Source organism: Podarcis muralis, chromosome 4 (assembly GCF_964188315.1).
Source record: "Podarcis muralis chromosome 4, rPodMur119.hap1.1, whole genome shotgun sequence".
Lineage (NCBI taxonomy): Eukaryota > Metazoa > Chordata > Lepidosauria > Squamata > Lacertidae > Podarcis > Podarcis muralis.
This window is the reverse complement of record NC_135658.1, coordinates 67,156,243-67,300,421: the sequence shown is the minus strand read 5'-3', so window position 1 is coordinate 67,300,421 and position 144,179 is coordinate 67,156,243. Positions and strand designations below refer to the sequence as shown.

Genomic DNA, 144,179 nt, shown 5'->3' with positions numbered 1-144,179 from the left:
CAGAAAAAGCTCTCTGCTGGGTCACCAGTCCCTGCACTCCTTTTTCTTTCTTTCTTTTTTTTAACAATTCTGTGCTCATTGCTAGCTCCAGGTCATCATGAAGCACTTAAAAAGCAGTGGCCCTATTAATAATCCTTGGGGAAGACCTAGTTTTCTCTTGCCTATTTGCCCATGAAATCTCAGTTTACACCGAAGCCTTAGTGAGGGAAAGCCCAGTCTACAGTGTTTACTGGATTACCCTCGTCCACATACTTGTCGGCACACTTAAAGAAATATAAAAGCTTAATGTGGTAGGACTTGCTTTTGTAGAACCCATGTTGATTCTTCTTGTTGAACAAGAATTGTCCTTCTCTGTGCTTGATAACTATCTTGAATAATGTTTTCCACTGGTTTACCCACAATAGAGAGTTAAGCTAACTGGCCAGTCATTTCCCCATCACTCCAGTTTAAAGCTATTTCTGAAAATGCTACCTGTTTCTCATGGGCAGCCGGCATACTGAATTTGGATTAGAGTAGCATGAGGCTAATATATAAGGAGAAGAACAGTGCAGCAATGGAAAACGTTCTGGAGGGATGTATTTGAAGTTGTATCATGGAGATATGGCAGGTAGGGCCATGGCTGCAGAAAAATGAACACCCACACATCAGCTGATGCACAAGGAGTTCTGCTCTGGCTCTATCACCCACCCGCACCCTGGAGGGCCAGTTTTGACACAAAGGTGGGGCAACACAGTTATCCATCACCTATGTCAACATGATGTCAGATAATTGACAGGTGGGTGGTCCTGCCCATTTGTCAAAGTTGGTCTGCTGGAATGGGGAAGATAAACACCTGACCCATCTGGCCAAAAGCGTCCCCTACCCCTCATCTATATGTTGCAGCAAATCCTGGTCTCAATTTCAGTATAACCTACCAGGGCGGAAAAGATCACACAGCATATTAGCACTCTTCAGGTCCAAATTCAGCGGTTGTCCTGAGGGGATGCTGATAAACAGTCAGTAGGACTTAATGAGAAACGTATATATAACTCTATTTTAAAAATACTATGTTTCTCATTGTGCCAGTCTCCTGCAAGACCATTTACCATGGTTTTTTTTTTTTTTTTATTGACAAAATTAATAAAACCATTCAGCTTAGTGGAAACATTTTGAAATGTAATTAGTATTCCATAATAGTGAGCATAAAAGCTGTCTAAACAGTATAAAAGCTGCCAGAATTTTAAAGACTAATTTTGATTGCCTCCTCATTGATTAATTCGCAGGCGCATAACCAAGCATTCATATCCCCGGCAGAGTCAGTGATAAATAAACATGAGCCAGGAACCTGTGAGGAATATTTATTGACCTCACTGCACAGAATGCATTTTGAATTGTCAGGAGGGCAACACAGCAGCCCAGGAAGAATTGGACCTTGGTAAAATTGATATTTTGTGTTATCTGAAAAACATTATGTGAAATAGATGCTGTGTGGCCTTCTGATGCAATCAACAGCTTCCTTGTTATGGAGCAGTAACTGACTTTAATGAAACTATGCAAGAGTAAGCCTGCAACCGTAAACTTAATTTTTTTCTTAACCTGCTACTAAACTCCTTGGGTAGACATATATAGCATTGCATTGTAAATGGATATGAAAGGCTGCCATGATCGGTTGCCTTTCATAAACATGCTTGCTTCACCAGCTTTATGCCCCACTTGCAGGCACCTAAAGGATATCTGGTTGCCTGCCTCTGGAAATAATGGCAGAAGTGTGGATTTCAACTCAACAGGGAAGAATAATCTTCACGAGAGAGGTGCATCATCACAGCTCACTCAAAATCTGTAGCTACACCGAGTAGGGTAGCAGCCTCTAGGGGTTCACTGCCATGAGATTGGAAAGAAGAACATGAGATTTTTGAACCATGCCAGGGGGCAGGAAGGGGGGAAACCATGTCCCTGTTCACCTTTCTGATGAAGTTTAACCTTGTTGCAACTGTCCAGGAAAGGGATCCTGGGATTGTGGTGGATAGCTCAGTGGAAATGCAAACACAGCATGTGACAGACATGGAATAGATGGATCCCATGTTAAGAAATTTAAAGTCATGAGTGGTTGAAAAAGAACCAAACCACCTAACATCTTCACCAAAGCAAGGACTTTAATGCTGAAAAAACTGTGCCTCGTGCTAGGTTTGGTTTGTGGGGAAGAACATGCAGATTATTGAACGCCATTGGCAAGTTGTGGCTTGAGAGTGTATCTCCTGAAGTGTGCATTGAGTGTTGTGGAAGGGGAAAGGGCATTCAGTGAACTGTCCCTTATAAAGAAGAATCATGTCTGGTCAACCATGAGTGAAGAGCGGTTGAACAGTTTAGTGCTGTCACCCATTGAACATGAACTTGCTCAAGGTATTGATTTCTCAGAGGTCATCAGAGACTTGGTGAATGGAAAAAAATCAAGAGGATGGCACTGAAAAACATGTCCAAGTAATTTATTCATTATATGATGCTGTTTGATCTACCGCTGTCACTTGGATATTGTTCTTTTCAAAAAGACATGGATATTGTTGAATACTGTTCTTATTCATAAAGAACTTAGACTGCTTATTTCCCTGTTTGAAAAGTTTTTTTTAGCTGCTCCTATCTTTTAATGTTTAAATATTATAAAATAATTATCTTATAGTTATGTGATTATGACTTTTGAACTATTTATAATGGTTGTAGAATGCCCTGTGAGGGCTGAAACTCCGAAAGGCAGGTTAAATATCTGTTAAATACATTTGAAATCAAGACTGTGGATTCAAAGTAACTGTCCATATTGGTAGTATATGAACATGAACACCAGGTCTTGCCAAGTGATTGACAAGCAGTTGGATGGAATAGGAGACCCAATCCACATACAGTGTGCAAGATCCGGGAAATTCGGTTGTCACTTGTGCTGTGGGCCATGGGATAGCCATCTCTGGTGTAGAGAAAGTGGACAGAGAGAAGCTTCATTGCCTCTTTAATAGCACAAGTGTTCATCCAATTAAACTAAATAGTGGGAGATCCAGGGAAAGCAAAAACACGTACTTCATAACACAGTGTATATGGAATATTCTACCACAAGATGTTGTCATGAGTGACCACCAACATAGAGGGCTTTAAAAATGTGGATTTGACAAAATTCATGCAGGGTGAGGATATCAGTGGCTCCAAGTCATGATGGATACATTTTAGGATCGGCGTTACCATGCCTCCAAATACTGGGGGCGGGGGGGGGGGGAGTGCAGTGGGAGAAGGCTAGTGCCTTCACATCCTGCATGTGGACTCCTCATAAGCATCCATAGTTGTAGAAAGCAGGAATCTGGACCAGATGGGCCTTTGATCTGATCTAGAAGGGTCTTCTTATGTCCTTATGGCATTAGATGAATAGAAGCTTCTAGAGGTGTATACAGTATCAGTCTTCAATATATATCCAGGACTGGTATCTTTTCATTAGGTACATCATGCTCCCAAGTCTGCTGAACAGTGTTGTGAATTGTGCTGCCAAGCAGAGAATCAAAATGTTGCTTACATATGGCACATTAACATTTGTATGAGCCTACTTCTACTCTTGCATCCTATTATAGCGGCTGTAGCAATCTGTCATCTATAAGGAGTTTCAAAGCTTGTTGAGGAACTCATAAATAAGCTACAACAGTCTTCTATTGTGCTGGGGCATTCTGAAACTTCCTTACACAGTGTAATAGCCCTTGAGAACTAATGTTGGAGAAGACCCCCATGGATGACCCTATCATTTTCGTGATCTGGACAAGACAAGATGTCCAAGCTAAAAAAGGGCAGTGTCTTGCTTTTTTATTACAGAAAGAAGCTCCAAATTTCCAGGAGCTAAGACGAAACTGAAGTACATTTAGAGTCCTGAAATGCTTCTTACAATTGCATACCGAAAATAACCTGTTGTTTACAGTTACCACTTTGAGTCACGATCATTATACCGTAGTTTGAGTGTACCAATGCAGTTTGACAAAAGTTTGAATCTCAAGGGGATAGATATGCATATCCAGAAAAAGTTTCCAACTCAGTTCCATGAGTCAAGAGGCCTTTGATAGTTTCATCCCAGGAGGAATCTTGCTCAAGATGCTTCAGAGAAATTAGAATAAAATAAAGTGGATGAGTCATAACCACAGTTATTAGGAGCTGGCTGCATAAACCCTCCAAAATGGAATCTGCGGCTCAGAATTAAACCTTGAGAGACTTGGGCTTGTGTGACTTGTTGAGCACAGACTGTCAGATTCTCCACATAGACCAAGAGGGTTCACATGTGGGTTACCTCTGAGCAGTGGGGTCCATTACCCAGACTCAGATGAAATGTGTGAATCCCATTATTTAGGCAAACTCTCTGGAGCCTTGTTTGAAATTGGTTCAAGGAAAACAATGCAATTTAGCAAATCTGCAACCCACTGTCTTGCTTAGCAAAGAATCCCCTTGTAGCGGACATCTCTACATTTTCTGTCTTTGAGCGGACTATGGCAGAGGTAGGCAATGTGATGGCCTCCAGATGTTGTGGACTTCAGCTCCCATGAGCCCCTATCAGCATGGACAGCAGTGGCAGGTGAAGTGTACTGAAGTCCAGGAACACCTGGAGGGCACTACATTGCTTACACCTGGTCTATGCCTACACTCTGTAAATGACAGATAGTATAACCCACCGGGAGCTTCTTCACAATTCCCATTGAAATGAATGGGGATATTAATATATTAATAAAAGAGCACTTCTTGTTTTTGAAAGAGGCGCTTCTCAATAGGGTTAATGTTTGCCTGTTTTATGTTTCAGTGTGAAAGTAGTTCTCTGGGGGGAGCTGAGATATATCCAGGCAAACCCCCTAGTACTGAGAATACTCAGCTTTCATTGAACCAGTTTAATGCTGGTACTGTTTTACTGATCTGCTACTGCTTAGCAATCTTACCTTATGTTTATGGGTTCTTCTTCCTGGGAGAAGAACGAGTGCTCTCATTCAATAGCAGATCTGAACGTAAATAGAACAGTGTCACAAACACACAAACATGCGATGAGGTCCTTGAGAGCAAATGGACCAGTCTCCAGGAATTACTGTCCTCATTCTCAATGGACACTTGCTTTTGCCTGCTTTCATCGCAAATCTAAAACAAAGTCACCGAAAGGGGTCAGGGTTTTTTGACGCTGCTGAAAGTGTTCACCAAAAGTGCTGCATTTACCAATATTGAATAAAGTCTAGAGTGAGATAATTAGCCAAGTCATCTTTCTGTCTCACAAGACAATGGAACAGTTACCAAAAACGAGTTTCAGGAGCGCATCTCAGTTTGATGGCCTTGTCGAAGGGGGGAAATTAAAAAGAAAAGAAAAGGGAAATCAATTGCACCCATAACATAAACCAATATGGCTGGATTTTACAAGCTTTTAATTGACTGTAACTAATTGGTCCCTCCACAGGGTAGAATTACTTAATTTGCAAGAGACAGTAAAACACTTTGGTATGATAATACTTCTATGGCTGTTTGCATAGACTGTTTCGATTCACTGCTGCTTTCTGCTTCGAGCAATCATTTTTAACAGACCTGCAGAGGGCCAGGGGGTTGGGAAGAAACCACTCATTGTATCATTGCAGGAAATAAAATGTAAAAACTCCCAGCTATTATAAACTTAGAAAATATTAGTACTGTTATTTTGAAAACTTAACAAGACTGCTTTTCAGGAGAATGGCCACATGCATACTGTTTCATCAGTGATGTCTCTTTGCACAGGCTAATCATAGTGCCAGAGTCCATCATGCTAATTTGATCTGTTTTGGTGTCTTACAACATATCCATAGTACATTAATTATGAACAAGAATTCATTTGGATAGATTAGCATGAACATCATTCCATGGGATAAAAAGATGAAGTAGTATGGTGGGTGAGCAAGAAATACGAGAGGAAGAAACTCTGAGAGTTAATACATTAAGAATAAACTCAGGATTTTGGAGGTGCATTTAATAATCAGACATGGCAGTTAAAATAAGGGGAAATAAGAAATCCGCATAGTGCATTCATTTTCTGCCCCCCCCCCCCAAGCTATGATACCTTTAAAAGACTGCAAGCTATGCAAGAACCACAGGACACAGGTTGGGACAAGCAAGTCCTGCAGCAAAATATTGCAGCAGGGAGTGCTCCTGTTCAATGTCTCAGCCAATCAGTGATGCTTTCTTCCAGGATCCTCAACTCCATCCCTTGCCCTCCTCTTATTGGTCAGTTAGCATTCCATGGTCACTGAGCATGCCATGTCCTCACAGGGTTCACTTCCTTAGAGTCCTTTTAATAAGATTTTGTTTGAACTTTTGCCAGCCTTGGAGTTCCCTGGAGCCAGTTTATACCTTCCTTTTGTATTGAGGGGAAAAATTAAGAAATGAACCTTGTGTTATATAAGAATATGATTGAGGCTGCTAGTCACAAGCACTGTACTCAAGAGGGAACTGTTCCTTTCAGAGTAACCTGATGCTTCAAGAACAGAAGATACTGAAGACTATATTTTTTAAAAACTTCAGAAATTATTTAAGTAAGCCTACCCAGACATATAATGTTGATTTTAATATGCAATTTTATTTTATTATGATATATATACATTTTTAGGTCAATTTGTTTGTAACATGTGATTTTATTGGTATTTTAAAATGGATTTTTATATTGTTTTTTGCAAACCACTCAGAGGTTTTGAGGACTGAGTGGGATATAAATGAGGTTAAATGACAATAAAATAAAAGTATCACACACCCAACAAAGGTATATGTAAAAGACAAAACAACCCTTTCTCCATTTTTGCTTTGGTAATCTTTTAAAAAAGAAGGAGACTATATAGCAGCAGCTGCCAACCTTTTTGGGCCAGTGGGCAGATTTGGATTTTTGAGAAGGTGACAAGGGTGCCAGTCACAAAATGGACACCAGGAGGGAATGGCATAACACAAAATGGCTGCTGTTGGGGGTTTGGCATAATGGTTGCTACTTTTAAAAGACCAGAAAGGAAGATGCAAAATGATGTGGGCATGTCCTCACCCCATCAGGCACCAGCACACTTGCTCACAGATGGATGCTCTTTGAGTCCTCTGTTCAGAAGTAAACAAATGGAAAGGTAGTCATTCAGTCCTGACACCCCATGTAATGTTTTAGGGGTGATTTTCAATGTAGGAGAGGCAGATGTGGAATTTTTTTTTGAGAAGCCATTTACTGAAACGTTTCTGATTTGGGGTACCATAGGAGGTAATGGTGGACACACTTGGTACCTATGGATACCCCTGTGATCTAGGAATCCCAAATTCACCCAATAATGGACTCCGAGGCCATTTTCTTAGCCTTCAGTCTAAACTCATTGCACCCAGTATTCCAGCAAAGAAATGAACGGGGTATGAACCTTGCTTGACATTTTGTGTCTAAAGAAGAATTAGCCTAAATTATTTTAAAGGCTAAACCAGGTCAATGACTGAGCACAGAATTTTTTTTAATTATTATTATTATTATTTATTATTATTATTATGAGATGTATTTAATAGATTTCACTCCAGGACCAGATTTTGCTAATAACACTGTAGCAGAAAAGCTGGATTCAGTGATTTTTTTCCCATCAAAGTTTTACAAGCCAAGCAGTTCCCATTTGAATTAAAAGTCTGCAAGAATAGGTGGCGATTGAAGGGATAATGCCCCCCTCCCATTAGACCGTAGGTAAAACAGATGGTGATGTACCAATTTATGAGGATTATAAAGCAGCAGCTAATCCTTTCTTAGGCAGTGGATCAATACCCTCCCCCTTCATGAAGTGACATTTTGGGGGGTTTTGTTGTGTTGTTTTTGCAGTATTATCAAGGGGAGAGAGCTTACCAAGTTCGCTGTGAAATGGGTTTACCAGCAGGTGGCGCTTATACAGCAAATATGTCTTGCAGCTGAATTACTGTATACCCTTTTCAAAGGGGTTATTGGCTCACTCACCTAGTTGCCCTGTGGCTTGGCCAATGCAGAGTATCTCTTTCAGTGGATTACAAAGCAGTGGAGCGAGGATTATGGCAGAGTGTTATCTGCATGACAGGCCAGTTAGTGGATAAATGGGAAATTCTTGAAAACGGCCCAAACTAAACCAAAAGCCATTATCTGAAATGGGAAAAAGGATGGGAAATATTTATTTTGCCCTCCCTGCAAAAATGTAACATATCCAACCCAAAGGTGCATGAAAAGGATGCAAGGCAAAGAAGAAATTATAAAATCTGCAAATCACTCAGAAGCACAGGTATTAAGGTGGATTTTCCTACAGAGCCAACCTTTGTTCCTTATATAGGCATTGTCATAGGGCAAAAGAAGTAAAATGCTAGATGGGGAAAAAACATTTGAAGTTCATACCAGCCTTTCACAGTAGAGCACAAGAGTCAATTGTTAGTAAAACCTATGATTTTGAGGTGGTTGTTTTCTTTCTTCCTAGGAAGGCCAAAACAAATTTGATGAGATTAAGCCGTGGTGAGAATAATTGCTTTCTGAGCTTAAACACAAATCCATAGTTCAGATCTTATTAGGCTACAGCAAAATATGATTTCTCTAAACCTGAGATTCATATCCTGCCCAATCCTCAAGAGGTCTGCATGGGCAACAGCCTTTTTTAAAAAGAGAGCTTTAAAAGATCAATAAATTGAATAGGTATAAATATGAATATATTGTGGCATGCCACCCCAATCTCTGAGCGGTGTGAGAATCCAGGGGTTCACAGCACCTACTCAGGGTTCGGCTCCTTTGGAATGAGGTACAATGAGGACTGTGGAGTCTTTATGATATATGGTTTATTTACAGATATATGCCACCTATGATGGAGGGGTTCACACCATCAACACCCCCAAAGGATCTTGCTTTGCCCATAGCCGCATCATTGGATTCAAGCAGAAATCAAGCCTCTCCTTTTATCTCTCTGGCTTCTACCTGCTTCTAGCTTTTAGCCCACACACCTCAGCTCTCCACTCTCACTTTTGTCCTTCTAACTACCAGCCAATTGAGGGTCCCACTCAGTTGACCTCTGGTGCTGAGCCACTTCCTTTGTTCTCTTAAGGACCCCTTACATAGGCTATCACCTCCCTAGAAATTTAGCCTGGCTTATATTCTAACACTTGCTGGATCTAGGGGTTAGAAGGGTCTCGGCATACAGCCTATTTCCCCCTTCCAAAACACACACACACACACACACACACACACACACACACACACAAACACACTCTTCAAATAACAGTCTTGCACATCTAATGATTTTGTACAGATAAAAATGTTTGATAGCTCAGTCGGTTAGAGCATGGTGATGATGATGCCAAGGTTGCTGGTTCGATCCCTGTAAAGGATAGCTGAATATTACTGCATTGTGGGGTGTGGGTGTGTGGACTAGATGGTCCTCAGGTTCCCTCCCAACTCTATGATTCTGTGACATCTCTGTAAGAGGAATGGAGCTCTGGATTTGGGAGAAACAGTGGCAGGAAGTTATAGTGCACAAAATCTATTGAAGTGAATAGGTATTGAAATATATTTGGAGTCCTGTAGTGATTTCATGCTCTTTATTGCAGCTTGTAAAACAGTGATTGAATTGCCCCCAAACCTCAGGCTTTTATATACATTATTTACACAATGAGTCCCGTCTGATTGGCTGATACTGCTTCCCTCCTGGAGCCTGATTGGTCTTTTCCTGCAGGCCAATCAGTTGTTGCATTCTAGGATCCTACTTGCCTATTGTTCTAGGATCCAAGGTTAGTACATAACAGGTATTATGTAAGAGCTCTTGCACAACTGTCATTTATTCATATAAGAGTTGCAAGGAAGAACTCCCCAAAGAATTGTCCTCTTGTCGTTTCCATGTGCTGCTCTGGTTCTCCAGAAGCGGCTTAGTCATGCTGGCCACATGACCCGGAAGCTGTACGCTGGCTCCCTTGGCCAATAAAGAGAGATGAGCGCCACAACCCCAGAGTCAGTCACAACTGGACCTAGTGGTCAGAGGTCCCTTTACCTTTACCTAGGGAGGGCGACTACCCAGTTATCTTGGTTAAATCCAGCTCACAGTGGTCTTAGCAACAATGATGAGATATTGGCGAGGAAGTAGGGTAGGATGTAGGGCCCCATGTTATCAAGGCTTTACAGGTTGAAAGCAACACACTGAATTACACATCAAAGGACAGGGTTTTCCATTGAACTACCAGGCTACTAAGTGGCTAAGATTGGGCCGGAGGGACGGGGGAGACCCACTTACTTCTGGCTGTAAACTGAGGCCTATGGAATGGCTGGCTTGGCTAGTGCTTGCACTATGACATTCTGCCTGTGCAAGTGTTGTTGGTGAGCCATGTGTGCCTACTGCATTTGCTTGAAGAGTGTGGGAAGCTCTGTAATGATTTGCACAATTGCATAGACAATATTTAACTTTCCAAGGGTGGAAGAATTGGATGGGCCGTTTTAATATTATATGTGTGTAATCTGCCATCCAGTCCCATGTATCAAGCCAAAGGTTTCCTGGAATGTGCACCATGCAGTAGGATGCTTTCAGGCCTCAGTGCACTCATACTCCCAAGACTACAAAGGAGACCTTGACACAGGCAGGCAATCCCTTATTGGAATGCTTTGCACGTGTTGTGCAGCATGCAGGTGTTATAGGAAAGGGTGGTGTCATGCAATAGTTTTACTCTCACAGTGGATTGGTTGGTTCCTTCTCCGCTTGACTAGCCTATGGTACATAATGCTGTGATTGATGTGTGATGGTGGAGTTGTCATGGACACTATTGCATTGTCTATCAGTGTTGACACAGTTGTTTAAAGCAGTATCATTTTCCCATCAACCAACAGCTCCTGCCGGGAGCGCATAGGATCATGATTGCCTATTTCATTATCAGGCCAATATTCTGTCTGCATTAGCAGCTGCTGGTATAGCACGGTCATTGGATGCTTTCAAGGTGCTCTGAGTCCAGGTGGTCTAAGAAGCAGCTGTTTATATGAAGAAGAAGAAAGGAACACTGAATTAGGGTTCCTTCACAGTCCATCAGCTTTTTCATTTCAGCTGCAGACGACATGTGGTTTGCAATTCATTCCCCCTCCTTACCAGGTCAGCTTGCGGATTAGGTACTTTTAAGGACTTCCAGAAGAACCCTAAGGGAATGCCCTTGCTAAATTCATTCAGCCCAGGATTTTTTGTTTTTTCCCCTTTTCCTTTTTGGACAGTGTGCAATTTGTAGAAAGATTATTTTTAGCCCACCTTCAGTTTTGGAGTATCAGCAAGGAATGTGTGATGTTCAACCAACCACAAGGTGTTTATGTGCTTTTAGAGATTGCTGTTAAACATAGCAGAGGATTGCCCTTCGAATAATTCATCAGCCAATGATAGTTCCTTCCAAAGGTTTAAAGGTTGCTGCTTGTTATTTTGGGGAGTGATGCTATTTTCCCCTGTGGAGCTTCGACTAATTTATTACTCAGTCAAGATACTTAAAAAACAACAACACAACACACCAGTCAATTTATTTTACAGAGAATGCCAGCAAATAGTAAATTAACACCTTTAATAATCTTAGTTGATTCTCCCTCTCTCATTTTTCTATAGACACTATGAATAAGTGCGTCTGCAAATAAGTATTATTCAGCTCTCAGCCTCAGTTACCCGTTCTGATAATTGACTAAAATGTGGACGCAGATTAAGTATGTCTTGTTCATAAGCAATTTTAATTTTTTGCTTTCCCCATCCCCAGGAGCTTTTATTTCATTATTGATCTAACATTTTGAAAAATGAATTAGCAGCATGGCTTTTCGTAATGAAATATTTTTTTAAAAACCACTATGAAATAATTCATACAAAATAAACTCTAAATAGCAACTCTATGAAGCACCATCCAAGTAAATAGAAACACTGGTTAATTACCCCTCCCCCCCCCACATTTCAAGCAGGAAAATATGACACACACCCCATCCCACTGACCCCATTGCTTGCCAGCTTGACCTCTGGCCTCTGCCTCCTCCTCCTCCAGGGGCTTAGTCTCTGCCATTTCAGGAGATGCTGCTCCAGCTGGTGTGACCTGGCAGAAGGCTGCACCAGCCCACCAGCATGTCCTAAGGAAAGCTGCAGCCTCCGCCACATCCTCCTCCACTGGTGCCCCAGACATACTTCTGGAAGCCAGCTTCCAGAAGTTCTGCAATGGAAGAAGGAAGAAAAGTGGCAGGGTCAATTCCCCCCCCCCATTTTTTTGCTCCCGCTCTCTGGTGTGAGCCAACTGACTCACACTAGAGAGGGAACAAAAAGCCACCCGTCTTTTGGTCCCACACTCTGCAGTAGCCAGAGCACAGGAGCCAAAATGAGACATCCCAGATTGGGATCAGAAGCCAGGGCAGCTTCTGTCAATCGGTTATGTCCCGCTTAAAATGAGACTCTTGGAGGGCATGTGGTTACTGTGCCTTGCTGGTAGACGCATACTAGGACCATGCACCGGATCTGGCTAAATCCCAGATCCTGAACTGGATCAGGATGATGTGGTCAGATCAGGTTGAGGCCGTTCCAGATTGTCCTGGATCAGACTTGAGCCACCTGGAGTAATCTGGGGGTTGTCAAAAGCAGTAGCCTGCCCACAAGGACAGACCAAAAAAAAAAAAAAAGAGGAAAAAAGAACAGGAATGCCTCCTTCTACCCATCCTGACTGCCTGACTGTTCAAGCCCTTCCATCAGTCAATTCAGGGTTCAGATCTGAAATGGGTTAGCCCTAGGGTTGGACTGAGCCATTCTGAAGCGCTTTGCCAGGCCCAAAATTGGATTGACATGCTCATGCACAAGCCCTAATATAGATGCAAAACCCATTAATATCTCCGACTATACAGTTCTCTCTGCTCACCCTCTCTCACTTGCTGCATCTCTTGTGAAACAGGTCAAGCAGTGACAGGAGGAAGAATGCCCATTGCACAGCTAGGCAGTTTAGGGGGGCATGGCAGGTCTGCCCCCCCCCGATTGTGATTTAAAGGCAATACCTGAAAAATCTGTGGAGAACAGTGTTCAATTTTACTATTATTAGTTTACTATTTTAATTATTTACCTACTTATGTGTGGCACTCCTTGCCTTGATGACGCTCTATCTGCAGCACCAATCACAAGAAGCTCCACCCTTTCCCCGCCACACCTTTCACTGGCTCTTCTCTACAGCCTCCTTGAAGTGAACTGGAAGCGACAGCAAGGAGGAGGAGGTCAGGGGGCTCTGTGGGGGTTGCTAGTGCCCCCCCTACAGAGGAAGGGGCCTTTGTGGGTGCCTGACAATACCAGCTCTTGATCCAGGCCCTAGTTACATACATATCTGCTTTGATTGCCTTGTAAACCAGGGTGACATTAATTGCTACAGAATTAGACTTGGATACTTTCCAAGAGACAAAGGTGGCCAAATAAGCGAGGGAGGAGGGAGGACCAGGGCACACAACCAATTAGACCTGATTGGCTCTGTAGGCTTGAGAGCAATGAATAATGTATATCCTCATTGCTGCATATGTGTCCATCCTCATGAAATATGTGAACTTGTCTAACTGCAAAAACAAATGAGACTTAAACGTAGAGCAATAACTTGCAGCCTTGTAGGGTTTTGGGTGTGTGTGTGTGACTAATTGATGCAAATACGGATCGTTTGGTAATTTGTTATCTGGAAGAACAGCAGGCTGTACAATAAGCATATTATAGTACCCAATGCAAATGATTCACAGGAACAAGGGGTTCACATTCAGTTCTAGCGCGCCTGAACCCTGCCTGCAAAATACTGACACTCTGGATGGTGCTTTTGGACTTGCAAATCCACCAACTGTTTCTGGCAATGTCAATAGGCAAAATAGTGGAAGCATTTAAATAAAGCAATACCCTGGAAGAGCCTCTCTTTCAAAATCAGGATGGCTATTTAATCAACATAGGTGTGCTTTCACTTGGCAGTAAAGGCTGGCTACTCTGAGCATCAAAGCCTGCATTCCTGGCCCCCTTCCACTACCATTTCATAGCTGATCAGTGTGATGTTTCAAACCTCTTTATTCCTCTATTGATAGCAGAGATCAGATCCCTGCCATGACATCTTGTCTGTGTGTTTTGCTTTGGTAATCAGCTGCCCCCTGCAGGAGCTGCAAAGCCACATTATAATTCTGGGAAATCAGAGGATGCTTGCGACAGGTACTTTTCTTTTGAAGGCAGCCCCAAAGGATGAAACATGGATTTTGAGGTTAAACTTTAAGGAGATTTGTTGCTTTACTGCTGGGCTGTATATGTGGCAGGTGTATAACACCCCTTGCTGTATGTTTCGTATATCAGCTGGTGGTGTATTGTTGATCAGTTAGGGCAGTGTTTGAGCCACTGTACTGCGTGAAAGGATAAAAGCGTAATACTTCTCTTGATGATGAAAAAGCATAGCATTTATCTAGTACTTTAGAAAATTCAAAACATACAACATTGTAGAAATCCTTATCATTAGATGCACCATGGGGGGAGGGACTTGTGGCTCTCCATATGCTGTTGAACTACAATTCCCATCATCCCCAGCCAGAATGGTTAGTAGTTGGAGTCCAACTTGAGGGCTATAGGTTCCCCATCCCTGCTATCCCTTATAGTCAGAATTATGATAACACATTGCATTTGGGGGTTGAGGTGAGGAGAAAGTGCTTATTCAAAGCCACCTAACAAACTCACAGCAGAGATGACTTTTGAGTCAGTGATATCTTTGTTAACAAATCAGTCTCTTAGCAGCAACACTGGGTGTAGGGACTGGAATACATTTTAGTGGCCCACTTGACACACATATGAACCTAAAGCTCCAATCCTAACCCCACTTACCTAGGAGCAAGATCCACTGGATTCTATAGGACTTACTTCTGTTCTGAGTAGACATGGTTACAATTGCAGTGTAAGTCACACTGTGTGTGGAACATGACCTGTTACCCTAGATGTTGTAGTAACATATTCCAACCAGATAATATAATTCTTGCTGGAGATGTGCTAGAAACATAGCAGTCTTGCTTATATGATCACAGATTAGTTTATTATCATATTTAGATACGGAAGCAATCTCCCAACCTCCTATCAGATTGGTGGGTGTCCAAGAGCAAGGTGGGTTGTGTTGATCCCCATATCCTGTAGCAGACCTGTGTGAATTATAACTCACCAAGCACATCCCACCAGCTATGTGTGGCAAATTGATCACTAGGGTCTGGGTTAATTGGACCAGATCACTTTGACACTGTTTCCACCTCTATAGTTTTGTGGCTCTGTGGTTCTATGCAATGAATGAGAACCATCTGGATCAAAGCAATCACTGGAAATGAAATCAAGAACTGTGACAGAGTTTTCCTGGAGACGCATTCTGGAATCCAATATTCACTTGGTAAATTATCTTAATAGCCTGATAACAAAAGACCTCTTTGTTAGCTGCATAATCAGTCCTACTTTAGACAGCTCTTTTGTGCAGCTCCTTTCTGCTCTGATTTCCTGTCATTTGCCCCTTCTGATCTTGCATTAGGAATATTAAAACAGAGGGCTTGCTTGCCTATCAGAATTCCAATTTTGTTCCCACGTTGCACACTTTCTGTGAAGACGCCTCTCCTTGCTTAGGGCCCATGCTAATAAATAAGAGAAACAAGGTTGAATGAGAATATGCATGTTTAGAATAAGGTTGCCTAGAGTGGGATCTATGAATAAAACAAGCAAAGGTAATGACTCACATTGCGCCATTGTGTTTTGAAGTAATGGCTTCAGCTAATATGCAGTTAGGTAAAGCCCCAATAAAACTGCTCTCATCTAAAACAGTGCTAGATTCAGGTTGGGGACAGCGGCTGTATGTGCTCAGTACCCATGCAGAAGATGGAGTGTGTCCTTCACATTCATGTCCCTCACAGGCCTTTCACCAAATGATGGTGGACAAGGTGTGTAGTTCCTCTTTTCCTCTCTCTCCTTTCCACTGACCCTCCCTTGCTTACCTGGCATCCCACACAGTGGCGGTGGCAGCTCATGCTCATCATCACTTGCTCACTTCCATCACTTACAGAGAACATGGGAGTCAGAGGACGGAGCAGCACAAGGCACTGGTGCCACCTGATAGCTTACCCTCTGCCCATGGTAAAGGAGTTGTGTTGGAGAGTGTGTGATAGCTGCTTCCCATGCTCCTCTTCCTTGTTGCCACTTGCTCCCTCACGTGCCTTCTGCTGTGGTGAGGGACAATGTGAGTGATTAACACCCAACGCCTCTCAAATGTGGTTCTCCAGCTGTTGTTCTTGTGCTACAACTCCCATCATTCTTAGCTAGCAAGCCCAATGGCCAGGGATGATGGGAGTTGTAGTCCAACAAGAGCTTGAGTTTAAGAAACACTGGATTAAGCAAATGGTGGTGAGGAAGAGCAGGGGGGTCAGTCAGATGTTGCTGGAAGGACACGAGATAGATAGCGGTGTGGAAGAGTAGAAGCATCAGTTTTCTCTGCCACCCACGTCCCCTGGGTCCAAACCCCACCATGGAATGACATCAACTCCACCTCCTCACCTATGTAACAGCCTCGGTTATACACATATGAGGGAGCAGGCATTTCTGAAAACAGAAGGAGCCAGCAGTAGAAGCTACAGCCAAGGGAAGCAAGTGGGGGGCTGTCAGATTACTTCTGCATACAGCAGTGACAGGTGAGGCTATTGTCAGGGCATACGTTGAAGCTTTTCTCTCTCTTTTTGGTGGGCCTTTACCTCCTTTGGTAGTCTGGTTGTGGTTGGCAGTGGACCTCCTGCCACAATGTGCATATGTGGCATATGTCCAAGAATGCCAACTGCTGGTGAAGGCCTACCAGGACTCGGTAGGGCGGCACCTTTCTTCATCTCTCAGCTTTGATCTACAACTACAAATAACATTTAGGGAGTAGGCACATACAGCTTTATATTTGACACTGTAGGGATGTGATGGTGGGGGGGAGGTCAGCTCATGCGTTCTCAGCCTGCTAAAGAAAGGCTTGGGGAGTAATAGTCAGGCCATGTCCCCTAGGGGCAAAAATAACTACCAGCCTGATGAAAATGAAGGAAATAAAGTGGAGGTTCCTCCTGGAGGTTCCTCAGTGTCAACTGAGGAGGGAGCGGCAGAACAAATAGATGAGAAAGAAGAATACCCAGCAAACAGCTCAGATACTAGAACAACTGTGGTTGGTTTCAAAATTCAGCGATGATTATGGAGAGAGAAGGGGCCTGGCTCGTATGCTCTGGCGCCAAGAAATCTCCTCAGCATCCTACCTGGATTTTGTGTTGATGGCAGCTGGATTTGGCTTCAAACTGCAAGCCCTGGATGATGATGATTACTTTAAAAATGGAAATGTTTGGTTTCATTAGGCATCAGTGATTGAAATGATTAGCCGTTGCCTTACCCTGAAAGATAACCTGAGATTTATTATTCCTGGATGTGACTTTAATGCCTTTGCAAATTGAACTGTAGTTAATACCCTTGCCGTGTTTTTTTGTTTTTTTTTTTCATTTCTAAAAGCTGGGTGGGTGAATTGATATTAATTTTAGATTCTTTTGCTCAATTACACTTTTTATCATACAGTTCAAGAAGCAGGCAAGATTCATTTTTAAAAAAATAAAATCTCTGGCTCACCGCAGCAACACATTTCATTACCTTCAGTTCCACTACGCTTTTAGCTATATTTACTCTTGCCTCTTTGTGTAAATGGAATTCTTTTATTTCTTTCAAATATCTGGGCACTATGACTGGTGCTCCTATTACTTGGAGCTGCTATTACTTCCAGGTAAATATGAATAAGGTTGTGGTGTAAACAGAAGAACATCAGCACTGCACTCTTTGACAAAAGTGCTCTAACTGATTTGCTTTTTCGGATGAAGATGCCTTTGTTTATTATGTCTTCTCAGTGAAAACATAGGATCCTTGTAAGGCAGGAGTGGGGGATCTTTTTCAGCCTGAGGGCTAAATTCCCTTTTGGGCAACCTTCCAAGGGCCGTATGCCACTGGTGGGGAGGGGGGGACAGAGGCAAAAGTGGGTGGGACAATGAGTTCAAATTTTACCTTTGTATGGTAGGCAGGAACAAGCCAGCAGTAAATCACAGTGAGCAAGTAGATTTAACTCTTTATTAGCAAAACCAGGAACTGGTGTCAGGCCTAATGAGCAGAGCAACTCATCTCTGGCCCTCATTAAGCAGTTGCTAAGCCTCTTCTGCTTCTGACATCTCTTCCTCCCAGTCTTCTCCCTCTGACCACGCATTGTTGTCCCATCACCACCCACCAATCCCACCACCAGAAGCTCTGAGCCTTCTTCCCTTAGGGATTCCCCAGCTGGTTCCTCCCACCATCCCTCTATATCAAACCAGTCCATGACAGCTAGGTTCTGTACAGAATTCTCCATACAGGCAAGCAAGAAGCATTGTCAGAATTCAATAACATATTCCAGCCAAGCAAACAAAGCTGGAATTTGAGGTGAGGCCTGGGGAGAATACCAAGGACTTGAGGTTCCTTATCCCTGTTGAACGGGATAATGCAATGTATAAGCTCACAGATGTCAGGGGAGACAGTTTTAATTAAGAATGCTAAGAGAAGTAATGCATATTGCCCCAATCCAGCAAGTGTGATCTACACACAGAAGCAGGCTTCTACAAGCATAACTCATGAAATGTACATCTGGAAGCACACTATAATCTGCATAGTGATGCTTATTGGAACACCACTGAATAAGCTGGAACCATCTTTTTTAATGCATCTAGAGACATGACTTGATATGCATAACTATTAACCTGCAGCTGGAGACTGGATTGGGAAACTGCCACCCTCTGAGATGTTGTTGAACTACAACTTCCATCATTCCTGATAAGGGTGGCAGGAGTTACAGTTCAGCAGCTTCTGGAAGGTCACTAGTTCCCCATCACCTAGATTTTCATTTGAGTTTTTCAGGGTGTTTTCCCCCCAGAAATAGTTTGACAAATTCTTTTGCATCTGACACCATACAGGGGACAGTGTAAAGGGAGAAGAGCATCTGGATTCTTTTTAATTTACTCCATTCCATCTCAGGTAAGCTGGGAGCAGAAGGAACTATTGCCTCCACTACTTTTATTTTTCTTGCCAAAGCAGAGATGTCTCAGACCATGTTGAAAGTGACCAGGTCTCTTACAGCTTTACAAAAGAGGATTAAGCTCTGAGCCTAAGTGCAGATTCTGAAGACTTTCCCTATTCATGAAGCCAGTCTCTCTCAGTGAGGGTGCTTACAGCTGGCACAGAATGGAGGCCATTCACAAAACTGAGATAGGAATGGTGTTGTCAGCCCATATTGCTAATGTCAATTATATCTGTTGCATTTCTCTGCCTGCCTGCAATTTGTGGGAAATAATGATGGTGGATGATATAAGCATATTAGGTGGATGATATAAGCAGTAAATCAGGTCACCAAATCACGTGGCAAATGGTTACAAAGTTTCACCTGGTGCAAAAACCACACAACCAGAAATTATTCCCAGGCTGAAAGTGCAAGTACTACTCTCCAGGTACAGTGGTCAAACACAAACAGATCCTTAAAGACTCTGGGCCAATCATCTTCTCTTTCCCACACCCATGACATGGTTGAGTACATCAGCTTCACCTCGGCAACAGGGAGACCATTCACAAAAGCATTTTGTGACTAGGATTGCATTCAAAGGAACACATTTTCAAATGGAAACACTGGAAGGGTGATGGTAAGAATGGACAGGAGCAGTAGAGAGCAGGTCTGAGCTACAAAAATTCCAAGAACAGTATAGGTCAGTTTTGATATTGGGTTGAGGGGTCTAGCCTGGGGGCCAGGCATGTATCCTATCAGTTCAGTTGATCTGGCAGAGATCTGTTGCATATCAGTGTTGAAGGCTAACTGCAGGACTGAGCTGCTAGAAAGGATAAATATTATAAAGGTCAGTGTATGTCTTGCTCTGCAGCAAAATGAGGCTCATAATGGATGCTTTAGCAACAATCAGAGACCGAGCCCTATATAATAGCAACTGTTGCCCACACTGGAAGGTCTTTCTTCAGCTAAAAGAGCCCGGTCCACTCCAGAAGTCTCCTACTGCAACAGAGTGCAGGAGCCTCCAGTCTCACAGGAACTTTATGGACAGATTCAGATACTTGGTTCCCTTAGAAGAAGCCAGAGCTAAGACTCCAACTAATGCAATAAGGCTTCCCCCTTCTCCTCCCCTATGCACTGCCCATGCCTTCCTGGAGGGCCAGGAGGAGGGGAGATAATTTTTATTGGGCAAGTAGAAATGCTCTGGAGTGCTAAGTTGAATTTCACCCTCAGTAATGTTGTTCTCTGATTCAGAGAATTAATTCATTAATTCGTCAGACACAGCTTGGGCAGAAGATTATAGATTCAACACAGGTGCTTTATCCTTCCACATGTGATGAGTTTTAATTGAAATAACAGGTGAATAAATTAAAAGGGGAATCTAAATTGAATTGACTGCAATATCACATGACACCTGGGGTCCAACTTCAAATTGCTTTACATATTATGGTGTGCTTAATGAAGAGGGGATGTTGCCATTGTGATAGGAAAGAACTGGGCTCTCTAATCTGGGGCCAGCCAGAAGCCAACTTAACTTTAATGGAAATGAGAGCTTCCTCTGGGCAGCTTCAAACTGGAACACCATGTAATGATTTTCTAATGGGAAACATGTAAAGTGTCCATATCAGATTAACGGAAGGAAAAAGCTAGCTCAGAGAGACTTCCGGAGGCGGCGCGAAACAGCAATGGCGGTCCTCTTCAGTTGCTGAAGAGGGGCTCCGCGGAAAAGGGTCGTGCGCTGCGGCACAGCGACGACCCAGCAAGAAAAACCACGGGTAGAGTGAGCCCGTGGCCGTGGGATTCGGCGGGTACCAAGAGCGACCCCAGAAACGAAGAAGGGACCCCGTAAGGGGCTCCGGAACGTGGAGGGGGTAGCGGTGCTGTGAATCCATCGCTCTTTCCGCGGAAGTGAAGCCGCGCGGCTGCTGCTGATGAGCGCTGACCTTTCTTCTAAGATCAATCGGCTTGAGACTACATACTCGTGAGTAAGAAACTTGAGACTCTATTTGAACAGCAATTTTCTGCAATTTGGCTGAAAACGGGAGACGCTAAAAAGGAAGTCAGTCTTCCGTCCCTGTTTAAAGTACTGAGCAAAGCCCCTTTAAAGTTGAAGCGCTGAAAGGAGTTCAAAAGAAGTTAGAATTTACCCTGCAAATTCGGACTGGATTGATTAAAAGTCAAGGAAAAGTTAGAACTGTGTTATAAGTGGACAGAGACTGTGTTATTCCCCTTCATTTGTTGTGGATTACAAAGTTGCGAGACCCAGCTCTCGAGCTGCCTGGATACAAAGTAGCATCAGATTGCGGTGACTGTATATAGAGATACAAACTTTCATTGGGCTACTCTGCAAGTTATAAAAAAGGAACTGTTGCACATATTCCGACAAAGAACTTATACTCTCTGCAGTTTAAAGTGAACTCAGAGGGTCCCCCCCTTTATTTTGGATTTTATTTTATTTGGGAACTTTTTGGTGGAAAATTCCATCTTTCCTTAACTTTTGGGGAGCTCCCCCTGCTGGATTGTGGAAATATTAGTCTCTGAGAACTGCTGGTTGTTTTGGAACTTTTATGCTTGGATGTTTACTTTCCTTTTGGATTGCTTTTCCCATGGGATTTACAATTTGACCTTGAAGCCTTGACAGCTGTGGAATGAGTGGTGCAGCAAAAACAAGGGCTGGCAAGAAAGCAAAACAGACTGAACTATTGCAATCAACTTTGCCTGTGCAAGCACGTAGATCATCTGTCCCAATTGTGACAGGTCTGCAGGAAGAACAATCTAAACAGCCAGTTCTGGAGGATATGGCTGCAGGAGGGCTTGACCCTGTCTCTAAAGAAATACTGGAGCAACTGGCTGCATTAAATAAGAAGGCCGACGATCAAGCGGTTAAATTTGATCAAGTGACAGCTACAATTAATAAATTGACAGACCAAGTTGCCCAAAACACACAGGCAATAGGAAATATTGAAAAAACTGCGACAGAAAATCGAAGACTAGTCGAGGAAGTGAATACAAAAGCAAACCAAAATAAAAAAAGGATAGAGGAATTAAGAGGGGAAGTAAGACCACTGAGTAGACAGATTACTGAACAACAGGCCTATCTGTCTATGGCAGAATTGAAAAATCGGGAGAGCAATCTTAGGATTAGAAATATCCCAGAACAAGAAAAGGAAGATTTGGCTGGTTTTTTGACAGCAGAAATATCCAAATTCTGGGGTCTGGCAGAAGAGAAGGACTTCAAAATTGTCACCGCCTTTAGATTGGGAAGTGTGGCCAGGAAGGACAAACCAAGAGATTGCTTGATCATTTTGAGATACAAGCAAGAAAAAGATAATATACTCGGCCTACACTTTAAAAATCCATTGGTGGTACAGGGAAAGATAGCAGAAATCTTCAGAGACATACCAAAACAGCTGTTGGATTTAAGAACTACATACAAAGATCTAGCAAGACTACTGAGAAACAACTCAATCCGTTACAGGTGGGAATTCCCGCAAGGACTATCTTTCAACTTGAAAGGGAAGAAGGTCAGAATCAGAACAGCAGAGGAGCAAGATAAGTTTCTAAGTGACTACGGGGAGGACCTTCGAAAAGGAACAGCAGGTGCCTGGGCACACCCCACGCCCGACGTAAAAGACCCACCTCCAGACATAGACGACAAGGGAGACAAACCCATTGGCTGACAAACTGATCCAGGATGTCTCTGCAGCTTTTCAGTTGGAACATTCATGGTGCAAATTCCCCTGAAAAAAGGAAAAGGATCTTCCACATATTGAAGAAGGAACAATTAGACGTTATATGCCTACAGGAAACCCATGTAACTAGGCTCCATAGAAGAGTACTAATTAACAAGAGACTAGGCCAAGAATTTATTTCATCAGACAAAGTAAAGAAAAGAGGAGTAGTGATATATGCAAAGGAGAGCCTAGCACCAAAATTTGTTTTTAAAGATGAACAAGGAAGAATTTTGGCGATTGAAATACAAGCACAAGGAGAAAAATTCCTGATAGTAGGAATCTATGCACCAAATGATGGGAAATCAGAATTCTACAAGAAGCTGCATGAGATAATGCTGGATTATATTGATTATAACAACATCATTTTGATGGGAGATATGAATGGAGTTGTCTCCACACATATGGATAAGTCACAAAACCAAAACTTGACTAAAGATGGCAGACTACCAAAGACTTTTTTCGAACTTACAGACAATATGGATTTGATTGACATCTGGAGAGTAAAGAACCCTCTAGGTAAAGAGGGAACATTCTTTTCTGAGGCCCACCTATCTTGGTCACGAATCGACCAAATCTGGGTATCTAGAGGACTGGCACCTAAGACTAAAAAAATAGAGATTTGTCCCAAAACTTGTTCCGACCACAACGCTTTGAAAATGGACTTGAGACTCACACCAACTGGATCCTTCAGATGGAGAATGAATGACTCTTTGTTTAGAGATCAGGAGATTGTGAAGAAGGCCCAAAAAATGATGAAGGATTATTTTGAAATTAATTTGAACACTTCGGTGGAGAAAAAAACAATCTGGGACGCAAGTAAAGCCGTTATGAGAGGGTTTCTGATACAACAGAATACCATTAGGAAAAAACTCTGGAATGGTAAAAAGGACAAGATCTTGGAGAAGATAAAAGATGGAGAGAAAAGGCTGAGATTGAACCCAAAATCAAAAGAAATCTTAAGAGAAATAAAATTTCACCAAGCACAATATGCGAAATTGATAAATCAAGAAGTAGAATGGAAGATTAAACAGATGAAACAAAGATCATTCGAATCGGCAAACAAATGTGGAAAGCTACTGTCATGGCAGCTGAAAAAGAGACAGAAATTGAACTTTGTTACCAACCTAGAGGTTGAAGGTGAATGTATTCAGAAACCGGAGGAAATTAGAAAGTGCTTCCAGAGATATTTCAAAAAACTGTATACACAAGGTCATCAAGAAGAGAATGAGATAAATAAATTCTTAAAAAGCTATGGCCTGCAAAAATTGACTCATGATAAACAAACAACCCTGAATTACAAAATAACAGAACAAGAAATTGAAAGTGCCATTCAGAATATGCAATTAGGCAAATCTCCGGGCCCAGACGGACTTACCTCCAAATACTACAAGACATTGAAGGAATACCTGATCCATCCATTGTTGGAGGTATGCAACCAAATTATGGAAGGGAAGGGAGCACCAGAATCGTGGAAAGAGGCATTCATCACGTTGATACCAAAATTAGAATCTGAAAAGACTCAGCTTAAGAACTATCGCCCTATCTCTCTCCTAAATGTGGATTATAAAATTTTCGCTGACATATTGGCAAATAGACTGAAAAAAGTTTTAAACGATGTAATTCATAAGGATCAAGCAGGCTTTCTCCCTGGCAGGCATTTGTCAGATAACACTAGAAACATTGTGGATGTTTTGGAACTATTACAGACAAATCTAAATACAAAAGCAGCATTAATATTCATTGACGCGGAGAAGGCCTTTGACAACATATCTTGGAAATTTATGAAGAAGAATTTAGAAGGGATGGGAGTGGGAAGGGCGTTTCAAAATGGTATTGAAGCAATCTATTCAGAACAAAAAGCTAAATTGATAGTAAACAATGTGGTGACAGAAGAGTTCAAAATTGAAAAAGGAACACGACAGGGGTGCCCCCTATCACCCTTGCTATTTATTTCGGTCCTGGAGGTCTTGCTGAACTTGATCAGAAAGGACCAGCAGGTAGAAGGAATACAGGTCGGAGGAAAACAATATAAATTGAAGGCCTTTGCGGACGATTTGGTATTGACATTACAGGAGCCAGTGCCTAGTACAAAAAGAGTCTTGGAATTAATTTCTGAGTTTGGTCGGGTGGCGGGATTCAAGTTAAACAAACAAAAAACCAAGGTTTTGGTAAAAAATTTGACACCTTTAGAAATAGATGGGTTTCAGAAGGAAACTGAATTAAATGTGGCAAAAAAAGTGAGATACCTGGGGGTTAATCTGACTGGGAGAAATCTGAATTTGTTCAAAGATAATTATGAAAAATGTTGGTCTGAAATCAAAAAGGATCTAGATATTTGGTCAAGATTGAAACTTTCCTTGTTGGGAAGAATTGCAGCAGTTAAGATGAATGTATTGCCAAGAATGCTGTTTCTGTTTCAGGCCCTCCAGATCGTGGACAGAGTGGAGTGTTTTGGAAAGTGGCAGAGGGACATTATGAAGTTTGTCTGGCAGGGCAAAAAGCCCCGAATAAAACTCAAAATACTAACAGATGCAAAGGAAAGAGGGGGATTTGCCCTGCCGGACCTAAGGTTGTATTATGAAGCTGCATCCTTCTGCTGGATGAAAGATTGGTTTCTGTTAGAAAACACTGATGTCCTAGATCTGGAAGGGTTTAACAATGCTTTCGGGTGGCATGCATATTTGTGGTACGACAAGGGAAAGGTTCATAAGTTATTTAAAAACCATATTGTAAGGAAATCTTTGTTTAATGTCTGGACTAAATACAAGGACTTACTCGAAAGCAAGACTCCGAGGTGGTTATCACCGGTGGAGGCTAAGGCCATAAAAATACTCAATATGGGGGGTGGCTGGGCAAAATACTGTGAAATAATAGAAAGAGTGGGTGACACTTGGAGGTTGCAGAGTTTTGAAAAATTGAAAGAAAAGGTGCGAGACTGGTTTTATTATGCCCAAATTTTAGAGATCTTCAAAAAAGATAAAAAAATTGGTTTCCAGGTGGAAAAATCAAAATTAGAGTCAGAACTACTTGAACCTAAGACGAAAGTGCTTTCAAGAATGTATAACTTGTTGCTTAAATGGAATACCCAAGATGAGATAGTTAAATCAGCCATGATAAAATGGGCACAAGATATTGGACACAACATTATGTTTGAAGACTGGGAAAGGTTATGGACCACCGGTATGAAATTTACGGCATGCAGTGCCTTAAAAGAAAACATTATGAAAATGATGTACAGGTGGTACATGACCCCAGTCAAACTTGCAAAGATATACCATTTGTCTGACAACAAATGTTGGAAATGCAAGGAGGCTGAAGGAACGTTCTTTCACCTCTGGTGGACATGCCCGAGGGTGAAGGCCTTTTGGGAAATGATTTATAATGAGTTGAAAAAGGTATTTAGGTATACCTTTCAGAAGAAACCAGAGGCCTTCCTCCTGGGCATTGTAGGCCAGAGAGTGCCAAAGAAAGATAGAACTTTCTTTTTATACGCAACTACAGCAGCAAGAATCCTTTTAGCCAAATACTGGAAGGCACAGGAGCTACCCACGCTGGAAGAATGGCATACGCAACTGATGGACTATATGGAACTAGCTGAGATGACCGGCAGAATTCGAGACCTGGGAGAGGACGCAGTGGAGGAGGATTGGAGAAAATTTAAGGACTATTTACAAAAACACTATAAGATATTTGAATGTTGAGAATTTGCTAAGTTTTGAGAAAAACATGCCTCAATATTGAAATTTGGATATCATTGTGACTGATTTATGACTGAGAAAAGTTTAATTTTTTGAAGTGAATAATTAGATGAAAATATAAAAATATACGAAACAAGGTAATAATTTGCTATTTAACTTTTATTGTAAAAAATACAGGGACGGAGGAGTTGGGGAAGTCCTGAGGATAATGAAAAAAGATTTGGAAAAATGAGCTTTTTTTTTTTTCTGTTTCTGTCTGTCTTTTTCTTTTATTTTTCTGTAAAAAACAGCTTTTGTTGGGTTATTGATGATGTAACTTGACTTTGGAAAACAAAGCAATAAAAAATATTTATAAAAAAAATAAAAAAAAAAAGAAAAAGCTAGCTCAGAAGTAATAGGGAGTTTCAGGGTTGGGATTGGGGACTGAATCTAATATTCCTCTTGACCCAAACAGGGCATTACAAATTTTAAATACTGATCTTCATGTATACAGTTTCTTGATGAGCATTTTATTTGGAGGGAAAGATGTAAAGTTGTGTTTTGTTTTGTTTTTTGAATTTAAAAAGAGCCATAGAAAATGTCCCCTTTCACTCTGGCATGTCTTTCTTGAATCCTCATGTGTAAAAAGTGGCAATAAAATTGGAGTACCTCCTTTGCTTGTGGAATGTCATGCTCAGTATGTAACGAGACATTTAAAAATCTGGCTGACATCTTCATCAGCCGTAGGAGGGGCTGGTTTGCTTGACATTACATTCCAATTTTCTACAGCAGAGCCAGAACGAGAGAGAGACACCACATCTTATTGAGTTACAAATACACAGGCACTCTGTCCACTTTACCTCTTAATTAAATGTACTCTGGAAACAAAGTTCTGTTGTAGAAGATTCAAATAAAGAGGCTCTTCAGTGAGCAGACTTTCTGGTGAGAGTTAAAATCACAGCCAGCTGAATGATGTCAAGGATCCTGTATATTTCCAGGAGACAATGCAAAAGGTGGCCTCTTCCATCATGCAAAAATAAGAGGCTATTCCTTCCCCAAGGTTGCTTTTTCTCTTGCAAATAGGGTCCATTTCCAACTCTTGAGGTTAAAAAGATATGATTTCACTCTGTCATCCCACCGGCTCCACGCCCCTCCATTCTTACCTGTCCCTCCTTCTCAAGCAAGCAAGGTGCAAAGATATGCCTTGTTTCCACAGAAGACGAGGCGAGAGTGGGTGGCTTCCATAATCGAAGCCCCTCTGGGAGGTTATGCTGTCCTCTGAGGCGCTTGTGGGGTTTCTTCATTGAGGTCCTGGGGGTCTTTGGCGTCTTCCCCCCACCTCACCACTTCTTCCCATTTCACTCAGGAGCTGCCGTGCTGAGAAAGGCAGGCAAACCGAGTTCCCACAGCGCTCTCGCCACCCCTGGGAAGCCGGGGCTCTCCTTCTATGCTACCCTACATACAGTCTGGCAGCAGTAACTCTCATGAAGTGGCAGGAGTGTAAATAATGGATATTTCTGAGGCACCATGGCGGGTTTCTGACTTCTCCCCACCCAAAGTGCCTCTTCTGTCTCTCCCCCTCCCCTTCCTGCGCCTTCCTTGTTCTCCCCCCTTGGTATCCCTCCCGCCCCACGGAGCTGTATAACAGCAGATTTGGCCACGTCTTTCCTCAGATTTCTTCTCTCTCTCCCCTGCGTTTATGGGAGGAAGCTGGGACCCAAAACAGGCGATGGGACGGGAGAGTTAAGCGCCTGTTCCTGGAGGAAGAAACGTCTCTGAACTCCAGTCACGTTTGATGGAGCCAGAAGCATGCGCACAAGCTGAGCGTGGAGCTGTCCAAGTGCTGAAATTTATAGTCCGTGTGTAAGATCAGGGCTCCTTCCCTCATTCCGGCACAGGAGGGAGCGTAGCATTTTCCCTCCAGCTCCACACCAATCACCCCCTCTCGATATTTACAACTTGCCGATAAGGAAGAGGGAGGGAAGGAGAGAGGCAAACAGCTTCTTCCCCCATTTTTAACGACGATTCAGACAAATGCCGATGTGCAAGCCCAAGGGAAATAAGAGCAGATCTGGAAGACAGACCAGCGTGGCAGCAGCGCTATTCCCCTTGGCATGGTGCTAAGGTAGAGAAGGATTTGATTTTTCTGAGCGGGGTTCAGGATTTGGGTGAAAGCATCCTAGAGAACTGCCCGTTCAGATGCTTCGTATCTTTTGTGCTGGCTGTTTCGGATGTGCCTGGGCTTAACCTAACCATGATTCCGAGGACTGGTACTTTTGATTTTTTGCCGTCTCCAATGTATAGAAACGCAGGTCTTCTCTTTCTGATTTTAAAGAAATTTAAATTATTGTTGGATTTGGGGATTTAGAGAAGACCTAGTACTTTCTGAGAGCCTCCCTCCCCTTTGATTGACTCTGGAACCGTTTCTGGGATATTTTTCCACACTCAACGCAGAAAACAGGAGGAATGAACCGACAGCTAGTGAACATTTTGACAGCCTTGTTTGCCTTTTTCTTAGAAACACACCACTTCAGGTAGGTGAAATCAGTTCCGAAAGCCTCTATTAAACCTGTAGGAATTTAAGACAACACAGGAGGAGTACTCCATAAACTTGACATATTTTAGCTGTGTTGATAAATATTTCATTTTAAATTTATGCAGACTACAGACAGGTTTCCATTTGAAAATAGCTGTTGCTTGGCAACATACTTTTAAAAAATCCAAACAAGTTTGGCCAAGTGAAGTTATATAGATACCCTTTCTGTTAGAGAAAAAAAATGTTTTATGGGCAATGAAACTGGAAACATTTCCCCATGTAATTGAAATCTACCTTCTTCAATATTATTGGAATCTCTCAGCTAGTCCCTTTTCTTCCTGTATAGGATAGTAAAATATGTTTTTTTGGGCATGGGCTTATTTTTGTCTGAGGAAATATACTCAAGTGTATTTAGTTAACCTCTAATGCACTTTAATCTCCCTGTTGTGCTAATCATAAAGGGTGGCAAAGGAGAGTTTCCACATCCTTGAGATGCATGCTTACCTGCAAAGTAGCAGTGCTGTTCTGTATTAGTGACTGTGAGTAAAAACTGGAACACTGGAGCTATTCTGGATTAATTAACATGGGGTAAAAAAAATGATATGAATTCATGTGTGTGATGCTAAAGAGACAGACAATTGCTTGTGGAAGAAACCTCAGAAAGAAGTCATTATCCCAGCAGATTTTGATGACTTCAAGAAACATCTGTTTAACATTCAACATGCCTAGATCATATTGTTTCAACTAAACACCCTGTATGTTCAGCAGAAGGAAAAGGTGGATAGTTAAATGGACAAATCAGGTTTTTAGATGAGTTTCATTATGTTTTTATTTCCAAAGGGATAATGTATTTGTCAATGTAACTGACAGCTGATGCACTTCTGTTGCAAACTGTTGGTGCTAATGAAAGGCTATTCCAAATAGCAATGGTGTAATTGATCATTATCCACTTTTTCAATTACATATTTTGTCTACTTATCAGCCTATCACAATTTCTCTACATACCAATTTAAAAAAGGGTTGTCATGTCCTGCTTAGCAATGCTATTTGTTTATTTATTAAATTTACATTCCGCCCTTCCTTCCAAAGGAAACCAGGTATGTGATGTTACAAGAGTTGATGAGGTAACATGTTACTGCTTCATATTGTAGGGATCAGGAATACTTATTGACTTCAGTGTCCAATAACCCGGAATGCATATTTGTGTGGTCACTATATAAATAAAGGGTGATATCCAAAATTAGTCGTACTCAGAGTAAACCCACTGAAATCAATGGACTTAAGTTTATTGATTTCAGTGCATCCACCCTGAGTGTGACTAATGTTGGATACCACCCATTGTATTTCTTTTTCATTTCTCTGCTCTCTCTTCACATTTAATCAATTTTTAGCACTTACTTTAAGATAACACTAGAACACAGCCTATTGTAAAAGTCCCTTTGAGAGGATTACTTCTGATCCCTATTAGATGGTTTATTCAAACATACATCAATTAAAGTACACATTTTAGACACAAAGGAATATATTAAAATGTGTGGGAGAGTTATTATGATGGAATTCATTTCCTTGTGGATCAAATTTGTTCATTTCAAGTAATTCTTGTTCTTTATCTTAAGGGGGAATGCTTAGCATGTTACATGAAGAAAGCTATGAAGGCATGAGAGCACAATTAACACCAAATAGGATATAAATTGATATGAATGCTGCAGGAAGGGGCCATTCTCCTTGCTTGATGTGGGCTGATTGAAAATTAAAAACCTCACATCTCAACATTTCCCGGAGGAAATAAATAGAATTGGTGAAGAACCAAGTCATTTAATTAATGCCTATTAAGATTGTAGAGTGTCTGTGCTTGTGTAATGTTCTGTAGACTAACACAGCCAAGGTTTCTAACTTCTCTGTGATAAGTTTTGCCAGTTTTTCTAAACTACTATGAACCCAAAATAAGGCAGCTGCGTATTTATGATTGTTGTTTTTTAGTTGTTCAGTCATGTCCGACTCTTCGTGACCCCATGGACCAGAGCACACCAGGCACTCCTGTCTTCCACTGCCTCCCGCAGTTTGGTCAATAGCCATATGCCATCAGTGATACTTATAAAATTCTTCAATGATGTCTAAGTAAAAGCCAATATTGAACAAAAAAATCTCAGTCTTCGACATTTTTTGCCTGATTCTTGAAGAGTTGTGACGCTGTTGGCTCTTCCATATTTGAGAATGATATGTAATACTTTATTAATATCATCAACATATTGTTGCTTTCTTTTCAAATTGGCAATAGATTTCTCTCATGTAATTATGTGAATTCAATCAAAGAATAATGGCTAATGGTAGTTAACTATTTGTTTAGGACAACTTTCTGTAAAGAACATGATTCCAGATCTGGGAAAACCCCTTCACAGGCACTGTCTCCTTCGGATTTCTTGGACAAACTGATGGGGCGGACATCAGGTTATGATGCACGAATAAGGCCAAATTTCAAAGGTAAGTTCTTTCTAAGTCCATTAAAAATTAATTGGGAGTCTGTAAAATACCAATTGTGATATTTACATGTGCACTAGTTTAGGCCTTTATGAAGCTCTGTTCTCACAAGCATATTAATCACCCAGTAATTAAAATGTGCTTTGCGTATATGAGTGATCCATCACAGATCCAACACCATAAACAGAACTTAATATTTTGGAAACACAAATGCTTTTTAGTAGAGTGTATTCACTTGTAGTTATCAAGGCCTAGTTCACACACATACACTTGACTTCATCCAGCTGATCATTGTACACTAAATGACTGGGGTGTGAACTTGAGTGAAGACAATTTATTCACGGTGATGTTGCACAAAATGAAAGCCCCAACTGTGGTGTTAGATCTGTTATGTCCCATTCATTGCTAGACATTGCACTTCTCAAGTGATGAACATGCATGTCTGAATCAGCTGGAAGCGTTGAGGAACCACGTAATGCATATGCATGTGTAAAGTGGCCCAAGTAATTACTCTGATTTTAGGAATGTGGTTCTTTACTGGTTTCAACACAATTCTAAAAGTGGAGTTGAATTACCTCCATATGGAAACAGGGTAGAGAATTAGTTTTTTTTATTATATTCAACTTATGTTCAACAGGCGTACTCATTTTATACATAAACAGGATATTATGTTGAACATAAGTTGAATATAATAAAAAAAAACCTATCCCATTGATTTATAAACAAACACAGCAATCTGTATATACATGTCCATGGTATTAGGCGCATGCCATTTAACTTCCTTATTTCAGGTTGATCTGCTGAAGTCTATTTGGACTGTCAAATCCCCTCTGAAATAAGTGAGCTGGTGATTAAAGAAACAGAAGGTTTAGTTATTAGCAAGTAAGACAGTGCACATGAAATACTTGGAGAGAGGGTACCCTCACCTTGGTGCACAGAAATGTTATCTTGTCCAATTATAATTTAGATCTGAGCCATTGTAGACATGATGTGTTTAAAATAAATCTGTTTCAGCCTCTGCTGTTCAGTGGACAATACAAAGGATGAGATTTCCAGAGTGGTATATAGACATAATAATCGGGTTGTGTGGAGAAAACAGGTGTTTCTGCTACTTTTGTCATTTGCCTTCCAGATGTTATTGGACTATTGCTCCCATCAGCCTCAGCCAACATGGCCAGTGGTTGGGGATGATGGGAACTGAAGTCCAGCAACAGCTGGAGGGCATCACATTTTCTGCTACATAGTAGTCAAGAGGTGGCACATTTGAGCACATAACCTATAGAAGACTGCATTTGCAAATATATCAGACTGCCACATTATACAAGAATCTGTGAGCTGAAGGTGTTGCTATCATTTGAAAAGAGGTCACAAAATGCACTTCTTTGCTTCTCACTTCTACTCCCTCCTACAGCACCCTGAATCCATTTTTTTCTGGAATCTTTAGTGTCTTCTGCTTCCTTTGCTTTCTAGCTGTTAAACCTTTGCAGGAATATATTGAAACAGTGAAGTAAAAATTGCAGAAGATGGGTATAAGCACGTGTGTCTGTGGTAGGACTGCCATATTTCAAAAAGTAAAATTCCTGACACTCGCAAAGTTGTGATTTTAAGCTGCTTTTTCCATCGTGTTGCCATACATCTGGGTGGTTTTCCCTGACATTTTGCCAATTTGGCAAAATTCCTCCCTGACACTGTTTTTACACCCGGAAACCAGGACATGTCAGGAACTTTCCTGATTTATGGCAAGCCTAGTCTGTGGAAGATGCAATAATGCTAAAGGAAGGGCCACATTCTTCACACTACACGATGGGAATAGGGCCAAAGGTGGATGCAGAGAAGACTCTTCCTGTTGCTTATAACACAGGATCCCTCTTGGCTTATAAGATCCAGGCTTAGGAAGCTGGCAGTAAACGATTTGTTAATTAATGAAACTTATGAACTGCTTGGTTGTAAAACAAGACAAAAACCCACACCACAAAGTGGTTTACAGCAATATAAAATAATGCACAAAGTGTTGTTGATAAAAAACAGTTAAAAGCAGGTATTCAAATATTCAAAGTGTAATTAAAAAAAATCAGTAGCGAATAAAATAAAGCACATATAACACCTACATGTCTAGGTAGGCTTGCCTCAACAAAAAATGTTTTAAGCTAGCACCAAATAAAGTGCAGCAAAAATGCTTATCTGATATCTATTGGCAGGGAGTTCCAAAGTATAGGTGCTGCCACACTGAAAGGTTGATTTCTTACAAGTGCAAAGCAAGTATCTTGTGGCACCTGTAACAGTGCCAGATACACAGATTGAAATGGTTGTGCAGGCATATATTAGGTAAGGCAATCTGGCAAATAAACTGGCCCCAAGCTGTTAAGGGCTTTGTATACTAATAGCCTGGTACTTGGCCTTGGCATTCTCCACTAATTACTTACAGCTTCCAGGTCAAGCACAAGGGAAGCCCCTAATTATTGTCTTGCAGTAATCCAACTTGCACACTTGCTCTTGAGAATTTCCCAAATCCTTATTAGAAGAATTTCACAAATAGTATGCAAGCTTTTGAGTTCTCCAGATTCTGTCTTTAGGCAAGATGGTAAGCAGGGCAGAGGGCAGATTTAAAAAAAAACCTCCCAAAAAACCTTTTCCTGATGTTGAAGCAATGGCAGCTGCATCTGGTCTTCAGATGGAATAGGGGAGGAGATAGCAAACATTCAGATGAAGGTGCAGATTTCAGGATGCACTGAGGTCCTGCAGGGATCAAGAAGCATAACAACTGCTGAACTGCTGAACAACTGCTTCCCATCCCTGAAACCCCAAAAAGGAAAGAAGGAAAGGCTGTTACTTCCATCGTTAGGCAAAGCACCCAGGCTCCTTGATGGGTGGAAAAACAGAACCAAGAGACACTAGACAATCTTTATGTTACTAAAGGTAGATGCCAGTTTTAGCCCATGTACCAGTTGATGTGCTAGGCACACTGTGCTGTGATATGTAGATTGGCCTAGTGAAGGTTCCTAATATGGCTACCTTCTGTATTACTTTTTTGTATGACTTGTTTGTGAGAACATTCAAGCAAAGGCCTGAATTTATATACCCTCCTTCAAAACTTTCCATAGTTACACCCCATTGATGCAATGAATATTTATTAAGTATTAATGAAGATGAAGCCATTTAGAACTCATGGTAAAAAGTAGGGTTTTGGACATGTTTTCATTCTTAACAGAATTAACATTTTTTGTTAATTGTATGCAGATAAATTTTGCTCTAGAGCAGGGGTTGTCCACCTGGTCCCTTCCGCCTACTAGTGGACGTTTCAGGATTCTAGATGGGTGGTAGGGGGTTCTACGGCACAAGCTAAATCCTCCTTCCATCGAGCACTGGTGGGCGGTAAGGAAAATTTACCATCAAGAAAGATGCATTAGTGGGTGGTAGGTATAAAAGGTTGACTACCCCTGCTCTAGACAATTGCACTTTCATAGTATGAAAATGAGGGAAGGATTCTTTGCTTCATGAAATACAGCCCTTATTTGGAATATAAAATAGATGTCAAGTGGGCTTGATTCAATGAACCCAGTGAGTTAGCAAAAGCTAGCAAAAGGATTCCTGCACATGCAACAGGACTCCCCCCTCCTTCTCCTGCTGTGCACCTCTATGCTTCCCTCAAATCTACTCTGGAGGGTTGGGAGAACCCTCCCAATAGTCTGTGGGGAGAAGAGATTGTTCTGTCTGCCACATGCTTGCACTGATGAAACAATCATATTAGCGTGATGTTGCTTGCCACCCAGTATCTTATAACGAGATGCAGCACACATGCACCATTTGAATGACAATGCCCATTAACTTCTGGCGGGGGTGGCCCCCTTAAATATTTTAGGGGGGGCTGAAGGGACCTCAACCTCATATGTATGAGGTGCATTCATATAACACTTCACAGATCACGTCCAAAACTTGCGTGCTCCTCCATGCTCTTAACTGGATAAGATAAATATATTTTTTCTTTCTGTTTTCATTCCCTGACACCAGTATGGCAAAGAGCTGCCCATGCTTGGAAGGCAAGTGATTGTAAAAGTGTCACTGAGAACAGCCTCACCCAGTTTATAAGTTTCTGACCACAACTTCAAGACATCTAGAGGGCACCAAGCTGGTTTTGGAAGACATTGGGTTGGGTTGATTTAAAGAGTCTGGTATTATGGCGACACTGCAGAGCACATCTGAGCCTTTTACACTGTGGAGCGTTTTTGAGCTTTCCTGTGCCAGTAACTTCCAATGCGATCTGCACAGTCTAACAGGTGTACATTAGCATTTAAAACGTTTAATTACTGGCTAATGAGGGAATGCTACAGTACAATAAAATGGCATATTTGAATCAGAAATATTCTCGAGCATTTTAAGCACGAGAAACAAGCTTTCAAAAAGAAGAAAATAATTCAGATACGATTAATATGTGCCAGCAGGTAGAATAATTATACGAAAAAAGGAAACTCACCTTTCAACACTCTCCTTGTATCTGATTCATACTACCAACCATTTAGTAATGCTACTTTCTATGCCAAATCTAACATGGTCTTGTAAGTGGCTTGGAGACCTTTTCCTTGTGTAACAAGCAAATAATAAGTTCAAGTCGTCATCTTCGGTGGCAGTGGGAAGCTGTTTTAAACAGCCCTTTAAAATATAACCACCCACACCCCTCAGATATGTTATGTATAAATGATCCTATGGGAAACTTTTGGTCCAGATGTTGCTGAACTGCAATTCTCATGGCCAATGGCCAGGGGTGACAGGAGTTGTAGTTCAGCAATATCTGAAGGGCCAAACTTCCCTTCACCCCTACTATAAACAAAGGATTCTCAGAACCCACACCACTTTAGGAGCCTCACAAACATCTGTTGAATCTTGCCCCTTTAACATGTGACTCACATAGCTGGGGTTCCAACTGATTTTATCTGGTGATTGCTCCCATCATATCTCACTTCTGCTTGACATACTATTATCTCATTTAGCAGTTTTTAGTAACTTCTATCCAAACTGCAGCCTGGACAATAAAGCCAATCTCTCATACTTCTCTTTTAGAGTATGGCTGCATGCAGTTATTCCCCCCCCCCCCTACTTTATTTGGGAAACTTTGCATATGGGTAAAAGAGTGATGTATTTTGAAGGATTATATCCACAGCCTTAAGGGCCACAAGCTCCTCATTTATAAAATGAAAGAGGAAATCTTTCTTCAACATTTCTAAGAAATTCATTGATCACCTACTCAGCTCCATTCCCTTTGGTGACCATGTAAGATGTTTGCATGTCTTTTCTCTCTGTCCTCAACAAAGAAGCACCTGCCCACATTTTTTGGCACATGATGCTTCTTCCCAGTGCTCCACACTATATATATGTTGGCATGTCATTTTGCCACGAATACGGCTGTCTTATTGTGATTACAATTTTTACACACTATTCAGTTTATTTCAGCTAGTAATACAACACTTAAGTTTCCAAGCTGTGTACAATAGGATTACAAAAAGCATATGGTAGGTACAATTAATTCAAATTAATAATAATACTGTAATAAAAAAAAAAGCTACTGGCAAACCAACCTGTGTTCCAAAAATGGTAGAAGGACATGATAAAAAAATATGAAGTACATAAATGCCATAACACAGATGGACTAGGCACCATACAAAACACATTTGTTCTTTTCTAGGATGGCTTAAAACATCCAGATGTGCTTGAGGTCTCTTTTTCAATTGGGAATGATTTCTCAGCTTCAGTTACCCAGGGGTAAAAACAGCAAACTCCTTTGGGACTTCCATAATGAGGCATCAGAAAAGACTCTTTTTACTGCTCATTTTTTAAAAACATCTAATGAGGGGCCTCCGCTCTGCAATTGCTCTGGGGTGAATCTCAGGTTTGTACTTTGCATACTTCACTAGGACTGTATAATAAATAAAGATGCATAAAGTCAATCATGTTGTTCAAATCATAAACATGACAAATCCTGAGCAGACACTGTCACATTTACCTTAATTTGCATCATTCCACGCCCCCAGCAGAAACATTGTTAATAGTGCTCCTATTCTGCAAAGCTGGATTCATAGAGATGAGTTTCTAGTAAGACTGAGAGATAAAGTGGGAACGGCAACAAAATGTTGCAGTGTTTTTCCATCTCCTTTGTAGGAGTGTTTCTGTCCATTGTTTTGAGCTTCCTTTGCCCGCCTTACAACAAGTAAAGAGCTCAGGCAGGGCATTTTGCCACCACCTTCATACTCACCACACCTTCACACTGCACAACACCTTAGTGTCTAGATTATGGAAAGGAATGGTCTCATTCTGCTTTTAGACAGAACTCACTCTGAGCATGGTGTCTAGTACTGGGCACCATAGTTAAAGATGAATATGGACAAACTGGATCATGGTCTGCAGAAGAGTGAGAAAGATTGTGAGAGGCCTGGAGGCCAAGTCCTAGGAGGAATGGTTGAAGAAGCTGGGCATGGAGTTAGCCTGGAGAAGAGATTATTAAGTGATGATATGATATCCTCCTCCAAATATTTGAAAGGTTGTCACATAGATGGTTGGAGCAAATCTAGTTTCTGTTGCCCCAGAGGGGAGGATCCAAACCAATGGGTTCATATTATCAAGGGGGGAAACTTAAAGAAAAGAGGAATAATTTTGTGAGCTGTTCAACAGTGGAAGAAGGTAGATTCTTTTTCACTAGAGATGTTTTATGAGAGCTGGCCACATATCTGGGATATTGGCCCAGATCTGGGATGCTGGATTTTCTAGGAGAGGCTAGACTCAATGATACTGGAGATCCCCTCTATCTCTGTGCTTCTATGGGTACTGAAATGAATTACAGTGGCACAATTACTGGGAGAGGCAGCCTTTATGACAGTTGTGTGCCCTTACATCAGTAACTAGATTGACCAGTGAGCAGAAAACAGAGGCAATGGACCATTATCTTATCCTATTCATAGCCTAGTGAGGCCAAACCTGCTTCCCTGATAAACATATGGCCAGGCAGCCTGTGTCAGGGCTTATGGTACATTATGTGTGTTTCCAGAGCTCTCCCCTTCTTACTGAAGCTACCTGTGCAGAGGTTAGACAGGGGTTAAATCACTTCTATCTCATTGAATAAGCATACTGGCCACTTTTAGTCCATGTTGCCTGCCACTGTTTTATACGTGAATCTGCCATGTCTAGGGAAAAGTATATAGGTGAATGGAAGAATGTTTTCCTTGCAGAGGGTCCCAGGTTTAGTCTCTCAAATCTCCCATTTGAAAGAAACTGTTAGCAGGTTTCTTTTGGATAGCCACTGCTTGTCAAAGTAAACAATACTGAATGGGATGGCCACTGTATGCTTTTTGGGATGGCCACCCCTGAAATGCTGTCTTCCTCTCAACCAGCACATCTTGACTGAGTTGTCTGTATAGTGGTTAAGGTGTGCCTTAGCTACTTGATGTCATGGGCATTGACTTCACGCCCACCGACAACCCTGAGACTTTGCCATGTTAGTATTTGGCTCAGATCTTGTGGTTTCGTAGTAGTATATTATCAGCTATAGCAAGGGACAATAGAACTTGCAAAAACCCTCCTGATAGTAACATAGGGAAATGCTTTCTACCAAGTCATACGATTGGCCCTTCTAGCTCAGGGGTTGCCAGTGTGGTGCCTTCCAAATGTTGTTGGTCTCCAACTCCCATCATTCCTACTGGCCATGCTACCTAGGACTTATGGGAGTTGCAGACCTAGAACTTCCAAGGACACCACGCTGTCTATTTTGACAAGAACCAGCTCTTCAGCTCTTCTTTCTCAGCTCTGTCTGAAGATGCTGGGAATTGACGCTGGCACCTTCTGTGTACAAAGCCGATGATCTGCCCTTCCCCCTCTCCTCCTTGCTTTGTCTCTCTGCTGAGAAAGCTGAGTTGCTGGAGGCACCAGAGAGCATATTTGACACCTCACCCACCCATCGCAGTCTCTCTTACCCTTGGTGTCAGAATCATGTAACCCTATTGCATATCACTCATGGCCCTCATAGCAGAATTAGGAGACTCTGCCTAATTCTGCCTTCCTTTGGAAAAAGCCTTTTCTTTCTCTTATCCATTCCATTGTACAGAGTGAAATACTGCATTTTGAGCTCTGTTATGAATGCCTTGAGTGCAGCCTCAGTTTTACTTGGCAGATTAAACAATGCTGGTGAGAGTGACGGAAAACACTACATTATTTGCATGAAACATTTTTTATCTCTCCAAAAACCGATGGTTGCAAATCCATTGTAGTAGCTAATGCCCATCTGGAAACTGGTAAGCAGCCATTATTAAACCATTTCACAAGGCAGAGGTGGGATTAAGGCAGCACGCACAGTTCCCCTGCACTGGGCGCCGAGTGGAGGTGGTGCCTTCTCGAAGCCTGGTCAGCGCTTGCCCCAAGTTCTGGAAGGAGGCATGAGGGCTGTGACAGGGTCCTAAAGTCCTCTTTTCTCACTGCCAGAGCCCTAGAGCTTCCTTCCCAAAGCCTAAAGGTAAAGGCAAAGGGACCCCTGACCATTAGGTCCAATCGTGGCCGATTCTGGGGCTGCGGCGTTCATCTTGCTTTATTGGCCGAGGGAGCTGGTGTACAGCTTCCGGCTCATGTGGCCAGCATGACTAAGCTGCTTCTAGCAAACCAGAGCAGCGCACAGAAACACCGTTTACCTTCCCGCTGGAGCAGTACCTATTTATCTACTTGCACTATGACGTGCTTTCGAACTCCTAGGTTGGCAGGAGCAGGGACCGAGCAACGGGAGCTCACCCCGTCACGGGGATTCGAACCGCTGACCTTCTGATCGGCAAGCCCTAGGCTCTGTGGTTTAACCCACAGTGCCACCCGCGTCCCTTCCCAAAGCCTAGTGCCTCCCTTACACTGCTTTCGGAAGGCATTACAAGGGCTGGGTGGGGGCCATCAAATTTTGGCCTCACACAGGGTGCCAAATTACCAAGGTCCACCCCTGCACAAGGGACCAGGATTATGCAATGTTCAGGCGCACACTTTAAAGCTCAGTGTCCAAGCACTCTTTCATCGCCCCAGAGCTTTCCCTGCAAGAACCCGCTTTCTGAGGCACAACAAACATCTAATTGGGTTTTCTTCAGATTGCTCTTTGCTCCAGTTCAACTTTAAAAAAAAGCAGGTTTTGTGGGGAAAGCTGCAGGGCACAAAAGGAGAGAGAGAGATCTTGGCACTATGCTTGGAAAGTGTGGAGGAAAGATAAATGTGGATAAGCCCCTGTTACATCAAGAGGAAGACCAGGCTTTCCTCTGGCTTTCCATGGGTGGGAGAGTTTGGATGTGGATTCAAACAGGCAACCTTCTTCCTGCAACCTAAAGTGGCTCCATCCCAGGAGAATTCCACCACAGGCTTGTTCTGAATGTATACATCAGCCCACATGTGCATTTAAACATTTCTATGTAAGCAGAACTATTCTCTTTCCTCTGTTTAGCCACTGTCACCCACCCCACCCCTGAGGACTTCTGGACAAATGAGGCCGTACTATATATAGTGCCTTCAGTGCTGTGACAGGGCTATTATTTCATGTTCTAGAGTGACAATGTGCCCCAAGTCACTCCTTCTGATGCAAAAGGACGTGTGAAACTTACTGCTGTCTCAGTCTTTGTGAGCTGCAGTTTTGGCAGGGGTTGCGGGGGGTGTATCTGATTACAATTCATCTCTTGGCGTCATGTTATTTTCATGCTGAGTCAATGGGTTTAAAGCTGGATAATAAACACACTGGACTAGGTCATTTATTTATAATTTACCCTGGCAACAGTTACAGATAATGGCTTTTGTACTTTATCTTTCTGGCACTGGGAATCGGTTTTCCGTGGATTCCACCCCCACCCCCCGTTCAAACCCATTGCATGGCAATTTGCCAATACCATGGGGAGAAAAATTAATTACCGAAAATACTCAGTTAGAGAAAGGAAACATTCAACAGCAAGTAAACAACAGAATGAAGGGTGGGGGGAACAGTTGTTGCATGGAAACAGCTTCTTAATGTGTGAAGAGGGGTGGTATGTAAAGTGCTTAGTAGAAACCCAAGAGATATCCATTTCATTTGTTGTCTAAAAATGCCAATGTTTGTATTGAAAATGGAACACTGAGCGCATATAATGGAGATCCGGAGAGATGGAGGTCTGATGAGACACAGTAGAGGAGCACCTTGTTTCTCACTCTTCCCCATGTACAAGTAAGCAATGGGTTGATCAGAGCAGTGCTTCACCCATCCACACCTTTGGAGAGGGATCACATTCACACCAGTCCATCACACATACAGGCCTATTAGTGTAATATTACAGACCCTTCAAGACCCTTTTCCAGAGACGCCCCTGATTTAAAGAAGCCACCCCGGTTTCTGATTTGATCCCAGAATGTCCTACTTTTCCTTACTTGTCTCTATTTTCATTGGATAAATGTTGGAGGGTATAGAGTTATCCAGCCCCCAAGCTGTCTGAAGGCAATCCTTTATAGGGAAGTTTTTTAAATGCTTAATGTTTTTATTATGTATTTATATATGTTGGAAGCTGCATGGCTAGGGCAACCCATTAAGATGTGTGGGATATAAACAGTATGGGTGGTGACTTGTTTCTGAAGACTTGGTCATGTGAGGGTCTGTGTGTCCCTCAATTCATGTTCTTCATTGCATACCATCAATGCAAGCCTTAATCTGTCCATTAATGCTAGATAGGGAACAATCACCTGGCAACCAGCTGCTGCCTTTGCATTTTGTCTGCAAAGTCCCTTTTGTGAAAGCTCCTCCTCTACCTGCCTCTGATCTGATGTATCTGTAGGGCAGGTGGGTGTGGCTTGGCCAAAAGAAGCCAAATGGGAAAGTCTGGCAGACCTATGGACTGGAGGCTCCCCACTCCTCCACTTGTTGGTGGGTGGTATTGTTTTTGGCTACATAAGGACTGACTGTCAGAGAACAGCCCACGTTGGACAAAAAGACTCCTTCCTGCATTGCAGGGGGTTGGATTAGATGGCCCTCGTGGTGTCTTCCAATTCTATGATTCTATCAACTGATATTGCTATTAGTATGCACAATGATTGCTCAGGAGATAAAACCCAGATTTTGTTGGCCTCTGGAAAAGCCCTGGCTTCCCCCCTGAAAATATTCTATTCCATTCCATTTGTTTTTACTTTCTACAAATGCAGAAAGCTGCCCAGTGATCAGGTTGTGTATATTATCTTTTCAGCTCTTGAAACTAGGATTCAGATTTTGCTTGTCACTGAAGAGATGGCAGGAGGTCTCTCAATGCCGATAGATTTCACATAGATACAGTACATCCCAGTGTCATGCGGGGATGTTTGTTAGTCTGAAAAGAATGCCATGCTGGCACAGTAGAAGGAGACTGTCTGTAAAGAAGCATGAGGAATGGTAAGCCAGCTCAAGACAAAGAGGAGGGAAAGTGATCTGTCTTATTTGAGCATGTCAAGAAACTACTGAGTGCCATAAATCTTACACACACTTGAGAACAAATTTTGATCCAATAATCTGTACAACCATATCCATTTTGTCTCTTTTGTTCTCTGGAGACAACCAAGTAATACAACACAAATAAATAAAAGAAGTATGGGAATTTGAACAGTGCTCAACATGGACATTGCCTCCCTCCTTTGTGTATCACACAACTGTAATTTAAAATTGTATATAGATTTGGGACGGCATTCAACCAAAGTTAGAGGAGATTATACCTGCCCCATCAGCCCCACATAGAACACATTCTATTTATCAGGTCTTGAGGTTACCAGCGCATGATTCACCACAGCAGAGCTATCCCATCCAATAATAGCTGTAATGGGCACACCAGCTATAACTGGTAAAAGGCACTGCTAGCCACTGAGGCTGCTTGAATCCCAGATAACAGAGATTGAGCAATAATACATAATTAAATCTATTTTAAAAACAAAAAGACAAGCAACGTAACTGATAATTGAAATATCAGAATAGACTTAAAATACCAAGCCCACCTAATAAAAAGATTGGCTATTACAAGCAAATATTTTGCTTGAATGGTTTCCATTGTGTCAAGTCTTTGGGAGGAATTCAGCGTGGCGCTAAGGAGATTGCTCTGTCAATGTAAGCATTCCTGCTTGCCTGATGGAACTATCTCCCCTCTCCTCTTCCCATGTGCAGTTCTGGAGGTTCTTCTGACTCCTACCCAGAGTCAACTGGGGGGGGCGGGGGGGGAGGAAGGCCTGTTTCACTAGCAGAGGTTTTTGCCTGAGCTTCAGCTAGTGGGACCCATTACAGTGTTACCTCGGGTTACAGACGCTTCAGGTTACAGACTCCGCTAACCCAGAAATAGTACCTCAGGTTAAGAACTTTGCTTCAGGATGAGAACAGAAATCGTGCTCCGGCGGCGCGGCAGCAGCAGCAGGAGGCCCCATTAGCTAAAGTGTTGCTTCAGGCTAAGAACAGTTTCAGGTTAAGAACAGACCTCCAGAACGAATTAAGTACTTAACCCGAGGTTCCGCTGTAGTTGAATCCGGCCCTGTGATTTTGTGCAGAAAACACCAAGATATTAAATTCCAACACATATCATAGAATCATAGAATTGTAAGGTTGGAAAGGGACCCCAACTTTTTTCCATTTGAAGAGCTCTGGACCCAGAGACACTTGAGTCAAAAAAAACTGCCCCCTACTCAAAGTCCTGCTGTGAAAGGGCTTGCCTTCAACTGACCAAAATCACTTAATGACATGATATCTAGCCTTGAGAATTGTGGTGAGTAATAGAAATAATTAAAATAAAACCAATTCTGATTTTCCATGTTTCAAGCTGGGCATGTTACATTTCAAGCCCAGTTCGATTTTCTTCCATGCCCTTCCTTTCCAATCCATCTCCATTGTTATCATTGCCCAGGCATTTCAGCAGCACAACTCTGTCTTCATTATGCCATTGTGGCACAGCAATTGGAAGCACTCAGTCCTTCCATTTGAGAGTTTGAATTAACTGGCATGTGTGAAAGCGCAAAGTGCGCTTCTTTTCTCTCTCCTGTCACATTAGTTGGAATGGGAAGCCATTAACTGGTGGACTCTGAGAACTGACGGCAAAAGCACAACGGGTGGGAGCAGTTTGCAGAGACAATGGCTGCGTGCTCTTTTATGAACCCATCCACTTGTTCTGTATTAATGTGGAAAGTTTTATTTGCAGCCCATCGAGTGTGTAATCCATGTTAAGACACCAGAGGTTCCTTCATACATCTAAGTAAAATTAAGGATTAGTCAGGAAGTCTCCATTACCAAGTATGACAAATGAAAAAAGAGTTTGCTGCCCTATGTCTCCATCAGCTGCCCTTCCCAGTGCCCAATCCCAGCACAGCTCCTCGTCCACATATGACTCCACTGCTTCTTGTAACCCCTCCGTCATGCTTTGGGCGTTATATTTTCGCCATTGCTTTTGCTGCCTTCTTAAGGCTGCCATGTTACACCCATACATTGCATGTGAAGGAAGTTGGGAGTATCTTGGGGAATATGGTGCTGGATGGGACAAAGGATCAGATTTTGTAGTGATTATGGTGGGGTGGAGTGGGGGGATGTGACTATATATGCCTTTTGATTAGAAGACTCAGAACCAAACCCCCCAACTGGTCCATGGTATCTATTATGAGGAATCACTGGCAGTTGGATCCAACTAAAAGAGGATGGAACTATAGCTCAGTTGGTTAGAGCATGGTGCTGTTAATGCCAAGGTTGCAGGTTTGATCCCCCTATGGGACAACTGTGTCTTCCTGCACTGCAGTGGGTTGGACAAGATGATCCTCAGGGTCCCTTCCAACTCTACAGTTCTATGATTCTATTGTTTCCTGTGATGTACATGGTCATCATTTTTCCCCAGGCTATAGAGTCTATCTGAGTTTTTGAAGAAATTTTTTTAACCCTCTGCAAAACTCGTAAAGCAGGGACAATAGTGGTTGAGTGTACACACCACAATATCTTTATCATGCCACCTTCAATGGAAAAAAAAGTCATCAGACTTACCAGCATCAAAGAAATCCTGTATTCATCCTGCATAAGAATGATTAAGGCTGCATAAGAATGATTAAGTCTTGTAAATGAAGATTTTCCATAATGCCGAAAAGCACTTTCCCTTTTTGTGATTTGGGAATCACAATAAAAGGGGACAAAGCTGTTCTCAAATGCAGTGTGAGGGTGATCATTGATCCAACACAGTCAGGTCATGTTCAAGGCAATATTACACTAACTGTCAGAGTCTTCGTCTCACTTTCATTCTCATCATCACCATCTGTTTACTTGTATGCCGCTTTCCTGTGCCCGAAGTGGCCAACATCAAGCAATCAACAATAAATATAACAATTCCAAAAACAATTTAAAATAACCATAGTGTCAATAATTGGAGGGAAATGCAGCATTATTTAAAGCAGTACAAATAAGCTAACCTAATTTAATTTAACAGCTAATAATAATAATAATAAATATTTATACCCCACCCAGCTTAAAATGAAACAGTTGCATTCGGTCAACATGTGATAAGGAAGCGAGATTTCCCCAGGTTCCATGTTTCAGTGGGGCTTGCTCTTGACTTTCATATGTTCTGTGGAAGATGAAATTGGGGCAATATTTGCATACAGTTATAGCTGAGTTTCTTCCAATTGATCAGGAACCCTGGGAATTCAGGGAGCAGTTTCTACCAAATGTGTAGAGATCTGATCATGGGGCAGCAGATGCAAAAGCTTAGGACAAGGTCAGAGGGGCATGCTTAGCTTCCCCATCATTTATAGAAGGGTGTGGAAACGAAGGTGAGAACAGGGCTAAACCAAACACCTTTCACAATGCTGAGCTGCTTTTCCTGTGCTAGTAGTGAATCTATGCATAAACTAATCAGGTGTTCAGTCAGAGCCTTATTTTCTTAATGACTTCCGGCCCTACAGAGTGAAGGGGAAACTAGATGTAGGTCTATAGCTATTGTTGGGTGAGTGGCTTTAAACCATATGTTTTGGGGTCACCTGGGTGTGAGGAATTAGTATTTGTAATGCCTAATTTTAAATAAGGCACCATGGAAGGAAAATGGGTCATCTCTGGCCTTGGTGTGGATGCTGTATGTGGTCGGGGAATCCACAATGTTGCGACACAAAGACTTGTGAGTACTTCTTCTCAGCAGACCTGGCTAGGATTGCACTGTAAGCCACTGTGCTCTCTAAGGCTTCAATCCCCAGACCTCGTTATTCACATACCATTCTTAGGAGGCTTTTGTTTTTGCCTTGAGCAGACGTTTCCTTCCATTAGAAGTTCTGTCCTATTCTCACGCCACCTTTCTAACCCTTATTAAATTCAACAAAGAGCCGTGCCACTAAAGCAGCACTCAACACTTCTCCTGAGCCTGAACTGCTGAAATTTGCAGTCTGTTTTGACCTCATTGTAGGTCAACCTCAAGGTGGCTTTGATAGCAGCTATTTGAGGTGAAACAGCTCTGTTTGTCCTTCATGTTATGATACTTTTTGATCTAATTGGGAGGTTGTACTGAGAAGTTATGAGTGTTTTTTTCCTGAACAGGAGGGAAGGCATTAAAGTAAGCTACCTAGTACTGAGATTACTCCAATGATATTCAGAAATTGTTCCTTTAATTAGAAAGTACCGGTACCTTACATTATTATTATTGTTTTGCATCCTATTGACAATAGTTCAAAGCAGGTTAAAATAAACCAGCATCACATTTTATCATCCCAAAAATGTATTTTATGCTGAGAGGCTGCTCCATAAATTAACAAGGATTTGAACCTGTTTTGTTCACATCCCATCCCATCTCATTTTCATTTTATATTTTATTTCATACCTGATATTTATACCACCTTTTAGGGTACAGTTGCCCCTTCAAGGGGATGTACAAAATTACAGGAAGATATAGCCTCATTCTCCATGAATTGGTTTGAAGTCATCCATGACCATGCACTATGTTAAGAGGTACTTCCTTCTATCAGTCCCTAGTTGTAGTATTATGAGAGAGGGAGAAAAAATTCTCTACACCATACATCTACTCCCTTATCATGTTCTCCTTCTCATCGTTTTTCCTTCATAAGTAAACAGCTGCAAACATTGTTTTAACATGAGAAATGCATTTTCTTAGTGGAAGTTGCTTACAAAATTGTATATATTAGCCAAAACTGCATACAAAAATGTGCGTGTTGGGAGAAATTCACACTGAATTGCTGACAAAGCTTCATAGATATTTATTTTTTACAGGAAATTTCAAGTTGCTGTCGAAATGTGGGGAACTGAATTTTAGATTCAATTTTAGAACCAAAACTTTCTTCTATCCCTGTGCATACACATGGTCATTGAACATGTACAACTTCTCTTTATGGACCATTTAAGAGTGATGCATTACTACATAATATATATTCAGAGCACTCATTAAGTACATGTTTATGCCTGAATAAGATTCCTGGAGCCGGTTTATGTCTTCCTGTGTCATACAGAGGAATCTGGAAACAGCCTCTGTGCAATTGTTTTTCAATGCCATCACAGAGCCATGTAGCACCGCTCATAACATAAACCTTCAGCCTGATTGGAGAGCACCAGCTGCTGTAAGAATCCCCTTATATTATATGTTACTGCAAGTGGCATGGAAAATTCATAGCATGGATGCGGTTTCCAACTTTCTCTGTGTGATGGAGCTAGCACCGAGCTCCGCATTAGTGATATGCATTAGCAATTTGGCCATGCAGCAGGGTGAAGCAACTTGCTTCAGGCAAGATGGGAGAGATGAAGGCAGGAATTGATGTCTCAGTGATGGGAGTGAGACTTTGAAAATTATTGTCCCTGGTGGGGGAAAAGGGGTGTCATTTGGGTTCCACTTCAAACAGCAAAATTCTGGCACGGATTCTAAGTAGGACACGAGGAGATAGTAGCTCTTCTGTGTTGCTTAATCGGCAATAATCAGGTATGATCTGATTTTCTGCTTTGTATATCAGCCTTCCAAAAACTCTTAGCAGCTACAATAGCAGCTGTAACATGCTATAAGGTATCCAGTTTGGGTAGCTTTAAAAGGTGTTATACACACATTCCGGCAGGAAATTCATTCAGGGCTATGAATGGATATTGCCTCCAATATCAGAGGCAGGATACATCTGAACACCAGTTGCTGGGGATTGTGATCAGAACTTCCCATAGGCATCTGGATGACCACTATAAGAACAGAATACTGGACTAGATAGGCCTTTAGTCTAACCAAGCTGGGCTTTTATGTTCATATGTCATTGGCCTCCATAAACGCTTCATTCTTCAAGGCAGTGACCACCAACTTTGTTAGGTTTGCAGGCTCATTTGGAATGTGGAGCAAGTAAAGTGGGCACCACCCACTCTGGTGACTTCTCTCCTCCCCTCTCCCAGATCACCCATCTCCCCAAGACACAGAAAGAGAATATGTTCTCTCCCTCTCTCTCTCTCTCTCCCCCCCCCCACACTTTAATTAGAAATCCAGGTAAAAGACAGAGTTACTAGAATTAAAAGGCACCTTCACAGACCATAGAGCTGAAAGAGGAAGCGAGAAAGAGTGGCACTCTTTCAACTTCCTTCTTCAACTCTACATTCTTCTCAGTGGATGAAAACAGAACCATTCTCACCACCTCATGACCAAAAGAGCAGTGAGGGAGGGATAGCTCAGAGGGTTCATGAACACCAGGGAGAAGACCTCAATGGTGCCATGTTGGTGATCCCCACACAAGGTACAGTTCACTGGAAGTATCCCAACATACATGACATTGCGTCATGCTTTGGTGGGTGGTGCTGTGGTGTAAATCACTGAGCCTCTTGAGCTTGCCGATCAGAAGGTCGGTGGTTCGAATCCCCACAACAGGGTAAGCTCCTGTTGCTCTGTCCCAGCTCCTGCCAACCTAGCAGTTCAAAAGCACACCAGTGCTAGTAGATAAATAGATACCGCTGTGGCGGGAAGGTAAATGGCATTTCTGTGTGCCCTGGTTTCTGTCACGGTGTTCCATTGTGCCAGAAGCAGTTTGGTTATGCTGGCCACATGACCCGGAAAGCTGTCTGTGGACAAACGCCCGCTCCCTTGTCCTGAAAGCAAGATGCACGCCGCAACCCCATAGTCACCTTTGACTGAACTTAAATGTCCAGGGGTCCTTTACCTTACCTTAATGGGCAAGGGCAGCTTTTGGAGGATGTGTCCACAGTGAGAACCAAAATCAACATTTCCCCCCACAATCATGTCCCACTGGGTATATATGCTATGCTATTTATACCCTAGATAAAGAATTTAAGAAGATAAGAGTTTGTGCTTGATAAAGCAGAATAATAATTTTAGACCTTATTTGATTTTTCCAAGAAACTGCATAATCATAAAATAATACCATACAATTACTACATTTTAGGTCCTAGAGGGTTTGTTTTTTAACTAGTTCTCTTTTTAATGGTTGCTCAAAATTGCTGTCAATGAATAGTAATATTGACTAAAAGGAATTTATGTCAAAGCCCAGCTTTTAAGTCTTTTTAAGTTCCATTTATTTCAAAATACTGCAAGATGATTAAGGTTTCTCAACAGATATCTTACATAGGGCCCTTTATATTTTTGACACACAGCATCTAAGAAGCAGAATAATGTCCCAAAACTTCCACACAGAATGACAGCATAAAAGGAAGGAAAAAAAACTAACTTCAATGGGAAGGTTACCTTTGATTTGTACTTGTAGCAGTTTGGAGGCTTTGTCATATGCACGATTCCTTTTTTTTGGATTCTTGTGATCATCTCATTCTGTCTTTCACATTCTGAGTTTCTTTATCATTTAGTTGGGATACTGGCTGGTTGTATCAAAGTTCCTAAAATGCCATTTTAATTAGTGCCATAAGGCCAATAAGGAGGCATTGGTTTCCTCTGAAGGCTATAAAAATACAGAACAATAATATTTTGCTGTATGATTTCATTCTTGGTGCTTTCACCAAGTAGAGGAATAGTAGAGGAAAGGGGTGTATCTGCATTCTCTATATTTTACAGGTTAATGTTTAGTAGGCTTATTCTGGTGGCTGGACTTAGATATTTAAAAGTGTCACAGGTGCCAGCATAGAAAATGGATGCCACAAGCAACAAGAATAAAAATATATATGTGATTCTACTTCTTACTGCTGAGTACCATTACATATAAAAAAGCACTGGGAGACCCCTCCCCCCCCCCAAAAAAAAACCCTTGTATTTCACACAAGAACCCACAACAAAGTATGGCAGCCACTGAAGGCATGAGAACTTCCCAGTGAATTGTGAATCAAATTACCAAAGCAAGTTAGAGCCTGAAGTCAATAGGGATAGGGCTTCAACGCACGCAGTAGGTTGACATCAGCAAAATGTGGGTAACTGGACACTAAATGCTTTCAATTTATAAAGCACCGCAGAGCTTCTAGAAGAATAGATTAGTAAGCAAGTCTCCGGAGAAGGCAGATGCAAGGAAAGGCTAATCCTAGCTACAGGATCTTTAGCAAGGTTTTGCTGATTCAGAACTCAACTATGAGAAGGTATTTTGTTTTGGTTTGGAAGAAATGAGGACGCTTTGGTGTTTTTATATCCACTGTAAGCCACCCAGAGTAGCTGGGGAAACCCAGCCAGATGGGTAGGGAATAAATAATAAAATCATGATTATGGAAAACTAAATCCAGGGCAGGGCTACACTCAAAATGGATTTTTCTGTCATGGGGCTGCTCCCATGATGAATCTGGGGAATTATAATTCTGTGAAGACAGTAGGTGCCGCAGTGCATATCCACACAGTATGGGCTGGATTCAGCAACATGTTTGTGCTAGTTGGGGGCAGCGTAAAAGGTTCCACGTGCACAATGGGCCTTTCATCCTTCTCCTCTCCCCACTTGCCCCTCCAAAAAGTTGACTTGCAGGGGGTTAGAAGAAGAGAAGAGGGCAAATTCTTCCATCAGGCAGGCAGAAATGTTTATGTGGATCAGGCATACCCCTTAGTGCTCCTTTTAATTCCACCCTATATATTTAAAACCAGGGATCCATGAACCAACTCATTATTTCCTTATGTGCCATTAAAGCTATGTTCTTCTATTAGGCCACTTTTTAAACGAAGTTATACAGTATATTTCTTCCTGAAGGCTTCTGCCAGCTTAAAAATGTTTCATTGACATTATTACTGAGGTGTAAAAGTTAAAAATTTGCAGCTGCAATAATACCTCCAGCACAAATTGGCATAGCTCCACCGGATAGAGATAATTGCTTAGCCTTGTTGGGAACTCACAGGTCACCTGACCTGTAAAATAAGATCTGCTTCAACAGAACCCATTCATTGCTATTAAAATGTAGTTTGAAGTTACACCTGGCTGCTGACAAGCCTACTGCTTTCCCAGAATGCCACAGTGCTGAGAATGTGGCCGCCAACTTATTCAGTTGAGGCACTCTCTAAACCAGATCTGCGCCAGGCCTGGAATAAAGAGCTCAGCTCCGTTTGCTAGTGGCTTTCTTCCTGTAAATCTACACCTGTGGTGCTTTGTGAACACAGTCCACTGGGCAGCTGCATTTACATTTACAAATACTGTGAAATATTCAGTACTTTAACAATGTGAATGACAAAATGGTAACGCTGGGACAGTATGCATTATTCAGTCACATGACGATTGATTGATTGATTGATTGATAGGAGATTTTTGCTCTAGAAAGCATGATATGTAAATGTTGACCCTGAGATATATTTCATAAATCTGAAAGCATTTATTAGCTAGTACATAAAATCACCTTGGCTAACAATGTATAATTTTATGAGGAAAGGCCACAGTGGTTTCACACCTTAGTGTCGAGTTGCCCTATTGCACTCACTGTGTCAGCTTATGAATGAAAGTTTCCATGACTGCTCCCAGGATGAGCACTGATGAGGCTGTCATGCAATCTGCATCATGCCTTGCTGTCTAGTAAAAATCAATCTTGCATTAGTGGAGACTGTAGACAGAACTATTTTGTGCAGTGTGTTGCTATAATCTTTTGTCTCAAACTTTAATGTTTAAATGAAATGGATCTGAGGCAAACAAGCGACCAATGACAAGTGATGGACAGATCGTGTTTGTTTGTTTCTTTCTTTCTTTCAACCATGTTAAACAAACATTTTAACAATTATTTGCACATATGAACATCTGTGTACTGCCATTCCTTCAATATCCCAAGAGATTTTGCAACACATAAATACCAGTACAATAAAATAGTCCATTACAATCCAATAAAAATCCAACCATCACCACAGTAGCCAGGGAATTCTCTGTGGCTAAATTACAAGTAATAAATTCTTCAATTTATTATTTCTAGACCATCCATTATCCATGCAGTAAGGCATGAATAACATTAAACGCAGCACCAAAAATGATACGATAGAATACATAAGGCAAACAATTATTATAAAAAGAAAACAATAACCAGAGCAGACTAAAATACCAACTGTAAAAAGTGCCTGGGGGCAAGTAGATAAGTGTTGACCTGGTGCTGAAACAATCATAAAATTGGTGTCGGTTGAGCTCCTATGGAGGGCATTTGAGGAAACAGGGTGCCACTACAGTAAAGGCTCTGGAGTTGTGCTGTATTTTTGTACTTTTGTCTTTCCAGGCTGTGGTGCTTTATGGCTTACATTTTTTATTTGTTATTTTCTTTATTTCTGTTACATTTGCACTTTTAAAACAAAACAATAAAATAATATATATATGAATGCAAAGGCCCTGCCCCTTGTAGATGTCCAAATTTTTAGTAGAAGAGTCAGCAGTCAGTTTAGCCCCCTCACTCCATCGTGTTTTCTCTTTAAATAAATCATCTATCAAAGAATCCAAACATTACAATATTTCAGTTGATTTTTTTTTGCTGAGGAGTGAAAAGCAACTGAAGAATCTTTTCCACAGGTCTTTTCTATGCCGTATACCAGATAATGTAAGAGTTCCTTTGGGAATTTAGGACTGCATGCAGATTTCATAGTTTTCTAAGCCTTTTTCAGTAAGAAAAGCAAATAGTTTTATGGCGCCTTGTGTGGACTACGGTCCATTTCAACAGATGCATGAAGGTGTAGTCCTAAATTGGCAGGCATCAGTACCCATCATATGCAGGAGTAAGACAGAGAGACGCAAGGGCAGAGGGAAATGAAATATCTAAAAATCAGACAGTGACCATGACATGAAAGCATTATAATTACAGTGGCATTCAACAAAACATTTAACACAGGCATTTTGGCAGCAGTGTGCTAATTAACACACTTGTTAGAGAGTAACTACTATTTGTCTTCCAGGAGCTCAGCTGATAAACACATTTCAAAATCAAAGAAACTGTCATGGGTACCACAAAAAAATACATTTCACAGGGGAAAAAACTGGTGATCCTCAAAATACTTTGAGGATCAAAATACCTAGATTAAACACTTACACCCCTGAAAAACCCGAAGAAAACAAAGACAAAAAATCAAGCAACCTCCTCAAACAACCTGCAAAAACCCACCGTGTGACAAATTGGGAGGGGTCCTTGGTAGGCGTGAAGGATAGTGCCTTATAGCACCATACAGTGGCATAGCGTGGGTTGTCAGCACCCGGGGCAAGGCAAGTAATTTGCACTCCCTAACCCGTGGATTTGCGCCCCCTAACCCGTGGATTTGCGCCCCCTAACCCTAACTCCCAGATGTTGCGCCCGGTGCGGCCGGCCCCCCCCCTGCACCCCCCACGCTACGCCACTGGCACCATAACACCCATGTCGGGGACTCCATAGATCACCTAGATCTGGAAAATGAATCTGTGAATGTTATTTAATCGATATAAATATTGTTCATTGCTGAGTCTCACCTTTTGCTTAGTTTCAGCAGTCACTGTTCCAGATTTTGTTTTATTATTTTATTTTGTTTTTTTAAAAAAAAATAGATTCTGGTGGAGCAGAACTTTGCTATGATATATATTGCAACATTTTTATTGCATTCCACAGGTCCTCCAGTAAACGTTACTTGCAATATTTTTATCAACAGTTTTGGATCTGTCACAGAAACCACCATGGTAAGTGTGGCAATGCCACTGGCAAAGAAACAACACTCCTTAATCTATGTCATAAACACAACCTGTCAATTTTTTTTCTTCTATTTATTGTTCAACTTGCAGGTCCTCCTGTAAATGTTACCTGCAACATATTTATCAACAGCTTTGGTTCAATAGCAGAAACTACAATGGTGAGTGGGAAAAACCATTGAAGCCATCTTGTGAAGGGGGGTGATGTGCTCTGGATCTGGGGAATTCTAGATGTAGGGGCTGCACGTTTAAGGGAAAGTCAACATGTACACTGTCAGCCTTAGGACAATTATAGAGTCTAATTCTTAGGAATAATTTATATAGCAATATAGGATTTTATTTTTAAAATTATTTTTATTTATTGAATTTATACACGGCCCTACACCCAGAGGTCTCGTGGTGTAAACTCTAAACATGAGAAGCAGCAGAAATAATGGTTATTACTTAGATCAGTGATGGCCACATTTGAGGGCAGATGTTCCACAAGTCAAGCCCATCTCATACACACACACACACACACACACACACACACACAGAGTGGTACCTCCGTTTTCAAACATCTCGGAAGTCAAGCATTTCAGTTTTTGAACGCCGAAAACCCGGAAGTAACAGCTTCAGTTTTCAAATGCTTTTCAGAAGTCAAACATGCCAGTGAATTCGAATGGTCTTCTGGAACAGATTATGTTCAAAAAACCAAGGTACCACTGTATATGTATTTCCCATCAAATGAGGCAGAAAATAAGTTGCAGCACAACATTGACTCTTTGCTAGTCTTTGCTGTTCTTCTAATGTTGAGCTCCTCCTCCCATCAGCCCCAAGTAGTATGGCCAATTGTCGGGGGGATGGGAATTGTTTGGGAGTCCAAAAACTCCCACAAAGTTAGGGCAGACTGCTCTGTTCTACACCCATCCAGGCACAAGCATCTTCCTGGCACTGCCCAGATGTGCACAGACTCCCATTGCTGATGCCAGTGGTGGAACACACACTCCTTATTCAGGTTAGCCATCAAGGACTTGAGTGTAGATTGTATGGAAATCAACTTTATTTCTCTGAGGAGTAAATGGCAAGGCACCATCACAGAATCTAGAACCCAAAGCCAAATTTAGCTTATATTGAGCCCAATATTCAATAGGACCATTAGAGTTATATTCAAGCCAGACTGATGAAGAATGCAGAAGAATCACCACCCAACTTGCAGGGTTCCCTCCCTTCCCCTCCCTCTCTCTATGATGTTTAAGTCCTCTTGTTGGCAGCCACCATCACACACCCACCCCACACCACCTGATGGCTGTGGAAGTCAGAAGTTTTCTGGAGGCCAAATGACAGCTTAATTCAGCTGGCACAGAAAGGAGCTCCTTCTCACTGAGCTGTTTCCAGTGTTACTCATACTCAGAGTAGACCAGATGAAATTAATGGACATGACTAAATTTCATTGGATTGACTCTGAGTAAAATGGAATTGAATACAGTTCAGTCTTTGCTCCCCCCCCCCCCATTTCTTAAAAAAAAAGCCAGTTCAAATATGGCTGCCCCAGCACCACACTGAAGCCCACTTTCGTTAACACCCCCCCCCCTCATCACTCGCAGTTTCAAAGGGCCATTTTCACATTTCCCTGCCCAAATGAACTGAAAGTTACTTGCTGAAATATCAAAGTGTATAAAATATATTTTAAAAAGCATAAAAACGAAAAATAGGGAAATGACTAAACAGCTTGGCTGAATTTAACGTAATTTTAAATTATGCCTGTTTATAATCTTCTTTTTTGTAAAATTGTTAACAGGGCAAGTTATTTTCTTACATAAGTATTAAAACACAAAGGTCCCAGATGTAAAAAGATAAAGCAGTGTCAAGTAAGCATAGATCAAAGGTGCCTTTGTAATTTTGCAGCTTCTGCAGTCTGAAAAAAAGCAGATTTGGCATCTGATTGCCTGCATGCTCCCCTGTGGCCACCTGGATGCATTTGAAAGCCTACAACCAGTTGGTGGTCAATGCGGCAGGGAGAAGAAATGTGGCGGTTCACAAGGAGAACCACTGGTCGCCATGAGATGGTGGTAGAGAGGTGCAGGCCTATCTGGTGCTGAGAGACAAGGAGTCGCCGCAGCCAACGCTGTGGAAGTGTTGCTGAGTGGATAGTCACAAGGAGCACAGTAGACACTTCCTTTCCTTTGGGCATGTGCTGAAGTTGTTTTTCACCTGTCCAGAATAATTGTGGCCTTCTGACCTGGCATGGTTGCAGGGCTGGACAACAGTGGCCTCTTGTTCAAGACCTGTCCTGTGCTGGCTAGGATGCTTTGAGGCCTTGAAGTGGAAACACTTAAGAGCATGTGTAACAGAGTTCCAGAAGGTAGTCTCCAAGTACAGGTTCCTGGGAACTGCATGGGACACAGGTGGCACTGTGGTCTAAACCACTGAGCCTCTTGGGCTTGCCAATCAGAAGGTCAACAGTTCGAATCTGTGGTGAGCTCCTGTTGCTCTGTCCCAGGAGTTCAAAAGCACACCAATGCCAAGTAGATGAATAGGTACTGTTGCGGCGGGAAGGTAAACAGCGTTTCTGGTTTTCTTCATGGTGTTCCATTGTGCCAGAAGCGGTTTAGTTGTGCTGGCCACATGACCCGGAAAGCTGTTTGTGGACAAATGCCAGCTTCCTCGGCCTGAAACGAGATGAGCACTGCAACCCCATAGTTGCCTTTGACTGGACTTAACCATCCAGGGGTCCTTTACCTTACTTTACCTTCTTGCCTTTACCTGGGAACTCAGATTCTGCACTGCATTGAGAATTCCCAATGGGAAGTCTAATATTGTAGTAGTAGTAGTAGTAGTAGTAGTAGTAGTAGTGGTAATTTTATTAATTATTGAATTTGTATACCATCCTTTATCCAAATATCACAGGGACATTCACAGCACAAAAATACAATATGAGTACACAAAATACGTAATACACACAAATACAAATCCATGAATCCCTCTGCCACAAACATATTGAAAAGTCCATAGAGAAACATTTTTGCCTGGTGCCTAAAGATATGCAACAAAGGTGCCATGTGAGCCTCTCTGAGGAGGGCATCCCACAAATGGGGAGACACTGCAGAAATGGCCCTCTCTCGTGCTGCCACCCTCCAGACCTCTCATGGAGGAGACACACAAAGAAGGCCCCCGATAATAATTGCAGGGTCCAGATTGGTACATATGGGGAGAGGCATGCCTTGAGCTATTGCAGTCCTGAGCCATTTAATGCATTCCTATGTCTTAGGAAAAACAGGCACTGACCTGAAAACGTTCAGCATTTAAGGAAGGCCACTCTCCCCTCTAAGCAATGCCACAGCAATCCTCCCAACTCAAGCAGAATTTCAGGGAATTAAATTTCACCTAAGACTTCACACTGGTGCTGTTGAAGGGCCTTGAAAGGTGTTTCTGCCCTCTCCATTTAGGACTCGGACAACTGTAGTGCTGAGGTGGTAGGCTCAATTCAGGTCACATTTAAAGACAAATCTACCTCATCCACACATTCCAAAGCAATACACAAATCTCAGCACAGCCATCCTTCAAAAGCTGCCCTTCTCCAAATTCTGTAGTGCAGTTCTCCAGGAAATTAAGGGGTACAAAAATACAGACACTAGGGTAAAGTGTGCATAAAAATGCATATATTAAACATATGTTTAAAAGCATATTAATGTACAGAAATACACTGTATCTGGGAAAATATAAATATTATGAGAAAACAGGCTTTGCAAAAAAAAGTCTGTGATAGGTGAAAAGTGCATGCAAAAGTATGTACTTTAGGAGATAGTTGGGGAAAAATACTGATGAATTTTCAAGAAGATTTGCAAACTCATTTGGATATGCGGAGTAGTTAATTTACAATTATAAAAATGAGAAATGGACAGAAGCCAAACTTGACAGATTCACTCATCCCTTGTATGGCATATCCTCCTTGCTTTTCTAGCATATCCTCCTTGCTTTTCATAAGTTAGGCTATTAATGGGGGGCTATAAATGTTTTAAAAAGAGAGGTCATGGAGGTGTTCAACAGGTCCAGTAGTTTTGGGGATTGTGGGATGCGTAGGACAGACAGCCTTTGCTTAGGGTCAAAATCTGAAGAGCATCTAGCCTGGTGGGTCTGGGTCACAACAAGACCTAAGATACCTGACAGTCACTTACATACACTTTAACATAAGGTTCTATAGCCATAGCAGGTTTTGCTGCAACACATTAAAGCAAACATGAAACAAAACTCATCTATAACTTACATTCTTTTGTCTCTCCCACTAGAAAAATAAGATGAAGTTCAGATCAGAACTATACATAATAGTTCCAATTAGGTCTAGTGCTCCTTAAAAATCTTGTCCCATGCCCTTCTGAAAGTGGTAAGTCTGCGAAAAAGGCTCTGTCAGCATAGCCGCAGGGGCTTTCTAGCTTTATCCTAAAACCTTCTGCTGACCTTAATGCAGGCAGGGAACAACAGCAATGTTAAGCAGACAAAATCCTGCATGTCACTGACTTTACAAGATGGCATTCAATGACAATATTTGCACGACCTAATGCTGATGGCATTAATCAGACTCCTCCATTGCTTTGATTAAATCCCCTCATTGCATTTTTCTGTCTATAAGGTATGTTAATGTGTGTCTTTTCAGTGTTCATTATCGCATTTCTGCTAACAGCAGCAACAACAAAAGGCTTGAATAGTGAAGTAGATTCAAACAAAGATGTTTGGCTGCCATGTTTGCTTTAATCATAATACCTGCAGACAGCATCGAAGGAGTTCTGCTCGATTCAGTGCTGTTCCGATGTCTGACATTGACTTTCTTAAAGCTGCCATATCTTCAATGAGTAGCTTTGAAACGTGTTTATAAAATGGTCCCAAAGGCAAACATCAACTACTGCTCATCTGCTTTGCTTTATAAACTTGATGATGTGCTGAACAGTATTTCATTCTTGTGGTAATATAAAATCATGAATTTCATGAGGCTTCAAGAAGTTATTGTGTCCTCACAAAACACTGTTGACAGGTTGGACATAAAATGGGAAAATTTGGTTTCTCAACAGTCTAGGAAGGCACACAATGGACTGCAGGTTACCGTAATAATAATATTTTTAGAAAGCAAAAACCTTCCATGGCCCAGAAAACCAAAATGGCCAATTTGAAGTAAACGGAATACAGAGGCAAGAAGAGGTATCTGCAAATATCTGATAACAAACTCAATGATTATTTAATATGCTTCAAGTCCAGCCAAAGGGGAATTTTGTGTTTTCTGTAACTTGGGCAAATAGACAAAGAAAACTCTCATTCACTGGAAGAGTACTGTAAATCTAAATATCATTGGTCTTCTGAGGAGTAAATGGTACTTCAGTTGCCTTACTTACACTGGTTGGCTGCAAAAGGCTGAGACTCTTAGACTGAAGTCTCAGGTAAGATTTTGTTAATCCTGGTTCTGAGTTTTATAGAAATAAACTAAGACATCTCAGGTCAACATTTTGCAATAGTTTTAGTATGACTGTGATAGTTTGTGATAACTGTACTGATAATGGAAAATGTGTGCAAAACTGTTCATTGTGTGCAGATTATATTTTGGGTTTGTTATTTTTTAAGATGTTTCATTTCCACCCCCCTCCTAAATATGATTCCTGGCAAGACAAAAGTTCTTTCCAGAATCTCCCTTTTCTGTCCTGCAGCATAACTTGAGAAACTTACAGCACATCAAACACCCACAATTTTAAAAACAAAAAAAACCAAATTCTTCCTAGCGTGACAGTGACTGCAATAACGTTTCATAAATTTGGGCTTGATAATGTGCTACCGCATTTTGAATTGGTGTAATTTTATTAAAAAACATTTGTTTACTTGTTTGTTACGTTTTCATCCTTGCTTTGCTTCCTGCCTATGACAGCAAGGCAAGAAGCCAAAGTGTGCTCAACGTTTTATGTGACTTTTTAAATGTTATTTTTTTAAAAAAAAAGCGAGGCAAGAAGCCAAAAAAAATTAAACTGACAAGTATTAAGATGAAATGGTGCTGCACAGTGTCAAGAGAAAGCATTTCCTGAAATACCAAAATGATGAATATACATTTTATACTTATTGAAAAAGGTTGTGTCTACATGAAGCTTGAATATAATACATTGATGTTTTCCCATTGCTGAGGAGTTGCTCTTATCCCCTTTAAATTAGCTGGTGTCATAATTTGTCTGGTGTGTTGATTAGACATTAATTCAACAGAAGAATTAAACAATTCTGCTGCTTGACTTTTGTGACAATAACCTGTGAAATGCCCTTGTGGCTTGGGGTTTTCTTCAACACAAGACTTTCTTTTTCCTCAGCTCTTACTGCCCCCATTAGGGCCTCCCAACATTTCAGAACTGATTTTGGGGAGTGCATTAGGGGCTGGAGGAGGCAGCAGAAAGAAAAGTAGCTCCGTTGCATAAATTGAAGTCCATTGCACTAGCAGAGCTACAGTGCTGGTTACAGCCCTTTGCTAATGCTGCCACATAGAAATAGATATAGCTAAATTTAGTGGGTTTTATACCAAACAATATATTAGCATCATTTTTAATTGCTCTTAATCTTCAAGATTATGAACTCAGATTTAACATTGCAGCTGAAAGCTATCCCATCAAATATATTTAGGCCATCATCCTCAAACCATTTTTTGTGGACAGTCCTTTTGATTTTAGGGGGATTCTTCTAAAATAGAAGAATTTTTGAACAATAGGCTAACCAGGTGCCCGTGAAGTTCAGGGCTCCTGAATTCTTAATAGCTGCATGAAATGGGGAATTTTGGCTGGTGTAGACTCTCTTTCCACTTGCAGAACTATGATAGTGGCAAAATCGCATACCCTTTTCTATTTTGTTATGCCAGGTTGCATCTATTCCACTTTCAGAATTCCCGAATCTCTTTTTAGGAAAGGAGGAAAGAGCTTCTATGATTGGGTGCAATTTAACCCCTAGATTCCCCACTGCACTGTTTTGTTTTTTTTAATGCTTGTGATTTGCTGCTTTAAGTGAAATTTTAGTTTTCAGGCTACTGCTTTTTTCTGTTGCTGGTTTAAATGGTTTGTTTGTTTTTAATTGCAGGCTTGAGGTTTTGTAGATTTGTTTGTTTCTTTACATCATTATTAGGATTGTTAGTATTATTATTTGTATTGTAATTAGAGACTCCTGGGCCACGTGGTAGTTGGGAGAGCAGAATAGAAATAAATAATGAAAAGATCAATATTGCATCTGATCAAGATGTTCGGAAGCCTTTGCCAGGTCAATTGTGTGGCCATACAGTCCTAGTCTTGCTTCTACCTTGTGCTGTCCTAGCCAGATAAGAGGTGGTGATGCCATTGTTGGCAAGCAGGCAGGCTGGCTGGCCAAACAGCACCGCTCTGCCCCTCGGGCTGCTCCTATTAACTGCCAGGGATTTTAAATCCTTGTTTACCTCAGTGCTTATAGCATAATAGTTGTATCTGTGCAGTTTCATAAATGAAAAAGCATATTCTGAGTTGGATTGCAACTGTTTGCCCTCTCTCCAACAGTTAGGGAGTGATCTTAGTTAGAATTCCACAGAAGTGCAGCAACAGTCAGATTTATGTTATCACATTTGTGAAAAGTGCTGCATTGGTGGCAGTTAATTAAAAAGGAAATCCTGGGGCTATTGATTTTAATACAGTGAATGTTAAAGTTGCCTTTTTTCCCCCTGCAAAGAAGGAACCTCGCAACCACCACAAAATGAACCTTAATGGTGTTCATATTTTATACTGTATTCCTCATTGCTATTAAAATTAATAGAAATGTTTCCAGAGATTTCAATGCCTAATGTTAGGCTAGGAGGAAGGGAAGGGAAGGAGAAAGCAAGGCAGAGCCAATACCATGTAATGATAATGAGAGGGTACTTTCAATTCATCTCTAGGCAAACAACCCAATGAATCCACAGATGAGCTGGAGCCCGAGTCTACCCCTTTTTCCTCAGTACTGTCTAAAAATGCCTTTCATCTTAAAAGAAGAGGAGCAGAGTGCTCTCCAGATATTCTTGGACTACAACTCCCATCATCTCCAACCAGCATGGCCAGTGGTCAGAGATGATGGGTGTTGTAGTTGAGCAACATCTGGTATGTCCTTATCTAGTCAGAATTTTGTAATTCTAACAATGCATTCTTATGAAAGCTTATACAGGCTACAGTCCTAACCTCACTTAACTGTGAGTTGATTCAGAGGGACTTAATTCTGAGTTGACACTGTGAGCCCCACTTTCTCCAGAGGAGCTTATTTCCTATTAAGGTTGCTTAGGATTGCCACCTGAAATCTTGTTTATGTGAAGAGCAGTTTTCTGCCAGTTTCAAATGCAGCATTACAATTTGCACGGGATTTGATTTGAGGTGAAAGTTGCCATCTTGTAGGTGGGAGATTGGAAGGGTTCGTGAAAATGAACCTACTTTCTTTCCATGTTTCTGTGCATTTTTCATGACTTTTCATATCCATTGCTTAACTGGTCTGCTGCTGACTCAGTGCCGTCTCTTACTACGAAAACCACTTTGAGAACTTCTCGTTGAAAAGCGTTGTATACATTCAGTATTCTAAGGCCCCATCTGCACTTAAAGCAGTATCATACCGCTTTAACAGTCAAGGCTTCCCCCAAAGAATCATGGGAGCTATGGTTTGTTAAGGGTGACTAAGAGCTGTTAGGAGACCCCTCAAAGCGCCACAATGCTCAATGCTAGTTGTCCCTCAACAACAACTTGAGAATACTGGTCAATGAAAAGGTTTCTAAATGTCCATGTGTACAGTGATAGATACAAAGTCACTAATTTGGGTTAGGGAATGACATCATTTTCAGGAGTGTTCAAAGACTCCTGGTTCAAAGGTTCAAAGGAGCATTCTATTGGCTTTCACTTTGGTGAGAAAGTTCCAATGACAAATGAACACAGAACATAGGAAGTTGCCTTTTACTGAGTCAGGCTATTGATCTGTCTAGTTCAGTATTGTCTACAGTGATTGGCAGAAACTCCCCAAAACTTTTTTCCTACTCAACCTAGCAATGCCAGGAGTTGAGTCTGGGAGATTCTGCATGCCAAGCAGTTGCTCTGCCACTGAGCTCATATGTGTAGTTTTATCTAAAAAGTCATTTGTCACCTACATTCATGAAGGCAAGCCAATAAACAAGGGCACTTAGTCAAGCTGAAGTTTGAAAATATTAGTGGCCCTATTATAGCAGCAGCATATGTAAACTGCCATCAAGAAGGAACTTCTTTCTTGACACGTAGAACACATTAGTCCATGTAATTAGCTGGACTGAACTACTTGATGAAAATCTAAAACTCTTAGCCATGCAGCTTTAGGTAAATAAAAGCTACATGAGAGATTATAGCCCCAAATGGTAACATTCGGGCCAAAGCCTTGATCAAAGTAGCCCTTGCATATATTTTTCAGATTCCAACCCTTAGGAGCCCCAGCCAGCTTGGCCAGTATGATGGGAGTTGTAGTCTATAACATCTGGAAAGCACCACATTGGCTATTCCAGACCTAAATCCTCACAATGGTTAATGTCGTAGCTGGAGTTGTTATAAAATGAGCCTATCATTTTGGTTTGGAAAATGTCACTCTTGATGCTGTGTTGTTTCAAAATAAAGAATCTATTCTGGTGATTATTTCATGGACTGTACTATCTCAGTTTCATCAGAGAAGCCTTTGGGGTGAAATCGAACCAATGCAGAAAACATCACCTCCATTACAGCTTTGAATCTAAAGACCTGTGAAACCAGTTTCATTTCCTCGAAGACAGTTTGGACTTCTTTCTTGAAAAGCAGTCCCTCATGCCATATCACAAATCTCTTTTATAAGCCGCTTGCCATATGGCAGGTGTGTGTGTCTTTCTTGTTTAAAGGAGGGGAGCTAAAAATTACTCTGGGCATGTTCAAGTTTTGGGGATGCCAAAAGTAGCTATTTGGATTCTCTGTCCATGTAGCTGGGAGCCAAAGAAGCTGCTGTCATAGGTCCCACCCTGACATGACTCCCACTCAGGTTGACTACAGCTGCTTGAAAGCTCCTGAAGGCATGGCTGTAGGGCAGTTCACCAACCGCCTTGGCAAGGGAGGTGGGAGACCAAGAAAAAATTGATTCCCTCCTATGTGGAATGTGAAAGGAAAGCCGCCATTTTGTGCTGGTTTTCCCTACCCTTCCACCCCTCTTCTTCACTCACTTCCTGTTGCAGGCACAGCTAATCCTCTTCCTGAAATTTATTTATTTATCTAAGTTATATATCAGTTGCGTGTCAAGACCCTGAGGCCACCCCTTCATTGAGAAATGAGACACAAGGACACGGATGTTAGGTTAATGGTTATTGGGCAAATTTAGGCCACAACTTTATTGGTTACAGAATGTGAGCAGTATTGGCTTAGGCATTAGAATTGACTCGACTATATCTGACTCCTGCCCGTCACGCAGGGAGTCCTGTAAGGGTTAACCACCAATAGGGGGAGCCCCATTGGCGCAAAACAACTCGAGCTCCCCCTGAGTTCCCAACGGGGTCATGGCATGGCCCTAGCCCCACCCCAGTCTTCAAACAAGATCCACACCCCCGGATTACTTTCACGGAATTCCCTTTAGCTTGGAGGGGCAGGTTATGGCCACACCTCCCCTTCCCCATCATAAGATCAACCAATGTCTAACTGCCAAATCTTACAAAGTTGTGACAGTTGCTACGAGGTAGGCAAAAACCAAATGGCCCAAGCCAATTTGCCAAGTGGAAAAATTCCTACCAGGCCCCTCAACTGCAACCAACTGAGGTCCATAGCAAGGCCAATGTCGAGAACCTGAAAATAGGGAGGGCAGGCAAGAGATCGAGGAAGTGTACCAAAAAGAAGTTCTCTGACTCACACCTTGGTCTAAGTGGGTCCCAGCCATGGCCCCTGCAGCCAGCAGATTGGCTGGCTGGATCTATGACACGGCCGGGACCTCCAGGTGACGAGGGGAGTGGGTGGCCACATGGTCCACCGCAAGTCCTCCCTACTAGGAAGTGGAGCGGATTTACTTTTCACTCAGAAAGTCACATACAGAGAGAAATCAAACCATAGAACCCCAGGCAGCGTATATGAAGCTTTGAGTGGATACAGATGAAAATATTGTACAGTCAGTCAGTTATTACATTTTCAGTCTTCACCCCAACCCATGACTGATATTTCATCACAAGTGGCTTCCCAGAGGAAACTGAGGTAAAATCGCCATGCCAGCATTTTATTACCTGAAGAAAATAATAATAAAAATAATAATGATGTCTGAATCAACCCTATGGTGTCTGTGGTCAAAGGAAAACATAATGCCCTCTCAGCTAATTATATAATTGCTATTAGTCTCGGAGTCTAATAAAGCCGAATTACATCTAATCCAGGCAAGAGATTTAATAACTGGTGTGCCTGACATTTCTGCAGGACTACAGAGTGAACATTTTTTTGAGGCAGCAGTGGAACGACTCCCGTCTTGCTTACAGTGAATACCCTGATGACTCTTTGGATTTGGATCCATCTATGCTAGACTCCATTTGGAAGCCGGATTTGTTCTTCGCCAATGAGAAGGGTGCAAACTTCCATGACGTTACCACAGACAACAAGCTTCTGAGGATATCAAAAAATGGAAAGGTGTTATATAGTATCAGGTAAACCTGTGTGTGTGTGTGTCTTGGGCAGGGGTTTGAACTTCCACCTTCTATTTTTGTGATTCCTCTTTTATATGGTAATGAGGCTTAAACGCAGAAGGGTGGTGGTGGTGGGGAAATCTCTCTGCTTCATTTTGCCATGCTTGTTCTCTTCTCAAATGAGGAAATCAAGTAGGACAACAGAACAAGCTAGTCTTGGTGAGAATATAAAAGGGCCCAGGACCCCTTGCCTCCATCTGCAGCAGTGATTCCCACCAGCATCAAATGGAGCCACCCTTTTAAAAACAAAAACTGTAAAGGAGGACTTCTCGTTTTTGTGCCTGAGATTCATTAAAATGCAGAAAGAAAGCCTGATTTTTAAAATGTCAAAAGAAGCATTTTTTAAAAAGGCATCTTTAGACCTTGAAGTATATTAAAGTAATAACTCAGATGTGCCTAGATATTTATGTAGCCTGTCCTTGGTTGCTCAGCCTAGTTATTTAGGCATTTTAAAATGCAAAGCACAGTGACATGCGTTACACTGGGATGGCTCTGGTTAAAGTTGGTACATGCTCTCACAAGCACCCTTTGATGAGATGTGATTAAGCAGGATGCGCGCAGAGAATCGGAATGATAAAGAACCTCAAAAATAGCAAGGCTGAGGCATACATTGTATAAATGATTGTTGCAGCATAATCTTCATATGCTACTTAGCATGCTTCATTGGCTAATTAATAGCTTAATATTTGCAATGAGGCTTGAAGATGGAAAGTCCACTTACTGTTAACAAGGCAAATTAATCATGGTTTTGAAAGTCCTCTTTTTCTTGCCACAGTTGGTTCTAAATCACCACCAGTGCCAATGTCTGCTTAATTGTTTAGTGAAATATTTGCAACTCTTGAGTTGTATTCAATGGAGTTTACTCAGAGTAGACCAATTGAAATCTAGGTTAGAAATGCCCATTCATTGAGTTGAACTAACACTGGATACAACCCATGATCTTGTGGTCATATGGAATTTGTCTTAAATGCAATGGTTTTAGGGCTTTCATCCATATAGAAGGAAGAGCAGACTTTCATTGTCTTTCCATAGGCATCCATGAATTCACCCTTCCCTGCCCCAGAATTAATTCTGCAATAGTTTCTGACCTGACCACCTTCAATCTTCTTCATCCCCTAAACCTCATGTAGACATTACTCTGAAAATTCAGAGGCTATTATAGCAGGATATAATTAGGACCGTGTACAGACTCATATAAACAAAAGTCCACTTGTGTTAGTATTTCAAGTTGTGCCATAGGCACACTGATCTTATTCAGACACTTACTTGAGAATGGTCCATCTTTCCTCTGTCTGCTGTACCCTGCTCTACATGCATTGCACCATCTTTCTTCCAATTATTCTTGCTATAGTCTTTAGAGTGGTCATAATGACATAGGCAGATTAAAATGGCAGCTGTGTACCATTGGAAGTAGATTCCATTGGGAGTAGATTCCATTTGGTTCCAATGAACGTCCTCATCATTCTGACCAGTCCTCAAATTATGCAGCAAAAGTTAAGGGAGGTTTTAATGAAACCGAAAGCTTTATCCCTTCACTTCCCCAATTTTAGGCAAATTATGGGCCACCTGTACCCTACAACCAGTAGCTAAAATGAGGGAATTGAGCCTCTATAGCCCTCCCTTAGTAAATTGAGGACTGCTTCTGACAGAGGTATGGCTTTGCTAGCGTATTAAGGCTGTGGTTGTATACTGACTTATAACGTAGCAAAAACCATCGAATTCAATGGGACTGAAATCCTGTAACTACTTTCCAGTCTGTAAGCCCCACAAAAAGCAATGTGACTTCTAAGCAAGGTGTACAAGTGCTGTGTGAGTCATTTGTAACAATTGTTCATGTGTCTGAATTTTTAAAAACATAGGTTGCCTTCAGTTTGATGCTTAATGCACAAATACCATTTTTATCATTGGACCTTATTTCTGTCTGTTTAGGATTTGAAATCATGACATTTTATTAAATTATTAGCTGTTTTACTTAATGGGCAGTAATAATGAATATAAACATAGCACTAACTAGCTTACTTTTGGGATAGGAAAAGTAACAAGCCACATACATATTTATTTATTTATTTAGCATTACATCTATATTTCCCCCCTTTTCCCAGGTTGGCATACACAGTTCACCCCCTTCCCATTTTATCCTTACAACAACCCTGTGAAGTCAGTTAGGCTGACAGACAGTGGCTGGCCCAATGTCACCCAGTGAGCTTCATGGCTGAGTGGGGATTTGAACCCGGATCTTCCAGATCCTAGTCCAGTGCTCTAACCAGTGCGCCACATTGGTGGTATTATTTCATTGGCCAACCTCCACAGCACAGAAGAAATGAGACTAGAGAAAGAGGAAGCCTGAATGATAAGAGCACCACACAGCAAACATGTGGTTACTTACCAAGTGCTGTTCTCACGTTTAATCCCCAGAAAAATAAGATGTTTCTCTTTGCTTGAGTGACATCAGATGTATCTTACTGGAGGCAACAATGCAGCTGAGTGCTGCTATTTGCAGCACAGATGGATAATTTTCCTGACAATTTTTCATGCTGCAAAAGTAATATTTCAGGCTGTCATATCAGATTTGTAAAATTCAGGAGCTTGAATGAAAGTTTATCTGAAGCAGAGTAAGCATATTTTTGTGTTGAATCGAAAGCATGTCATCTCCCAGTTGTGCTTTATGGTGCATAAATGTATCTTTCATGGGTAATCAGCATGAAGAATCAGCATTGCACCTATGGCCATCAATTTTTATTTTACCTTGGGGTGTATTCAGACCAATCTAGCTGTTGATGCGGGATAGAATGCCATCTCAGCAATTTTCAGGTGGACCTAAAACCACCCCATTGTGTTTCAATGACTATGAAGCCATCCCAGGATGCTACACAGAGCAAGGTTACACTAGCTTGCCCCATCCCCATCCCCAGCACCATCATCCTCTTCTTTCTCTCTTTGGGTGGCTCCAGATTCTCTGTATTTTGCAGGAAGGATTCAAATGCAAACTGGGACTTTAGGTTTGCACAATTAAAGTGAATGAAAGTGGTCTGTTGCCCAAACCCATTTCTTTTTAAACACAGGCTGCATTCATTTAATGCACATGATCTTCCTCAAAGAACCAAGGGACTGTAGTTTGTTAAGTGAACTGGAAAATGTAGCTGGGGGGGCACTAAACTACAGCTCCCAGGGTTCTTTGGGGGCAACATTGTGCTTTAAATGTATGGCATGTTTGCAGCCACAGTTTGGAAAGCGATGGGGGAAAGCATGAAAAGTGTGGAATGAATGAATAATTAACAGGTAGATGTAAAAGTGCCTTGCAAACAAATCATGATGAATGCATTGTGCTTGTTGCCTGTAAACTTATCAGAACATAAGGTTTGTGCAAGCCAATAAAGATGGATGCTGAGTAAACAGGTCAGTTGGACCTGTTTTTCTCTGTCTGTTCCAGCCTTACCTTTTCTTGGCACATGCAACTCAGGAGAGCATAATTAACACGAGGTAGTTTGGCAGCAGCTTCAAGACAGGCAAAAGAAAGTGCCTCTTCACACAATTGGTCATTAACATGGCTTTGTTGAAGGGCCATGTTGGCTGGAACAGGACAGACTGCATAGACTAGTTACAAATGTTTCCTAAATTTATTACAAACTTTGGGACAGAAGCTTTTTACAGCATCTCTCTTGCCCTGAAGAAGGAGAGAAATTTTGAAATGTGCACCTGATTTGCCAGAAAACAATTGGCAGTATTCTCTTCTTTATTGGAAAGGGGATTAGACAAATGGATAGAGAATAGATCTCTTGATGCCTTGCCATGACATCTAAAGAATGAATTTGTACCTAGTTGGTGTTTTTCCCAAAAACATCTGCCTGGTCATGATTGGAACAGTGGAATTGAACTTGATGGACCTTAGGTCTGATCCTACAAGGACAAATGTTATGGGCCAAATATCATAAAATCAAATTCCACAGAGAACATTACAACATTCTGTATTGAAACAAACAAATCAAACACACAGAAGAAGATGGGGAACATGCGGCTTGGCAGTAGTACATATAAAAGGGATCTTGGGATTGTAGTTGATCACAAGGTCATAGGTCAGCCGTGTGATACAGCTGCACAAAGGGCTAATATTAGTAAGAATCCTAGTTTCCAAGCCATGAAAAGCAATTGTCCTGTTAGTTCGACTGGTGTTAAATAAGTCAGACCTCACATGAAGTAAAGCATCCAGTTCTGAGCCCCATGCTTTAGGAAGGATTTTGACAATTTGGAATGGGCTCAGAGAAGGGCTATATTGGTCTGAGGCATGAAAAGCAAGTCTTGTGATTAAAGGATTTAAGGAACTAAGGATGCATAGCCTGGAGAAGAGAATACTGAGGGGTGGCATGACTGCCTTCTTCAAATACCTGAAGGGCTGTCATTTGGAAGGGCAAAAAAAAAAAAAAAAGCTATCTGCCACAGCTGCCACAAAGGCCAAAAACAGATCTAAGGACCTTATATTGTAGGAGGGCAGATTTTGGTTGAACATTAGGAATAACTTACTGATGGAAAGAGCAGTTTGAAAATGGAACCAGTTTCCTAGAAGGATGGCCTGCTTTCCCTTGCTGGAGACCTCCAGGCAGAGACTTCTGGCCAGCCATGTGCTGAGGAATGATCCAGTTTTGGATTTCCTGTGTTGAATGAGATGGCTGACAAGCCCCCTTCCAACTCTGTGATTCTGTGTTCTTGTTCAAATACATGGTTGGAAGAAACGGTAAAGAACCAAAGGGTTTTATGAACAAAGTCTAGGATCCCTTCACACTCTTCTACTTTGCAAGAAACCAAACGCTTAAAGGTCTCATATGAAGTTAGCATCAGTATGTTTTCTAGAAAGTTAGGTGCTAAATCTTTAGTTGGTGCAAACTGGGATGATGACAGTGGGCACAATTCAGCAGAACATTCCTGTTTGTTTGCCTCTTCGAAACGATTGCTCCTGCACAGTGCTTCCTCATCCCAGGGAATGTCTTTGTCATGTGTAACACACAATGTTCAGAACTCCAGAGAATATCTCAGATCTGCAATGTATATGGGTCTGTTAATCTGTGCGTGTGTGTGTGTGTGTGTGTGTGTAACAAAGAGAGCGAGAGCAAGAGCTTCAGCTTGATGACTTTAATGTTGTTCTATAATCTAATGTTAGAATTTAAGAGGATTTTAACTTCCCTAGTAACACTGCTTTATCATGGAAGAGATTAGCAAAGTAAGAGGGCAGAGGTCATTATCATGACTAAAAGTCATTCTTTACTCTGCAAACAGCTAAGTATTTTGTGTATATTCCTCTCTCCTGTTGTACAGTGATATTGGCTGTGCCCTGATGACATTGACAGGTTGCCTTTTTTTCTTTTTTAGAAGGCAACACAGATCTTGCCTTCTCAGGGGAACGTTCCTTTCTCGATTTCATTTTTCTAAGCCCAGCACAAGAAAAATGATTCAATTATCCTCAGGCAAAATTGTATGAAATTCCTTGTTCTTTGGAATGACTTTTTAAAAATGTAAAGCATTCCACTGAGGCTTGAAATAGCCTCCCGGAATAATGAAAGTGGGCTTGAAGAATAAGAAAATACAGAAAATGCTAATTGATGGAGCCTGCCTCAACAGAGTTAAAGCGCTTTTGCTAGATGTCACAGGAATGGTTCACACATACATCACATCCTTTTTGTACACTTGATTACTGAGTACTTGGGGCCAATTCACACATGCAAGTTCGTCACTTGATGACTGTAACATCAAGTGATGACTTGCATGTGCAAATGCGTCAAACACCTTAGCTAGAACTTACACTCTTCACACAAGTCATTGGGGGTGGAGCATGTATGTATAAAAGCCAGCACCAACCCTTGCCATCGTATCTTTTTATCACCACAGCGCTCTCTCACTTGAGGTGACAGGACAGGTGCCACAGGGTGATAGCCAAGTCCCTGCCTATGACAGGGGCTAGTCAGCCTAGTGCTTGATTTGGCTCCCCCAACTCCCAACCAAAAGCTCATAGAGCTCTTATTGCAGAGCCCTCTGGTGACAAGTATAGCCCTTTAATAATAATAATAATAATAATAATAATAATAATAATAATAATAATAATAATAAAATTTATTTATATCCCGCCCTCCTCAGCCGAAGCCGGGCTCAGGGCGGCTAACAACAATAAAACAGTACAAAAGTACAGCATAAACAACATTCTAAAATCATTCATTATAAAATTAATTAATTCAAGCCACTGGCAACCATTGGGCCAGAGCTCCAAGAGGCCAAGAGTCCAAAAAGGAGCTGCAGGGCATGGCAACATTGCGGGGACAATCTCTCCCCCCCCCCCCCCCCCCGGCCTATAGGCCTATACAATGGCAGAAATAGTGCCTTAGGCCAGAATGTGGAATATAAGTCCTGCCCACAACCAGAGGTCAGTTCCGCTCCATCTGTTGAGCACTGACCCTCCTGCTGGCCCTGTTGTTGTGAAGAGTACCATGCCAAACTCAGCACTGGAGCATTGCAGGACATTTATCTGACTAACCTTTTGGCTCCAATTGCTACTTTAAACAGTAATCAATAGGAAAAGACAAGAAGCACATGAGAGCAGGGATAACTACTTTTGATAACTGACTCACATATGGATCCTGCAACATTGCTAGGTTTATATGCAGAGATCCCAGAAAACTGACTGTGCATTACAGAACTGAAGCTATCAGGCATACCATCAAAGAACCGGAATTTTGCCCGCAACATTTTGAAGTCACACTTCATATTGCAAAGCAGCAGAAAATGATTTAAATATCCTGAAAGTAACAGCTTTTCTTTTGAAACTCAAAATGCCTTTGCTTTAAATCCTTCCTCACTCGGTGGCTTCGTTTCTATCAAAAAATGAGCATGCTATATTTAATTAAAAATTGGAGATATGTTGGCAGAGCCCATATATAATTTTGTATGTAGAGAGCACTATTCTTGGCTGGAAAGATTTTTTTAAAAAATTGGCAGACAGTTTCTTATGGAAATCAGTATTAATAGGCTTTTTGGAGAATGCTTACTGGATACAGGCCAAAGTACACATCTGTGTACATAAAAGTCTAACCGACAATGGTTTGCATCTGGCATGAACTGGTAGTAACTTCTGGTGATCCGTGTCCTATGCAAAATATTCCTTTTGGCAGCATAGCCAATGGTAGATTTAAAATGCAACAACAAATGTTCCCATTAGTCTGATTTGTAAATAAGTGCCATGAGACTTAAACAAACCGAAGCAAATTATTTCCGTTTTGGGGAGCAGTAATAGCATAGCTCTGCTCCATACATAGGATATTTCCTTTTTAATGATATTGTGTGGTACCAGACTTCCATGAAGATAATGACAAACTGAAAATATTTTAGAGAGCTACAGAGAGATGCTAATGGTAGATTCTTATGAGGACTGGCAGAAGAGTCATTTATTTAACCAACAAAGTGTAGAGAAGGAGAGGCAAGAAGAGTGTTGAACTATTTTAAAGTATGTGAGATAAAAGTTGGCTAGAGCTAGCGCTGCAAGCTTGTTTGCTGTCTCAAGTGCAGTGGGAGACGCTGTCCCATAGCAAGTGCTTAAGTCAGATTCAAGGGCCAGTTCTATTGCCATCAGTATGTGTGTGCATGTGCGTTTTGTCCTTTGCCTCAGGCAGCAGAATCTCTTGAGCGGCTCTTGAAGAAGGGCTAAGGCAAAACATGTGAATTAACTTGTTCTCGGGCTGCAAAGTAGCATCAGTGCTTAAAGGTAAAAGTAAAGGTACCCCTGACTGTAAGGTCCAGTCATGACCGACTCTGGGGTTGCTCGCTCATCTTGCTCTATAAGCTGAGGGAGCCGGCATTTGTCTGCAGACAGCTTCTGGGTCATGCGGCCAGCATGACTAAGCCACTTCTGGCAAACCAGAGCAGCGCACGGAAACGCCGTTTACCTTCCTGCCAGAGCAGTAGCCATTTATCTACTTGCACTTTGATGTGCTTTTGAACTGCTAGGTTGGCAGGAGCTGGGACCGAGCAACGAGAGCTCACCCCATCACAGGGATTTGAACCACCGACCTTCCGATTGGCAAGCCATAGGCTTAGTGGTTTAGACCACAGTGCCACCCACGTCCCTCTTGCATCAGTGCTTAGGGCACCATAAAAGGAAAGCATCCTTCCTAATCCCCACATTAGGTGAGATAACTGAAGGCTGTTCCCTTATTCTCCAGTTATTTACAGGACCTTGGTGTTCCACTGATGTGTAAATAAGATTCATTGTCAAACCAGCTTGAAGGGTGCTGCTATGGCTTTCATTTTTATAGAAGGTTGCCTGTCATTGCTTTTGTATCATAACATATTTTTATATATAAATAAAACTCCTACTCATTTTATGTGTAGGTTAACCCCACACGCCAACAGTAAGCGGTTTGTTGCTGGAATAATGTCAGACAGAAACTGAAAGGAAGTGACAAAAGAGTTTGAAGGTGCAACTATGTTCCAACTGATAATATAAGAGGTTCTGAATTTAATTCCATAATGGCCCATTAATACAGATAATGTAGACCTGCGGCACCCTTGAGGCTTCTTTGTTCTCTACCACCCTTCCCTCTACTCGCAGACATAGTCTTCCCATCATCAGCACTGGCTCTACTATTAGACGGAGTGAGAGAGTAAATTTTGGTGGGAAATGGTGGCAGCCCCCAAGCTGCTTTCCTCTGTTAGATGGCAGAGTTTTGCATGCAAATGACCTGTCCTGGACTCCTTAAACTAGCCTGCTGCCTAGGGTGCAGTGGAGGATGATATCCTATCACTGGCCTCTTGTACATGGAAGGTGAAGGCAGCTGCCTTTGCCTCAGGCAGCATAATGTATCGAACTGGTTCCACCTATCAGAGTGACAGACACCATCCTACATATTACAAGTCTGTAAGTTTTGTATGGGGAAAGCAGGAACTGGCATGGCAGCAATGGTCTTTGTTGAAAGGAAACATGTGGCTGAGCTTAGAGGTCGTGGCCACTGGGTCCAATTCACAAATTGACCTTCTGAATAGGCAGGAGATTCCCTGCCATTTTGGTGCTGGAAAAGGTTGCATACAGGTAGCATAAAACTCAGAAGTGTGATCCACATTTCATTGAACATAGATATATTGTTTGCACTTTCAGTTTTGAAATTGCTGGCTATTGTAAAGAGAAGGCAAATGTCCAGTGTTTATCCTGAGATGCACTAAGGCAATAAAACAAAATCAAAATGTAAAACCTTAAAGCAGAAACAGCTTATATTAGTTTTAACTACTAACCACAACCATATTTGAATTTAATTTCATGGATTTTCTGAAGGGATAATGGAAGATAGATAGATAGATGATATAGATATAGATAGATATAGATATAGATGATATAGATAGATAGATGCTACATTCCTTTGACATACCACATGCAGTGACTCATTACAGCATATTTTATTACACTTTTAAAAAGAAAAGAGCCCTGCTTTCTGTTTTCGCCACCGCTCCATTATGTGCTATGCAAAGTGAAGTGAAGCTGTATGAACATTGCTGTGTGTTTGAGGGAACATTCTCAGAAACATCAATATTTATGAGGCATCAAGTGCAATCTCGTTCAAATGAGCCTCTGTGTAATAGTAGGGTGACTGTTGAATTTGTTTCTAAGTTTATAAAGCACTCCGTTGCACTGGGGAGAAGGCATTCCTGCATTAATTAAATAAAAGCGAACTTTATTTTCTATATGTTAGGAATAAAGTGTATAAACCAGTAAATGATAAAGGAGCTTTTCATAACAGCTCCATAATCACACTCCCAAGGAGTGCCCATGGGAGGCAGCTGTGCTGATACATGTATATCTCCCCAAAGAGAAGCAGTAAATACTGTAGCATAATACTCAATTTATCAGGATCCGATGACAAGTCATAGCGTAAATGTGCTCTGATGGTGGGCATGTTGGAATTTGGAAACATTTTTTTCCCCCTGAAAGAAAACTCCATTGAACTCAGCACTGTTTCAATGTCTCTTGCCACCTTGAAGTCCCTGTCAGGATAAAGAGCGGGGTATAAATAAATATATAGTTATGATGATGATGTGTAAAATATATTGAACTTTAAACAAAAGAACTTCTGCCTGTTGCCCCAGACAGCATGGCCAATAGTCAGAGCTGATGAGAGCTGCAAATCTAGGTGATACCAGGTTGATGAAGGCTGCTCTAGGAGAATAGGAATGACTCAAACTCAGCCCATCAAGCTCAGGGCTGTCTACACTCGCTGGCATTGAGCTTTTCTGGGATTTCAGGCAGGGAGTCTCTCCCAGGTCAACCGCTAGCTAGAGATCAAACCTGGGACCCTCTGCATACAAAGTAAGGGGTTTACCACTGAGCTACATCTCTTCCCCATGGGCTGCAACAGCAAGAAAAAGAGGCAGCCGTCATCTAATGGCAGGTCTCACCTACCTGCAGTATAGTTGCCTACAGGAGACACAAATCTGAACACTGTTCCAAGCAGATGGGAAGAAAACGTGTTGAGGCAAGTGAAGAGGGAGAGTTGTGGTTGCTATCCAAACAGCCGGCTGTCTTGGCTGCTGAACATGTTATCTTGCAAAGAAAAATACATTCATTCTAAAGGTGTTACCATTTCTCTTTTAATAGCCAGTGGGATGTTTGGTGCTTGACAACGTGCTAGTTCTCTCTGTGTTGCATTTTAGTCCGTTAAATGGTTTAATTTTATTTAGACATTACTATTTTTCACTTATTTTTTGTAAACTAAAGGGCTCTGTGCTACCTCCTTTCTGGCTAGGCTTTAAAGTGCTTCTCAGCCTGGTTTTTCTGTTTTCCACACAGAATAACCTTTACTTGTTTGTCCCCATGTGCTACAGTTCCTTAGTACTGTGGTACCTCGGGTTAAGAACTTAATTCGTTCTGGAGGTCCGTTCTTAACCTGAAACTGTTCTTAACCTGAAGCACCACTTTAGCTAATGGAGCCTCCTGCTGCCGCTGCACCGCCGTTGCACGATTTCTGTTCTCATCCTGAAGCAAAGTTCTTAACCTGAGGTAATATTTCTGGGTTAGCGGAGTCTGTAACCTGAAGCATATGTAACCCGAGGTACCACTGTACTAAGCTTCTCATTTCTGAAGTTCTTATTCAATCTCACAGCTAGAAAATCACCCACAATACATCAAACTGAACCCAAAGGGGTTCTTCCGTAAGACCTGTTTATTGAGGATTCATTCTGATTTGTTTGCACCAAGCTCAGATTACATTGTGTCGAAGCCAGAATTATCCCACACTTTCCAGTGTGTTTCCCTATGACTTTCTTTATTGCCAAATAAAGAAACTAGGTTTTAGGGAACCAGGTTTGTTGCACAAGACCTTCCAATTCAACTATAATTGTGCAACCTGAATTTGTCCATATGTGATTGCATTCTACCCAGATATAGAGACAGTCTGCAAGTGCCCATAGATTCACTTGCACTTTCTTTTTCTCTGTTCTTTTTAGCTTACCCTAGCTGCGGCACCATTTGTTTGGAGGGCAATTATTACTTTCATTGAAATATGCAGCATCTGGAAGGATCGTCTTTTAGCAGAGCAAGCTTTTTATGTTAGGAAGTCAGATGTTATGGAATAAGCTGCAATAAGGAGGAAAATCCACAGATAAGTGGATTTGCAAATGATCCTGAATATTATTGCTCATCCAACATTGTTAATGCTGGGAGACCTTCATTATAAATGTGTGGATGTTTTGTCAAGCACTGAATTGGGCTGAGTGGATTTATGTTTCAGACAAGCGCTCATTCCTTAGAGATTGCTGAACTTTCTCCCATGTGTTCCACTGAGAAGGGATAGCCTAGCAAAGGGCTTTCCCCATGAGGAGAGCTGTCTCTCATCTGTTGAATAAATATCTGCCTAAGGAAAGATATCCATCTCACAGTGGAATATCCCTGTTTTTTTAGTTCAGTTTGTCAATGCAAACCTGTCTAAAGGATATTTTGCTTTTGACCTATGCTGCAAAACCATGAGAAAAACTAAGTCGAGATCTCTTCCAGGTTAGGTGGCAATTACTCATAAAGCATGTCAGAAAAATTCTTTTTTACCTTCAACAATATTTTATTTTGGGCCTTCTCGGTAGTGGCACCCACCCTGTGGAACGCCTTCCCACTAGATGTCAAAGAGATAAACAACTACCTGAAATTTAGAAAACATCAGAAGGCAGCCATGTTCAGGGAAGTTTTTAATGTGTGACATTTTGCTGTATTTTTAATCTTTGTTGGAAGCAGCCCAGAGTGGCTGGGGAAACCCAGCCAGATGGGCGGAGTACAAATTATTATTATTATTATTATTATTATTATTATTATTATTATTATACAATCTCCCTCACAAATAAACATATGTAACACAAATGGGACATCGATTACATGCAATAGAAATGTCTGACAGGTAAAAAAGGTCACTGTATATTCCACACTAATTCTTAATATTAAAAAATAGCTAGCCTTTGCCATGATGAGCTCATCTGCTGTTCCATAGATAAACTGAATTCTAAGACATGCAGACAGAGGAACATGGTATGTAGTTTTCCCCATCATTTAAGTGAATTATTATTTCTGTACAATAATCTGTAAACTCCCCTGCCCCCAAGCATTTGGTTTGTGTAAATTTTCAATTATTTTACTGGATGTGCAGTGTAATCCTCTGCATGTTTACTCAGAAGTAAATCCCACTGCGTATAGTGGGGCATAGCCTCAAGTAAGTATGCATAAGTTTGCCAACTTGCCTGAGTAAGCCCTACTAAACATTGTGGGACTCACTTCCAAATAGCTGTTCTGAGACAGGCACTGACCTCAGGCACGGCATGACCTACTGCAAGGCCAGGATCCGAATGAATGTAGGGCAGGGCTCGGATGTTGCTTCATACTGAGCATCAGACTAGCAGCCTATTTTCTTCTTGTTGTTGTTGTTTAGTCGTTTAGTCGTGTCCGGCTCTTCATGACCCCATGGACCAGAGCACGCCAGGCACTCCTGTCTTCCACAGCCTCCCGCAGTTTGGTCAAACTCATGCTGGTAGCTTCCAGAACACTGTCCAACCATCTCATCCTCTGTCGTCCCCTTCTTGTGCCCTCCATCTTTCCCAACATCAGGGTCTTTTCCAGGGAGTCTTCTCTTCTCATGAGGTGGCCAAAGTATTGGAGCCTCAGCTTCAGGATCTGTCCTTCCAGTGAGCAGCCTATCTAGCAGCAGCATATGCATCCCTGCTGATCACCCCGCCCTCACTAGAGGGTGCCTTTCAGTTAAAGGGCCCTAACACGCCATCACTTTCCTACTGCAACAGAGCACAGAAGACTTGTGATGGGGTCCTCTGAGTCTGAAAAGAGCAACACCGCATCCGTAGGCTGGGGCACAGGCAACCCAATGGCTCATTGGGTTGATGTACTTCTAGGGTTTCCCCCTTCTGTTTCAATGCCCTTGTCCTCCTCACTGAAGACCAGGAATCCAACTCTAGGGACATTACAGTAACCAAGCTTGATCCCCATTAATCCTCATTAATAAGACATTCCTGGAAGGCTTTGACTTTCTGATCACTGAAGTGTAACACTACATTTGTTTTTTCTAGTGATTTGTTAATCTGAACAGTTTGAAAGTCCTTGTCCTGGTATAACAAAGAATAATAATAAAAAAGGTGCAGCCCAGGTTTGGACTCAAATTTAAATTTGATTTCACTACTGCCCATCCACTCAGTGTGATACTAACAATTCTGTTTGTAATAGCGTGCCTCTTTCTTGATCAACTCTTAATAGCGGTTTCTTGACTGTAATGTGCACATGTTTTTAAAAGAGGTCAAGAAAATGCGAATGGCATTCGTAGGATTGGTTTCCATCTAAATCCGCTCTAGCATGCAATTTGCAAGGAGAGGCGTATAGTTAATTTGCAACAGAAAAAAAAGATTTTTAATTCAGTTTGCCACTTCGTTTAAAATATATATGAGGGTACATTGGAAGCAGACAACTATTTTTTGGAGTTCAAAGGGACTTGTCTGTGAAAGAGCAGCTCTTAAGATAAGCAACATCTGGCATACTGACCTCGTTTCGCCATCAGAACTAATAGACGGATACAGGCTTTGATCTTTTTCATTTAACAATGGCTCATTTAAAAGAATCCCATTTTTGTTTATAATTCCATGCTTACTAAACGTAATTAAATCTCTTTTGCACTCCTTTAGGCTAACATTAACCTTATCGTGTCCCATGGACCTGAAGAACTTTCCAATGGATGTACAAACATGTACGATGCAGCTAGAGAGCTGTAAGTAATCAGATGCCGTGTGTGTGTGTGTGTGTGTGTGTGTGTGTGTGTCCATGTATGATTGCACTGCTTGAAATGTCAGCATTTAATGTCACTTTTATGCTGCTACAACCTCATGTTCTCTTACACTATGCTGCTGGCGCGCCTTTTCTGCTGACACAGAACTCTGCAATAACTGCTGCTGCTTCCATCTAACCAGGTTTAAATTGCCCCTCTCACATTTTAATGATGCTTGTTAGATAGCCTAAGCACTAAGGGTATTTTCAGACCACAGAGCCCAATGCGCTAGCTCCTTACCTTGGGAGGTTTTCCCTCCCCCTCTCCCCAAATGGTGAGTGTTCCAAACTCTGCTGAGCCATTTGTCCTCACCTCTAGACACATTTGTTTGCTCTCTGTCCACATAGGTGCCTTTTCAGGGTGCAGTTATTTCCCGGTGTCAGTGCACATGCTATGCATACGCAAGGTCAACTTTGTTTGGGTGCCAAAGACATTTTGCTTTCTGAAGCAAAGGACAAGATGGAACACAAGATGGAACACAGAAGCCGACTGTCATGGACTGGCTGGATTAGAGGAGTGGTGGGAGACACCAGGAACCCCCAAGGGAAGAAGGGGATGAGTGGTGGGATGACAACAAGTGGTCAGAGGGAGAAGAGGGAACAGACTGGGTGGAGGAGGTATCAGCAGCTGAAGAGGTAACAGGGCTTAGTGAGCAGGAAGAGACTATGGCAGAGAGCAGTCCAGAATGAGCAGCAGAAACAGAGGCTGGAGAGGAGGGGATGAGTGAAGCATTGGATGTGAGGGAGATCTGGCTGTGACATTTTTCACCCCCTTGATCGCTAGGGTTGTTTCAGTTGATCTGGCTGGCTAGGCGGGTATCTCCTCCTTCCCTCCCTACTCCATATGTGTCCCTCCCAAAACTGCATGCTCAGTGGAAGACGGTGGCCATCCCAGACTCCCCCCCCCCCCACCATTCGCTGGGCTCTACATTTATTTATTTATTTATTTATTTACTTACTTATTTACTTATTTTTCCTTCCACTGGTGCAAAGCTGCCATTGTGTAAATAAATTACTCATAAGTTGTGGCCCCTCTGTATATATATTTCTGGAGATATATAAGTTGTGGCCCCTCTGTATATATATTCCTGGAGAAGAGTGACTAGTGGGGTGCCACAGGGTTCTGTCTTGGGCCCAGTCTTATTCAACATCTTTATCAACGACTTGGATGATGGACTCAAGGGCATCCTGATCAAAGTTGCAGATGACACCAAACTGGGAGGGGTGGCTAACACCCCAGAGGACAGGATCACACTTCAAAATGACCTTGACAGATTAGAGAACTGGGCCAAAACAAACAAGATGAACTTTAACAGGGAGAAATGTAAAGTATTACACTTGGGCAAAAAAAATGAGAGGCACAAATACAAGATGGGGGACACTTGGCTTGAGAGCAGTACATGTGAAAAGGATCTAGGAGTCTTGGTTGACCACAAACTTGACATGAGCCAACAGTGTGATGCGGCAGCTAAAAAAGCCAATGCAATTCTGGGCTGCATCAATAGGAGTATAGCATCTAGATCAAGGGAAGTAATAGTGCCACTGTATTCTGCTCTGGTCAGACCTCACCTGGAGTACTGTGTCCAGTTCTGGGCACCACAGTTCAAGAAGGACACTGACAAACTGGAACGTGTCCAGAGGAGGGCAACCAAAATGGTCAAAGGCCTGGAAACGATGCCTTATGAGGAACGGCTAAGGGAGCTGGGCATGTTTAGCCTGGAGAAGAGGAGGTTAAGGGGTGATATGATAGCCATGTTCAAATATATAAAAGGATGTCACATAGAGGAGGGAGAAAGGTTGTTTTCTGCTGCTCCAGAGAAGCGGACACGGAGCAATGGATCCAAACTACAAGAAAGAAGATTCCACCGAAACATTAGGAAGAACTTCCTGACAGTAAGAGCTGTTCGACAGTGGAATTTGCTGCCAAGGAGTGTGGTGGAGTCTCCGTCTTTGGAGGTCTTTAAGCAGAGGCTTGACAACCATATGTCAGGAGTGCTCTGATGGTGTTTCCTGCTTTGCAGGGGGTTGGACTCGATGGCCCTTGTGGTCTCTTCTAACTCCATGATTCTATGATTCTATTATTCTATTTTGGAAAGCTGTTTGTTCGCTGTGCACTTGGACACCTCTTAAAATATTGTAACCAAATTTTGCATGGTGGTTCCTGAGATCAAGGGGCAGGATTTTGTCTATATTTGGATACAATTGGATTCCATTTGGAATCAATATGGTAGACTAACCTTTCAAAACATCATTGATTTTAACCACTACACTGATTTTTTGGTTTCTTAGAATTATAGAGCAACACAAGGTACAAGGCTGCTAGAATGATAGATTCCCTCAAACATGGTCTTATAGATATCTTTGTGTGTTTCCCTTATTTATCCTGCAGGTGTACAGTCATTGTTATCATGTCACTTTGTGAGAAAGGTAGTGATTATAGTGCTGTTTAAGAGTTAATTTAGTGTATCTGCCATTGATGTTTTCCCACTGAAAACCAAGAGCGCTTTTACTGCCATAATTTGTCTCTCTTGCCTTTAGACTGTGCTACTCCGATATTATCTAATCAAAGATAATTTGTTTATTTTAGTTGGCTACACTATGAATGACCTGATATTTGAGTGGATGAGTGATGGTCCAGTGCAGGTAGCAGAAGGCTTAACTCTGCCACAGTTTATTTTGAAAGAAGAAAAAGAACTTGGCTATTGCACAAAACATTACAATACTGGTGAGCATTTGCTTACTCTTTTAACTTCTGCAGATGAAACGAAATGGGGTGAGAGGGGTAAAATATAAGCTGGGTGTGGAAGGGCGAGAAATGCATTTTATACAGCCTTCCCCAAGTTGGTGTCCCCCAGGTTTTGGACTATGACTCCCATCAGCCCCAGCCAGCATGGCCAATGGCCAGAGACAATTGCCAGATGGCCAGAGACAATGGCCAGCATGGCCAATGGCCAGAGACCATTAGAGTTGTAGTCCAAGACATCTGAAGAACATACGAGGATCTTCTTCCAACAATAGATGTATGCATTTCTCTATGAAATAGTTCTTTACTATTTCATTATGTGAACTACATTGCACCCCAAAGGGTCAGAAAACAAAGAGGTTGTTTTTAAATTTGAACCAGGAAATACATTTTAAGGGGAAATGCCACTCAATTGCAATGCCTGGAAAGTTCGTTTTAATTAATCCCATCCAAATAGGAGCTTGTTCCTCTTATATAAAATGAACTAGCTCAGTTCAAGTTCATCCCTGACAACATTATCAGCATTCAGACTGTTTGCAAGCTGTTGTGCTCAAAAGTAAATAAGAGGCAGCACACAAGTATTATAAATTGCCTGACAGACAGAATGTCAACAGGTGGAGGCTTTCACCAAAATTTCCATACTCAAAAAAAGTTTACTCTGTTTAATTTGTGCCAGTCACACGGCACAAGCCATCGTGTGCTTTTTTCCTGTACTTCTACTGAAAGCTGTTCCTGTTGGAAGAAAACAAATCTCTTCAGTTGAGAAGATAATTGAATTACCTCACATTCCTTCCTTCTGATTGTTTTACCACAGTGATTAAGTGACGAAGCACCATTAGCTACAGCAGTGCCTCCGTATCTGCCTAATAAGCCTTAGAAAGATGCCGTCACATTTTGCTTTCTAAGTTTCATTATAAATGTTCAGTTCACATATCTCTTTTTTAAAATAAAAAATAAAAAGCTAAGAAGCCAGGTCTCCTGCTGGGGTTGGGATAGGGAACAGATAAAGAAGAAGAACTAGAACTCATTCAAAGTTCTACTCTAAAATTAATTTTTAATTCAGTTTTTGTACACCCTGCAGTTGGGGAAACTACTTTCAGGTGTAGTTCATAAATTTTTGGACTAGTTTGGTGAACTAGTTCACTCCAAGCATTGCTGAATTTGGAATGCAGCCAAGTATTATGTTCCAAGTCGGGTTACTAATTACAAGCATTGGTGACTTCGATAGTTTCCATTGTCAAAGATATAATCCACTGTCCAGTTTTTTAATGGAGCTTGTTTATTCGACACAGCAACTCCCATTGCTGAAAACATCAGGCCAAATGCCCCAATTCAAGTATTTCATATCTGATTGTTCAGGAATAAAAAATTGTTTGCCATTTGAAAGCATGAATAAAACTACAAAAGACCTCATTATACATTAATAAAACTATATATAGACTATCCAGCAAAAACAATGTGTATCCCCACCCCCCATGGAAAAAATGTGTTACAGTAAATTGCGTCAAGTGATATAAAATGTCAAGTGAGTACCTTGAGGTCCGCTCCACCAACATAGGATGCCAGCCACAAGAATTTGTGCAGGATTTTGAAGTCCTTGGTGAAGGAAGGAAGGAAGGAATAATATCAGACATTTCAAAACTCCCTGTGCCTAAGGCAGTTAATTTATGCTCATAATAAAAGAAGATTAAAATGTACAAAAATGATTTATAAAAGCAATTTCATGTTCTAGGAAAATTTACATGCATTGAAGTAAAGTTTCATTTGGAGCGTCAGATGGGATATTATTTAATCCAGATGTACATTCCTAGCCTGCTGATCGTCATTTTGTCCTGGGTTTCTTTTTGGATCAACATGGATGCTGCTCCAGCCAGAGTTGCCTTGGGCATCACTACAGTCCTGACAATGACCACTCAGAGTTCAGGCTCCAGAGCTTCTCTTCCAAAAGTAAGAATTCTCCGCTTAACCCATTCGCTAATGGAAAGCAGTGAATGCTATCTTCGCTATCATCTTTGGTGTCGTGCTCCTTAATTTTTCTCACGCCTTTTAATTGCCAGATGGCCTATTTCTCCATATGCTCTGCCCTGGTGAGATCTTTGAATTTGGTCCGTTTTACTCTGAGAGTCTGTGTGTGCAAGAGGTGAGAGTTAAAATATATAATGCTACGTATGGAAGGAGCAGGATAAGGTCATGATTCCTCTTGGGAGGCCATATGCTGGGGTTAACAGGAACGCTGGTCCAACACGAGGAGACAGAATCATTGGGATTGCATGGGCAGATTTGGGCCAATGAAAGTGTTCGATGGTTGCACCCACACAATGCAAAAGTGAGTTCTCTGATTGCGTTCTTGTCCTCTGTTTACTAATTTATATCTCCTGAAACCTTCCTTACAACTCTACGTATATTGGGCTGATTATGCTTTTTAAAATGTTTCCATTGGATTCTGAAGCATGTTTAAATGGAAGGAAACATGACTGATATGAATGTGACTTATGCTGTTACGAACACGTTTAGGATCATGGTGCGCTTATATTTAGGAAAACCTCCTCCTTTGAGTAAAGGGAGTTTTGTTGCTGCTCCCTTGTCCTTCCAGCTACAAAAACAAACATGAACTGGGTTTTCCATCAATTGAACATGCAGAGCCCATGAACAAGCAGCTTATATGTATGCAGGCTCTGTTCACACCTTCAGCTGAGCATGACGGGGTTGCTACTTCCCACATAAAAGCAGTTGAATGATTCCACACAGCTTGGTCATCTTTCAAGGCCATGATCTGCAATGACTCACATTTAATTATATTTGAAGATGGTGTAGTCTGTTGAAATGGGATATTTTGCTGAAACTTGGAAAATTGCACAGATTTTGTTGATGTTGCTCTTCTGGTGGTAAAAATGAAACACCACTGAAAAATCTGGTGATTCATCACTGTTGGCTCAACTGAGTGGCTTGCTTTGCAGAAGACGTGGTTTTACATGCAGATTGTAAGGAATGAAATGTTCCATGGCAAATACTTCTATATTTTCTTCACAAATGTATGTGACATTTTATATCTGGAAAACAATTTAGAAAACATGAAACTGCTTTATTCCTGGTGAGACTATTGGTTGTTCTAGCCTTGTATTTTTCAGTCAGCCTGGCAATAGCTTCCAAGCAACAATTTCCCCAATCCTTTTAGGCGGAGAGACTATTTAAAACTGGAGACCCTTTTAAGTGAACAGGGAACCTCCTGCATGTGCTCTGACATTCAGCTATGACCCCTCCTCAATTTAGATGAGTGTTGGCAGATAGCTAATTTTACCCTTCATCTTAATGTGGCTCTTTTAGTTCAGCCAAGGTTTAATTGGCATTTTCCTTTGGTTTAATGTTCAGCATTCTTTGCTTACAATTCCCCATGGCTCTGGCCTTACTACCAGGCAGAGTCCCCATCTACACTATACCAGTTTAAACAGCTATGGTGTCCCCCAAAGAATACTGGGAACTGCCATTTGTTAAGGGTGCTGAGTATTGTTTGTTACATTTCCCAGGGAAATGTATGGAGCAGATAGGACCAGAATTAGGCAGCCTACAGAAATGACTGGGGTGTGGTGCTGCAGCTCCTAAGTATTCACTCCTAAGCTGGCCTCTTGTCTCCAGATGGAAGACACTGTCAAATCACCAGTGTTGAACTTAGAGTCTCCTGGCAGTCCAGTTGGATTCTATATGTTGAATGAGAGGGTGCCATGTTGTTCTTTGCCGCGGGCAGAAAAGTGTCTTGGCCTGGCTTTATGATGGATTGCTTGTAGATGCCTTCTGGTGAGTAAAGGAATATTATGTTAAAGGTGTGATAGCTGGATGCAATTAAAGAAGGGCCTACAAGGAGGAAGAAGGTAAGTGTTTAAATATAGGATTGGTTCTGATTTGATGCTTGATTTAACACATAAATGTTTCCCAGAGTCAATGCCGCCGTACTCGGGTTAGGCCCCATTGAATTCAACAGCAGCCCCACTTTGTGTAGCAAGGGATTGGACACAATGGTGTATTGAGGCTGGACCTCAAACCAGATAGCGGACCTTCTTTACTGATTATATGATGGATTTAATAGACCTACAACTAGACGCTATGACTTGCTTTACTTAATATGATTGCTAGCGGAATTACCTTTGACTGACAGCAGTGTGGAAAGTTTGAAGGCACTGTTTTGAGACATTTTCCTGTTATATGAGCTACTGAAGACAAATAAATACGGTAATTCTAGGAAAAAAGAAGAATGATTTTTAAAAGAATAGTTTGTAACGGTGGAGGGGACATTCTAATTACATGAAAAGGATTATCGAAACCTCTAAATCTGGACTTGTTGAGTTGAAGAACATTAAACCGTATCTTTGGGGGCCTGCCATGATTATTTATTTCACAGCTACTGCTCTTCTTCATGTCAGATTCCCTGATGCTAATGCTGTTCTGTTCTGAAGACATCGAGATTGCTTCTCTCAAGATGGATTGCTGTATGCAGTCAAACATGGCTCTCTATAATAAGCTTCCAAAACATTTTACCTACACCTTTAGTTACCTTAGATGTGCAATTCTGTAACTGAGTTGGGCAACCAAACTACAACCAGTTTGCAAATGTTCACAGATAGTCAATGTCCGTTTCTTAGTAGAAACATAGGAGGTCAGCTCATTGGTCCATCTAGCTCTGCACAGTCCACTCTCCCTGGCAGCTGCTCTCCAGGATTTACACTCCCAGTCCTACTTGGAGAATGTTGCAGATAACCCGGGATCTGATGCAAGCAAAGCTACAGCCCTTCTATTATTTTGTATTAAAGTTTTGTTTTTACTGTGCTAAGTTTAATACAACAAGGATTGTACAGGTTTAATACAACTAGCATTGGCTTCAGTGGGAGAAGAATAAATTCCTCCTGTCCCAGCCAGGGCTTAGAAAGTAGTGGGTCATCTACCATTCCCACACCCCGCTTAAGATTGCTTTGTTAGTTTGTAACCTTAAAGATCTTACATAATATACAAAGATTTTGAGATTTTTAGATCTATATGTTTCCATCTATATAATTAAACACGAGATGCCAAGGCTTTGTGTCTGGTTTCCATGGAAATGCACCGACAGCAACAGGTGTGTTGCATAATTATAGGCATTGGTTTTTAGCCTGAGAAAACACTAATCCACAAAATATACTCTATAGCATCTTTCTGTGCATCTTCAACTCATTGGGGAGAGTGTTGAAACATCCAATATTGGGACTTCTTGAAAAAGCCCCAAAGAATTTGTTGTAAAGCCGGATGTTTAAAAGCAACAATAGAATTAGTATCTCAAAAAATGGTAGTGCAAACTCCTTTTCCCATTCATGCATGAATACTACTGTGGTTGGTTTGCTTTTTGCTGGGCCTGAAACAGGCTTTACCTCTCAGTGGCCTAGTTTGCATGCGATGATGAATGGCACAGTGAATGATTTACCAGGAACACACAGAAACTGCCCACTAATATGTGAGATGAACAAACCTCAATTCCTGGCTTATCATAACCAGAGACCATAGTTTATACAAATCATAGTCAGTAAGCCAAGAACAAGCCTTAGCTATATTGAGATAACATCCAACCAGGTATTGTGGTTTGTTTCTGCCACGCATAGTAAAGAGGGAGCAAAGTGGATGAGACTGGCACATTCATGGAAATCCATTCACTATGGTTTGCCGTGGTGTGTAAACCTCACTCCAAGCAAATCAGAACAAATGCTCAGTAAAGATCAGGAATCATCTAACCTTTGTGTAAGCTTTGTGCAAGCAAATTAGGGTGAATGCCCAATTTTTAAAAAAAAAAATGGTCTGGAGGTGCCCTGAATCACTTCCAAGCTCTTGACAGATTGTCCCTTATGACTGCTGGGCAGGGATCAAGGAGAATTTTGGTGCAGTTCACATTTAAAGGCGAGTCTACCAGATTTGCACTTTCGGAAACAATACAAAATTTCAAAATTTGCATTGCCCTGAATTTTGCAATGCACCTCTCCAACCAAGTGATGTGTACAACAATTCATATGCTAGGGCAAAGTGCTAAAAAATATGAATACATTAGTGGAAATAACATGCAGAAATGTGTTGTGTTAGGGAGAAATGCTTTGCAAAAATTGTATAGAAGAAATATATATATATATATATATATATATATATATATATATATATATACACACACACACACACACACACACACACACACACATATACATATTTGTGGAAATGTTGATGAATTTTCATGAGGACAAAAAAAAAATCATGAACAGATGTGGCATTGTGGAAGGTGGACTTCAGACTGGAAAAGAGAGAAACTGAAATGGATTTTATCAGGCTGCCCTGTCCTGGGCTGGGCTGGGCTGAACAAAACACAAGTTTTCCTCTTGCTGATTCCCTCATCCCTGATTTTGGTTCATTTTTGTAATTTTTGTAATTCAACGAGTGGAACACTTTGAGGTTATATTGAAACATACATGGGAATGATGCATATTTGGGGATTGTCACCACTTTTGTTCCTTTGTTGGGTGGTTGCTTAAGCAGTTATTTGAATAATGATCCAAATATATACCAAGGGATGAACAACCCCTCAGTGGGAACCTATTTTTAAGGCACAATGTGACACAAGTAACATGGAACTCTCCCCCCAACCTGCCCACCCAGTTGTCCTTATTCCACGTCATAAAGGCTTTTTAAGGCTCTAGAAAGACTATTTGGATTTCACAAAAGATCAGCAATTGCACTGTTATAAATACCTATACATTTTTCAATCTTGTGTTTGAAAGTCTGGATTCTATGGTGTAATTGCATTCGCTTGCTGGGACTGGCTACTGTGAGCAGACTGCCAGTGACTGTACACATTCATGAAGCTTTGATGTTTAGGTCATTCTTTAGCACTCCTATTGTGTCCTCTTTGATTATGGTTCCCTTTTCTCCATATGTATCATTTTGATAACTGGAACCATTTAGGCCTGCTTAAACATAACGATGCTTTTGTTCACTTTGAGGAGTAGGCACCTGAACAGGGCAGGTTTTGGTATCTATTCAGTACGCAGTACAAAGCAAACACTTGCTCTACTTGTGATTTACAAACTGTTCTTTGCCAACCATTGTTACCTGAAGTGTCAGCATTTATTTTGGATTAAGGAGCTTTTGAATAAGACAATGGTTTCCATGCAGACTGTAGCAGCAGTGTGCCAAAATAAAAAGAGGTTTGCATTCTGCACAACACAACATACAGAAATAGCTCAATTGCATTACGTACACACACGAAAAAGTATTGTGCTAGAGTCTGAATAAACCCTTTTGTAGACTTGCTCAAAATCTTTGTTCCTTTGTTTCAAAAATAAAAAGCTAGTGGCTATCGTCTTATGTGTTCACTACATCTCTATCAACCAATTTAGCATTCACCCATCATAACTGTTTTGTTGTTGTTGTTGTTGTTCCAACTCCCTGCTTTCTTAGTCATGTCAGCTGGTAACCTAGGAAGATTTTCACCAAGACTGAAGCCCAAGTACAGGAATGCACCTTCAGCAGAGGTCTGTTCCACTAATTACTTGTACGATCTTGTCAGATGAATTATGAATTACGGTCAATTTACTGTGCTTAGATTTAGTTGTCATCCAAACGGAGCTCTGACTGAAGGCAAGGTACGCTCTGTCTAAAAGCTCTGTCTATTTTAGAGTTCTTTGAGAGCTTCACTAAGCATGAAGATAGGGGTGACCCAGAAGACACTGTATACTTGAGCTTTCAAATACGCTCCTGATGAAGCTTAGCAGTCAGCAGATAGACCTGCTTTTGGATCAGTTACTGGTTAAAGAATGCAAAACAGAGAAAGTAGGAGTGAATGAATGGTTCTCACAAGTGAGAGATCTACGAGCTTGGGGTCCCCAAGGATCTGGATTGGGTCAAGTGCTTTTTAACTTGGTCCAGAGCAGGGATGGGAACTTGTGGCCCTCTAGCTCTCACCAGCCACAACCACCATGGCCAATGGTCAGAATGGGGGAATGGGCATTGAAATGACATATGCAATCAAGGGTGACGTGATGCACTTTGAAGCAGGAAGCCCTGACCTCACATGCACACTGATGGGGTCTGAACGGACAGTGGTATACCAAGAAAGAGATCTTGGGGTTGTTTTGGAGAGGTCAATGAAAATGTCAGTTCATTGTGTGGCAGTTGCAGGGGGTCAGGAAAGTGAACTGTATGCTAGAGACCAATAGGAAAGTAGTTGAAAATAAAACAGCCAATGATGATGAATATAGTGGGGACCGAGAAGCTTTTTCAGTCAATCCTAGCCCTTTTGCATCTGGCCACAGCCCAATTTCTTTGATGCCTTGAATAAGCCTGTAGAAGCCTGGCGCCCTGAATAAGCCTGTAGAATCTAAAAACATCTCCTAACAATAGCTTCCTATCTGGTTCCTATTTTGGTTCAAGCAACTGTATGCCCTGTTGTGTACATATATTTTGTAGGATAGTTAAGTATGGAAACAAGAAATATTGTCTTTTGCTTATTTCTGGAGCTCTGAAATAGCGCTCCTGAAATCTGCTGGTTTCCATTTTATATCATAGACTTGCTTTCCCTTTCCTCCTATCTAGCGAGAGACAAGAGCAATATATTACTGTTGTGTTGATAGTGGTAGCCTATTTATCATGACTTTGGTGGCATATCTTTGGGGGAAAAGATATTCATGTTTCTCTAGGATGACTGGGGCAAAGACAGATGCTTTATAATTTTAGCAAGGCCGCAAAAAACTCTCTGTGTGAAAAGCCTTCCTGAGCAGTACCTGCAGTGGAGCAAATTGGTTAATGTAAAATTCCCCAAACATGGCTCTAAGAGTTGATTAGCTTCACAGTTTCCATACATTAATGAGGCTTCCGTAAAAGCTGTTCACAGTTTAGACGATTTGCTCTGAGCACTTTTCTCATTTAAAGGCATGGAGTGGGTGTAATGAACTATATAGCAGGTTCATTTGGTCAGCCTCGTTCAATATTTGGATTATTAGATAGCCATCTTACAAATATGCTTGCGTCTCAATTAAAAAATGACAGCTGTACCTGTCAAATATATGTGGATGTAAACTGAACCAGGTCATTGAGAGGGGGGTATAGCTCTTGAATGCTTTGCCTCTAGAAGGTCTCAGGTTCAATCACTAGCATCTCAAGTTTTAAATAAGTATCTGAGGCAGAGGGTTGGCCAGGTCGGGAACTGTCTGAGGGGCTTGGTGTAGGAAATTGCAGTCAAACCTAACTATGTGTAAGTGCTAGTTAGTGCATGAAGGGGTTAAGACAAGCAAGGTCTATTCCTAGACTCAGCTAGGTCACCCATTACCTCCATGAGGGAGGAGGTGAAGCTTCTTCTCTTCCTTTACTCACTGTTTCCCATCATGTAACTGACCAGGACAGACATGTCTGAACTTACTCCAAGTTCATGTTTAAAACTATTAGTGCTTTCCCCCCTAGAGAATTAGGTGCCGGTATTCACCATGAGGAACAGGTGGCGCTGTGGGTTAAACCACAGAGCCTAGGACTTGCCGATCAGAAGGTTGGCGGTTCGAATTCCAGCGACAGGGTGAGCTCCCGTTGCTCGGTCCCTGCTCCTGCCAAGCTAGCAGTTTGAAAGCACACAAAAAAGTGCAAGTAGATAAATAGGTACCGCTCCAGCGGGAAGGTAAACGGTGTTTCCGTGCGCTGCTCTGGTTCGCCAGAAGTGGCTTAGTCATGCTGGCCACATGACCTGGAAGCTGTACGCTGGCTTCCTCGGCCAATAAAGCGAGATGAGCGTTGCAACCCCAGAGTCGGCCACAACTAGACCTAATGGTCAGGGGTCCCTTTACCTTTACCTTTTACTCACCATGAAGTTGTTACAGTAAGTGCCACACTATTTAACAATGAAAAAGTGCTGGTACTGCATACCCTTGAGTACCCCCTTAAAAAAAAACACACTGCAAACTATATAGTGTACTTTGCATCCAAGAGTAATCTACCTGTGTTCTCCTTGCTGCTGCATGGAACAAGGCATGATTCAGACCTTTGGATTTAGTAAGTAAAGCTTTTTAAATTTATTTAAGAGTTTGTGGGATATGCAAAAGATATTCCACACTGTAAGGTAAAGGTAAAGGTACCCCTGCCCATACGGGCCAGTCTTGACAGACTCTAGGGTTGTGCGCTCATCTCACTCTATAGGCTGGGAGCCAGCGCTGTCCACAGATACTTCCGGGTCACGTGGCCAGCGTGACAAACTGCATCTGGCGAGCCAGCGCAGCACACGGAACGCCGTTTACCTTCCTGCTGGTAAGCGGTCCCTATTTATCTACTTGCACCCGAGGGTGCTTTCGAACTGCTAGGTTGGCAGGCGCTGGGACCAAACGATGGGAGCGCACCCCGCCGTGGGGATTCGAACCGCCAACCATGTGATCGGCAAGTCCTAGGCGCTGAGGTTTTACCCACAGCGCCACCCGCATCCCTATTCCACACTGTACTACTGCTTAAATCTGAGAGTGTTTTTAACTCTGCTGGGGGCTTTCTCCTGCTGGAGAATATGAAAAGCCCTGCATTTTGAATCTAGGTGCCCAGTCAATTCTTTTGTTAATTACCTACACATGGGTCTGATCTATATCCCTCCACACTCAGAAGGATATTTTTTTGGTAGGGAGATGTTCTTTAAATGTGCTTTCAATGTATGGTGTATATACACCCCCAATTTCTAAGTCTCCAACCCCTGCAGACAGGTCTAAGGTTGCCAACTTTTTTGTTATAAAAAGGCAGCTTTGTTCCTGTGCCTCTAACAGTAACCTGACATGCAGGCATTTAGCTGAATGAAACTTTCCCAGGAATTTAACACCATTGTAGGAAATGCTTGTGTTGCTAAATTTCCAGGAGCTTTAGAAGAAAAATAACTGAGACCTTCAGACACTTATACAAATGATGTTTACACATTAGAACAAAACAAACTCAGATTATTCCTTTGCTAAGAAGAAGAAGACGATGCAACATGCAAATGGAATTCTAAGTTTAAACATGTGCAAGAAAATAGAGCATTGGCACTTTTTTCCCCACACAAGAAAAGGAATCACAGCAAAGGGGTGGGGGAATCACACTGAGGCATGGATGACAGAAGGATATGTAATGAGCCATTAAATTATAATAATTAAAATCAATTATCTCGCCAGCTAAATACAGTCATATTTATTGTTGTGTGTACTTTCTCGTACAGTGGGGGGAAAACAAAAACAAAAAAAATAAGGATACGCTTGCAGTTTTTTCAGGAGACGGGAACTTACAACTGAGGCAGGCGAGAGTTCCTCACATTTGTGTTGCTTTTCTTCTTCATCCTGCAGTACTTTCTCGTACAGTGGGGGGAAAACAAAAACAAAAAAAATAAAGGATACGCTTGCAGTTTTTTCAGGAGACGGGAACTTACAACTGAGGCAGGCGAGAGTTCCTCACATTTGTGTTGCTTTTCTTCTTCATCCTGCCCTCCTTTTGTTTACCATTTTTTAAAGCCAGCAGCTTTATTTGCAGTGCTTGCAAATAAGTTATGAGGCAAGCACTCAAGATACAAACTTGTGTTTTGTACTGACAAACAGCAAGGTCAAAATGGGTATACAATTTTGATAAGAGCTTTCTCTTTCTTTTGTCACTGGATATTCTCAGATCCAAAGGCAAGAACGAAGCTGAGATCAGCTTTGTGAAACTGGGCCAAGAACTCCACAAACATAAAGTACCGGCCCATTTTATCTTTGCTTATTTTTGAAGTACGGATGGGTAAGGAATTAAAGAAGATAGCATTAAGTGTGTGAGAGAGGAAGGGGAGAGGGGGGAGCAATGGAGTGGTGCTGTTTCTCAATGGATAAATAATAATAATAATAATAATAATAATAATAATAATAATAATAATAATAATAATAATTTATTTGTACCCCGCCCATCTGGCTGGGTTTCCCAGCCACTCTGTGCAGCTTCCACAGAGACCAAAAATACACAAAAATGTCACACATTAAGTATTAATAATATGTTATGTTTATTGTAAAAGTATTGAAAACAAGATACAATATATTGAAGTTGGATGCATAATAATTGAAAGTTACAATAAGGTATGAAATAAGGTAACAAATTGCTGACATTATTAAACTTAAAGAACGCAGTTTCGGAGGGTGTGGGGAAGTCCAAATAGGGAATGGGTTTTTGTTTTTGTTTTGGGTAAAAAAAGAAAGGAAAATATGTTTCTTGTTTACACTGCATTTGTGCTGTTTGGATTGTATAAAATTATGGAAAGAAACGCAATAAAAAATTTATAAAAAAAAAAAAAAAATGTCACACATTAAAAACTTCCCTGGACAGGGCTGCCTTAAGATGTCTTCTGAATGTCAGGTAGTTGTTTATCGCTTTGACATCTGATAGGAGGGCGTTCCACAGGGCGGGCGCCACTACCGAGAAGGCCCTCAGCCTGGTTCCCTGTAGCTTTGCTTCTCGCAATGAAGGAACCGCCAGAAGGCCCTCAGCGCTGGACCTCAGCGTCCGGGCAGAACGATGGAGGTGGAGATGCTCCTTCAGGTATACTGGGCCGAGGCCGTTTAGGGCTTTAAAGGTCAGCACCAACACTTTGAATTGTGCTCGGAAACGTACTGGGAGCGAATGCAGGTCTTCAAGACCGGTGTTATGTCGTCTCAGCGGCCGCCCCCAGTCACCAGTCTAGCTGCTGCATTCTGGATTAAATAACAAGGCTTTTGATTGGTATTGTCATGTGGCTTTCCGACGTGTTCAAATGCAAATGTTGTTGATGTAGTATGAATAAATTCCCGTTATAAGACAAACACTCTGGTGCATGTCTGCCATGTCACTTCTTTGGTTTGGTGTATTAGTGTACACTGGAAAGCAAAACATTGAAAAACAATATATGTAGGAAGAGGTGGTGTTGGGTAATGTACCATCAAGAAGTTGCTGACTTCTCCCATGGACTAATTGTTCTGTCCATGGATGCTATGAGAGTGGTAGCATTCATCCATTTGGGGGGCATGCACAGCAAAGGGAAAGGAAGGAATTTCGCTGGGAAGGACAGCAGGCCAGAAATTCATGTCAGCTGAAGGGGTTGGCAAGAGAAAGGACTGTCCCAGCTAGAGCTGATGAGCCATTTTCATCTCCCCTTCTAAAGTGGATGTGTGTGAAAGAGACATAAGTAGAGGGAGAGATCACAGCCTCTGAAGCTATGGCAGAGTGATTGGGACATCACCAAGAACATGTCTTGTTGGTGTTGAAACATTTCCACTGGCTTCCTGTTGGTTACCAGACACAATACAAATTCTGGTTCTGACTTTTTAAAGGCCTTCATAGCTTGGAGCTTTCTAAAGGAGCTCCTGGTCCCTGCAAAAAGCTGCCCAGCTCTTATGATCTTCTGGTAGTGTTAATGTTACTTGAGGTCAGGAGATCTATGATGCTCCCGAGGGCCTTCTCAGGGAGGTGATGAAACACTCTTCCCCCCCCCCCCGAAGTGCCTGCTTTGTCTGTTTTTCAGTAACAACCTGTGAACAAGCTTTTTGAATATTTGGGGAGATATGGTGGTGGATATGTAAGGTGATAGGTTTTAATTGTGCTTTATGGTTTATGTTGTCTTTTATATTGGAACAATCTAACCTGGGGCCACTTGTGATGTGGGGCAGAATATACATTATACAAATAAAACAAGGGCCTAATAAGAGCCCTGTTGAATCCAGGCAAATTAGCAATGATTCCCATAAACACTGTTGTTATGATAATCTAATCCTAATCATGCAGGGTTCATTTTAGCTATTATGTAGGATAGTGAGAAAGGGACACGGGTGGCGCTGTGGGTAAAACCTCAGCGCCTAGGACTTGCCGATCGCATGGTCGGCGGTTCGAATCCCCGCGGCGGGGTGCGCTCCCGTCGTTCGTCCCAGCGCCTGCCAACCTAGCAGTTCGAAAGCACCCCCGGGTGCAAGTAGATAAATAGGGACCGCTTACCAGCGGGAAGGTAAACGGCGTTCCGTGTGCTGCGCTGGCTCGCCAGATGCAGCTTGTCATGCTGGCCACATGACCCGGAAGTGTCTGCGGACAGCGCTGGCTCCCGGCCTATAGAGTGAGATGAGCGCACAACCCTAGAGTCTGGCAAGACTGGCCCGTACGGGCAGGGGTACCTTTACCTTTATAGGATAGTGAGAACCTAGCTCCATGTAGGGAGACTTGCATGTGTGCAGGTGCTCCTCATTAAAAGCACATCAAGGATGGGACTTTTTACAGTCTATAACTGAAGCAAGTAAAAATCCAGTTTTTTAAGGGATGCATCCTGTCCAATATACCACAGACTAATCATACACAACAGGTTCTTGATATTTTCTTTGTTCTCTATTTTTCCTTTTCAATATTATTGCATTTCTAAAGCCATGCATCATCAGGAGTTTAGGTGCTGCAGGAGCTGGTTTGTTTTTATTTACTGTATCTAACATTTTAGGAGACAAGGTGCTACATTTGCTTTATCTAGTACTGATTCTCAAAAGGTGGAAAATTCAGTAACTGGAATAGACATTAAACCCCATTTAACAAATAAACATGCAGTGAGCCATTTCAAGCAATAGTTTGCTGTTCTGGGAAGTTTGCCAAGAAAAGCTTGCATCCGGGCATTAAAATCTCTCTCTTTTCACAAGGCAGTTCTAGGTATGTCCAGGTAAGGGTGTATGGGATTGCAGCCTTAGTGCATAGGTTTAGGGATCCCCAGTACTCCATTTGGCTTGGTGTTAACATCTAGGAGACTATCTTCTCCATCAGTAAGTCTTGGGATAGTTCAGTTGGTAGAGCATGAGACTCTTAATTTCAGGATCATGGTGTGGCGTTTGCCTCCTTGGTGGGTCATAAGGAAAGGGTTAAATGAGTGTGAAGTGATTGGCCAGTGGGAACCCAAGGGGAGGAGTTAGAGTTAGAGTTGGAGTTGTTGGGAAGTCAGTTGGGAGTTGGAGAAGGAAGAGGGAGGATAAGTCTGTGGGTTGGTCTAGTTTTGATGTGAGAGAGTGAGAGAAACTGTTAGGAGGAGTCAGATAGACAGTTGGGTTAATCAGTTAGAAGTTATTAGGAAGGTATAGGCAGGTAAAGAAACTAAGATTGAGAAACTGACAAGAAAAATTATCTGAAACCATAAACTTGTTAATGCTTATAAAATAAACTTGCTTATTTGATTTAATGTTAACAACTGTCTGGACTCTATGTGTACCCGAGAGAAACGGGTTGGTAGCAGCGGGGAAGCAATCACAGTGGTGGCACAGGGATTAATACAGTGGTGCCTCACAAGACGAAATTAATCCGTTCCGTGAGTCTCTTCGTCTTGCGGTTTTTTCGTCTTGCGAAGCACGGCTATTAGCGGCTTAGCGGCTTAGCGGCTATTAGCGGCTTAGCGGCTTAGTGGCTTAGCGGCTATTAATGGCTTAGCGGCTTTAAGAAAAAGGAAACAAACTTGCAAGAACTTGCAAGACGTTTCGTCTTGCAAAGCAAGCCCATAGGGAAATTCGTCTTGCGGAACGACTCAAAAAACGGAAAACCCTTTCGTCTAGCGAGTTTTTCGTCTTGCGAGGCATTTGTCTTGCGGAGCACCACTGTAGACCGTCAAACGTCCGGGGACCCTGTGTGATCGCCACACATGGGTTTGTTAGCCCCACATTGGGCAAAAAGATTCCAGCATTGCAGGGGGTTTGACTAGATTACCTTTGTGGTCCTTTCCAAGTCTATGATTCTATGACCATTTAAAAGCCCAGCTAGAATACATTTTGGTATTAAGAAACAACTGAAGGTGGCTAATGAGAATACCTCTAATGTATCTGAAGCAGCAAATATTAAAAACAGTATCTGACAGTGACTAAAAGTTTCTTCTTTTTGAAGCCAACAAAAAAATATATTGTACCCAACAGTTAACAGATTGCAGATTGTCAAAAGTAAGACGTTAACTCATCTATATTTATTTACCAAATCAATGATATGATTTGGATCTAAAAATAACTTACATAATGTAAGGCATAGATATATAGTTCTTATTTGTTCCAACTCCCTCTCTGTGTGTCTCTCTCATATTTCACACATTTTCTTTTCTGAGAGAGTGGAGTTGCCAAGATACCATTAAAGGTACTCCTTTTCTCGGGCTTTCCAGCTGTGAGTAGAGAGGGCATGGGAAATCTTTTGTGAACTCAGCAGATGCTGCAGACAACCTTTGTGGCTCAGAGAGGTGTGGACAGTTTGAGCTAAGTTCAGAGAACTGAAGGTTGCTCTTATCTGTCTCAGTAAGTTTCAGGGATACTGAATGGCACTATTTAGAATTGTCTTTTTTGGGTGCTTTCAAGAATGCAAGTACCAGGGCACTAGGAAGAGACCGATCAGCCTATTTTACAGTCCATGCCAATTTCACACGTATTCATTCTTGTTCTACTCATTTCTGAATTAACCTGCATTTTTTATTTAAAAAACCCTACATAAAAAGTTAAATATGTAATATGCTATGCATTTTATCACAAAATGCATTTTTAATACATTTTATCTCAACGTATACATTTCTGGATCCATTTTGTAATGTATTTGGGTACATCCTTTAAGCTGAAAAGTGCAAAGTCCAATGGATAAGTACATACCAATTCAATACCAATTCACACATTAGCCCAGGAGTTGTGGATCAGGTAAGGATACAATGGAATTGATAGAATTAAAACTCATTAAGCATCTCTATGCACACAACACACCATGGCTATGGTGACCCAGTTCCAGCTGACAATTGTTGTTTGCCTTCTTTGATCATCTTTGTTGGAAGCGTAGGAATGAGGCCCAGCCAAAGCATTTCGCTGCCTGTGGTGGAATAGGGAATGGTGCTGTCAGGATACTGTCAGTGGCTCCCAGCTGGTTGCCCAGGAAAGTATAAGACAAGGAAAAGTTCCTTACAGTCCTTTTTTATTTCAGTCTTTAGAGAGATGGGCTATAGAACCCAGCCTCTTGGATAATGGCGTTGTCCCGAGTGAATCTCCACCGCCCATCTCTCCCACTTCCTCATTCGTCATCATCACCTCCTCTACAGGTGCTGCTACGTGCCCTCTGTCTTTGAGCTCTTTGCTCTCCTACTTTTAAGGCTCGTTGGGTTCTAGGAGATGGAGGGTCTGGAATGCTTTCTAATGACAACGTGTCAGCCAGGTGTTGCTCTGGCTTTCCCATAATTTCCCAACTTTTCCCTTCATCTGCCTCTGAGCTACTACCTCCCTCAACCCCCTGTTGTAAATCTGTACTATCTTCCTCTTCCTCCGCCCTGGAAGGGTCAGGCTGGGGAGGCGGTCTCCACCATTCCTCCTCTGCCCAGTCCCTGACAGGTGCATCTACCATTTGCCACCATCCCCAAGACAAGGTGCTTAGCATCTAGCAGCTGCAATAGCTTCCAGTCCATTTCTGAGCCTGATTCAGGCTGCTGGTCTTATCCTCTGAAGACCTTTATGGCTTGGGACTAGGTCTGACGTATAAGTTTGTTGTTTGGAGCCAGAACATGGGAGGACAAAAGAGCTCCTGGACCTGGGGAGGTAATTTCAAGAGGCACAAACAGTTTTCAAAAGGTTCCAGGGGGGCTAACGCTGGCGTTGGCAATGATTTGTATGTTTGTTTGTTTGTTTGTTTGTTTGTTTGTTTATTACTTTAATGTTGCCACTAACTATAGATGAGGCGCTCCTTTTGGAAGCTGCTGACTCAAAGCTACTGTTTCCACTCCCCCTTGGGAATGCCCCTGGAACAGTGCGCCATCACGAGGCAGCATTGATCCTAGGATCTGATGTCTCTTTGGTATTCCCGTGGATAGAGAGAGTTTGTTCAGTGGTCTAGGGAAGCACCTTGCTTCTAGATCTCTAAATGAGACGCATTGTCCACGCATCAAGTTATGCCAAAATGCCAAGGGAACACAAAATGACTTTACTCATCCTAACGGGAACCAAAATGTTCACATTACATAGCACCGCTAAGTCAAGACAAATGTGATATTGTAGGTAGCAATCACTAACCACAAATCATAGGGATGGTGACATTTACCTAAGGGGAGAAATGGAGATGGGAGATTTTGCTGTTACACATGAATAAAGACGAGCTTGTTAATGACAGTGATGTTGATGAAAAGTGAGCTGCAGGGAGCTGTTCACCAGAAAATTTAAGGTCAGGTAAAGAAAACCTAATAGTCTCTTTTAAAACTGCTGTCAAGGCAGCATTCCACACACTTAGTTCCTGTTCAGATGGAACGCGGTAGGAGGAAGAAGCAGAGGGAGACTTCATAAAATTTTGTACTGGCTTTCTCGTTTGGAAACAATGGATGGAAGGCACAACCCGTATCTGTTCAGTCTGTATCTGTAACTGAACATTCCCTTCATAAATAACCTGAGTCCTGAAACTCTTTCAGGGGTTGTTGGCCTGAAGTGAATGCTTGGGTGGACCAGTGTCATAGCAGTAGGCTCCCCCCGCCCAACCTACATGTATTCATGATAAGTGTAGAGAATCTTGCTGCATATGCTTTGATGGATCTCGCCACCGTGATAATCACAAGTCAGCCCACTAAAATAGCATCCTGTGCATGTCCCTCTATCACAGGGCTCACTAGGGTGACACCCATGAATTTAATGATACCCTAGAAGTCTTTCCAGGGTGCCTGTAAGGCCTCTGAGCCCCCAACCTCACTGCCCCTTTGGTCATGAGGTGCTAAGGGTTATTACCTTTTTCTCACTTTAGAAATACGCAGAGTTGAAAAAGGGAGTTGAAAGAGTGACACTCTTTCCCACTTCCTCTCTCAGCTCTACATGCTTTTCAAGATGCAGATGAATTCTACTGGATTGGACATTTATCAAGATCAACTGGAGATATGAAGTGCACTCATTTCTTAAGATAAGCTTCAGAGGGCCAGCTTGTTTGCCCACCTGGACGATAAATTGGTTTTGGGACAACAGAGACAATGCAATTTCTGTGGTTGCTCTCCAGTTAGGGAACCCCTTCCAAGTGAATTGGTTCCCTATAATACAGGCCATCAAATGGGCCTTGGAAACATGCTTGGTTGGTGTGGACTTCCTCTAAAGGTTTTTGTAGCTGCAGGGCTTTTCTTTGCTGGCTTGTTTTTTGTACAATTGCTGAGGGCTTTTAATACATTTTTTATGAGGTTTTATTGACCCATGCTTTTAAGATGTTGTGTTTCTAACTGCTGAGTTTCTAATAAAGTTATTTGAAACTTGTGCTCAAAAACCCGCTTGTGGGTTTCCCACAGGCATCTGGTTGGCCACGATGAGAACAGGATGGTGGTCTAGTTGGGCCATCAACCTGATCCAACAGGTTCTTCTTATGTTCCTATGAAATTTGAATACAGTGGTACCTCAGGTTACATACGCTTCAGGTTACAGACTCCGCTAACCCAGAAATAGTGCTTCAGGTTAAGAACTTTGCTTCAGGATGAGAACAGAAATTGTGCTCCGGCGGCGCGGCGGCAGCAGCAGGAGGCCCCATTAGCTAAAGTGGTGCTTCAGGTTAAGAACAGTTTCAGGTTAAGAACGGACCTCCGTAACGAATTAAGTACTTAACCCGAGGTACCACTGTACATGTTATATTTTAACTATGCTCTGAAAGATATTTAAAATACTTAATGAATAAAGAAACCTTTACTGAAGTTCTCTTACACTGAGTAGATCAGTGTTTCCCAACCTTGTGCCTCCAGCTGTTTTTGGCCTACAATTCCCATCATCCCTTGCCACTGGTCTTGCTAGTCAGGGATGATGGGAGTTGTAGGCCAAAAACATCTGGAGGCACAAGGTTGGGAAACACTGGAGTAGATCCACTGGTCCATGTATTATCTTTATTTATGATCCCTGACATATATAAAAGGAATAACAAGTGTATTGGGGGGGGAGTAGTAGCAGAGAGTAGAAATTTATACTTTTTTAGATAATTCCAGCATTAATATTCCATACTTCTTTAGCAGAAGATAGTCACATAAAAGTATTAACATTCCATTTTTACGTCTTTAAGAAAGAGCCAGTTTAAAATTCAACTCTGAATTTTCTACATGACATGGCTTTTGCATGGCCAGTGTTTGCCAGTGGCATCTCAGAAACTGTCAGATATGTGGTATACAAGGCTGAGGTTAAATATACTTAATGACTCATGCTGCAGAGTTTTGTCTGCTTTCCTCACTAGAAGGAGACTATCTGCACACTGAGCTCACAACTTTCCAACTGATCCATTTAGCAAATGCTGATATTCATGTATTGAACACTATGTGCATTGGCTGCAATCCTGTGCCCACTTGAACTCAATGTCTAGAGGGCTTCCGTAGAAAGGATAGGAGGGGAAAGGAGGGAAAGAGAGGAAAAAATGGAAGGAAGAGAATATCTTAGAGTCTATAAACAGTCCCGCTTTATCACTACCCGAAGGAGTCTCAAAGTGGCTAACCATCTCATTTACCTTCCTCCCTCACAACAAACACTCTGTGAGGTGAGTGAGGCTGAGAGACTTCAAAGAAGTGTAAGTAGCCCAAGGTCACCCAGCAGCTGCATGTGGAGGAGCGGGGTGATTATGAGTCTACCGCTCTTAACCACTACACCACACCTGGTGTAGGGGAGGGGAGGAGATAGGGACAGGTCAACAGAGAATGTTCATCAGCATTGCCAAACTATAATTCCCAGGATTCTTTGGAGAGATTCAACCCTATACAGTGTATAAGTTTGAAGATATGTCCCTATTGGCTAGAGATCAACAGGTCTTCTAAATAAAATATCCTCAACCATTGTATCTTCCTGTAGAAGGATAAGGAAATAGAATCACATTTCTTCTATGTCCCCACAAACATATGATTACCCATGCTCTTGGAAATGCTAAGATGCTAAAAATTAAAAGGTGGGGAGGGCTCAGATACCAGTTCTTAAACTTACGAAGTTCTTATAATTATCATCTTAAAGGGAAATTGTTCTGGGAGAAGAGGAGCCGATGGCAGCCAGTCTCTTGACATAAGAGAAGAATGCAGCACTGCTTCCCATCTCTCCCTTAGCTACAGCTTGGTGGAATTTGCATTTCATATTAACATTCTGAATATCCTTATTGGTATTTCTGTATTGAATAGTTAAATGGGTGAAGGTGGATCCATGCTTAGGAGAGAAATTGAGGGAGGCACGAGGATGGATGATACAGTGAAAAGGAAAGAAAACTCTTCATCTTTTATGAACTGAAAGCAAGAGGAACAGCTGGAGGAGAAACAGAGATGTAGATGAACTAAATGTTGTACAGCTAATCTGCTCACGAGTAATCATGAGTAATTAAGAAGGGCTTTGAGAAATGAGTTTCTCGTTAAGTAGTTTGGGACAATGGAGCATCTCCTGTGTTTTATTAATTAGCCAAGCTGCTGATTAGAACCTTCACTTCTCATTTGAAAATAATTATAAAGTAGTAAACAACACTAGTAGGTGACCTTTGAAAACTCAAAGTATCCTTCTTCTAAAATAATTTTGGAAAGGACATGAGCACCTCTAAGCAGTTTTTCAGAACCATGTGGACATGTAAAAGGGAAACGGATCATTCCCTCAACACTCAATTTAGTCAACCATGACAGCTTCAGAAGAATAGTCATTTTGGTCCATAGAAGCAAAAGAACATAAGGAAACCAACATAAGGAATTTTGTGACCTGTTTTCATAGGCTCGCATGCATTATTTGTCTCCATCATGAACCTGGGGTATATGGGGTGTCGGGGGAGGAACACACCGCGCTCCTTCTCAGGTAGTTTGTCCAACTTTGGTCCCTACCCTGCACTCAGCTCTGACTTGTGGCTCCTGGAAGCTGTTAGCATGTGACAGCAGCCACACCCTGGAAACTGCTTCAACTGACCAGCTATGAGGGTAGAACTTCCCCTGCATGTGAAGACAGGCTCCAGGGGATTCGGCGGATGAGACCACTGGGTCAAGAAGGTTGTTTCTGCATGTGCTGCAGGGGAAAGTGAGGGGCAAATGGGGCTTGTCAACCTGGGAAGGTAGGCCATCTAGGAGAAGATAAGCTCTGATCCTAAATCTCTGTTGCCTTGCACCATGGGAGAAGCAAAGGCTAAGGAGCAAACCCTGCACAAATCTAGAGTAGAGTCCCTAATAATTATTATTAGGGCTGGGTGATGTCTTGTACACCTCCTTCCAGCAACTTCGTTGGCCAAGCTGGCACCAAACATATTGCTCTGCTTTCCTTTGGACCACAACAGTGAGGCTGGGGGGCGCGTTCTTGTCATCTTCAATCTGCACCTCCAGGCCCAAATAACAGCACAAAAGCAGGCATAGACATGCCCATAGTCAAGAAGCTTTAGGGTAGCCACAGATTATTTTCTTCTGTAAAAGGTGGCTTTGCGTGACACAATACTCTGATATTTTAGAATAATGATTGCAAGCTGCTTCACAGTCCTTTACAGTCCAATTTTATGCATGATTTAGATACATTGCTGGAGAGCTCTGCTGAAAAATTCAAAGAAGTGTGGACTTGGAAGAACATATTGTTTTGGAAAGTTGGGTAGATTCACTTTCAAATGTGAACTGTATTTAATTTCTCCCCTCTCCCTAATCCCTGAGCTGGTGGATACCTTCCCCCTCTCCACAGTGCTTTTTATCTGCCTGGATCTTCCCAGCTTTGGTGGCCTGATAGGTTTCTTGGCTTGCTTTTTCACTGCAGCCACTGTAGATTCATGATGACAGGTAGGTAAATGTCAGTTTACGCAGAAGAAATAAATTCAGCAGGTTATGTGTGAAACAGAGTTCACCAGGGAAACGAAAGCTTTGTTATATTTCTAATTACTAATGACAGAGGAGATTATACTGACATTTCTGGCATTTTAAAAAAAGAAATCATAAGACACAAAGGTGATTTAAAATCCTTGAAAGCCCCTCTGTTTTTACCACTTCTGTACAGCAACTTGCAAGTAATCAAACCCAGGGGTCACAGTTCATTTCCTTTCAAGCACACCTGTGTTGTTTTTCAGTACCTGCTGAAGACCTTCAACAAACCTTTTAAGTGGAGTTCCCCTCGTCTCCCCCCATCTATGTCTAGGATTTGAAATAGGTTTTACCTTTGAAATGGTCTTTATATATAAAATTGTTTTGTATATGTTTGGATTGCTGGTGTGTTATTGCTAAATCACTTTCAGATGTTTCCTAGGAAAGGATCCTTAAATGGAACAAAATAAACTAACAAATAAATAATTTGCCAGCAGGGTCAGATTCATCAATCCTTTGAATATGGAACTTGGGTGGTCTGGGGCCTCTCAGTTTGGCAGTGAAAACGTAGGCAGCCAAAAACAAGTAGTTTCTGGATGCTCATGGTACTCCTCAGATAGGATAATAAATAATAATAATAATAATAATAATAATAATAATAATAATAATAATAATAATAATAGATAAAAGTGTCCTTAAAAGGGGGGTGCAACAAGGATCCATATCCAGAAGTCCTGTGAAATTCTGAAGGTTTCAGTGGAAGATACAAAACAGCAACAGCAGGGACTGATGCCCATTTGGACTGGTAGGATGGAAGACAAGGAGGTCAACAGCAGGTGGAGCCATAGCTAATAACAGGCAGAGCCAGCTAACTCTAGTTTTGTCCCCATCTTCTTCCTTGCTGAGTTCTACAAGGGGAAACATGGAAGAGGAAGCTGCTACAGGCAGTGCCATTCTCTTGATGATCATAAGAAAGAAGTCATGCAGGTGGGGTTGACTGAGGGCAGAGTAAGGTTAGTGGACCAGCCTCCACTCAAATGGAAGGAAAGTGGTTGTGAAGGGGGATTGGGCCATTTAAGGTCTTAACAGCTTATAGGCATGGATGTGAGGCTAAAAAGAAGGGGGAAAGGGCTCTCTCTGAACTCTGTGGGGAGATTTTAGGTGAGAGGAAAAGGGGGGAAATGAAATCCTTCACCTTTTCCCATCTCCAGAGCCACACACACACACACACACACACAGAGAGAGAGAGAGAGAGAGAGAGAGAGAGAGAGAGAGAGAGAGAACATATAGCAATAAAACAATTAGCATGGTATAGCTCCCACAATTTCAGAAGGAAGGAAAGATGCCCTTGTTCTTTCCCTTTCCCATCCAAATGTCTTTAAAGTATGTGACATCTTTGGCAACCTCAGTGTCAAACAGAGTGATTTGAGAATCACAGCTTCCCTTTGATGACTTACTAAAGTGCCAGGAGTGAAGAGTAAATGGCAGCCATTAAATATCTTGCCATTTTTGTCCAAATATTGATGTCTTACGTAATTGGAAAGCAAATATGAATACATCACAGGCTCGTGGTTTATCGGAGCCCTAAAGTAAATGGTTGTTAAACCTTTTTCCTCAGTATTTTAATACATTTGGGGGGGGGTTTGCAGGGGCCGTATACACAAACACAAAACAACAATGGTTGACAACAAAGGAACAAAACATACAAAGTAAGACGTAAATATATTCATGAATATATTGAGTGTCATATCAGTAGCTGCAGGACCAGACTGCATGCCTGACAGTTCATGTTGTTGTTGTTGTTGTTGTTGTTGTTGTTGTTGTTTTGTGTTGTTTTGAAACTGTTGCTCTGGTTTGGATATTGAAAGAAAACTGATGTGTTTGCTGTAGCTTGAGTACCTAAGGAGAACAGACAGAGGTTTTTCAGAGGATATAAGATGTTCCAGGAAATTTCACATGACTGGATCACAGCAGCCCTGTGATCTCACCTCACAATACAGCATCCGGTATATATAAAATATGATCCTAAAAGTCAGGAATCTTCAAGAGCTGCATTTGATCCCTCAGACAGAAGCAGAAATTGCATGCTCTCCCTGTATGCTTAGAAGCACCTCAGGGTGCTCAAGAGACCCCTTTGATCAGGATTTCTAGAAAAAGAGGTGCCATAAATCACCCTTGTTCTCTTAGAATGGCAATGGCGCCCACCTGAGAGGTGCTGAAACTGAGTTCAGCTGAGTTCCAGCTGGAAAACGCCCCCTGCTTTTTCACCCTGAGGGCCACAATCCCAAAAGGGCAGCCTGCTGAGAGCTGCAGGCCAATGATGGACAGAGTGAGAGGCAAAACTATACCTCTGTAAGATATCCCAGCCAAACAAAAACCAAAGGTTTCCATACACACAGAGGCAGGTGGGCCAGAGTTTACTCACTTGGGGCCTGATGGCTGGACAGAGAGTTCTGGATGAGCACACTCAGGTCTTGAGCCTGAGGTTCCCCAATCTTTATTTAGTCTTCCCAATCATTGCAGATAAGGGCACATATTGTTAACATTTACTGAAAGCAATAGAAGGCAGTATATGCAAGTCATTTAATTCTTCTGTTGTATTCAGTGAGCTAACAGTTTCTACCTACAAGTGCAAGCAGAACAGAGAAGTTGTTGGGTTTCTTCCAAATCACCTCAAAATTTCTTCACAAAACACTGCCGCATTATTCTTGACAAATACTTCGCCTTTTCAGAATCCACCAAATATGAGGCTAGCTTATTTTGAGTACAAACGTCTTTTGGATGACTCAAGCTTCCAAAAGAAGGTATTTCTGAAGTGTGCAGAAAATGCTTTAGATATGCATGCAGTTGCTAAGGCAATAGGAGGGTCAGGTGTTTGCAGGTAGCTGCTCATGGGCTTCAAGGCTTTGTTTAAACTTAATCTTGGCCAAGTTTCAAAGCTATGCAGCGCTGAGATGCATGACCAGCATCAACAGGCAGCATAGTCAGGCACCAGCTGGGGCTCCACTGCTAAGCAGAAGCCTTTGAAACAAAGGCTGGTGCTTCTCCTCTTTCCCAGGCATTCCCTCTCCATCCTCCTTTCTTCCTTTGACTTGCCAGAGTTGACAGGGTGGGTCTGAGTCTGTCACCCAGAAGTGGTCCTTGACACAGCCCTGGTGAGGCCCCCTTGCTCTCCAGCTTCCACCACAGTGGGCTGCTGGTGTTTCTCAAGAGGAGAGGGGTGAGGGGAAGGGAACTCAGAACTGTGTGGAGCAGCAAGAGCATGAGATTGGCTTTGCCATGATGCCCAGGGCTGAGCTCCCCATGCTTCACCCCTGCTGTCTCCCTATCAATGAGCACCAGTTAGAAACCAGGCTTCCTGTATTTCTGCTCCAGCTTTCTGGAATTCCAATTGGTACCCAACTATATCCAAACAAATACAACAAATAAATGAATAAATCTCATTGAACATGAATAAATTTCAGGAACATGAAATTTGATTGTGACATCTTAAGAGGTGTCTAGATGTATAGAGAAGAGACTGTCTTGCCAGAGTGGTGCATGCTCTAGTTATCTCCTGCTTGGACTACTGCAACACACTCTACGTGGGGCTACCTTTGAAGGTGACCTGGAAACTGCAATTAATCCAGAATGCGGCAGCTAGACTGGTGACTGGGAGTGGCCGCCGAGACCACATAATACCGGTCCTGAGAGATCTGCATTGGCTCCCAGTACGTTTCCGAGCACAATTCAAAGTGTTGGTGCTGACTTTAAAGCCCTAAACGGCCTCAGTCCTGTATACCTGAAGGAGCGTCTCCACCCCCATCGTCAGCCCGGACACTGAGATCCAGCACCGAGGGCCTTCTGGCGGTTCCCTCATTGCGAGAAGTGAGGTTACAGGGAACCAGACAGAGGGCCTTCTCGGTAGTGGCGCCCACTCTGTGAACGCCCTCCCTTCAGATGTGAAGGAAATAAGTAGCTATCTTATCTTTAAAAGACATCTGAAGGCAGCCCTGTTTAGGGAAGTTTTTAATATTTAATGCTGTATTGTTTTTAACACTTGATTGGAAGCCGCCCAGAGTGGCTGGGGAAACTCAGCCAGATGGGCGGGGTATAAATAATAAATTATTATTGTTGTTGTTAAAGAGACAAACAACTTTCCAGGGAGGTTTTTTGTGTGTATTTTTCTTACTTTTCTTTGGTAGGTCTCCTTCTTGACAATGGGAGAGAGACTCTCAGATCTTAAGAAGGTGGGGTGTCACATGAATACATAATGTACATAGAGTCTGTAAGCTACCGATCTGAATGTTTCACAAATTTGAGGGTGTGGTAGATAAGATATCCAAAACCATGTATTGATTTACAAGATAAACCCTAGATTTCTAAGGCTTCGGTGGAAATTTTATTGCAAACTCATCCTAGCAATAAGCTGCACAACAGTGAGGGAAGAGGGGAATGTGTTGCTGCCCAAGACCAAGCAAATTCAGTATCACATTTTTCTTCAATGATATTTGTATGTGCATTGTGAATGCCTGTCATATATGATATCTCTGCCTATATGACACCCATCACTTTAAATCTGCATTCTGAGAGGGAGCATTAGATGCGTTTGACCAAAAGAACTGCTGCATTTGAACTTGCTATTCTCATAGCAAAATCAGACCAATTTAAGAGGTGGAGAATTCATTGCATGTCACTTTCTGCCAATCATCAAGTATTGTTGTTGTTTAGTCGTTTAGTCGTGTCCGACTCTTCGTGACCCCATGGACCAGAGCACGCCAGGCACCTCTGTCCTCCACTACCTCCCGCAGTTTGGTCAGACTCATGCTGGTAACCTCGAAAACACTATCCAACCATCTCGTCCTCTGTCGCCCCCTTCTCCTTGTGCCCTCCATCTTTCCCAGCATCAGGGTCTTCTCCAGGGAGTCTTCTCTTCTCATGAGGTGGCCAAAGTACTGGAGCCTCAGCTTCACGATCTGTCCTTCCAGTGAGCACTCAGGGCTGATTTCCTTAAGAATGGATGCGTTTGATCTTCTTGCAGTCCATGGGACTCTCAAGAGTCTTCTCCAGCACCATAATTCAAAAGCATCAATTCTTCGGCGATCAGCCTTCTTTATGGTCCAGCTCTCACTTCCATACATCACTACTGGGAAAACCATGGCTTTAACTATACGGACCTTTGTTGGCAAGGTGATGTCTCTACTTCTCAAGATGCTGTCTATGCCTGTCATTGCCCTTCTCCCAAGAAGCAGGCGTCTTTTAATTTCGTGGCTGCTGTCACCATCTGCAGTGATCATGGAGCCCAAGAAAGTAAAATCTCTCACTGCCTCCATTTCTTCCCCTTCTATTTGCCAGGAGGTGATGGGACCAGTGGCCATGATCTTCGTTTTTTTGATGTTGAGCTTCAGACCATATTTTGCGCTCTCCTCTTTCACCCTCATCAAAAGGTTCTTTAATTATCATCAAGTATATTTGCCCTTATTTTCTCATTCTGCCAACCCACGTTTCTAAATTGCAAGTTTATGCTGAGATTTATCTCTTTTAACATTAGCTTCCTTCAGTCCCATGGTAGCACTTTGACTTTTTTGAAACAAGAAAAGAGAAACAAGATAGTAATAGCTTGAGGCAATATTTCACAGCCAATAGTTGAACTAGCTGGTTATGAAGGCATTTGTCGTCTAGCAATGGTCTGTGCTGCTAATTTGGAATTAGCACAACTTTTATATAATTTCCAAATGAGTTACAATTTATCCACAGTAGCAGGTGGCAGAGTGGTGGTGCTCACCTGACCTATGGCAACCAAGTTACAGCTGGCAGCTGGTTGGCGCTGTGCAAACACACCAGCAAGAGCACCAATGGTGCTCCTGCTGTTTTCACAGAACTCACCGTCCTGCTGCCTTGCCCTTCCAGCTCTACCTCCCAGTAAGCAGCAGTGATCTATCTGCCAGGAGGTCAGTTAAGTGATGATGCCCCACAACTCTCATTCTATTCCATTCGGCACACACAAACTGCATTCAGTGAGTTCCACTCAAAACAAGGTGGTGACACTGTTAGCAAACAAATTTCCAATTGCAAGAGTGAAGGACAGCTCTTGGAACTCTGAAAGCTAACATTCAGGCCAAGTTACACAGCTGTTGTGTGCATGGCTAGCCACTCTTTTACTAAAGTCCCTCTTGAGCATGGTGGTCATTTGTTGCTAGCATGAGCAAAGTAGTTACATGAGGTGTGGTGGTGCACACAAAACCGAATGCACTGAGTTTTAGCAGACTGCAAAGCCACAGATTTTGCCTTTGCATCGGCATATTTAAACTCAGAGTTCTATGTTCTCCATCACTCCCCATGCAGCCACTTCAGTTCATCAAAGCCATGCCTTCCTGTCACTGAGAGCAAGTAACTACCAAGCCCAGGAGGGGCAGATCTCAGGGACCAAAGCCCAGATAATTCTTCACAGTGATTGCATCTTGGTGTTTGATTGTTCAGTTCACTTTAAACAAGCCTGCAGAGGCATGCCAGGCTGCAGTTATGAGGAATGGGTTGTATGACAGGTTCATTGCTCTCTGTGGGCTTAATAAAAAGTGACCATCTATCCTCATAGTTACTGTTTGAACTGCCCATCCTCACCTCCTGCAGAAGCTTGTCAAACAAAAATATCACTGTGCAGGCATGGCCACAATCCATATAACATAACCATAATCATAACACTGGGTACCATATGTTATAAATCTAGAGCAGCATTCTGTTTCACATAGGCACATAAAACTTTTATTGGGCCTCATGATTTTCCACACAGACATTACAACATTTTAGGATTTTGTTCAAGTGGAGCTGCTTTTTCTGCCCCTCCCCCCGGTTCTTTTGTAGTCATTAGCAAAATAAACACTTGTGATAATGTGTGTGTGTGTGTGTGTGTGTGTGTGTGTGTGTGTGCGCGCACACACACACACACACACATGTATACATATATGTATACACACATTCTCCAGCTTTATTCTATATAAAAAATACATTCTATAAAAAGATGAAGGACTCCAAAGGCCAAAGGAGAAAAGAATTATTAATTTGTCATGTGATTGGACCGAGTTAAAGTCTATCATCTGGTAAGCAGCAAGTGGTCTGGGTCATCCCATGATGGTGAAATGGGTTCAAACTGTGGTACATCCCAACTCTGAGATGTTGCAGCCAACCAACTAGCACGATCAATAAACTACTTTATTCCAAGTAAAGGGACGGTCAGTCAGAAAAGTTGCAACTCCCAGATTGTGCATTAAGTTCTCTATGGGAGTGCAGGAAAGCAGAAGAATATTGTATTAGAGGAGCATACCCTATTTCTGTTGTCTTAACATTTCATAAAGGAGCTGGGAAGGCACCTGGGAAGCCAAGCCATAAATAAAGCTTGATGGGTGCACTGTAACTAACAATTTTTCTTGACAGCAAGCAACCGAGAGAAATCCATCATAGTGAGATAAGTGCACGCACTTATTTTCACAAGGTGCAACATGAAAGGGAATCTAATAAAACTGGGCTGGCTTAAAAACAAGTCCCTGTACACCTGCATTTACAAGCCCAACTTTTTTAAAAAATAAAATAAATACCAGGAGTCCAAGAAGGAATTGTGGGAGGTGAGAGGTGTCTTTTCACAACATTGTTCATATGTTTCAGTGAAAGGGATATTTAAAGGAGAGAAAGGATTAATAACTCTTTATACTGCTTTGGTAGCTGTGCACAAACCATACCACCCAAATACATTTCGCTGTGAGACTTGGACTGTTTCACTCACCTTTGGCAGACTTGCTCTGCAGATGTTCAAGAACATTACATAGGTCTTGCAGAGACACAGTGTAGCTCTGGAAAGTATTCTACAGAAGAGATTCGAGCCCATGCCAGGAAATTTAGGGCTGCACAATTAAAGTGAATCAAAGCACCCTAGTGCAACAAATCCACATTTTGAATGGACTTTTTGTGGTTAGGAAATCGACGTGGGAAAGAGCTGAGAAGTGTGGAATGAACAAATGCTTAACAGGATGATGTAGAAATACCTCACGAGCAAATCAGGTTGAATGCTCATTGTTGTATAACCATCTCATAAACAAATCAGAACAAATGCTCAATAGTCAAACCACAATGTAAGCTTTGTGCAAGCAAATCAATGCAAATACTGTATAAGCAGCTCATCTGGAAGAGCCTTTGGTACCTGTACACAAAACATGCCATCCCAATATCTTTCACTGTTTGACTTGCAGTGCCTACAAACTTTCACTGTTTGCAGGAAGGATTCAACGGTAAACTAGAACGTTATATTTGCACATTTACAGTGGATTAAAAGGCTGTATCATGCTAGCAAAGGGATGGAAGGTTCTCTCCAGTTCCCAATCTTAAATCTGGGGTTCATTCCAACTTTCTTTCGTATGGCTTTTCAGCTCGGTGTCTGAGCAGGTGTGTGTGTTTGTCACGGCACTTTCCATGGGAAAATCCAAGTTTTTCTACTCCATCAGTTCAAATGGCATTTGCTGTTTTCGTGGATTCAGTGGTAAAATGCACTGGGCCAAAAAACAAACAAACAAAAATAATGCTTCGGCAAGAAGCTTTAGAGCACTGACTTGTGCCTGGAAAGCACACTGTAAAAGGAAGTCTGGATGAGCCCTTAGCTCTTCAGACTTCTGCAGCAATGTGGCATTTTTCTTTCTTTCTTTTTTAATGCTCATGAAAATTCACTAGCATTTTAATGTGAATTTTGCCCAATAAACACATTTTGTATGCAGTGGCTGGAGCTGATGTGAGTTGTAGTTCAAATCATCTGGAGGGAAGAAGGTTGGAAACAGCTGAGCTAGATGAACAAGTCCAAAAGAATTCCCAAAAAGCTGATGGTGGCCCGTGTGGAAAAAAAACTGTAATAGTCAACCCAACCAAAGAAGAATGGCAAATTAAGTTGACAGAATATGTACAACTTGCAGACTTAACATATAGAGTAAGAGAACAGGAAGAGCATACATTTAAAGAAGTTTGGAAAATGTTTGTGGAATATATGGGAAATAATTGTGTACAGCTGAAAACGTTGGCAGCATTAAGATTCAACAGTGTAAATAAGTTTTGATGGATGCAATAATGGAATACTGATTGGTATAGTTTTTGTAAAATATGCAGGGATTTATGATATGTAAAATGAACCATGGAAAGAGAAGAAGGGAAGTCACTGATATCTTAAGGATGTAAAATGAGTATTTTAAATTGTAAAACAGAAAACGTAATTAAAATTATATATTAAAAAACCCTATAATAGGCAAAAGTGTAAGCTACACAATTCATTTAACATTTGATAGCTTTGATATTAAGTGGAGAGCACTTTTGATTTAATTGATTTCAACATTTTGTTTAAAATGGTAATGTGAGTAGCTTTGTTGCAAAATTAAAGGTATAGTTTATTTTATTCAGCATTGCAAAACATAAGCAAAATGAACAAAGACATGCAGTATTTAGCAGCTGGAAATGTAAACGTTTGAATTGTCCAGTTAAGTGTTCTACATGTGGGTGGGTGCATGCACACAACTGCGTATGCAAACACAAACAGCTCCGTATTTCTTTTGCCTTTGAAAACACTGGTGAAGTTCAGAATGACTCCAGCTATGCAGGTGACTGCAGTACATTAAGAAAATACATTTTCCACACTGTAGTTTCTATAGCAGTCGCAACTAAGTGAACCATTAAAAGTGATCCAGTTCACTGAACCAAATAAGAAGAACCTAAAATTAGAAAAAGTAAGCCTGAAGCTATTGGCTTAAAAAAAAATTACTCTTGATCTTTGCTGTTGATGATTAGCCAAAAAATTATTTAAAAAACCTCCTCCTGAATTCTTTTCTATCATTTGAAGCTTCTTTCAAAGCACACAGATTTCTATGACTTTCTTCAAGGCATAATTATGAAAGGAAGTATATTTGTTTATTTCTTATGACTGATAGTCTCTCCACATTAGCAATGAATAAATTAAGTCCATTGGTTAGTGACAATTGCCTTGCCGACACTGAAAACAACATCAGATTAAATGATGGAATGTGAGCAAATGAGGTATCTCCTCTTATTATGATCACTACCGATCAAGCCTCTTCTCATGTAGCTTGAAAAGGTCCTTGTCATTCTAGGTTTGGGTAGCTGAAATAGCCTCATTCTGAAAAGGAAAAAGATGGTCTTTCTTCCTCAAACCATGATTAGAGCTAGAAGAATTATGTGCAAACCCCACCTCAAGTCCTGTTTCCTTCACAGAAGTGAATGTGGAAGCTCTTTAGCAGGCTTCTTCAAACACGGCCCTCCAGATGTTTTTGGCCTACAACTCCCATGATCCCTTGCTAGCAGGACCTGTGATCAGGGATGATGGAAACTGTAGTCTCAAACCATCTGTAGGGCCGAGTTTGAGGAAGCCTGCTCTTTAGTATCTTCTGAGTGCAAATATTGGGGTACATTTTTAATAACAACAATAATAATTTTATTATTTGTACCCTGCCCATCTGACTGAGTTTCCCCAACTACTCTGGATGGCTTCCAGCATATATAAAAACATAATAAATAATTAAACATTAAAAACTTCCCCGAATGGCCCTTGCATGCTTGTTAGCCCCATACGTAAAATGAGACAGATTTAGGAAACAAGATGTAAAGTAGTGGTTTGAAGGGATCCGTATGTGTGTTTGTATTAGGCGAAATGTATGACTATAGATTGTGGCACTGTTGAGTGTTGGCTTCACTTCTATGCTACAAATTCCTTGACTCTTTTCTTTTTATGCGGATCATACCTGATATGATGACAAGGTGCTTTAACCAAAATAATAATAGTAATCCTAGCAATAAGCAACCCTGAATTCAATTTATTTCATTATTTTACAACTATGTTTGGTCAGCATGCAGTGCCCCTGTAGTCTAGTGCTCTAAAGACCGTCTCTGTGAATAATTTCTTCCCCCCTCCGAAAGAGTTTTACATAGCCCAAATTGCAGTTTTCTTCACAAATTACACTTGAGCAAATAAGAGCACTTTTCAGTCCTTCGCCACTGGCAGACTCAAGGTAACAAGTCTGGCCTCTTTCCAAGGTAGAAGAGACCTTGATGACATTGGAGATGGAATGGGGACATTCCATTGTTCGGGGGGGTGGGGTGGACATGTTACACAGAAGCTTTTTTTTTTAGAAAAGGCAGAAGGCAAAAATAGATCATATATTATTTGTGTCATTTAATACATTTGAGTGATTTAATATTTTGCAGATGTCAGGGCAGGTAAAAATGCTCCAGGTATCCTTGATCAAGAGCAACTGTAAGCGCATTTCCTGACGTATATCTCTCATAGTCATCAAAAACAAAATAATTCAGCCTCCGCATGAGATATTTGGTTTGGGTTAAGAAAAAATGGCTTTGAATTGATTAATGACCATTTGACTGCATGGCAAACTATTGATTTTTTTAAAATTAATTTGTTTGTCACAGTATCCAATCCTTTCTCTAAAAGTGAGTGCCTAGATTGCTAGGGAAGAGTGACAAACGACGGAGGAGAAAATGGCTAGAGAAATCTATATCTTCCATAAGGTAAAGGTAAAGGTACCCCTGCCCGTACGGGCCAGTCTTGACAGACTCTAGGGTTGTGCGCTCATCTCACTCTATAGGCCGGGAGCCAGCGCTGTCCGGAGATACTTCTGTGTCACGTGGCCAGCGTGACATCGCTGCTCTGGCGAGCCAGAGCCGCACATGGAAATGCCGTTTACCTTCCCGCTAGTAAGCGGTCCCTATTTATCTACTTGCACCCGAAGGTGCTTTCAAACTGCTAGGTTGGCAGGCGCTGGGACCGAACGACGGGAGCACACCCCGCCGCGGGGATTCAATCCGCCGACCATGCGATCGGCAAGTCCTAGGCGCTGAGGCTTTAACCCACAGCGCCACCCGCGTCCCTATATCTTCCATAGCTTGCAAGAAAAGCTATGCTTTACATCATGGGTAGGCAAACTAAGGCATGTTTTTACATAAGTAGAATGTGCCCTTTTATTTAAAATGCATCTCTGGGTTATTTGTGGGGTCTGCCTGGTGTTTTTACATGAGTAGAATGTGTGCTTTCATTTAATATGCATCTCTCGGTTATTTGTGGGGCATAGGAATCGTTCTCCCCTCCCCCCAATATATATATATATATATATATATATATAGTCCGGCCCCTCACAAGGTCTGTGGGAAAGTGGACTGGCCCCCTGCTGAAAAAGTTTGCTGGTCCCTGCTTTAGACCACCTACACCTGGGGAAAGTGTTATTCCATTGGGATAACAAAGGCTGTGTACACACCATACTTTTAAAGCACATGGATCTCCTCCAAAGAATCATGGGGACTGTACTGTACTTTTTAATGGGTGCTGGGGACAGTCATGTGTTTAAACATATAGTGTGCATGCAGCCAATGCCAGATTTTCTGAGCTCTAGGGGTGGGGTGGGGGGAAGCTGAGGGAAAAGTTGAAAGGGGGGACATTTTGTTCATACAGATGTGCCAGGAACAATGAGTGAGCAAAGCATGGCTATTCCACAATAATGAATCATCCAGTGACCTCTCATTGCATGGTTTTATGTGGACTACAGTTCAAGTTAGGCAATCGAGAAACCTTTGGGATTCCCTAATTTAGTCAATTAAACCAGATCTAGTCCACTTCTTTTGGTCAGTGTGGCAAGATCTCTCCCCCCTCCATGTTGTCTAGGTCAGCATAAGGGTAGAGTGAAGAAAAGCACCTTTCCTTGTTCCTTCTCAGTACAGGAAGTCCTCAGGCAGTCTTATATGGACTCCTATTTCCTGTGGCTTTCTTATTGAGCACTTCATGGTATTCAGAGAGTACTGACAGTATCATGCTGACTCTTATCCTGGCCCCGTGTACCTGAGTAGAATCTCAATGCTTCCATACGGTGCAATTAGGAACTGGACTTCATCAGAGAGCAAAGGATTAAGCACTCTTTGCCTCTCCCTGATCTGGATCAGGCACCCCTGTGCCTGCATGTTGTTTATTCTAAAATAAGAATTCATATAATTATTAATGGCATCTAGTTTGGCCCACAAAGTGTTGTGTGACAAGCTAGTGAGCCACCAACAAGCACGGGCCAAAAGATCCCTTAGAAGCTAATGGTCAATATTGAGAATTGCATTCCATAACAGATGAAGCAGACAATATATATCTTGCTGACACTCGTGGGAGGTTTGCTGATTGTTGCTATGGTTGCAGGATTTTATACCTATGATTCTGTTTTTTATTTATTGCAATGCACTGAGAATAATGCTATGTTTTCTTTCCACATAAATCTGTATGTGATTCTGCTTTGGGGCAGAATATCACTCTGGGGAGCTGATTCAGTTAGAAGAAATGGGCACATGGGGGTATAGAATCATAGAAACATAGAATTGTAGAGTTGGAAGGGATCCTGAGAGTCATCTAGCCCAACCCCCTGCAATGCAGGAATTTCAACTATATCATACATGACAGATGGCCATCTAGCCTCTGCTTAAAAACCTCCAAGGAAAGAGAGTCTACTACCTCTTGTGGGAGTCTGTTCCATTCTCAAACAGCTCTTACTGTCACAAAGTTCTTCCTGATGTTTAGTTGGGATCTTTTTTCTTGTTAGTTGAATCCATTGGTTCGGGTTTTAACCTCCAGAGCAGGAGAAACCAAGCTTGCTCCATCCTCCATGTGGCAGCCCTTTAGCTATTTGAAGATGGCTATCGTATCTCCCCTCAGTCTCTTCTTCTCCATGCTAAACATAAGCAACTTCCTCAACTATTCATCATAAGACTTGGTTTCCAGACCCTTGGTTGCCCTCCTCTGCCCATGTTCTAGTTTGTCAATATCCTTCTTAAACTGTGGTGCCCAGAACTGGACACAGTACTCCACGTGTGGTCTGACCAAGGCAGAAAAGAGGGTGACTATTTTCTTTCAAGATGTCCAAGGGATGTTTGTTCTTTCTTTCATTCTGCAAATAACCTCTCTGGTGGCCTGCACTCTGCAGCCTTCTGGAGTGCCCACACTAATAGGAAAGCCCAGCCAAGCATGTTGTGGGGCTCCCAGAAAGTGAAGGTTGCAGAAGACCCTGAGATCGTTGTACAGTGAAAGGGGGCACTCACTCAATCCTAAACACCCCTCACCTCCCTCATAATTAAGGAACAATTTTTTAAAATGCTAAAACAAAATTATAAAATAAGTTCTCTAGAATCCTGAGAAAGAGACCAGGGGGGCAGCCTTTTCCTTATGAGCAATGATTCTCTAGAACTGCGAGGGCAAAATTCAGCACAGCACAAAATATTACAGTGTCAAAATAATCCAGCTAGCGCAGCATCTGGAAGTTTAAGTGACAGGATGGCTAAGTGCCCTCCTGCCCTCAGTGCCTTTATTAACTCTAGGGAAGGATTTTTTTTCCGTCAGAAATGCGGATCCTTGAGGCTTCACATCCAGCAATAAGGTGACTCAGAACAACTTCCAGGTGTTCATACATTCCTTATAAGGTGGGTGGTTTTATGGGATGGAGGGCAGGGGAGCAGGGAATAGGAAGACATGCTATGAAGGCGTTGCAAATATATATTTAGAAGAGCTCACAACAAATGCCAAGTACAGCTGCACTGGAGACCAAATCACATCATGCGTTTAAAACTGGAGTGGCTTCGTAACATTTTGCTCACTTACAATTAGGCAGTAACTTGTTTGAGATGGTGCTGAATGAATGAAAAAAACAGAGGAAGAGGAGTGGGATGAAACTCAGGAGGTTGTTGCTGCTTATTATGAATGTGTTCTGAAACCAAGATGAAGGGCAGCCCATTTCTTGCTATCTCTGTCCTCAGGTCCTGATAGTCCTTTTTCCTAAACCCTAATGGAGGACGTGAAACCTTTCTGGGTGCTGTTGGTCCCTCCCCCTTGTCTGTTTGTGTTCTGCTGCCATTTCTTTGTGAAAGTCTTATCATATAGTGACAGTGTCCGTTGCTGCCTTTAAACCTCCTGACTCCACTTATACACGTCTTACTGCGTTTTCATATGTAAATAAGGCCCACTGCCTTCATTATGACTTACTCTCCAGCAGTAGCATCTGGGACTGAGGGTTGTGAGAAGTAACCTGCTCAACCCTACCTCACTAGCTGCCACTGTTCCCTAGTTAGTGTGCACAGCATTGTGGCTGTATAGTTATTCTAGATACTATGCCGAATGTAGTGGTGGACAGATAATAAAGTTCTCAACTTCAGTCTGCTGCAAAGGTGGTGATATTTCTGAATATATAAAACACATACTCCTTCTTCATTTGGGGAGTTTCTTTTGGCGTTTCTGTCAGGACTCACTTGTTTTCATGTTCCTCAAGAGTATTGAAAAGTGCTTTCTAATTTCGGTGGATTTCCTGCAAAAATTGTAAACACACACCTGTCCGATCTTTGCTGTTCTTCTCAGCACTGTTTCTCTTCGTCATATTTCCCCTCAGCCACACTGCCCTTGAATCCTAGTGGCTGTGGCGGCCAAAGTGATTTTGATAATGATGTCATGATGTTACGTCTGAAGTAAAGTTGTTGTGAACACCCTGTGGGTCATCGCAGCCAATCACACTTGAGGAGACTAAAGAAGAATGGCACTGAGGAGAACAGATCAAAGGGGTCACCATACAGTAACAAAACAGTGTAAATGTTGGGGATGTGTATGCGGGGCCGTCTTACCCATAGGGGCTAGGGGTGTGAGGCACCCGGGCACTGGGCTCTCAGGGGCACCAGGCCGACAGTCTGGGGCCCGAGTGTTGAGTCTGGGGAAGAGCCCACCCATCATTCGGAGTGCCACAGTGGGCTCTTCTGCTGCAGGCGGCTCTGCACCACGAGTTTGGGGCGACTGAGCCAGCGAGACTCTGAGGTGGGTGGCCGGCTGGCTCCGTTCTCCTGCACTCCTGGGACTGGGCAACCTGGGGGGGGGCAGGTGGATCTTTGCACCCCGGCACTGCATATGCTTAATACAGCCCTGTGTGTATGTATTCTGGCCATCTGTTTGACTGGATCAAATGTAGTACTTTTCAAAGGGAATAAAAGCAAAATTAGAGAACATTCAGTGCAGTTCTAGTTTATGAGCCAGTTTGCAGTGCTTAGTAAACACAGAAGACAAAGGCTCTCTGTGCAAGCCCACATTCTCTGTAGATGTTTTCTGTCTTCATCTCATGCAGATCTGTCATTCCTCATTACAAGATGCCATGATTTTTATTTCCCGTTTCCTTTGTCTTGTAGGTTTCTTATGTAAAAGCTATTGACATCTGGATGGCTGTGTGTCTTCTCTTTGTGTTTGCTGCCTTGCTCGAATACGCAGCAGTGAATTTTGTGTCAAGGCAACATAAGGAATTTCTCAGGCTTCGGAGAAGGCAGAGAAGGCAAAACAAGGTACAAGTCTCTATCCTCCATATAATCATGGTTTTCTCCAAAAAATAATTGTTTGCACTCTTCTGATTTCCTCCCTTTAGCACGCAAGACACAAAATATATTTCTTTATCTCCTCAAAATTTTAGTCAGTGAAAGGAGCTGAGAATATAAAACAAGAGTTCATTGTGTTTCTATCAATGCCTGAACTGAAAACAAAAGGTTTTTCATATTTGCAAAACAAGTCCAAGTATGCCTTTCTGTAGAGAAACATTCAATATTGAAAGGGCAAACCCATGATATTTTGCAAATTTCAGGCTTGCTGTGAATATTCATGTCACTTTTAATTTGAATGTCTTCCAGGCACCAGTCTTCATTTCATTCTTTTTAGCATTGTTGTCTTTAGATTCTGCTTTAGCTGCCAATCCATCAACCAGCATTTGCATTGTAGCAGCTAAAGTGCCTTTATTATGTTGAACTGGAATTTTAGAAGTAATTTCTTGCCTGGAGTCCTGACAATAGCTACTCATTCAAAGCTGATTTTCTCTTGACCTCCTTTTGATATTTACCACCCATCTTTCTCAACAAGCAACAACAAACAACACATACACCATACTAATCATGTTATTTCAGCTACTCTTTGCTTTAGTTTGACTTTCATAGCCAATTCCAATTGATCTCCTTCTCAATTGCTTTACATTGTTCACCAGGATGCTCTTCAATAACTGTGCCATTCTTACTTTTCTTTTTGTTTTGCTTTGTTTCGTTTCATATATCATTGCACCATTTCCATTCTTGCTGCTGCTCTCTGTTCTGACCAATCTGGGAACAGGCACAGACTGTGGCTATTGGGAATGAAAGCGTCGAGTCGGTACGGCGTATGAATGGCTTGCGGATGAAAGAGTCACCAGCACACGGGATAATGAATCAGATCTGCAATCCAAGTTTGAGGGTAAAGAGAGAGAGAGAGAGAGAGAGAGAGAGAGAGAGAGAGAGAGAGAGGTTGTATGAAAATGATGTCATAAATTGGCAACTGCCAATATTTATGGCATCGTAAATAGTAGAACTCTTATGTCAAACAGAACAGTTCTGACCATATGTAGATCTTGGTATGTTTCGACTTCTTGTACTCTGTGTTACTGCTGCTTTCCCATTACATCTTTCATGGCAGTCCTGCTGCTTCTTTCACCATGGATTAGCACATACATGGGTAAGCTCACTTCTGCTATCATTTACAATGCACTTATACTGCTGAACTTTGAAGTTGTGACTCAGAGCCAATCTGCATGTGGCACTGATGCCATGAGTGCACCACGTGTGTCTCGTTATTTCAGTGTAAACAGAAACCTCAGTAGTAGTAGAACGGACAGGACTGGGCCCAGACAAAGGGAAGGGGATCTGACTCTTTCCCTCATCCTGTGACCTCATTAAGCCCCATCACCTGCTATTATTCCCCGGAAGCAAAGCCTCCATCTATGCCAATGGAGGCTTTCCTCTTAGGGACAATACCAGCTGTGGGAGGGCAATTTTCATCAGGATCATGGTATGGGGAGGCACGTTATCCTGCCGTGTGCCATGACGGACCTTCCAAAGTGTCCCTATTCTCCAGAAGCTGTTTCTATTTAGAGAAGCTGTCCCGGTTTCTGATTTGATCCCAGAATATCCCTTTTTCCCTTAGGAAATCCCTATTTTCATTGGATAAATGTTGGAGGGCATGGAGTTATCCAACCCACAAGCTGTCTGAAGGCAGTCCTGTATAGGGAAGGTGTTTTTTTTTAATGTTTATTGTTTTATTATGTTTTTATATATGTTGGAAGCTGCCCAGAGTGGCTGGGGCAACCACTCTGAGGGGTATAAATAATAAAATTATCATTATGGACTGGGACGTCCCTATTTTCATTGGAGGGTATGCCATCATCCTGCTTGCTCCTCTCCTTGCCATGGCTGCTAATTACACTGAACAACTCAGACATGCTCACTGCAATTAGTGTCATGTTTCGTTTGGCAAACAAAAAAGCGGGGTCACCTGTGAAGAATGCTATTGTGACAAGTATCCTATCTCTCGTCAAAACGCATTTTCAGAACCCAGTTGTGTGAACAGAACAGAAACAACCCTATCTGCACGTTTAGGACTTTGTATTTAAAAAGTTGCTGTTAGTTGCTGAGCAGCTTTAGACAAATGCATGGCCTAGTCTCAAAACAGAAGAGCTCTGTTGAATCAGGTCAAAGGCCCAGCTTCTTGGAGTAGCCAAGCAGATACCTCCAGGAATCTTACAAGTAGAGTTTGAAGGCAACAGCGCCCCCCACAGCGCTGCTGCCACACAGTGTTCAGTGAACAAGGAGCCCCTGAGCAAGGAAATTTCAAAAAGCCCAATTATTAAATAGTAGCCTTTGATACTCTGATCTTCCATGACTTTCTGTGATCCCCTTTGAAAGCTATCTATGCTCATAGCTATCATTGGCACATCTTGTGGCAGTGATACCCATAAAATAATTGGACATTTTGTAAAGAAGCACTTTCTCTTGTACTGCCAATTAGTTTCATCAGATTAGCTTGGATTCTCGTATTATGCAATATAGGGGGGGGGACCCTCTACCCACTGTCTCCACTCAGTTGTGCTATTGCACATTTATAACGCTATTGCAACCTTCCATGTACAGAATCTGTTCCAATCCCTTCATCATTTTTGTTGCCCTTTTCTGCATCTTCTCCAGTTCTACACTTTCCTTCATGAGCTAGAGCAACCAAAACTGTATCTAGCATCACTGTCACATCCAGAGTATTTAATTTGCATTGGGAATTTGCATGAAGAAATGCTGTCTCATTTATGAGGACAAAAATCCCTTTGAAATCTTATATATTCTCCAACCCTACTACTTATAAGTTTATTTAGAAGAACATTCTTAACCTTACACATAGGAAGAGAAGAAAGAATACTATGCTGAACTGAGGGAAGCAGATTAGCTTTGAGAATGGCCATGGTCTAGAGATAAATCACATGATTTGCATGCAAAAGGTCCTAAATACAATTCCTCATATCTCCACTTTCTTTAAAAAAATAAAGACTTTTTAAAAAATTAAATCCAGGTATACCAACACTCTTACAAGAAAAATGAACTTTCTTGAACTTCCCCCTACTTCTGGATTTTTTTACATCTCTGCCAAGGCTGGTGCTAAGTAACAAGAATAATTTTTTGAAACTAGGGTAATTTTGCATTATAAGGGAAGCATCTGCCTTTGTGATCAAAGCAAGAAGCACTGTGCATGCTGCAAAGTCTTTATTCTGTTGTCCCTGAATAATTCAAGAAGCTATTGTCTCATGTGGCAAGTCAAGCAGGATATTTCCCAAGAGGCTGGCAACAGCAAAAGCCGACCTCTGTATTAGGGTTGACAATGCTGATTCTGTTGTTAGCACTGATGTTACATTAATACTTGTGGGATCAAGGAAACTGGAGCTCAGGGGGAGGTATTAATTGATTTGCATATTTATGCAGCAATAACCTGAGCAGATGCACCTGCAGACAGAACAAGGTGCTTCAATCTACATCTACTGTACATCAATACCCAGAAGTCCAGTTACTTCCTCTGTATTATAAAGATGACCCTGTGATTCGCTTCCCTCTGCCCCAGCAGACCAGTCTGAAAGAAGTATATTGCCCCCTAGAAACAGCTGTGCAACTGGAATGATCTGGTGTATCTTGCTACTCTGAATATCATTAGTCATGCATCAGCCAAAATATAGGGGGGAAATGGGATCCTGGATTCTTTGGGGGCATGACCCTTACCATAATGGAAAACAGCGAGCATGCTTAAAATGTGGGCCTCCAAGCCACTCTCTCTGGCCTTTGAGATCCTCCCTGGACCATGCTATCTCTGCAGACCACACTTCTACTGACTATTCTGTGCCCCCTTCAAATGCTTTTGCTTGGCTGGAATGCATTATTGAACTGTGCTCATGCCTCTTGCTTGCCTAGCTGAATGAAGGAGAGGGGATGAGTGTGCAGACTAGATTCTTGCAGGGCTGACTTCAGTCACGTCTGTTGCTCCACATAATTTTGCTTCTGGACACACCCATTTACTTGCATTTGACCCTCCCCCGCTTCCCAAATGAATGCTGTTCAAGGGCTGGAAAGGGTTCCATAGCCTCCAACATTTCTCTGATGAGAATAGGGACGTCCTAAAGAAAAGCAGGGCATTCCGGGATCCAATCAGAAACCGGGATGGCTTCTGTAAATCCGGGACCCTCCCTGGAAAATAGGGACACTTGGAGGGTCTGAGGTTCCCTGCTGCTGATCTCAAAGCAAAAGAAAAGTCAAAGGTTTTACAAGAGTAGTGTGGATCAGTGTCACATTATCATATACATGGGGAAGGATGAAAATACATTTGCATACATGTGAGTTAGGAAAGAGCTTGCTAGTTCACTCTCATTTAGCTCCCCTACCCTGGATGTCTGAAGTGGCCTGCCAAGAAATTCAAGCAGTCACCGCTCCTCAGAAAATCCTTGTCATTAGCAGCTGCTTCTTCCTTACACCTCTATGCTGCATGATTCAAATCAGAAGTGGCATGAAAGAAAGAGAAAAGGGAGATTTGTGTCTCACTCTGTGATACCTGCAGCCATTTCAGGAAGTGCAGATGAGTTTCGGTGCTTTCAGAAATATGTGCAGTCAGAGGGCTCATGTGTGAAACACTTTTATGTATCACATTGTGGAGGGGCAGAAATCTTTTGCAACTGTGGCAGCACATCTCAGGAACTAGCTGGAAAAGCAGCAATGGCCTGCTTCTAGCTTAGGGAATGTTGTAGTAAACATTTGGGCATCTAACATGGACAGAGTACACAGAGAGAGAGGAGGGGAGGGAGTCTGCATACATACATATGCTACATTCAATGCACATTCTTCCCCTCAAAGAATTCTGGGCAATGTAGTTTACCCCTCACAGAATTGCAGTTCCCAGCCACCCTTCACAAACTACAGTGCCAAAATTCTTTGAGAGAGAAAATGTGCATTAAACATATACCGTATATGTGGCCTTAGTGTTTGTTTGTGTGTGTGTTTTGAAATGTGCTTTGAATGTGCTTTAAAGGTATGGTGGGTACATAGCCTAGTGTTTCAGCCATATTGCTGTAGCTAAGGCGAGAGCGAGGTGTATTTGCAAAGCATATAGTCCATAAATGTGCATGGGTTTTTCCCTATTGCTGGTTGCTTCTTCTTTGCTTCAGTGCTGGGTTGCTTCTTCCAAAATGTGAACTTACCTACTGGTCGGCTCGTTAGAGCGTGGTACTGATAACACCAAGGTTGCAGGTTCAGTCCCCATAAGAGACAGCTGCATATTCCTGAATTGCAGTGGGTTGGACCAGATGATCCTCAGGGTCCCTTCCAACTCTATGATTCTATGAAAAAAATAATAATAATGAAATCAGCACCTTGAGATTTCTGGATGGGCCTTGCCAGACAGAGACAGATGATTGTCCCTTCTCTCGCCTTCTCCCTTCCAGCCTCCCCAACCCAATCTGATAACGTCCTGCATTATTACCACATCTCAGGCATATCAGGAATGGAGACAACAAAAGGCTGGGGCTATTTGTAAAGGCATAGCTTTATTACTTAATTTTGACTGAAACGAAACACTCATATCTTGTCAGTAAATATATATATATATATATATAAAATACTCCTTTCCCCAGGCTGAATTTGCCTTGAAAAATATTCAGTGCTTCTGTCCCCAGTGGAAATGTTTTATACTTCCTCAGATTCTTGCATATAGCACTTTGTGGTAAAATGTGCCCTGTTTGTTTTATGTAACATTCCGCATCATGTGAATAATGGAAGTGCTCAAGGAAAACCCTTTCTGCTGGGCTATTTTTAGCCCTCACAATGCAAGCTCAAGCACGCGGGTTTCATTGTGAGAAAGACAGCCTTAATATGAATGGCTTTGTGATTCCCACTGCCTTTAGCATCTTATTTGCTTCAGGCAACCAATAGAAGTTGGTTGGTTATACTGAAGATAAACACTTCTTCAGGGCAGACCTGTTGGCGGTTGACTGTGTCACAGCGGTGTGGACATTTGGCACCCTTTAAACACACCCACAGGGATGCGGGTGGCACTGTGGGTTAAACCACAAAGCCTAGGACTTGCCGATCAGAAGGTTGGTGGTTCGAATCCCCGCAACGGGGTGAGCTCCCGGTGCTCGGTCCCTGCTCCTGCCAACCTAGCAGTTCGAAAGCACGTCAAAGTGCAAGTAGATAAATAAGTACCACTCCGACGGGAAGGTAAATGGCGTTTCCATGCGCTGCTCTGGTTCGCCAGAAGCGGCTTAGTCATGCTGGCCACATGACCCGGAAGCTGTACGCCAGCTCCCTCGGCCAATAAAGCGAGATGAGTGCCGCAACCCCAGAGTCGGTCACGACTGGACCTAATGGTCAGGGGTCCCTTTACCTTTACTTAAACACACCCACAGAGCAATCCTAACTATAGAAAGCTGGTGTAATGTACACCCGTGTAAGTCATGGCAGCTCCTGTTCCAAATTCCATTCAGGAAGAATTTGACTTACACCACCCTTTCTGCTGGCTGATTTTCACCAGGCTGTTAGGTCATGTGTCCAAGCTGGAAGGGGTTTGGACAGTCTCTCCTTGCCCCATATTGCACTGGATTTAGGGCAGTGCGGGTGGTTCCCCCGCACAGGACGCCAAGCCAAGAGGGTGCAACATTGAAAAGATCCGTAACTGGGAAGATCCAATTGGGAGCGCCAAATTTTGGGCTCATTCAGGGCGCCATATTAAGATTACCCCTGCTTGCACCTCATAAGTTCCATGGACTTAAGCTGAACTGCAGTGAGGAACTGACACTGTCTCAGCCAGAGCTCAGCCAGGAAAGCCCAAGATCCTCAGAATCCAAACTCTCACCCTAGTGTATTAGTATAATTTGGGGACACAAGGAAACTTCAACCCACACATGGAGCTTTTCCTGTAAAGAAGAATGCTTCTAACTTCCACAAACCCCTGTATGCCAAATTGCATTGTCATTTCTTATAATGCTGAGTTGAATGTTATCTACTGAGAACTTTTGGCTCAAATTTTAGATGTCAGGAGGTAGGTGCAAGGGGGGTAAGATACAGACATCAGGACTGGTGGCCATTGATAGCCTTATCCAGTATGTAGAAGAGACGTGACTTTTGACATCGAACCTGTTTGCAATAAATTAATGGCCAGTTATCACAGATTTTTTCTTTTTTTTAAGGGGAAATACTGTGGAAATCTTGACCAACAGGAACCCTAGGAAACTCGGGCCTAGTTCTCACTGGGGTTGTGCCACTTCAGAATGTGTGTGGGTGGCACAGTGACTCACATGATCGAATGTTACTCAATAAGAAAATCCCTCCAAACTAAATGTCAATGTTTTTGGATGGAGAATTATTCACTCAAGTATGTTCTTATCTGTACTCCAGAGTGGCAATGTCCAGATAACTCATTGAGAAATCAGCCTTAAGAAAAGTAATCCAAACCAAGTAATCTACTCAGCATATTAACTGTTGCACGATTGGACAAAGATTTATTTAAAGGGATAAGTAACAGATAATTTTGTTTTGGACACAAAATCATTACAGGAGGAAAGAGGATGATTCATGGGCTATAACAGGCAGCCACATAATGCCAAAGGCAGAGTTTTGTGGTTTATTTGCATCTATCCATTTGGGATCAAATCTGTATTCCTTAGCCAAGAGTAGACTGCTAGAGAGCCTGGGAGGGGTTTTTTTTTTTTTTTTTTTGTCGTTTCTTTTTTTCTTTTTCTTTTTAACCTTATAACTTTGTGCAAGAGGCCAAGTGATACTCATCACCAGGTAAGGAAAGGGCTGTACTTCAGTTCACTGGGTTTGACGTACAATTTGCTCATAAACAGCAGGGAACACACCGCAACTGTACTTTGCCATTTCCCAAATGATGAAAAGAGCCCACCTGCTGGGTGCAAATACTCCCATTCTTTTCTGTGCCTGGAGAAAGAGAATAAATTGAAAATAGGACATGAACAGCTGGAAAAGAACCAGAAAACAAAGCACACTTTTATTTTTAAGGCCACAGGAGCAGTTTAAAAGCACCTTCCAAAATTAAACTGCACGCACATGGAGGTTTTTTTGTTTTTTTAATGGAAATGTATATCAAGAAGGATCCTCTTTTTTCCCTCCATATTCCTTTTTACAGTTCCTAATACTTGATTTGGGCCTTGTCTTTAAAACATGAGTGCTGTTGCCGAGCATCTATTACTGTAAGAGAGCCTGTGATACGGATTTCCTAGTATCTGTCTGCACTTCTTAATACAGGCATGGGGAACCTCAGACCCAAAGGTCTAATGTGACGCTCCTGGCTTCTCAGTCTTGCCCATGGAACTCTCCTCAGACCACACACCCTTCCCTGCCACACACCTCTCAAGTTCTACATTGCACTCCTTTTGAGTGTTTTTGCCTGTCTAGAATGTATTGTTCTAAGTTGGGGGGTGCATCCCTTGTTGTTGGCATCCATCTGTCTTGGGAGACATAATGGAGGAGTGCGCCTTTGTGGATGAAGTCAAACTGTTGGAAGGTTGCATCGCCTGCTGTGGCTGTACCCACCAATATGGGAGAGATGTTTCGTTGCAGTTGGGGCAGATGAAGGCGTCTGGTTGTGCACCATGGTGTTTTTCTCTCTGTGCTCCTCCCAGCGGTCATTCCTCCTCTGGTCACGGCTATGGATGCACAACCTGACTGTCTGTCTCCAGGGACAACCCCCCCCATTAAATCCAAAAAATTATGGTGGGATTTTGATTATTCAGAATATGAATGGAATATACAAGCTACGGAACTGTGCCAGACAAGGAATCTTGTGCTGGGTTATGTAGACCAGCCTGGCTAGTTAAGAGCAAAGACGTTAACAGATCAAGCTGCTGATTGCTGGTCTTTAGTGCATCAAAGGAAGGGTCTCAGGTCTGTGAAAGATGGGTTGCCAAGGTGATGGCGAGGGGAGCAGGCTGTGCTCACAGGAAAAACATGTCTCTAAAAACCTAGCCTTGAGATAGGAGATGGATGGAGAGGAGTTGCTTAGGTGAGAGGTGTGCTGCGAAGAGAAAGGAGAACAAAGACAGAAGGGCTGAAGGGAAGCTAGGAGGGATGCCTTGGATTCCAGTGCTGCACTGCTGTGGGGAAGAAGCCACCATTGAGATGGCCACACTGTAAGATCTGGACTCCCTCCCTCCAAATTCAGGTGTAAATATGTGACTAAATCAAAGGAACACAGGCTCCTGGAACCCCATGGAATATTGCTACCACTCTGCGGAGATTGGGGGTGGTGTCCAATCTGTGTAACAGTATCTTGGAACTCTGATAGGAGGGTAGAAAGGGAGGTGTGAGCAAATTAAAATGTGTTGCTCCACCCACTTTTGCTTCTGGCTCCTCCCACCTCTGGTATGTGGACCCTGGAAGGCTGCCTAGAAGGAAATGTGATCCTCAGGCTGAAAAGGACCCCCTCACTTAATGGACTGAGGCAGGATGTCATAGGAGCCTCGTTTCTCAGACTCTCCACCAGCAATGGAGGACTGCTGTGACATTCCATGTGACCCCTTGCAAGGCCCTGGGCATCATATGTTACTGAGTAAGTTTCCTAGTGTGCCCACTGAGTTCAGGCTTCCCCTAATTTCATCCATAATAAACTGCTTCCACCACCTACGAAGGCCTCCCTAATGCTTTCATGGAGAATGTTTAGAGAAAGCTATATCTTTTTCTGAAAATCCGCAGAGAAAAGCAATGGGGAAGCTATGCTGCTTACAAGATGAGCCCGGGGAACTCTTCCATAACTCATGCTGAGTTTCTTTTTTAAACCTCTCCCTCCTCTTCTCTTCTTTCTTACTTCATTTCTTCCTTTCTACCCCATTCCTATGAAACTCCCCTCTAGCATTTCTGCTGTTCCTTATTATTATTATTTTTAAAAACTTGTCTTTTCCTTCAACCTTTTTACCACACTACAATAATTATTGACATCAGATTCATGTGCTTTCCCATAAAGCAGCAATAAAAGTCAGACAGTTTAACTTAGGTTACAAAAAGTGCTAAATGTTTCTAAATATACGTATAGAAACACAAAGTTGGCTTGCAGGTCAGTTCACCTGGTGGAAAAGAAATGAACAAAGTGTTTGGGAATGCTTCTTCCCAAGGTGAGGGGTGTGACCTAGCTAAGCCTGACAGGACAGCTTACTCTGTGGTCTTAACCTCTTCATGCATTAATTAGAGTTAAACATGTTGGTTATATGAGACTGATTTATCCCACAAGTGCGTTCAGGATGATAAACTAGTGTTTCTCACGAGGATGGCTGGAAGCTGGCCACATTCTTTTGGTAGGTTCTGCTGTTTCCCAATGTACTGTTGCTCAGCTGTCTTAATAGGATGGGCCCATTTACTAGAATGAGTCACGCATTCATTTTTAATGCTCTGCCTTCCTTGGTGGCAACAGAGTTGCCTCCTGGTGCTCTGCAATCTTCATCTGCCACAAGAACTGCTAATTAAGAATGGAAAGTGCAGTCCATGTTTCATAGAGATATACTAGACTGCAAGGATATTGCAGATTATAAGTATGCTCTTTTTTATATATATAAAAACCAACCCCCGAACACACTTGGATTTGCTAGCTTACAATGGAATGTTTTGCTTTCTCCAGGCTTATTGTCCTTTCATCTGTAATGGCACGTACTTGTAGTGATGCTCTTTGGTGAAAATCTCCCTTGAGTTTGCCCTAAACTTCCCTTGGTCATTTTTAACAGGTGGTTTCTCACAAGGAGAGCTTCAGCCCTGTAGGTTTTATAGTCAACTTCCTAATTTAGCAAAGAGACAGTAAGAGCTTGTAAGGCTGACAGCATCTGGCCTGAAGAAGGTTCTTTTGCCTGGTTCATTTGATGAGCAGGTGACAGCCAGCCAGTCAGCCAGCCAGGCTTCTCTCTTTGCTATGCTGCACCACTGCAGAAGAGACTGTGCTCAGCTGGCAAGCAGATTAATCTTTTTATTAGCGAATGTTTTGATGACAAAGCAAAGTACAGGCACTGAAGCAGAACAGACCATTCCTGTGGAAACTGGGTGCAAGAAGAGGGTGTTTTGACAAGTAATTGTGAGGACTAGCATATAGCAAGGCATGTGAGTCCTTTCCAGAGAAGGTTGGAGTCCAGTTAAGGAATGTCGAAGGGCCATGAGAGTGTCTTGCCCTGAAGCAATACAGTGGTACCTCGGGTTAAGTACTTAATTCGTTCCGGAGGTCCGTACATAACCTGAAACTGTTCTTAACCTGAAGCACCACTTTAGCTAATGGGGCCTCCTGCTGCTGCCGCGCCGCCGGAGCATGATTTCTGTTCTCATCCTGAAGCAAAGTTCTTAACCTGAAGCACTATTTCTGGGTTAACAAGTCTGTAACCTGAAGCGTATGTAACCTGAAGCGTATGTAACCCGAGGTACCACTGTACTTGTCTGGAGCTTGGGGCTTGGCAAATGAATGCTAATAGTTCAGCAATTTGTTCCATGGCTAGAACGGCAGACCTCCGAGCTGAGGATGTTGCAATCTAGGTGTCTATGATAAACACCTAGATTCCAGTTTGAGCTGGACTGAAAAAGAGACATGGAAAGCTAAATTAGGGCTCTGTGGACATTTTAGGGTGTTGGCTGTGGGAGCAGTGGGCATTGGCTGTCTCTTAGCAGGTTTAAGCTGTTCCTCCATCCATGCTCAGACTGTATATTTGTAAATAAGCACAACTACAAAATGCTCTGAAGCCTTCAGTGGCCTTTCAAAGGAAACCACTCCTGGGTCAAGTGGAACTTTTCAACTCTTGGAGAAGTGGGGCGAGCTTAACAGTATTATTACTTATTAACGGTGGGCATTAGTGTCATATCTGAGAGCAGTAGATAAAACTCTTCCGCTAGAAATAAGCACTGTTACAATATTAAAATGGGACCTTGCTCTCATGATTGCATGCCAAGGTTAAAAAGACCCCACATACGGGCTGGAATGAAGCAGACTGTGGTGCTATGCTATTATTCATTGCTAGGCGGGAAGTAGGTTTATCTCTCCAGAGTCCTTGGTAGGGATGTCACCTTTTAGCAGTGTCCTGCTTTTACAAATGAGTTAGATCAGGCAGCTTGGAAATGGGAGTGTGATTGCGCAGCAGCTGCTGTGTCTCTTCAGCATGGCAAAACCAATCCAGATTGGTGCTGTTTACATGTAGGCAAGCCAACGCAACACAGAGGTTAATGAATTATTGAGCACCTCTCTTAAATTGGCTGGGGCATAATTAACTTTACTCTTTAAAGTGCTGGGTCCAGGGGGGAAGCTCACAATGTGCAGGGGAAAGGGCGGGGGGGGGAGAATGTCATTTTTCACAACACTATGTGGCAGATTGAGAAGCAGGGGAGGAGTGGGAAAACAAAGATAAATTGAGTGAGATAACCTCACTGTAGATACACTTGAAGAGTAACTGCAGGTAGGGATGGAAGTAAGGAAAACTAGAAGCTACCATCTTCATTCATCTCCCACACTCACACTCAAACACACCCCAACTGAGTCCCATATTACAACCTGCTTACTTTGTTTCAGGAAATTCAATGGGTGCCATTTTGTCTGATCTCACCTATAATGTTCTTCCCCTTCCATTTGTATAGTCCCGTTCTGTGTCCATTCTTGGTCACTCTACATCAGTGATGGCCAAACTTGGCCCTCCAGCTGTTTTGGGACTACAATTCCCATCATCCTTGACCACTGGTCCAGTTAGCTAGGGATGATGGGAGTTGTAGTCCCAAAACAGCTGGAGGGTCAAGTTTGGCTATCACTTCTCTACAGTGACCAAGGGAAGCTTGGGAACTAGCCTTTCTGTAGAAGCCGACTGCTTAACAACTACCTAATGGGTGAAATTGATCCTGCTACTGTCTGTCTCATAACCTGCGTCTCACTGGGTTGTTGTGCTGATAAAGGGGAGGGAATGGACCACATGTGTCACCCTGAGGACCTCAGAGGAAAAGAATGGCCCAGTGAAATAGTGAACTCAGAAAAGTCTATCTGAATTGATCCTCAGCCTAAGGAAAGCTTTTGGCACCTGATCACTACACCAACATCAGACATTAAAACAAGTCTATTTGTTAGATTACTTTAGAATGATAAGGTGAGATAGGTTCTTAAAGCAAACAAAGTGGCCAGCCCTATTAAAAATAGTAACTACATAATTTCAGTACAGAAACAGGTAAAAAACAGAAAACAAGCAACAAATAACACAAAATAGCAGATAAGATGCCACATGTAATTAGCAATTATTTATGTAGTACATATTTACTGCCCCCTCCTCTTTCTAGGCAAGATTATCCTCTTAGTTCGGCAACACAACATCAAAGAAACAAATCAGCTGAAACAAATCACCGAAGCTTGTTCAGAGATTTCTGACTCCCTCTCCACTCCACACACGCACACACTGTGTTATTTGTGCTGCAACTTTCCTTATACCTGTGTGGTGACAATCAGTAATGTAACCCTATGGCCAGGGAGAAGGGAGCACTTTTAGGCGTTTGAGGTAAGCCATCTTTATTGACCCAGAAAACGATGCCTGGGTTACTTGCTGCAAACAAAAGATGTGCAAGCTGATAGAAAGAAGAGGGTTGTGGTGGTTTTTCTATAGCTAGATGAAATGCCACTTTGAGTTACTCTGCTACCCAAAGCTCTTATTTTATTGTTGGCTGATGCTGGTAATTCTTCTCCGTGCTGCTTGTCTTTTGTGTTTGTCCTTTGATCTCCACCATCTCTCGTGTGGCTCTCGCTGTTTAGTCTTGATGCACACAACACACAAAACATTTGCTTGCTTCATTTTCTTGGGGTTTTTTCTTTTGTTTTGTTTTGCTCCTTTGTGACAGTTGGCATTCACACTTTCTTCCTGTATGGTATTTGCTGTTTATCTCATGTGTTATCCTGCCGGAGTTCACAGATGATGAGCCCACATGAGGACCGTCTCTTTAGTCACTTCCAAAGTTTAGTCAGAGTTGGCTGAGCTTTTTTTGCCCAGTGGCTGCTGATCAACCCTCGGGGGGGGGGGGTGTCACATGCCAGTGATGGATGTGGTCATCCTACACTCTATTATTATTACAGTGGTACCTTGGGTTAAGAACTTAATTCGTTCTGGAGGTCCATTCTTAACCTGAAACTGTTCTTAACCTGAGGTACCACTTTAGCTAATAGGGCTTCCTGCTGCCGCCGCGCCACCGGAGCACAATTTCTGTTCTCATCCTGAAGCAAAGTTCTTAACCTGAGGTACTATTTTTGGGTTAGCGAAGTCTGTAACCTGAAGCGTCTGTAACCCAAGGTACCACTGTATTGTTATTATTATTACCCATCCTTTTTGCCTGATGTGATTCAAGGCAGCTTGCACACACATGCACGCACGCACACACACACACACCTCAGCTGATTCAAGCTGGTTCGCTTGTATGCTTACCTTTCAGCCTTGTGCAGTGGTGTAGTGTAGGCTGCCAGTGCCCGGGGTCACACAGAGGGGTGGGTGGGAAGGAGGGAAACGGATAGAGTATGCATGCTCATTCAACTGCCTAACTGCGTCACCCAGGACATTGCAACCTCAGAGATGAGAAAAGAAGAGTCATTCCATTGTCTGGAGAGGTCTTTTCCTAGTTCGCATGGAGAAGCCATTTTCAGCGGAGCCCAGTGACGGAAGCATGCAGCTGAATTGAGGCAGCACCGGGTGTCGAAATTTTGTGCCCACTAACAATGTTGCACCCAGGGCAACCACCCCTGTGGCACGCGCACACACACACCATGCTACACCACTGGTCTTGTAGACTGCTCTTTTGTGATTGACATCATACCTTGGCATTTCTTCCAGGTCTATGTTTTTAATGGGAAGCAACTTTGAAATCTCTTGTGATGAGCCAATATTTGTCCAATCACTGTCGACTGACAAGGAGGCATTACAAAATGTGTCTATCTGGTGGCTTCCACTTTAAGCTGGTTGCTTCCTAATGTAAAGGTAGTGGATCAGGGACTCAGTACATGGTCTGTGGTAAATGCCTAAATGAATTCTTCCTTGGCTGTTGCTCATTTAAATGTGCAAATTTTTCCTCCCTTAAAAGAAAAACCTCTTCACTTTTTTATAATCTGCTCCAAAAACTTCCCCAACCCCTCTGCTTCTCCTCTCTCTCTCTCAGGCATTGTCTGATACGCTCTGATATAGCTGCAGAGTTTATTTGCAGGCAGAAATATGGAAGCCCCTCTGCCTGTCTTTGGCATGAATGAACAGGCATGCCTGGACAGCTCTGAGATGGATATCTGGCTGCTAAGGAGAGCTTCATGTTTAAATTGATGAGCAATTTCATGTTAAATTTAGCCACTTCATCATGTCCTGTGTCTCACAGGCTTTTAACTCACACCTTTTGGAACAGTTTCAAAATCTTTCAATGAAAACAGACACGTTGTGTGTGTTGTTTGTGTATGTGATGAGTCTGAGAGCCAATTGCTTTCCAATTTTATAAGGGCCGTGTGAAGATAAAAGCATCAAAACCGATAAAAGCTGCTGAAATGAGTTGAACTGAAACAGTGCTGTGTCTGTACATAACCGTTGAAGTGTTTTCCATGCATTTATTTCAGTATATCTTTGCCTACTTGAAGCCTGCATTTCCCAGATGCAGATATCAATTTAGCAATAGGAAGGACACCCACACAGCACTATCTTCCAAAGTGCTCGAAATACCCTCATTTAAATTAGCGGGAGGTGATCTGCAGACTTGAGGCAGCAGCGATCAATTGCATTGATGAGCCTTCTTCCTGCAAGATGCGTTGGTAATTGGGAGGAAAACACATGTTAGGAGTTTGCTGGAGATAAGTCTCAAAGCTAAAGCAAGTCTCACTTATCTCTTGAACATGTGTTACCACAGCTGCTCATTTAAAACTGGCATAGAGTTTAATATTTAGGGCAGATGGGATTGCGGGGAGGGGGGCAGGAATTGTTGGCACTGGACTTGTTTGCACTATTCTTACTGGGCAAGGATTCATTATTTCCCCTCCCCATCATATTTTGGATAATTAGGACAAGACATACCATTTTGGAGGCTTTCAGGGACTTCCTAGCCAAGTGCCAGCAGGGAGGCAAAAAATGGCCTTTTCCCAAGGACCTATTTTTTATCATGTATGTGCTCTTGAAGGACAGTGGACTAGCCACAAAATTTATATTTGCTCTAAATAATAATCATAATTATAATCATAATCATAATACCCCACCATTCTGGCGGGGTTGCCCATCCAATCCCATTATATTGTCTTTAAATCTGTGTACCCCAGCAAAATAATATGTTTTTAATGCACATACAATTGCTTGTTCACATGCTGCTCAAAGAAAATATCTGAGTTGCCTGTTCACAATTTTCTGACTCCCTGTGAGGGAAAGAAGCATCTCTCAACATCTCTTAACCCCCTACATGCATATAATTTATTTATTTTTAAAAAGGAAGCAGGGATTGGTAGAGGAAAGGGAACTGGCACAGTCATAGGTCATGATCCGAAAGGCTGCATAGCAAGCCCTCCATGAACGATGTGGCTTCTGAGTCTCCTCCCAGCAGATCCTTCATCTGCTTGACAAGCCATTTTTAAAGCTCAGAACTTTCCTCCCACATTCCTCTTTTAGCATCTCCTCAGGGCATATCTATGCTAAAGAGCCAATCTGCATATTCAGAATGAGGTGGTGGGTAGAGTGATGTGGTAGAATTCTGGGCTGTACCACTTCAGACTGCAGGTGAGTGTGGGTGGGTGTCATGTTTTTGAATGCTTTTGGTTGGGGGGGGACATGCTAAACTTCTCTCCCTGATGTAACTACTTTGCCACATTGCAGTCAGTAATTTTATTTGGAAAGGTTTAGCATAGACTCACAGTGATTTCTTTTTTCTTTTTTAATGTGAACAAGGATTCAAAAAGAATAGCCCCTCTATTGAGGTGGTATAGTCTAGAATGCTCCCATGTCAGTAGGGATGGAGGAGAAAATCAATTTGGTTTCTGTTTAAGGGCAAATCTACCTAATTCATGTTTTCTGAAACATTCCAGGAAGCAAAAACAGCCATTCTTCAAATTACCTGAATTTTGCAATGCAGTTCACCAGCCAAGTAACATGTACAAGAATGTGAGTGCTAGGATCAAGTATGCCTAAAAATGTATACATTAATGAAACTAACATACAAAAAAAATTCATTATGTTACAGAAACTTATTAGGCAAAATTGCATTCAAATATGTATCAGGAGAAATTTGCACCAAGTTGCTGATGAATTTTCATGAGGATTGTTTTAAAATTTCACAAACATATGTGGAAGTGTGCAGAACTGAAGATGGGAAAAATTAGAAATGGATAAAAAGCATAAGTCACAGATGTACCCATCCCTGCATGTCAGTCTTGCACCTCATTCTGTATAATGGGTACGACAGCTGGTGAAGCAGCGGTTTCTTCTCCTGGCAACTGAATTTCTTTGAGATGGATATGAACCTGTAACATAATTCTCAATATCCTTGCCAAAACTTCCATTCTCAGAATGGGGGGGGGGCAGTAGGAGAAAACTATTACATTAGCATAACAACCCTATGGCCCTGGAAGGGTTCTGAAGGTTTCTTCTCTTTAAAATATTTTTTTTCTTGATTTCCAAAAAATAAAATAGAGCAACCTCGAGTATACATACATAGCAGAATCCACCCAGAGACAAAAATGATAGAATTCCTGATACAAAGTCAGACTAGATCGCAGCAAGTGATCGAATTATAATAAAAGAGTTGTTCCTAGATTTGTATGATTATTATGGGTCAGTATAGCCCCTACATAGGGAAGCACGGGTCTTGGGAGGGCCTGAGAATTTTGAGTCCTAATTAATAAAGGGAAACATTTAAAACCACACTTCCTAGCCAATCTTTATTCGCTTTGCCTCTCATCACCCGTCTGTGTTGTGTAAGACATTTGGACAGGACTGTAACCCAGACATTATTGAACCATGACTACCATTATTGTGTACCGTGTACCATGTAGCATTATTATACATGACTACCATTGTTTAGCAATGACCATCCGAGCTCCCACCAGTAAAAAAAATAAACAAGGCAAGTTATTTATCCTTAACTGTCAGATTAAGGTCACTTTCCAGAGCTTGCAGTGCTAAGCAAAGGGCAAGCAACAGGAATTAGTCAGTAGTTTCCCCAAGACAGTGTGAGGAGGTGCTGTGAGGGTGTGTGAGGGAGCGACTCACACATAAGGAAGTCTCTCTAAATTGCTGTCGCCTCCTTCATCAGGAACTCCAGGCTGGCATGTGTAAAGTAGAAGCTCATTATTTTGGGGGAAATCTGGACAAGCCAGATGAATGTCTCCTATAATAAGCTATTAGCATATTTGAGAGTTTCCAAATAAATTTAAAACACAAAACAGGCTGCTGAGAACCTGTTCTCCTTTAATTAACCTTCTGACCTGGATTTGCATTGCTTCTGCGTGCAGTGCTAAGGAACAGGAAAAGCGTCCTGGGAACGCAGCTTCGCTCTATGCTTATGCAAGTGCTATTAAAGGTTTTAAAAGGAACTCAGTTCATTGCAAATTTACCAGGGCATGTTTCCCTTGGTGTGGAAGATAAATCAAATAGCTACCTTTTCGGAAAAGGGGAAAAATCCATCCAAAGAACAATAATTTTATTTTCTTTGGGGTGCTGAGCCCTTACACTCATAGAAGACTTACACAGAAGCATGCAGAAGACTTATGTGGAACTACTAAAGGGATGGTATTACTCAGAGTAGACCCACTGAAATGACAGGCTCTAACGTAGTTGTGTTCATTAATTTCAACGAGTCCACACTGAGTGAAACTTAGTTGAATACCACCCAAGCTATCCAAGCAACGTTTAGTCAGGCAAATTACATGTGTGAAAGAGTTGTGTTGGATGTCTAAATGTCAGATCAGGTCTACAACAGAAATGAAAACCGGCTTCATATTTTGTCAGTACAGGACATTGCAAAGGGGCTTCTCAGCACCCTTTACAGAATAACAGTTCTTAGGATTGTTTGGAAGAGGCCAGTGTTGTTTTGCATAATACTAAAACTGCTACTCGTAATTCATCCTTGAGAAGCTTAACATGTCACACAAGGGGAGTTATCTCATTTTCACAGCAACCATGTGAGGTAGGTTGGGCTGGCAGATAGTGACTGGCCCAAGGCCTCCCAATGCTTTTCATGGATACCGCTCAACTGTCCTAATTAAATTAGGACATCCTGTTTGGGGGCCCTGTACTCTCACACGAAAGCATGGCACTCAAAAACATGTGAGAGCACAGGGCCCAAACACATGTGGTTTGGGGCTCCGTACTTTCACACGGGTCACATGACTTGCCTGAGAACACAGCTCAGAAGACGTGCATCACAGTTTTTGGCCTGGACTTGCTGAAGGGTATGTTCACTGCCAGTACTGAACAAAACGGGACAAGGCCGTATCCTATGGCCTGGTCATGACATCTGTCCACCACTCCATTGGGGAAATCGATAGAATTAGAGGATATCCAAGTGTTCTTTTGTCGGAAATATTGTGGCACTGTCCATTTGGAAAGCGACGTTATGAAGAGCTTTTGCTCAACAGCTAAGGGCGAAAACTTAAATGAGATTTGCATAGACGATTAACCGCCTTTCCCTTCCGTTGCTCACCCTCCAGGAAGAAGATGCTGCTCGCGACAGCCGGTTTAACTTCGGCGGCTATGGGATGGGTCACTGCCTCCAGGTGAAAGATGGCGCTGCCATCAAAGCCACGCCTCCCAACCCACCCCTGCCCCCGCCCCCTCCGCCAAAGGATTCCGATTCCATCAAAAAGAGGTTTGTGGACCGTGCCAAAAGGATCGACACCATATCCCGAGCGGCGTTCCCGCTGGCCTTTCTCATCTTCAATATATTTTACTGGATTACCTACAAAATTATACGCCACGAGGATATACACAAAGATTAGAAACGTTTCTGTCTGACCTGGGACCTTCTAGCCAAAGTGACTCTCTTGTAAATAAAGAGTGAAATGTCTTTCCTGTCATTGACTGAGGGTTTTGTTTTCTGTGGTACTAAATGAAGGGCGGGGTTAGAAGAGGAAGAAAAACAGAAAGGAAAGTTTCGATAACAATTGCACAAAATGAGATACTGTGGGATCACCAAACGAGGATTTGCCCTGATTTCCTCCTCTTGCTACGTGGTTCTTCCAGACTCTTGCCAAGATCAAGCAAACCTAAATGGGGCCATTTTCCCTCTCTCCAACACCCCCCCCCCAGTGTCTCTAAGCTGTATTTAAGAAATACTTTAAAGCATCTACCATGGGACTGTCTGTAATGGCTGCACTGCAATGAGTTTAAAGAGGACCAAACTTTTTTCAGGGTAACGCTGCCTTTCTATATGAAACAAGTCTAAGCTACATTCCATTAATGTCTGTAGTTAATGATTTGCCCAGAAGTCCCTTTGTGGGTTGTAAATTATTTCTACTAACAGGGCATGGGGGGGTGTCAAGGGGGACCATTTATACTTTAATATCCTTGTGGGTGTGCATTTTAATATTCCTGCTTTCCTAGAACTGTAGTTTTTGAGGTCCAACTTGTGTAGGGTGTGGTTAATTTCATAGTGTCCACTTGTAGAAACAACCTGAGAAATGGCTGGTTTTATCTTGGTTCCAAGACAGTGCACTTAATTTCATTTCATTTCATTTTTGCCTGGTTATTACTATATTTTTTATTATTGATGACATTCAGCATAAGGTGCCAAAACTGTAATTTGACCTATCGTATTTCCCTGTATCGCACTGTTGATTAAGAACTTGTTTCCTGACCTAGCTCAGTTTAGCATTGACTTTCTATTGCTGCTCTCATTGTAGCTGCGAGTTGATAGCTCTGTAGGTAAACACGACTCGTTTACAGACCTCTAATTTATATCTTTACTATAAAAAAAGAAAGAAAGAAAAAAGTGGCTATCATTTTAAATATCATTGACTTATCTGAAGAATTTTAAAAACTGTACTGTGATTTTCATAACCTGTTAACTTTTTGGTGCCAGAGTTATGTGGTCCAAATCCTTGCTATGTGTTCTAAAGTAGAAATAAAAAGTAAACGAAAACCAAACAAAAAAAATGAGGTATTTTTGCTTACATGGGTGGCAGGAGTGAAACCTGGAAGATTTTTTTATTTTAATCTTGTTTTTTAAGTTGCATTTCAATCAACTTGTTTTTATTATTGGTTGTTAGCTGCCCTGACCCCGGCCTTGGCTGGGGAGGGTGGGGTATAGATAAAATGTATTATTATTATTATTATTATTATTATTATTATTATTATTATTATTTATTATTTTAAAAAAGCATTACTATTTCCCATTTTCTGCAAAAAGGTTTACTGCAAAAAATAAAAATGTATTATTGATTGGGAGGGCATATTTTCCTTTTATTGCTGCTAGTTCTTATTGCAAGAAAAAACCCAACCCACAAACTGAACTATTATGGTTGCTTCCAGGTGACCTATTTTATTGAGAAGTAATTCTGACTTGTTTGCACAGAGTTTATGAAGGCACTCTATGCTGTCCACTGTTTACTGAACATGCATCTTTATTTGTTTGCAGAGAAGTTATATGGTTCCCTGCAAATCAGTTGCTATCCCACACTTTCTACGGCATTTTACCATCACTTTCCTTGCTGAAAAAAGTTTTTTTTGTTTGCTTTTTGAATTACATTTGTTGCACAATACTGCCAAAGTTTATTAAATCCATTTAAATTAGGCAAATCTACATTTCCAAGTATGTGACTGAATTGCTCCTGCAATTTAGTGATCATTTGAAAGCTACCTTGGGGCAGAGGGAGTAAGGCCACTTCTAGGCTGTTGCTATTTTGAGGGATGATTAAATCACACACCAACAAATTAAGGTTGCAGAATTAAAGT

General features: G+C 42.0%; 1 protein-coding gene across 11 annotated transcripts; it reads left to right on the top strand.

The window, feature by feature from the left end:
- Window positions 1-28,025: 28,025 nt before the first annotated feature.
- GLRA2 (glycine receptor alpha 2) lies at window positions 28,026-143,485 on the top strand. Of its 11 annotated transcripts, none has more exons than XM_028727652.2 (11): window positions 28,026-28,553; window positions 31,312-31,445; window positions 54,297-54,425; window positions 54,528-54,595; window positions 65,837-66,060; window positions 80,287-80,369; window positions 83,013-83,150; window positions 84,901-85,115; window positions 122,107-122,256; window positions 123,065-123,184; window positions 141,938-143,485. In XM_028727652.2, exons 1-11 carry the CDS (start codon window positions 28,543-28,545, stop codon window positions 142,223-142,225), a joined length of 1,560 nt encoding a protein of 519 aa, XP_028583485.1. In that variant the 5' UTR covers window positions 28,026-28,542; the 3' UTR covers window positions 142,226-143,485. The 11 variants fall into 11 exon arrangements, with proteins under 11 accessions (XP_028583485.1, XP_028583489.1, XP_028583484.1 ...); XM_028727656.2 differs by having other exon boundaries at window positions 28,029-28,962; window positions 85,039-85,115; window positions 141,938-143,484; XM_028727651.2 differs by having other exon boundaries at window positions 28,030-28,962; window positions 141,938-143,482.
- Window positions 143,486-144,179: the final 694 nt, after the last annotated feature.

Bases quoted from the DNA above. Each gene is read 5' to 3' on its own strand.
- GLRA2 (XM_028727651.2), top strand. From the start codon at position 28,895: ATGAACCGACAGCTAGTGAACATTTTGACAGCCTTGTTTGCCTTTTTC. The intron at 83,151-84,900 runs GTGAGCATTTGC...TTCATGTTCTAG, and splicing joins CACAAAACATTACAATACTG to GAAAATTTACATGCATTGAA. The intron at 85,116-122,106 runs GTAAGAATTCTC...TTTGTCTTGTAG, and splicing joins CCAGAGCTTCTCTTCCAAAA to GTTTCTTATGTAAAAGCTAT.